We start from the raw sequence: 144179 nt of genomic DNA, 5'->3' as shown, positions 1-144179 counted from the left end.
ACGGTAGGGCCAAACCTCCGTGCTCCAGGGGACACTCAAAAACGCGGCGGAGGCCAATTTCGATGGAGTGTCCCCGGCCATGAGGCGAAGAGGGTGTCAGACAACTGGAAGGAGGAAAATCCTGTCTGGTCCAGGCCAAGAGCCGGTTCCAAGAAGGCAGAAAGAGTAGGCCTGTTTCCCTTATAGCGCCGACAACGGTAAAATAGAGTCTCACAAAATGTGATGACGAACACCTTGTCAGGGCTAATGGGAAAGAGCTGTGGTCTTTGACGCGTTTCCTCAAAGTGCTGAGAAGGAGCGGGGACGCACTCAGTTACTGCACCCGAGCCTCCCCTCTGATGGCTGCCTTGGAAATTATGATCATAATTCCAATCCCATGCCACCTCCATCACAAAATTTCATTAGCCACAAATGTGCGCATGAAGGAGACTCAGATGCCAGTAATTCTACACATGTCCAGAATTCAACAACCCATTCTAAAACAAAAGATTTTTTACCCAGAGTGCTGGTGAACCCTTGAAAGATTTTTTTGAGCGACAGCTCGTACTTACTTAACGGGATTTAGGTGGCGGTCCACCGACAGACAAGCTCCCTGTCCCAGTCCCTGCTTCTCCCCAAGAGGCTTATTAACCAGTGCCCCAGGGAAAGACAGCATAAACTGTAAAGAAATTAGTGGCCAATGATGGAGACCACACTGGGATACATTTCTGTATGCCGTGCGGCCCTTTTAAAATTGTGTTTCATAGCTGACAAATCGCAGACAAATTAATGTAGGATTGTAAGTGCCATCCCATGCCACCACCATCGCAGCATTTCATTAGCCACGAATGCCAGCATAGGGGAGACTCAGAGGCCAGTACTACATTTTTAATGAAGAAAACAATCTGAAAGATTTTTTGAGCGAGAGTGCAGGGTATTTGTTGACCAAGAGTATAGGCAAAGCCCTGAAACATTTGTTTACAAAGAGTATAGGCAAACCCCTGAAAAATTTGTGTACCAAGAGTATAGACGAACCCCTGAAAGATTTGTGTACCAAGAGTATAGATGTAGCCCTGGCAGATTTGTTTACCCCGAGTGCAGGTCAACCCCTGAAATATCTTTTTTTTTTTTTTTATTTATTCTTTATTTATTGAATGAAGCAAAGTAATATCAACAATTAAGAAGTTACAGGTGTTGCAATCTGCATACAATCTTAGTTGAACAGCATCAAAAAACAGTTTTTTCTTTTTTATTTTAACAAGAAAAATCATAAAATAAGGGGTGGGGTGGGGTGTGGGGGGAGGGGGGTACGGGGAGGGGGGGGGTCAATGGGTGATGGGGAAGGGGGAGGGAAAGGAGATAGTACTTCTCGCGTCTCCGGCGGTATTAATTTTATGGGGTGAGATATGAGACATGTCAGTGGTTAGCTTACAGCCCAATTAGCTGTGTCTAAATTATGTATTAGGCGGGTCTAAGTGCGTCAGTAGTGTCAAAGAGTTAGTTTTTATTGCGTTGTGGCCATTTGATGAGTAGCGGTAATATTTCCAGGCCAAAGACCCCAGATTTCCTCGAATTTTTTATGTGTTCTATTTGCCCAGCTCGACAACTCCTCAAATCTGCGGATTTCATTGACCTTTGTCTGCCACTGAGCGAAGGTAGGAGCTTGTGGTTGGAGCCAGAGTAAGGGAATAAGAGTTTTTGCTGCTGCTAGTAGATGCGTGATCAGGTTGGTTTTGGAGGGTCTGAAATTTGCTGATGGTTTAGCAAGGAAAATATGTTCTGGGAGAAGGCTGAAAGCGCTGTTTGTTATGTCTCGTATTTTAGATTCAACCTGATCCCAGAAGGGTCTTATTCGTGGGCAGGACCACCAGATGTGCACCAGAGAGCCGATATGTTCGCTACATCGCCAGCATGTATTAGAATTAGAAAGCTTGTAGGCAAAGAGCCATTCTGGAGTTTTGTACCAGCGTGTTAGAAGCTTGTAATGGTTTTCTTGCAATCTGATGCACCTGGAGTGTCCGTGGGCATTTTCTAAGATGGATTTTACCTCCTTATCTGATAAGTTTATCTTGAGCTCCGTTTCCCAGGATCTAATGAATGTGGGTCTGAAATTGTCTTGCTGGTCGATGAACTTCTTTTTGAGAGTTGAGAGTTTCCTGTTGTGAGTATGTCTGGCCGCGGCGACTCGCTCAAATTCCGTTAGCGGGCGAGAGGATGTAAATGTTCTATTGAACTTATCGAGGGTTTTAGATAAATGTAAGGTCTGTAGGTGATTGAGAGGGGGATGCAAAGTAATTTTTAGCAGCTTTTCAATGAGCTGTGTGTCTTTGGATCTAAGGAGTGACCATAGATCTGTTATTGTAAGTTTGTCCAGGATGGACCATAATTGTTCTGTATGTTTATCAAGCTTTATATTTAGGAGCTCCGGAATAAGGGTCAGGGGTGCTATGGGGGAGGGGGAAGGAGCCAGTTCCCCTTGTAGGGAGTCCCAAGCTTCACAGGCGCCGCTTATAAGAGGGTCGTTTGAGGCTTTTTTGTAGGTTCTACTTGAGGGGCACCATAGATCCTTTAGAAGGTTTGTCCCGTATGATGCATGCTCCAGAGAGCTTACGATTGAGTTTTTAGAGGGATTAACTAGTTCGAGCCATCTGTTGAGTTGTATGGTTTTATAGTATAGTTCTATGTCCGGAAGGTTTATGCCTCCTCTCTCCCTTCTTTGCGTTAGCAGTTTGTGTGATAAGCGAGGGCGTCTATTGTTCCAGAGGAATTTAGAGAAGTTTGATTTGATGCATTTGAAGAATGAGTTTGGTAAGCGAATTGGTATCATTTGAAGTTTATATAGAATTTTTGGTACAATATAAGTTTGAATCAGGTTTTTCCTGCCGAACCAAGTTAGAAATGGCAAGTTGTATGTTTTTAGGAGTGTTATTACCTCTTCCAGGAGGGGGGCGAAGTTTTTGTTGTATAAATTCTCCAAGTTTTTTGTAATTTGTATCCCTAGATAGTCAATGTGAGTTTTAGCCCAGCTAAAGGGTGAGGATGCCTGGAGAATTTTTACAGTTGGCGAAGAGAGTGTGATATTTAATACGGTGGATTTTGCGGTGTTTATTTTAAAATTAGAAGCTGTACCGTACATTTGTAATATTTCGTTGATTTTGATAAGGCTCTTTTCAGGGTTGGTTAGGATAAAAAGTATGTCGTCTGCGAAAGCTAAAGTTTTTATTTGATGTTGGTTTAGCTTTAGTCCTTGCACTTCATTGCTTTGTCTCACCATCTGTAGTAAGATTTCTATTGAGAGAATGAAAAGGGTAGGGGATAGGGGGCAGCCTTGCCTTGTTCCATTCGAGATTGAAAAAGGCAGGGAGAATGTGTCGTTGACTTTTATTTTCGCGTGCGGGTTCGAATATAATGAGAAAATGGCTTGAGTGAGGATGGGTGGGAATTTAAATTTATCTAGTACAGCTCGCATAAAGGTCCAATTTACTCTGTCAAATGCTTTTTCAGCATCAATACTCAGCAGAGCTAGGGGTATTTTTTTGTTCTTAGCGTATCTTATTATGTGTAGAAGGCGTGCTGAGTTGTCTTTCCCCTCTCAAACCCAGATTGTTCTTCATTGATTAGTCTCGGCATTACATTATTAATTCTTCTGGAGATTAATTTGGCCCATATTTTGACGTCTAAATTTAGTAGCGAGATGGGACGGTAGCTACTGCATAAAAGGGGATCTTTACCTTCTTTATGTATAAGAGTTACGTAGGCCTCTTGGGCTTGTTTTGGTAGTTGTGCTCCCTCTAGCAGGGCGTTGAAAGAGGATACTAATTGGGGTAGTATAATTCCTTGATATTTTTTGTAATAAGCCAGCGGGAGGCCGTCAGGCCCAGGACTTTTATGTTGTGAAAAGCTATTTAGGACAGTTGTAAGTTCTTTTAGGGTTACTGGTTTTGTTAAGTCAGAGGTCTCTTCCTCTTTCAGGTTTGGGAGAACTAACGGGGCAAGAAGATCTTCGATTTTTTTCTTTTTGTCCTCTATTTCCAGGTTGTCCGGTTTGTTTAAATTATATAATTCTGTGTAGAACTCCCGGAAAGCCTGGGCTATTTTTGTAGAGCTATGATGCAGGTTCCCTGCTCCGTCTGCGATGGTGGGGATATATGTTTTACTCCTAGCTTTCTTAATAAATGAGGTCATAAGTCTACCTCCTTTGTTACCGTGTGCGTACAGTTGGTGTTTGAAATAGAGTAGGGATTTTGCGAATTTATTATTTAAAATGTCTTTGAGTTTTTCTCTGAGTTCTGTTAGTTTAGGTTGGGCTTCTTGGGCTTTTTTCTGTTTTGCAATCTGTTCTAAAGTAGAAATTTGTCGGAGTATGTCTTCGATCTCTTTCTGATTGCGCTTTTTCTGAGTTGCTCCTAGGGCTATGAATACTCCTCTGATCACTGCTTTGTGAGTTTCCCACACCAACGGTTGCTTATCTAGGGTTTGAATGTTCTCCTTAAAGAAGAGGTCCAAGTTTTTGGCTATTTTTTCAGCTATTTCCTGATTCTCCAGTAGAGATTCATTCAGTCTCCAGGACCAATTTTGCATACTGAACTTGGTTTGGCAAGGGAAACTGTTACAGGGGCGTGGTCAGAGATTGTTATGTTTCCTATATTCGGGTTCTTTATTTGGTGTATTGAGGAGGAAGAGATAAAAATGTAATCGATTCTTTGATGTGATTTGTGTACTTGAGAGTAAAATGAATAGTCTTTGGCTGTTGGGTTGAAGGTTCTCCAAACGTCAATGACTTGAAGGTTTTGGAGTGTGCTAATTAGTTTTTTCCTTGCTTTCTGAGGTATCTGGGATTTTCCTGAAGATGAATCAAGAAGGGGATTGATAGTTAGGTTGAGATCAGCTCCTATAATTATCTTGCCTTCTGCAAATAATTTGAGTTTGTTTAAAGCTTCTAGCAGCCAAGGGATCTGGTTTTGATTGGGAGTATAGAGGTTTGCTAGAGTATATGTTTCTGAGTGTATTTTGCCCTTTAGGAAGAGCATTCTCCCTTCTGTGTCCGTGAGTTTTTCCTCGAGAGTGAACGGTACTGAGGAGTGTAGCACTATAGCAACTCCTTTGGATGCACTTGAGGGATGGTTATTAAAGTGCCATTTATCAAAAGGCTTTTTGGGGAGTTTTGGGGTGTTTTCGCCTTTGATGTGAGTCTCCTGTAAGAAGACTATTGATGATTTTAGTTTTTTAAGAAGCCACGTTACTCTGCTTCTCTTTTGTGGTGAATTCATGCCCTTTACATTTAGGGTAGTGATTGTGAATTGTTCCGCCATTGGGGGTCGAGAAGTAGGTCTGTGCATTGATGTTAAGTTCGCCAGAGGTAACCAGGCGTACTATTTGGGGGGTTAGGGGTAGTTTTCGGGCTTGGTAGTAGGGGGGAGGTAGGGGGGGATATGAAAATAAGAAAACAAGATCTGAGAAAGTGATCCCGGAAAGGTCCGGGAGTGGGTATTAACTCTTCTCGAACTGAAAAAGGAAGGGTCGTGGGTTTGAGTGTGTAATTTGTTGTAGGTGGAAAGTGCCCTACCTAACGCAGAGAGGTAATATTAACAACTTATAATTTTTCTTAACACATTAAATCTTATGTAACTATGTCTGTGCACAAAAATTCTGTGTCCGATACTGTTGGACAGCCAACTAGCGTTATAAATATGCGTGTGGCCACCCCCCGGCCCGCGGAGGGAGTCGGGGGGGGGGGCCAGGCGCACTTCAGCAACATGTACAATACACCAACTAGTCAATTCGCTGAGCGGCCACCGTTGGGACCGTAGCGGGGTCAGGACCGCCACGGGAGGCGTAAGGACCCCCAGGGCAGGCCCGAGCCGCGGTCCGTCTCGGCAGACCAAACAGAGAGTGTCACATTTCTGAGATTGGACGTAAACCGCCACTAACATACTACCGCATTGTCTTGTGTTGTTTAGTCTCTACATGGGTGTTACAAAAGACAGAGTGGTTAAACAGGAAATGGTGCATGGTAGTACTTATCGGCTGTAGATCCAGTCCCTTATTTCAGCTGTGTCTTCACTCCAGGGTGAATTTGGTCTCATTGTAGGTGTGTTTCGGCCGGGTCTTCTGCTGTGACGAGGCGGAGTTGGAAGTGAAGAAAAAAAGAGAGAATTGGAGGGGTAGAAAGAGATCAAAGTTACTTTGAGCCGTCTGAACGTTTGCAGGTGGTATTTCCGTTGGCCGTCGAGTTGAGACCAATCAGGTTGACTCGTTGTTTAATTAAGCTCTTTCACCACATGGTCTCCTACTCATCTTGCGGTGTGGGAGTCTCTGAGAGCTGTGACTGTTGGAAGTCAAGTCTGGCCCTGGATCTCCTGTTTTTAGGTGATTTGGAGCGTGAGACTTCTTTCCATGGGGTCTGTTTCACTAATTTCCCGGCACCCTCCCTCTCCCCGAGAGGCATCCATGAAGAAATCTGTATTGGTGCAATATCTAACACACTCCAAGCTTTCTCCAAGTCCGCCGGTGTGTGTATAATGATACGTTTGCCATCTTTTTGAATCACCAGACCAAAAGGGAAAAGCCACGAGTATTGAAAGTTCTTGGCTCTAAGTGCTTCGAGAAGAGGTTTTAGTTGCCTTCTCTTTGCAAGGGTGGAGGGCGCCAGGTCCTGGTATAGTTGGATGTTATCGTCTTGGTATTTTATTTGATTTCTGTCTCTAGAAGCCGTTAGTATTGCTTGTGTGTCGTTGAAAGAAAGTAGACCGCAAATTATGTCTCTCGGTGGATCTCCGGTTCTTGGTTTGGGTCTGAGGGCTCTATGGATTCTTTCGATAATAACCTGACTGGCTCGTTCTTCGCCTAATAGATCAGTGAATATAGTTGCAGCCATATTTCTCAAGGTTTCAGGCGAGATAGACTCTGGAAGGCCTTTAAATCTGATGTTTCGTCTGCGACTTCTATTTTCTTGGTCCTCAATTAGGACTAGGGCTCTGTCGATCTGGTCTCTATGCGTATCTACATGGTCGGTCAGATCGTTTGTTTGTGTGACAAGATCGGTGCATGTATTCTCCAGATCCTCTACTCTGTTACCTATTTGGTGAATTTCTGTTTTTATTTCTGTCAGTTCTTTCAAGATAGGTTGTAGCGCTTGTGCTAGTGCCTTTTTGAGAAAGTTCTTGGTTATACTCGATCTATGTGCACTGCTTGTTTCTGTATCATTTTCACTATCTATGTCAGATGCTGATATGTTATCGTCTTCTGCAGCTGGCGGGGGTTTTTTCTTGGAGGATCCCGCAGGGGAGTGGACGCTACGTTTTAAGCTGCTTTCCACCGGTGGAGAAGAGAAGTCTCAGGAAATCCAGGCTTTGTTCATTTTAATAAGTGTAAGCCTGTCGGCGCTGTCAGTTGACAGGTGGGTATGCTTATCCGTGATAATCCACCCAGCAGCACTAAACACCCTCTATGATAAGACGCTAGTGGCAGGACAGGCCAGCCCCTCCAAGGCGTACAGCGCAAGTTCGTGCCACGTGTCCAGTTTTAACACCCAATAGTTGTATGGAGCAGAGGGATCACGGAGGACATTGGTACAGTCGGCTGTGTACTCTTTCACCGTCTGGCTGGGGTGCCATAAAATTGGCAAAGGCCTTGGAGAGTGTTCCCCTTGCCTGTGCGGGAATGCTGCCTGTTCCCCTCGTCTCCCCTGCTAGTAGGCCCACTCAACTACATCCTCTACCGCTAGCATTGTTAGAAGAGAAGATTAGTATCCGCTTTTCCGCCAGGGCCTTGTGGTAAACCGTGTTAGACAGAATGCGTCTAACACGAGGGTCATGGGAAAGGCAGCTTAACATTAAGTCAGCCATGTGTGCCAGAGTCCCAGTACGCAACACATCGCTATCCTCACTAGGAGGATGACTCTCAGTCTCCTCCTTTTCCTCTTCAGCCCATACACGTTTAACAGATGTGAAGGATGTAGCATGGGTACCCTTTGCAGTATGGGCAGCAGTCTCTTCCCCCTCTTCCTCCTCCTCCTTCAATACGCGCTGAGAAACAGACCTGAGAGTGGTCTGGCTATCAAGTGATGTATTGTCATCCCCCATCTCCTGTTCTATCCACAAAGCGTTGGCCTTAATACTTAGCAGTGACCTTCTCAGCAGGATGGTTACGCTGATAATGGTGGCATCGCGGCTCACCATTTGTGTTGACTCTTCAAAATTTCCTAACACCTGACAGATGTCAGACATCCATCCCCACTCCTCTGTGATGGGCATGTTGCAGCTGGTATTCAACAATGGCTCCACGCTGCTCATAAACCCTGGCCAACATGTACAGCATTGAATTCCAGCGCATGCAAAATAGACAGTGTAAAATTTGAACAGTCTTGTTAAATAATGTGTGGATCTACAGGATGCACACTAAGGATATTTTATGTACGCTTTAGGCCAAAAATAGACTGTAAAATTTGTACAGTCTTGTTACATAGTGTGGATCGAGAGGACACACACTAAGGGTATTTTACGCACATTTTAAGCCAAAAATAGACAGTGTAAAATCTGAACAGTCTTATTATATAGTCTGGATCGAGAGGACACAGACTAAGGGTATTTTGCCTACACTTTAAGCCAAAAATAGTCAGTGTAAAATTTGTACGGTCTTGTTATATAGTGTGGATTGAGAGGACACATACTAAGGTTTTTTTTTGTACACTTTAAGCCAAAAATAGACAGTGTAAAATTTGTACAGTCCTGTTATATAGTTAAAATATAGATTTTAAATTCCCGCATGCTGATAGCCGAGATCTACAGAGTCGGGGACAGCAGCAGAAGTCACCGCTGAGCCCCGGCAGCCGTCAATGGCTTTTTAGGGAAGGGCTTCACAAGCCTGAAAAGCCTGTTAATATAGTGTAAAAAAAATACTTATCTGCCGGGGCTCAGTGGTGGCCTCTGCTGCAGTCCCCGTCTCTGTAGTTCTCAGCTATCAGCTGTCAGCTGGATTTAAAATCCCTGCCTGCTGGTAGCTCTGATTGTGATTGGCTGAGCGCTAATAGTTCAGAACTACAGAGCTGGAAATTCTTTTAACTAGCGGGGGTGAAGGAAACATCTGCCACATGCAGCAGATGTGTTCTTCATGCCCGCGGGGGTCATGGCAGCGGCGGAGAGGTAAGTCTTTTTTTATTGTTTTTTTTTTTTTTTACACTAATATGTAAAGCCCTTCCCTGAAAAAGAATGCAGGGGTGCCAGCAGAGCATTGTTTTCAATAGAGCCACCGGCAGCAGGTGCGGCTCCATTGACAACAAGTACGCTGCTGTGTTCACGCGTGTTTTTGCTCATACCTAGGTCTGCACATATGTACGCGCCCAAGTACACACAAAAACACGCTCATGTGAACCCACCCTAAGGGTATATTGTGTACGCTTTAAGACAAAAATAGAGAGTGTACATTTTGTACAGTCTTTTTATATAATATATATCGAGAGGACACAATCTAAGGGTAATTTGCGTACGCTTTATATATAAAAAAAAGAGTGTCAAATGCGTACAGTCTTGTTATATAGTGTGGATAGACAGGACACACACTTGGGCCTATTATGCAAATGCTTTTTCTGCCAAAAACAAATAAATAAATGAAAAATGAGAGGAGTTTTGTTAGTTCCTATATAGTCTGTATACACCAGTAGTAGTATACTGTATAGAACCGGTAACAGTATGCAGTATACAGCCGGGCTGCTTGTGAATGCTTTGTGCGCACTACTGGTCCCAGGCAGCCAAACTGATAATGCACAAAAGTGGAGTTGTAGTCCTAAAAAGGACTGTTGGGTTCTTTGAAGATGGATCCCTGCCTAAACGCTCCTTCTAACCTACACTAACGCTCTCCCTCATTCACAGCAGCTCTGTCCCTCAGCTAATCCAGCCTCTGTGTGAGGCAGGCATCAGGTGACCTGAGTTTTTATGACCCTAGGTCACCTGATCCAGCCAGCCAATCACTGCTATACAAGTGCACAGGGTTGGCACGTCAAAGCCTTCGCTGCATGTTCATTGGCTAAAAAAGCCGCTAAACATGTAGGGAGGAGAGGGTAAAATTTTCTCGAACACTGCGTGGTGCTCGCTCAAGTAATGAGTACTTTCGAGTATGCTAGTGCTTGAATAAGCATAAAGCTCGGATGAGCATGCTCGCTTTTCTCTATTAAATATATAAGCTTTTGTCCCATTTCTCACAAATGCAGCTAAAATCTTCATTCCCAGATACTGGAGAAACACCACAATTCCCTCCACACTAGAGTGGTATAAGGAAGTGAACATCATAGGTTCCTTTGGAAAGGTCAATGTCCGATGAGAAGGGGACCTAGAGAAATTCACAAATCTCTGGAACCCCTGGTTTACTTTCCTACATGGAGTTCCTGCCTCCCTACCATAAACAAGTTTATCCCCCCCCCCCCCCTTATCATTGGATTGTTTGCCCTCTATTATCTGATCGCAATACATAAGTATTGTATGCATTGTATTTTTTTCCTTTCTGTTGTTCCCAGGGTATTTTCAACAGAGCTGTCAGTGTTTTCTTTGTTGTTTTATAGAATCAATTGATCTGTAATGTATTATCCACTGATTTATTTTTATTTTTGTTGTAACCCCTCACCCTATTTTTTCAAAATTGAAAAATATAGAATATATATATATAAAAAAAAAAAACAGACACAAAATAGGAATTTAGAAGTTTGACCTTCTCAACATCATTTTTTACTAATTCACCATTTTCATCCTATAGCATCTTTGAGTTTGCTTTTGACATACCACGCAAATCGTTTTTTAATGCTTTTACAAGCCTCAATTCATTATTAGCTTTTGCTTTTCTGACAATTGCCCTGCAGATTCTGAAGACTACATTATATTCTTCTTTCCGTTCAAAAGTATTTTATTCGCATAGTTTCAACAATATAAACATTTGTCAGTAATTTGCTAGCAGTTTGAAATGGCACTCAGTTGTCTTGACAAAAGTAAATAAATTCTTTACACTTCTAAAACGTCGACTATGCGTCTCTTTTCCTAAAAAAAAACAAAAAAACGGGGGTTCAGGAAAAAAAAAAAAGAGAAAAGAAGGGGGGGGGGAGAGGGAGTAGGGTTAGATGAGTGTGCTATGGGCGGTAGGACTTTGGCACCAGTTTGGGCATGGTTTGAGGCGGTAGGGCCCAGCTCCGGGTAGCACCGTGCTCTGGTCCCGAGCGCCTCCTGAGGGGGCCCCCTCATATTTTGGTTCAAATAAGTTTTTTTTGTATATAAGTATGGCATGTAGTTGTATAACTTAAGCATTGCGCGGAATGGAGATAAGCTTTAGAGGGATCTGTGAGGACGAGAGGGGAGAAAAAAGAGGGGTGTTCTGGGAGTAGAGCGAGTCCACCCTGAGAAATTCCGTCGGCTGACGGGAGTAAAGCGGTAACTACTTCAACAAACATCATCCTCTCCTCTCCTCTAGCTTTATGTGGAATTCAAGTCTGGGTGTTGATCTCGAACTCGTTTGGGATTGTAGAGGGGGATCCTCTTTTCCAATCAGGTAGGCTTAACTCAACTAAACACGGACACTCACGTAGACGTTTGGGGGGGAGGGAAGACACTATCCATTAGGGGGCAGAAGTTAAGGATGTGTGGGAAGGGTAGAGGGGGTGGGATCAGGGTCAGGAGGCGTTCCCGGGCAGTTACCTCTAGTCGCTAGCCCGAGTAGGGGGTTGGCCGACTGATCCGTGATCTATCCAACCTTTAAGGTCGTCTGAGTCTCTAAACGCGACCCATGGTTGCCACGTCCTATAGTATGTTTCCCAGGATTTCGGGTCATCAGCCCCCAATTCGTCATATCTAATGAGGGTATGGAGTTCCTCGACCCACATGCCCCTGGTTGGGATAGTTGAGGATCGCCAGAACCTTGGGATAAGTCTTCTCACTGCTATTATGAAATATTTTAGGATGCTTGATTTAGAAGTTCTTATATTGCCTGGGAACAGTGAGAGCAGGGCCATTCTTGGAGACATGGTTACCTCTGAGTGGTTGATATGGTTATAAAGTTTAGTTACCTTTTCCCAGAGGTCGGCCACTGGATGGCATTCCCACCATATGTGGGTCATTGTGCCTCTGCTCCCACAGCATCTCCAGCACAAGGGAGATACCTGGGGGAGGATTCCTTGAAGGTGGTCGGGGGTCCTGTACCACCTAGAGACTATTTTGTAGTTGAGATCTTGGACCTTACCTGCTGAGGAAAGCTTATGGGTTAGGGCCCAGATTTTATTCCAATCCTCATCGGTAAAGTCCTCCCCTAGTTCCCATTCCCAGGCCCCTCTGTAGTTCGGAGTCTCCTCCTCTGCCTCCGGATCCAGTAGCAACTTGTAGAGTGTGGAAATCATGTGCCTCTGGCTTAGGTCCGACATACAGAGTTGTTCAAACACCTTTAGGGGCGCCGTCAGGTTTTCTTTCGGTGTCAGCGAGCTCACAAATCCTCTCAATTGCAAATACTGAAGCCAGAATCCTGGCTGAGGTGGGTGCTGGTTTAGGATCTCGGTCATGGGTTTCAGACCCGTCTGGGACACTACGTCCCTCACTCTGGGGAGCGGGTCTACTGGGATGGCCAGCAGGCCCTTCTGTCTTAAAGTTGCGTCAAATGAGGGGTTTGCCAGAAGCGGGGTTAGAGGGCCTGGGACAGAGACCAGTCCATGTCTCGGGGCGAAACTCGCCCATGTTTTGAATAGGAGTAGTCCGAAGGGAGAGATATTGGGGATGTGTTTTATCCCTTTGGTGGGGATCCAAGGAGCTCCGTATAGACCGTCTATTTCTCCCTCGTGTTCGATGTCGACCCAGAGTCTAGCTCTTCTGTTTTTGAGGATATCGTGCACACAGTTTGCAATACTAGCCTTGTGGTAGAGGGAGAAGTCCGGTAGGCCTAGGCCTCCCCTTTCCTTACTCCTCGTCAGCAGCGAGTATCGCATGCGCGGTTTACGTCCCCTCCAAACAAAGTCGGTGATCAAGGATTTGATTTTTTTCAGGAAGGTTCTTGGGAGCCCTATCGGGATAGTTTGGCATAGATAAAGTAATTTGGGCAGAACATCCATTTTGATTGCGTTTACCCGGCCGTTCCAAGAGAGGTATAGGGGACTCCATTTGCCCAGATCCCTCTCCAGGTTTTCGGCAAAAGGGATGGAATTTAGTTTGAAGGAGAGTGATTGGTCGGTTGGAATGTTGGCCCCCAAGTATTTTAGGTGAGAGCTGACCCAGCGGAATGGAAGCACCGATTTCAAGTGGGAGACCTCGGCCTGCGGAAGTGTGACGTTAAGGGCCTCTGAATTCTGCGCATTGATCTTATAATTATTAACCCTTCCAAACTTTTCAAATTCCTTTAACAGTATGGGCATACTGACTCGGGGGTTGGACAGGTACAGCAACAAATCGTCAGCAAATAGTGCCATTTTGTGTTCGGCGGAGCCGACCCTGATGCCTCTTGTCGAATCGTTACTTCGGATGGTGTTAGCTAGGGTCTCCATGGTCAAAATATATAGGAAGGGGGAAAGGGGGCACCCCTGCCTTGTCCCATTGCTAACTTTGAGTGGGTCTGACAGGGTCCCATTTACCCTAATCCTGGCTGTGGGGTCTTTGTAGAGCGCCATGATCCACTGGCGCATCCGTGTTCCTAGTCCGATTGCCCCCAGGGTGGCGGAGAGAAAGTTCCAGCTCACCCTGTCGAACGCCTTTTCGGCGTCGATTGACAAGAGGCATAAGGGGGTTTTTGATTCTTTGACTCTGGCTATCAGGGACAATGTCTTAATGGTGTTGTCTCGTGACTCTCTGCCCGGGACAAAACCGACTTGCTCCAAATGAATCAGCTTTGGGATATGATTTTGCAGTCTATTTGCTATCAGCTTGGTGAACATCTTTATATCAACATTTATTAAGGATATTGGTCTGTAGCTTCCGCAGGCCGAGGAGTCCTTGCCCTGTTTAAGAATGATAGCGATGTGAGCTTGTAGTGCCTGTTGGGGGAACGGGTGTCCTCTATTTACTGCATTGAAAGCTTCTACGGCTATTGGAGAGAGCTCTTCAGCAAATAATTTGTAAAATCTAGCCGTGTACCCGTCTGGCCCTGGGCTCTTGTTTACTTTTAGATTTTGGATTATGCCAAGTAGCTCTTGGGAAGAAAAATCTAGTTCTAGTTTGTCTGCCTCCGCTGGCGTCAGTCTCTTGGGGGCGTGGTTGGATAAGTAGGAATCTATTTCTCTCATAGGAGGTGATGTCGAGGATTGTGTGTCCGCATTTATATTGTATAGTTTATCATAGTAGGATTTAAATTCCTCTAGGATACCTTTGGTGTTGTGTATTATGTGGCCATTGGAGGATTGAATTTTGGGTATATATGAGAGTGGCGCTCTGGGGTGGAGGGTTCTGGCCAAATGGTTCCTGCATTTATCCCCATATTCAAAGGACCCTCTTCTGAGCTTGTCTCTGAGGGCCAGGGATCTTTGGTCTAGGATCTCAAGAATTTGCTGCCTGATAGAGGAGATCTCTGTTCTCAAGACTTCACTTTGTTAACGTTTGTTATCAGCTTCTTTGGCCCTCAGGGATGCCAGTAGGCCTGAGAGGGTGGTGGATCTTTCTTTTTTGAGTCTGGCGCCTTGGGAGATTAGCACTCCTCTTAATATACACTTAAGTGCCTCCCATTTAATTGGCGCAGGGGTTTGATCTAGCTGGTGCATCTCTTTAAGGGCGCCCACCCACTGGCGATTTGCGTTTCTCTGCGTTTTGCGTTTTTTCTCAAGTGCAATTAGAATTGAATGTACTCCCACCCACTGGCGTTTTGCGTTGCGTTGCGTGGCGTTTTTTAACATAGGAACTGTCAGTTGCATATGTGTCCTTATTTTTCTCCTAATGCACCCATGAAAGTCAATGGAAATTAATGGAAACGCCGCGAAAAACGCCGTTTTTCACGCACGGAAATCGCAAACGCCAGTGGGTGGGCGCCCTAAAGGCTTCTATCTCCTTTCTTAATGCCGTGGCGCAGATGGGGTCTCTCAGAAGATTGTCATTTAATCTCCAAGATTGGCATCTTGGAGTGGGCCCCCACCTCGCTAGGCCTCCATATACAGGTGCATGATCTGACCACAGAATATCTCCGTGGGAGCAGGACGGAATGCTGTCTAGGAGACTGTGTGATATCAGGAGATAGTCTATCCTGCTGTAGGAGTTGTGAGCTGCTGAATGGAAAGTGAATTCCTGCTTCTCTGGATGTAAGATTCGCCAAAGATCTACTAATTGCAGTGTGTCTAAATGTTTCTTGAGGACCCTGGTTGCCGATCGGGAGATGGAGGAATTACCCGAGGAGGAGTCTGAGATGGGGTCCATTACCATATTGGACAAATAGGGTCGAACAGAGGGGCGACACATGAGGAAAGAGCGAGATGGGGGAAAACATTTGGGACAACGTAGAACACATTTAAACATTAACAAAAGGGGGTCGCTATGTACCCCTTAGAACTAAGAGTCTGCCTAACCTAGGCAGTTAATTAAAGCTTCAATAGGCTGTAAACCTTAAGTGGGAGAGTGGGGGCCAGAGAGGGGTGGGCTCCTCCCACTGACCAGCCTCTCGTGTTGTGTTGTCTAGGTGTTTACCCGGACCTATCAATGGTATATGTGGACAGATCCAGACCCGGCCAGGTCAGGTTTTCTCTGCATTGTTTTACCGGTCCGGCGCCTCAGGTTTCGCCGGGCGGGAAGCCTCAAGATCAAGGGGGGGGGGGGGGGGGGGGGATGAGTATGGCAGAAGCGGATGGGTGAAATGGAGAGCCAGGGTAAAAGCAAAGCATATAGCGCTATAGTTATCAGTCCGGCTGATTCAGTCTCCCGTGTCGCCTCTGGTGTTGTCCCTCCCTTCCTTGTGGGGGTCTTTTCTGCCTCGTCTAGAGCTTTTTGTCGCAGTCTGCCAGGTGTTCCTGGGGGGCAACGTTGGGAGGGCACTTGGTGACGGCCAGTCCGGAAGTTGGACCGCTGGGAGTTCTAAGGTGCCTAGGAAGTTTGGTAGATCCCCTAGGCCTCTGAAGGTTGTTGTCTTGCCGTTCCTTGTTGCGTGGAGCTGGAAGGAGAAACCCCAACGGTACGGGATCTCTTTTTCTTGTAGAAGAGTCAGCAGGGGCCGTAGCACCCTGCGCAGCTGTAGGGTTCGACGCGAGAGGTCTGGGAGAATCTGAATCGGGGAGCCCTTGTAGTTCAAGTCTTTGATGTGGCGCATTTTTTGTAGTATCAAGTCTTTGTCCTTGTAAAAATGGATTCGGCAGATCACGTCTCTGGGTCTGCCGGGGTCAGAGGATTTAGGGCCGAGCGATCTATGGATTCTGTCCATTTGTTGCTCGTGGGGAGTGTTTTTTTGTCCCTCTGTGGCACAGGGGACCCCTCTGGCGAGCTTGTCTGGTGGGGGCTTTCTGCCTCAGACATCCAGCGTCCTGTCGCTTTGTCCCCTGGAGTTCTATGCAGTACCACTGGGGGAGGGGGGGGGGCTGTCTGAGCTCCGGGGAACTCGGGCTCCAAGCTGCTGCTGTCTCCTCTCTCCCCTGGGGTTAGCCTGCTAATATCACTCACCCCTCCTGTTGCCTTGGATGCAGGGACTCCATCCCTGCTCGCCGCTTCACTGCTCCTCCCCGCTGTGCCGGCTTCAGTGAGCTCCGCCCTGTCACCTCGCGCTGGTGTCTCCCCGCTGTCTGCCTCCTGTCAGCTTTCAGAGGCTCCGGCTGTCATGTACAGGCTGCTGCTGCCTCGGGCGCTGGTTTTCCCATGGGCTCTCCCCTCGCTCAGCTGGTCCTGGTCAGAGTCAGAACTGGGGTGCCGCTCTGGAGAAGTTGCGGGCGCCATCTTGGGCGCGGCGGCTCGGACCTCCGCTCCCGCTGTTTTCTTCAAAAAAGTCATTATGCTTCTCTTGGGGTTGTCTGAGGAGGCTTGAGGTGTCCCTTGTCTCTTCCCCCTCGCCATGCTTGCTGGTAGCCGGGTCTGGGACATCCACATAAGGGGTTAATTGGTGCTGGAAGCGGGAGCCGAGCTGATGTGCCTCTCACTCCTCCATTAGCCGGCCACGCCCCCTTATATTCTTCTTTTAATATGCACCTTTCTTTCCATTTCATAAACATATTTGTCTTCCTTTTTTTTTTGGCTGCATTTAAGTTCTGCGTTCATCCATCCTGGTCTCAAATGCTTCCCATTCTTCCTTCTTTTAGGGATTTTTAATAAAGATGAGCGAGCACACTTGTCCAAGCTTGATGCTCGTTTGAGTATTAGGGTGCTCGAGATGCTCGTTACTTGAGACGAACACCACGCGGTACTCGAGTCAATTGCATCTCCTTCCCCGCATGTTTAGTGCTATTTTATAGCCAATAGACATGCGGGGAAGGCATTACCACTTCCTGATGTGATGTGCCAGCTCCTGGCTGTATAGCTTTCTGCACCTATGCAGATCATCGCACAATACCCTTTCCATGGGTGAGGTGAAGTTACTGCAGTTTTTTTTTTTTTTAAATATATATCTCTCTGCAGAGCATTACAGCTCTCAGTCTGCAGTGCATTAGACAGAGTTGATGGAAAGAGCTGCTTATATAGGGAAAGTGTTTAATTAGGATGCTTTCTTCAAGAACCCCAACCGTCATTCTTAGGGCTACTCCTAATCATGTGCATTACAGTTGTGGCTGGTTGGGAGCAGTAGTGCACCATTTAAAAAAAACAAAAACAAACATCTATCCCTCTGCAGAGCATTACAGCTATAGCAGCTCACTCTCATCGCTAAATAGTACGCAAATATTTCCTGGGCCACTCCAGAACAGCATGTCTCAGATACCATTCTATGTGTTGGGTGAAGTTGCCGCAGTTATTAGCACTGTTCACTGGCTATATAGCTTTCTGCCCCTGTGCAGACCATTGCACAATACCCTTTCCTTGGGTGCGGTGAAGTAGCCGCAGTTATTGCACTGTCCACTGGCTGTATAGTTTTCTGTCCCTGTGCAGACCGTCGCACAATACTCTCTCCTTGGGTGCGGTGAAGTTGCCCATGTTATTAGCACTGTTCGCTGGCTGTATAGCTTTCTGGCCCTGGGCAGACTGTCGCACAATAACCTTTGCTTGGATGCTGTGAAGTTGCCGCAGTTTTTTATATATCTGCAGAGCATTATAGCTCTCAGTCTGCAGTGCATTAGGCAAAGTTGAGGGAAAGAGCTGCTTATATAGGGAAAGTGAGCCTCCAACCGCGCATGGTCGTGTGTCACCACTGCCGTAACCTAATGGTGGCTCTACAGCTTGGCAGCGTCACACATGTGCCATGCCTGGCGCATGACTTCAATTTGGTGGTTTAGTGGTTTCTGAAAAACTACCCCCACTTGTCTGACCTGCTCGGAAAGGTGAGCCACGTGTGCGCACATTTCCGCAAGTCCATCACGGATACTACCACCCTCAGGACACTGCAACATTGGTTTCATCTGCCAGAGCACCGACTGCTGCGCGACATGCCCACACGCTGGAATTCTAAGTTGGCCAGGCTGTACGAGCAGCGTAGAGCAATTGTGGAATACCAGCTGCAACATTGGCGGCACAGTGGTAGTCAGCCTCCGCAGTTCTTTACAGAGGAGGGGGCATAGATGACAGACATCTGCCAGGTGCTCGGAAACTTTGAGGAGTCTATCCGAATGGTGAGCGGTGATGCGGCCATCGTTAGCATTACCATCCAGCTGCTTAGCCTGATGAGAACTTCGCTGCTAAGCATAAAGACCGACGCTTTGTGGTTAGAAGAGGAGATGGGGGATGACAGTATGTTGCTTGATAGCCAGACCACCTTCATGTCTATATCTTAGTGGGTTTGGAGCTGGAGGAGGGGGAGGGCAAGGAGGAGGAGGAGAAGGGGGAAGAGACTGCTAGCCACACTGCAGAGGGTACCCATGCTGCTTGCCTCTCATCTGTTCAGCATGTATGGGCTGAAGAGGAGGAGGAGGAGCATTCTCCTAGTGAGGACAGCGATGTGTTGCGTACTGGGACTCTGGCATACATGACTGACTTCATGTTAGGCTGCCTTTCCCGTGATGCACGCATTAGATGCATTCTTGCCAACACGGATTACCTGGTGTACACCCTTCTCAACCCACGGTATAAGGAGAAGATTTCCACTCTCATTCCCGAAGAGGAAAGGGGTACGAGAGTGATGCAATATCACAGGGCCCTTGTTACGATCGTGTTGGCAAACTAAGCATGGGGCCCACAGAGGGACTGAAAGGGATGCACATGGGTTTATGGCAAACTGACCCTGTGCTACCGGGAGTTTGGCATGGCCCTACCTAAGCGGGGGCATTGCCCCAAAAAGGGCAGCCCAGTGGTCTTCAGATCTCAGTCCTAGCTGATCCTAGGAGCCACGCACCAGAACAGGACGCATTCACATGTGACATGACAGGGACTGTACCACAGGACACACAGAGCCAGAATACACAACATACAGCAGCCAAAATACAACCACTAGTAACAGTTGATAAGCTGAATATACATACCTGGTATTAGTTGACATTTTGTACAAAACATGAAAGCTAGCAGGCCACTTCACGGCTCCTGGTTATACTGCTAGTCCCTACACTAACCAGGAGTCCAGCAGAGCCGGACACAGTTCACACAGCACATTGCAACAGGACAGGACACAGATAGCTGGTCACACAGCAAGCTAACACAAAACTGACAGAATATAAATGTACAAACGGACATGAACCAGCAAGACACAGATCACATCCAAACAGTACAAGATCAGCTTCAGACTGACCAGGAGCTGGGTTTATATGTGAGCCCAGACCCAGGGGATTGGCTAGCAGGAAGTACCACACCCAGTCACCTCAACTAACCCTCAACCACCTGTAGTTATGCTGCTAGGAAGCCTAGAACTACAGATCCCAGCAGCACACCTAACAGCCCTGGTGGAAAAAGTGATGCTAAAGTTCCCATCTGACAGCGCTAGCGGTAGAAGACGCAGTTCCGTGGGCCAAGTAGCAGGGGAGGCTCCTATACTCTTGCTACAGAAATGTTACAGGAGTTCGCCTATACGTTTGCTACAGAAATGTTACAGGAGTTCGCCTATACGTTTGCTACAGAAATTTTACTGGGGTCTGCCTATAGAATTGCTATTGAAAGGTTTGGGGGGGTTCGCCTATACTCTTGATACAGAAATGTTACCGGGGTCCGCCTATACTCTTGCTACAGAAATGTTACAGGGGTTCGCCTATCCTTTTGCTACAGAAATGTTACAGGGGTACGTCTATAGTGGATATACGCAAAATCTATATTTCTGTGACAGTGGACATACATTTCATATGTAGTGCACAGTGGACCTGTAATAGACAGTTTTACGCATACTATATATTTCTTACCTTCAATATATCAATAACAGTATTTTCTCCATCTATGTTTGCTTACTCAGATATATATATATATATATATATATATATATATTTTTTTTTTTAATATATATACCCAATATATGCACTTTCTCATATATACAATGAAACTCTCTGTTTCCCTAAACTCTAAAAACTTTTACAGAAACTAACAGAACACTCTACTTCCCGATTCCTAGCAAACAAGGAGAAGCAAGTCAGTCACACGTAACTGCAGTCTTAACATTACCACTTTTAGCAAACGCACTAGTCAACATAAGCAGTTTACGGGAAATTTATGCAAATAATGGTTCAAGTCAACACAAGCAGTTTACGGGAAATTTATGCAAATAATAGTTCAAGTTATAGCCTCCAATCATACCGGACCATCCACTCGTGGTGCCCAAGACAACCCACTCATCTCGTCCTGCCCCCTCCGGACTGATACCACGTGACAGGCAGTAACAGATGACCGGATGAAGGAAGAATCTCAAGACACTTATCCAATAATCAATCAATACGTTGTATCTATGTAATCTTTGGCATGTCCAAAAAAGGGCAGATATGTTAAACTTTATAAAAGAGGCTACGTGCCCACAAATAAAGCAGAATTGAGGAAGTTTTCACATGCTGAACCTGTGTCAGTGTGATATCTTCTTGTGCGCACAAATAATTTATAATTAATTTGGAAGGGTGCAAACATTCCTAGTGATTACGCCGTGGACCCCCAAAGGTCATCCACGACACGTCTACACTATTGCTACAGAAATGTTACTGGGGTCCACCTATACAGTTGCTACTGAAAGATTGATTGGTTTGCCTATACTATTGCTACTGAAATGTTACAGGGGTTCGCCGATACTCTTGCTACAGAAATGTTACTGGGTTCCGCCTATGCTCTTGCTACAGAAATGTTACTGGGGTCTGCCTGTACTCTTGCTACGGAAATCTTACTTGGGTCCGCCTATACTCTTGCTACAGAAATGTTAATTGGGTCCGCCTATACAGTTGCTACTGAAAGGTTTGTGGGGTTCGCCTATACTCTTGCTACTGAAATGTTACAGGGGTTCGCCTGTACTCTTGCTACTGAAATGTTACTGGGGTACGCCTATACTTTTGCTACAAAATGTTACAGGGGTTCACCTATACTCTTGCAACAGAAATGTTATTGGGGTCCGCCTATACCTTTGCTAAAGAAATGTTACAGGGGTCCACCTATACAGTTGCTACAGAAATGTTACAGGGGTCTGCCTATACCTTTGCTACAGAAATGTTACAGGGGTCCGCCTATACTTTTGCTAAAGAAATGTTACAGGGGTCCGCCTATACAGTTGCTACTGAAATGTTACAGGGGTTCACCTATATTTTTGCTACAGAAATGTTACTGCGGTCTGCCTATACTTTTGCTACAGAAATGTTAATGGGTTTCGCCTATATTTTTGCTACAGAAATGTTACTGGGGTCCGCCTATACTCTTACTACATAAATGTTACTGGGGTCCACCTATGCTGTGGGTGCACAAAGACTTCCCCGCGCAGAGTTATATCTGCTGGCACAAATTCACTGACCGACTAGGGCAGAAATGTAGGCCGAGGTCCTTGGCGGGGTGAAACTCTGCCATGTTTGGGTACTCTGATTTCTTCTTGTGTAATACCATCTTTGTGCACCCACAGCATAGGCGAGCCCAAGGAACTCAAAGACTTCCCATTGCGGTGTTGAGCTATCTGACACCTACACAGAATGAATTGGGTAGGGACACATGAATTTTCCATTGCTATGTAACTCACAGCACCTTGGGTCACACAAGGTGGAGGCTGGGACCGAGCCTAAACCTGGGCCAGCTCACGTACTTCCCACACAGAGTATTGCTGCATTGTGGAGATGTGTAAAAGTGCTGGTTACCTTAGTCGCCTTTATGCCCACGTTTGTGGCTCCTGACAATTTTGTGGTAGAGGGGGCATGGGATTGGAATGATGATCATACATCAATTTATCATCAATTCTCAACAACATTGTGGGCTATCGCCCACACTTTCAAAGAGAGTCGCTGCCTGGCTGTGCCAACCCTCTGCAGTGTGTGTCTCTGGCTCCTCCTCATCGCAGATGCACTTCAAAATCCACATGAGGGTGGTGTGGCTATGAAGCGAGCGTGGGGCATGAGGCCAGCTGAACGCTGTGCAGGGAAAATTTTGTGTGCGCTGTTGACGCAGGGTCGTGCGGGGGGGTTGGACAGCAATGCCAGCATGTAACCCAGGAGAAGAGGCAGCGGAGACCTGGGAGCCGCAGATGCAGTCATGCATGCTTCCCCTGCCATTTCCTATCCGTTTCTGTGGTGTTTCCATGACTTTCTGATGTTTTCTGGTGTTTCACAAGTCATCACCTATGCGAAGCATCAGTCCCATACAAAAATGCTCGAGTCCCCCATTGACTTCAATGGGGTTCGTTACGCGAAATGAGCTCTCGAGCATTACGAAAAGTTTGACTCGAGCAACAAGCACCCAAGCATTTCGGTGCTCGCTCATCTCTATTGTTAAAAATTGTGCTTTGAGAATTTATTTTGCAATATTTCCCAGCCTTCTTGGACATTTTTGTCCTTAAGTACATCAAGCCATTGGATCTCCCCTACTCTTTTTCCCGTCTGTCAAAGGTAGCAGAGAGCAAGGATCTGTCACTGGGGGAGATCATGTAAAGTTAAAAAATAGTGAAAATAGTTTCATCTCGGAGATAAAATTACTAAACAGAGGCCCCCAGATTTGTCCTTCGAAAGGAGCAGCCGAAAGCTTTCAGAACTAAAATTTAGCTTGAAGGCATTTTAGGCCCCATTGCCCACTTGTAGAGCCCTAAAGTGGCCAAAGGATGGAGAGTCCCCATTTTGAAAACTAGACCCCTTAATAAATTAATATAGGGGTCTACTGTATATTTTGACCCCCCCAGTTTTTGAATAAATCCTATCAAAACAGAAGGAAAAAAATCACGATTTTAATTTTTTTGCAAACTTTAAAAACTATTTTTTTCTGTACAGCACACATATGAATGAAGGCTTTGAGCCAAAAATAAATACCTCTGTATGTCCCGTGTTCAGAAACTTACCTTTAGTGGCCCTAATCTTATGTCTGTATGCACAAGGGGGCCCCAACCAAAAGGAGCAGCCTGTGGCTTTCAGAACAGAAATTTGGCATAAAGGTGATTTAGGCCCCATAGCACACTTGTAGAGCCCTTGAGCGGCCAAAACAATGGAGAACCCCCACAAATGGTCAATTTTGAAAACTGAACCCCTTAATAAATTCATCTAGGGGTGTACTGCATATTTTTACAACACAGTTTTTGAATTAATCTAAGCAAAGCAGTGTGAAAAAAAATATGATTTTTTGGCAATTGTGTCAATTAAAATTATTTTTTTTTGTATAGCACGCATGTGAATGAAGACTTTCACCCTAAAATGGATACCCCTGTTTGTCCTGTGTTCAGAAACATACCCATTGTGGCTCTAATCTACTTACAGGACACATGGCTAGGCCTGTAATGGACGGAACACCCGTTGGATTTCAGGGCACAACTGAATAAATTCCAGACCCCATTGCTGACTTGTGCGGATAAAAAATTGACTCCCTAATAATCCTTTTTGGCATACCCTAAATCTTAGATAAAAGTAATAATGTAAACTGTGTGGTATGTCCAAAGAACGGCGTAATTACCAGGGCCTAGTTGGGATGGGCACATGGGGCAATTAAACCAGGTATCCCTCCTCACATGCTTTTATAGGGGGTATTTCTTGATCTCAGTGGAAGAGATAGGGTGTAAAAAGTGGCATTCTGTGAGGCTCCGTAAGCTTGCGGCGGTCTCAAACAGAAGTTTAACAAGCTGCTCCTGGAACTGCAGTAAGGCGAGCGTTCCTGGGGCTTCTTGTAAATTACATATTTCAGGTAGCAAACTGAATAACGCCGGGTTTACATGGCCGTATGTGGAATCCACTTGCGGAAGCCTGCAGTGAGTCCCAGCTGTGAGCCCAGCCTTGGCCTTGTGCACAGCCACGTAACGTACTGCGCATACCTGCCTACTCGCACAGGTCGTCATGCGCAGTAGACCGTTTTTTTGTTTGTATTTCCCACACTTTTGCTTAGCGATAACACAGGTGCCCTTAGCCCGCATACAATGTAGTTTCATATGGGTTGCCGGTATATCCGTGACCATAGAGCACAATGGGCACTATGTTGCGGTTATGCGCAGTAAAATAGAACCTACTATGTTCTGTTTTCTGCGAGTAGATTACATGATTCCAACCCGCTAATGTGAGCGGAATTGTGTAATCCAATGTATTTGATTGATCCACGTATTACCGCGGATCAGATGCATGTGGAATCTGTAATTCCTATCTGGTCGTGTGAGACTGGCCTCAAATAGATCGCTGCCTTTTTACACGTGATCGGGGAACACTCAATGAGGCCACCGGTCACTGCTCCAGACTCTCAGCTACCGTTGGTAGCTGGGAGGAAGGAGATTTAAAAGGAGATTTAAAACTTCCCCAGCTCCCTGGCTCCTGCGAATGTGACTGCCATTTTGAGGGCAGGCACATGCGCAGAATCCGGGTAAGGTTCATGGAGGAGGATCGCTTCGGGGTTAAAATACGGAGACCTCCAGTAAAAAGTTTAAACTTCTCTCACCGATCTCATCAGTGAGGGGAGATGAAATTTCAACTTTTTAAAAACTTTTATGTGACTGCCATTATCCATTGCATAATGGCAATCACGTGAACAGAAGCTGCTCACCAAGCTCACATCTCTCACATTTTGCTGACGGGCGCATGCGCAGAAGCTATGTTAAGGTCCACAGATAAAGGTCCCATTGTGGAAGAAATCCGGGACCTTTATTATGTAAATTCATCTCCCCTTATAGGTACGATCCATAAGGGGAGATGAAACTTAAACTTTTTAAACTTTTTTTGTAACATTTTTTAACTTTACATGATCATGTGACCAGGAATGGAATGCAACGGTCTCCGGTCACATCTCCCTGCTCTCAGCTATCTTTCACAGCTGGGTCCAGGGTCCAGGTAGATTTAAAATTTGCCAGGCCCTCCGGCCTTCTGCGCATGCGCGCCACATCGGTGCATGCACAGAAGCCGCCAGAGGTCCCGATCGCTGGGAAATATCACGGAGGACCAGGGTGAGTATTTTCAGCTGCCCGCATGGATCTGATCCATAAGGGCAGCTGAAACTTTAACTTTTAAAAACTTTTTTTACTTTTCCGTGATTGCCTGTATCCATTGGAAATTTGCCGGGGCAACCGGCCTTGTGCCCATGACGTCATACGTCTGGCGTGCATGCGCAGAAGAGTGGCATCAGGTCCCGTAGGACCAGTTCACCATGGGACATCAGGGAAGATGCGGGTGAGTAAGCTCAGCTGCCCTGATGGATCCAATCCATCAGGGAAGCTGAATCTAACTTTTTAAAAACTTTTTATTGACTTTATTGAAATGGATAGCGCTGATTGCATGAACGGGATGACACCTTTGGTAACCGACACATGTAGCTGTTGTGTCCACAGCCCACGTGGCTTTACTCCTCGGAGGATGCATGTTTTTATGTCCTCTAGGATTAAAGCCCACTTAGGCAAGATGTAAAAAGACAATGGGGCCGTCATTAAGGGGTTAAAATAAAAAATATTTGCAGAAATATGACATTTTATTTTTTCTTCTCTAAATTGCATGAACTGCTGAAAAAAATGTGGGGTCAAAATACTCATGAAACCCCTCAGTGAATATATTAAAGGATCTATTTTTGAAAATTAGGTCATTTGTGGGGTTATCTATTATCCTGACACCAATGAGCCTTTGTAATCTTGGCTTGCTGTAGGAAAACAAATTTTAATAACCAATGTTAAATTTGTACATTTCCTAAACCCTAAAGTTTTTTTTCAAATGTGCTTCCAGAATAAAGTAAATAGATGGAAATAAATATCTTAGCAAAAAATTGTGCAGTAAAGACATATTGTAGTTGATAATGTGAAAAATGACACTTTTTTTTAAATATTTTCCCAATTTTGGCACTTTTAATAAATATACACCAATTCCATTAGTCTATTTTTACCACCTAATTGAAGTACTATATGTGTTGAAAAAACAATGTTATAATTACTTGGGAATGTAACCTTTAGTTATTTTATGTTAAAGTAACACATGTCAGATTTCCAAACCTGGCCTGGTCATTAAGGCACAAACAGGCTTGGTCACTAAGGCTGCATTCCCACGAACGTATATCGGCTCGGTTTTCATGCCGAGCCGATATACGTCGTCCTCATCTGCAGGGGGGGGAGATGGAAGATCCAGGAGCAGGAACTGAGCTCCCTCCCCTTCCCCGCCCCTCTGCACTATTTGCAATGAAAGTAGGTGGGGCACGGGTGGGGCTAATTCTCAGAACTTGGCCCCACCCTCATCCCGCCTCCTTTCATTGCAAATAATGCAGAGGGGCGGAGAGGAGGCAGAGAGGGGGCGGGAGCTCAGTTCCTGCTCCTGGCTCTTCCATCCTCCCCCCACCCCCTGCACATGAGGAGGACGTATATCGGCTCGGCGTGAAAACCAAGCCGATATACATTCGTGTGAATGCAGCCTAAGGAGTTAAATATGTAAACTATACCATTAGTATAAAAACAGATAAAAGCGCAATATGGAAGCAGCTAATAATACTGTTAGGAACAAGTGTATTCAAGCACAAAAATACCAGTAATATCACCATACAATAATGATCACATAGCGGTCGGATGATAGGTCTACAGCGGCAATCTACAAAGTAATACCATGCTGCAGACTATACAAGGCAATACCACACTGATCAGTCACAGACATGGGCAGAGTACGATTTAAAGACCTATATACATTCTGTGCTTAGTACTTAGAAGGCTTACTTTGGATAGGGAAAAATATATTTTGTTATGTATCAGTAATACTACAGTATATTGAAAAGTAACTAATGTAATTAGGATCAATACCCTTCTACAGAAAACACTATGCTGCCCCTGCATAAATAGTGATTATTATAACAGAATACCTGACACCTTTCCTTACTTGTCTATCCCATAAAACAACAATTTTGGAGCATCTTTTCTAAGAGATCTTCACTCAACTCTTTATTATTACTCCTGGAAATTTGTAAATAAATTTACAACTGGGTGTTACCATTCATCTTGTCAAAGGGGTGTGTCCCTACATTCTGATAGCATCCAATCATCACTGAGTGAGGGCTGTATAGTTAGACCTGGGCAGTAAGTAAACAGAACACGTTTAAGGGGCTCTTGCATATTCCATAACATGGGTTTGAGCCTAGGAAGCCAGCACTGTGGGGCAGCATTGCTGACCACTGTGCCACCTACGTGTGTAATACCGAGGACTCCAGTTGCTATCACTTCAGCACCATCTGTAATAGCCGACTACCTATATGTCCACTCTGTATATCTGAAGCTGTTGTTAAGTAAATCCTCTAATAAAGTAGACAATATAAATAGAAATAATTTACTGGTTGATAAAAATCGGAGTAAAAACAAATGTAATAATAGTCTGATGTTTTCTACAACCTACAGCAGGGACTTTTATCTGATCAGAAAGCTTTTTTATAAATTTCTCCCAATATTACTGAGATGACATAACAAACGACATCTTGGATAAGGGCACTATGGTAAAAAGAATAAAAACTTAGGAGCTATATTATCTCCAAGTCAATAAACCACATTACATTAAAGTAGTAAATCTACTGCTTTGACTTCTACATTAGACGCCCCAAGGCAAGTTTACAGGATGTCACTGGTGATGTCCCTGTTTGGCCTCCTATTGGCTGCAGCGGTCACATGGGTAAACAACCCATGCAACTACTAAAGCACTTGTAAATAGAACCCTGGAGCGCTGCGAGCGGCAGCGGGGAAGCAGAGGCGAGTATTGAGTATTATTTTCTTATTTACAGTTTCCACCGCCCCCACACTGCCAACAATGTTAGGGGAGTGGGAAAACCCCTCTAAACATTTTGTACCACTAAGTGTAACTTGCAGTCATCAAGCGCATTGTGTCAGTGTGAATCGTATCCTTTAAGCATTTATGCTGCTGTTCTGGAAGAGTTAAGTAATGTCTCAACTAACACATTCTGTGACCACTCTTAAAGGGGTTGTCCCGCGAAACAAAGTGGGGGTATACACTTCTGTATGGCCATATTAATGCACTTTGTAATGTACATTGTGCATTAATTATGAGCCATACAGAAGTTATCAGAAGTTATTCACTTACCTGTTCCGTAGCTGGCGTTCTCGTCTCCATGGTGCCGTCTAATTTTCAGCGTCTAATCGCCGGATTAGACGCGCTTGCGCAGTCCGGTCTTCTTCTTTTCTGAATGGGGCCGCTCGTGCCGGAGAGCGGCTCCTTGTAGCTCTGCCCCGTCACATGCCGATTCCAGCCAATCAGGAGGCTGGAATCGGCAATGGACCGCACAGAAGCCCTGCGGTCCACCGAGGGTGAAGATCCCGGCGGCCATCTTCACCAGGTAAGTAAGAAGTCACCGGAGCGCGAGGATTCAGGTAAGCACTGCCCGGTTTTCTTTTTTAACCCCTGCATCGGGTTTGTCTCGCGCCGAACGGGGGGGCTATTGAAAAAAAAAAAACCCGTTTCGGCGCGGGACAACCCCTTTAAAGGGAAACACCCATTACATTTTCTTCTATAGCTCCTCTCACAGCAGCACAAGGGAGGAGAAGAGCAAATTGCATTAGAGAGAGAGGATTGAACCCACATTTATATAGTTCCAATAAAAAGTAAGTGAACCCTTTACTATTACCCAGATTTATTGATTGAATACCAATAACATGTGATCGATTGTTATATGTCACATTCATAGACAAACTTAGGGTGGCTTCACACGGGCGTGTTTATGTGTGTACATAGATGCGCACTCCTATAGTGCAAAAACATGCGTGTATGAAGGCCCGTACATTGCCTTCAATGGAGCTGCGGCTGCTACTGGCGGCTCCATTGAAGGCAATGGTCTGCCGACACTCCTGACTTGTTTTTCAGGGAAGGGCTTTACAAATAAGTCCTTCACTAAAAAACAAGAATTTTAGTGTAAAAAAAAAAGAAAAATACTTACCTGTCCGCCAATGCCGTGTCCCACAAAAACAAGCCCTCACAAACTCCCCATATGGACAAATAAAGAGTTATTGATTTCTGAATATGGTGATACAAAAAAATCTTTCTATGAAGAATACATTTAGGCCTCATGGACACGGGCACGCACGGATTCTGTGTTGGAAAAACCGTACGGAATGCTCCCATGCCCGCTGCTGGTGATGATATTACAGGATATAGACATTAGGTGAACCAATAGGTTCCTATAGAAGCGTTCACATTGACGATTCTTAGACCTGCTGAATTAGTGCATCTAACAAAGATAAAACATGTGTGGCTACAATGTCAGCTTCGCAGGTCCGTGCTGCGCGATGTGCAGGAGTTTCCATTGACTCCTATGGGAGCAGGAGTTTATGGAAACTCCTGCGTAGGTAATAGATTCCCCGCTGCTTACAGCAGGACATTTAAAGCGTGCCGCTCAGGAGCACATTTTAAATGTCTTGCTGTAAACTCCTGCTAGTCCCCGAGGAGATGAGGTGACTCACCGAGGGTTCCCTTAATCCCTGCAGAGTCTAACAGGAATTTACAATGGTACATTTAAAATGTGCTTTTGGGCAGCACCTTTTAAATGCCCTGCTATAAGCAGTAGGGTATTCCCCTTGCCAACCTGCTGGGCAATTCCTCAGCAGCGGGGGGCAGTAGGCATCTCCCTCTACCTCTCTCCACAAGGGATTTCTCTATAGCAGGTAGAGAGAGGGCAGCAAGGGTTACAGGGCTACCACTGAAGGCTTTCTCCGAGAGCATGGGATGAGCAGCAGGGCTATAGGGATCCACTCTCTATCCTCAACCCTCTATCTTTGCTATAAGGATCTCTGGATAAGCCCTCTAGCCCCACCCCCTCTTACTGTGCTATGAGGATATCCCTCAGGGATCCCCAGAGCAGGGACAGAGAGAGAGGAGCTATAGGTTAATCCAACGTAGCGGGGAGAGAGAGTGTGTGGAGCTATAGGGGATTTAACGCATAGCAGGGAGAGACAGAGCAGGGCTATGGGTTAATCCCCTGTAGCACCGTTCTCTTTTTGCTATGGGGAAGTCCTGGAGCCCTGTGGGGCTTCCTCTCCCTCTCCTCCTGGACCAGCTACCCTTTTTCAAGTGCAGTTGCTCCAGTGAGCAGGGAACAGTCTGATTGCCATTAGGGAGTCGGGAAAGAATTTTTTCCCCAAAAGGGCTAATTGGCTTCTGCTCTTGGGGTTTTTTGCCTTCCTCAGGATCAACACAGGAGGATAGACAGGCTAGGCTGGACTAGATGGACATTGTCTTCATTCGGCCTAACAAACTATGTTACTATGTATGTTACTATGTTACTTGCTGCTATCAGTGTTAAATGAACACTTGCATGAATGAGGCCTTAGGTCCCTTTCACACTACTGTATGTGTTTACATTCACCCATACATGCCTTGAAATAGCATGAATGAAGAACAGCTGTGATTAAGTCCCAATCTTAATTAGTGTATTCTCAGCCATTCACATGAGCGGCTGCTGCATAATGGGAAAAAAATACATTGCTCGATAGAAAGCCTTGAAATAACTACCAATATTTAACCAGAGCAAGCTGTCTTCTTTTCCCAATGTTGGACGCAAATACCCCCCCCCCCCCCTCCCTTTTTTCTTCTCCGCTTACATAGAAGTCTATAGGAGCTTTCAGGGTATCTCAACAAAAAATAGGGCAATCTGCTATTTTTCCCGATGCAATTTTTTTACGCGCCCAAAAATCGTTCGTCTGAATAAATAAATCGGAATCCAATGCTTCAGATGGTCGTGATTTTTGCCCACATTTTTTCTGCAGCTACATAGCAGCGTATATACTGTCTTGTGAGTAAGGCCTTACACTGTACTGAAAAAAATGCTGTTAGAACATAGCCCAAAAACCAAAATCCCCAAATTGTGAAATTGCTGTTTTTTGTTTTTTTTTATTGCCTCCAGAAGATGTTTTCTAAAGTTTATCAACGCATTATTTATATCCCACAACAGTCCAATCATAAAGAACAGCCTATCCCAGGAAATAACAAGCCTTCATACAACTAAGACTAGTTCCACACGGCGATTGCTATTTTGTAGTGAGAAAATCGCGGCAAAAATCACATCTTTATTCAGTATGATTTGTAAAAGATAGAGCAAGACACAATTTTGTTTCTCTCTTAACATCGTCTGAGTGAAAACATCGCAGATGGGAAGGAAACTATTGTAAATCATTGGTTTCACATTCTGCTTTTTTACTGACGATCGCAGCAGGCGAAAATTGCACAATTTTCTCGCCCGTGTGAAACCACCCTTAGTTAATGTACATGTATAGCGCTGTTGGAAAGCAGTTCCTGAAACCCACTGTAAGTACAGAAGAAGCAAGCGTTAACCTGACATTTAACGCCTTATGGTAACTTAATAGAATTTTCTGAGAACTCCCAAGGCATTGGCTGCAGTGGGGGAACAGAGAATGTAATAATTAGAGATGAGCGAGCACCAAAATGCTCGGGTGCTCGTTACTCGGGACGAACTTTTCGCGATGCTCGAGGGTTCGTTTCGAGTAACGAACCCCATTGAAGTCAATGGGCGACCCGAGCATTTTTGTATTTCGCCGATGCTCGCTAAGGTTTCCTTGTGTGAAAATCTGGGCAATTCAAGAAAGTGACGGGAACGACACAGCAACGGATAGGGCAGGCGAGGGGCTACATGTTGGGCTGCATCTCAAGTTCACAGGTCCCACTATTAAGCCACAATAGCGGCAAGAGTGGGGCCCCCCCTCCCAAAAACTTTTACTTCTGAAAAGCCCTCATTAGCATGGCATACCTTTGCTAAGCACCACACTACCTCCAACAAAGCACAATCACTGCCTGCATGACACTCCACTGCCACTTCTCCTGGGTTACATGCTGCCCAACCGCCCCCCCTCCCCCCCACAGCGCACACAAAAGTGTCCCTGCGCAGCCTTCAGCTGCCCTCATGCCACACCACCCTCATGTCTATTGAGAAGTGCGTCTGCCATGAGTAGGAACCGCAGGCACACACTGCAGAGGGTTGGCACGGCTAGGCAGCGACCCTCTTTAAAATGGGCAGGGCGATAGCCCACAATGCTGTACAGAAGCAATGAGAAATAGAATCCTGTGCCACCGCCATCAGGAGCTGCACACGTCGGCATAGCAATGGGGAACCTATGTGTCACACACTATTCATTCTGTCAAGGTGTCTCTGCATGCCCCAGTCAGACCGGGCTTTTTAATTCATAGACACAGGCAGGTACAACTCCCTATTGTGAAGTCCCTGTCGACCGACAGCATGGGTGGCTCCCTGGAACCCACCGGCGATACACAGAAATATCCCATTGCACTGCCCAACACAGCTGAGGTAGTAATGTCGTGCTTAATGCAGATGGGATTCGGCCCACACTGCATGCCCCAGTCAGACTGGGGTTCTTTACAAGTGGACACATGTAGGTTAAACTCCGTGTGCACCTACAGCATGGGTGGCTCCCTGGAACCCACCGGCGATACACAAAAATATCCCATTGCATTGCCCAACACAGCTGAGGTAGTAATGTCGTGCTTAATGCAGGTGGGCTTCGGCCCACACTGCATGCCCCAGTCTGACTGGGGTTCTTTACAAGTGGAAACAGATGCGTTTATAATTCCCTGTGGACCCACAGCATGGGTGGGTGCCAGGAAGCCACCGGCGGTACATAGAAATATCCCATTGCATTGCCCAACACAGCTGAGGTAGTAATGTTGTGCTTAATGCAGGTGGGCTTCGGCCCACACTGCATGCCCCAGTCAGACTGGTAATATGTACCTTAACAGTAACCGCGTTGATGGTAATGTGTTGGTGACTGCGGACCTAGTAGCGCGGTTTTATTTTGTTGGTTTTCGGAATGTGGCCAGGATTAAGTGGGCTGTGGCGGGGGATGTTTTTGAGGCACTACGTGTCCTCTCCACGTGTCCGTGGTTATATGCACCTTAACAGTAACAGCGTTGGTGGGAAATGGCCTCGCCGCCATCATGTCTTTGGGAAGCCTCTGTTTCCACACCCCAGAGACATACCATTAGCAGCGGTATAGGCAGAGCCCATAATTAGTAACATTTCAGCCGTAGCATTAGGACAGGCCCCACTAACATATCACTAGCAGCATTATAGGGGGAGCACAGTATGCGTTCCATTTCAGTAATAGTAGCACTCAAGACAGGCCCCAGTAACAATTCCGAAGCAGCAGTATAGTGGGAGCGCAGTCTTCGTTCCATTTCAGTAGCTGCAGTATAGACAAGGCACAAGTTACATTTATGTAGCTAAAGTGTAGGCCAACCCCACACACCTTTCTGTACCATGAGTGCAGGCGAAGAACATAGAAATTGCTATGATTACACTGTAGGCGAGGGGCCACAAAAATTGCTGTATCAACAGTACTAATGTACATCCAAAAAATTGGCCATGGCCAACCGAGAGGCAGGTGAAACCTATTAATCGCTTTGGTTAATGTGGCTTAAGTGGTAACTAGGCCTGGAGGCAGCCCAGTTTAACGAAAAATTGGTTCAAGTTAAAGTTTCAACGCTTTTAATAGCATTGAAACGTATAAAAATTGTTTAGAAAAATTATATGAGTGAGCCTTGTGGCCCTAAGAAAAATTGCCCGTTCGGCGTGATTACGTGAGGTTTCAGGAGGAGGAGCAGGAGGAGGAGGAGGAGGAATATTATACAAAGATTGATGAAGCAGAAATGTCCCCGTTTTGGATGGTGAGAGAGAACGATGCTTCCATCCGCGGGTGCATAATACGTATTGCTTAGGTATCGCTGCTGTCCGCTGGTGCAGAAGAGAAGTCTGAAGAAATCCAGGCTTTGTTCATCTTGATGAGTGTAAGCCTGTCGGCACTGTCGGTTGACAGGTGGGTACGCTTATCCGTGATGATTCCCCCAGCCACACTAAACACACTCTCTGACAAGACGCTAGCCGCAGGACAAGCAAGCACCTCCAGGGCATACAGCGCGAGTTCAGGCCACGTGTTCAGCTTCGACACCCAGTAGTTGTAGGTGGCAGAGGCGTCACGGAGGACGGTTGTGCGATCGGCTACGTATTCCCTCACCATCCTTTTACAGTGCTCCCGCAGACTCAGCCTTGACTGGGGAGCGGTGACACAGTCTTGCTGGGGAGCCATAAAGCTGGCAAAGGCCTTGGAGAATGTTCCCCTGCCTGCGCTGTACATGCTGCATGATCTCTGCGCCTCCCCGTGTAACGCGAGGGTCACGAGAAAGGCATCCTAACATGAAGTCAGCCATGTGTGCCAGGGTACCTGTACGCAACACATGGCTGTCTTCACTAGGAAGATCACTTTCAGGATCCTCCTCCTCCTCCTCTTCCTCCTCCTCAGGCCACACACGCTGAAAGGATGACAGGCAAGCAGCATGGGTACCGTCAGCAGTGGGCCAAGCTGTCTCTTCCCCCTCCTCCTCATCCTCCTCATGCTCCTCCTCCTCCTCCTGAACGCGCTGAGATATAGACAGGAGGGTGCTCTGACTATCCAGCGACATACTGTCTTCCCCCGGCTATGTTTCCGAGCGCAAAGCGTCTGCCTTTATGCTTTGCAGGGAACTTCTCAAGATGCATAGCAGAGGAATGGTGACGCTAATGATTGCAGCATCGCTGCTCACCACCTGGGTAGACTCCTCAAATTTTCCAAGGACCTGGCAGATGGCTGCCAACCAGGGCCACTCTTCTGTAAATAATTGAGGAGGCTGACTCCCACTGCGCCGCGCAAGTTGGGGTTGGTATTCCACTATAGCTCTATGCTGCTCATAGAGTCTGGCCAACATGTGGAGCGTAGAGTTCCACTGTGTGGGCACGCCGCACAGCAGTCGGTGCACTGCAGATTAAACCGATGTTGCAGTGTCCGCAGGGTGGCAGCGTGCGTGTGGGATTTGCGGAAATGTGCGCAGAGCTGGCGCACCTTGCCGAGCAGGTATGACAAGTGGGGGTAGCTTTTCAGAAAGCGCTGAACCACCAAATTAAAGACATGGGCCAGGCATGGCACGTGCGTGAGGCTGCCGAGCTGCAGAGCCGCCACCAGCTTACGGCCGTTGTCACACACGACCATGCCCGGTTGGAGGCTCAGCGGCGCAAGCCAGTGGTCGGTCTGCTCTGTCAGACCCTGCAGCAGTTCGTGGGCCATGTGCCTCTTCTCTCCTAAGCTGAGTAGTTTCAGCACGGCCTGCTGACGCTTGCCCACCGCTGTGCTGCCACGCCGCGTGACACCGACTGCTGGCGACGTGCTGCTGACACATCTTGATTGCGAGACAGAGGTTGCGTTGGAGGAGGAGGAGGAGGAAGGTGCTTTAGTGGAGGAAGCATACACCGCCGCAGATACCACCACCGAGCTGTGGCCCGCAATTCTGGAGGTGGGTAGGACGTGAGCGGTCCCAGGCTCTGACTCTGTCCCAGCCTCCACTAAATTCACCCAATGTGCCGTCAGGGAGATATAGTGGCCCTGCCCGCCTGTGCTTGTCCACGTGTCTGTTGTTAAGTGGACCTTGGCAGTAACCGCGTTGGCGAGGGCGCGTACAATGTTGCGGGAGACGTGGTCGTGCAGGCCTGGGACGGCAAATCGGGAAAAGTAGTGGCGACTGGGAACTGAGTAGCGCGGGGCAGCCGCCGCCATCATGCTTTTGAAAGCCTCCGTTTCCACAAGCCTATACGGCAGCATCTCTAGGCTGATCTATTTTGCAATGTGCACGTTTAACGCTTGAGCGTGCGGGCGCATGGCGTCGTACTTGCGCTTGCGCTCAAAATGTGGCGCTAGCGACGTCTGGACGGTGCGCTGAGAGACATTGCTGGATGGGGCCGAGGACAGCGGAGGTGAGGGTGTGGGTGCAGGCCAGGAGACGGTAGTGCCTGTGTCCTCAGAGGGGGGTTGGATCTCAGTGGCAGGTTGGGGCACAGGGGGAGAGGCAGTGGTGCAAACCGGAGGCGGTGAACGGGCATCGTCCCACCTTGTGGGGTGCTTGGCCATCATATGCCTGCGCATGCTGTTGGTGGTGCCTCCCCAGCTGATCTTGGCTCGACAAAGGTTGCACACCACAGTTCGTCGGTCGTCAGGCGTCTCTGTGAAAAACTGCCACACCGTAGAGCACCTTGACCTGTGCAGGGTGGCATGGCGCGAGGGGGCGCTTTTGGAAACAGTTGGTGGATTATTCGGTCTGGCCCTGCCTCTACCCCTGGCCACCGCACTGGCTCGGCCTGTGCCCACACCCTGACTTGGGCCTCCGCGTCCTCGCCCGCGTCCACGTCCTATAGGCCTACCCCTACCCCTCAGCATGGTGTATTACCAGTAATTTGATTTCCCAGGCAGGAAAGAAAGTGGCGCAAGCCTGCAGCCAAAATAGAATTTTTTCCCTTGTTTTTTAAAGGACAAGCCACACTGCGTGTATTCAATGAATACTACTAAGTGTAATAACTGTGTTGTGGCCCTGCAAATGTTTCAGACAACTGCAGTGATGCAAAGTTATTCGCTCCAGCAGATCAGGAATTTCCCATGCAGGAAAGAAATTGGCGCAAGCCTGCAGCCAAAATAGAATTTTTTCCCTTGTTTTTCAAAGGACAAGCCACACTGCGTGTATTCAATGAATACTACTAAGTTTAATAACTGTGTTGTGGCCCTGCAAATGTGTCAGAGAACTGCAGTGATGCAAAGTTATTCGCTACAGCAGATCAGGGATTTCCCATGCAGGAAAAAAATTGGCGCAAGCCTGCAGTAAAACGTAGCTGGCTGCGTCTGATTTTTTTTAACGTTCTGCACGCAGCACACACGTACCCAGAGCCCTGAGGACTGTCAGAGGCAGGCGAAATAGAATTTTTTCCCTTGTTTTTTAAAGGACAAGCCACACTGCGTGTATTCAATGAATACTACTAAGTTTAATAACTGTGTTGTGGCCCTGCAAATGTGTCAGAGAACTGCAGTGATGCAAAGTTATTCGCTCCAGCAGATCAGGGATTTCCCATGCAGGAAAAAAATTGGTGCAAGCCTGCAGTAAAACGTAGCTGGCTGCGTCTGATTTTTTTTAACGTTCTGCACGCAGCACACACGTACCCAGAGCCCTGAGGACTGTCAGAGGCAGGCGAAATAGAATTTTTTTCCCTTGTTTTTCAAAGGAAAAGCCACACTGCGTCTATTCAATGAATAATGTATGTCTTCTGGCCCTGCCTACACAATTCTATCCCTGTAGTATTAATGCCGGGTGCAATGGTCTGCATAGCCGGTTTTGAGAAAGAAAAAAAAAAATGCAACACTGCTAACAGCAGCCTGGACAGTACTGCACACTATTAGATGTGGCCCTGAGAAGGGCCCTACAGCAGCTCCAGCACGATACCACTGTCCCTCAGCTAACTCACAAGGCATCTGAGCCGAGCCGCGGGAGGGGCCGACTTTTATACTCGGGTGACATCAGATCTCCCCAGCCACTCACAGCAGGGGGGTGGTATAGGGCTTGAAGGTCACAGGGGGAAGTTGTAATGCCTTCCCTGTCTTTCAATTGGCCAGAAAAGCGCGCTAACGTCTCAGAGAGGAAACTGAAAGTAACCGGAACACCGCAAGGTACTCGTTACGAGTAACGAGCATCCCGAACACCCTAATATTCGCACGAATATCAAGCTCGGACGAGTACGTTCGCTCATCTCTAGTAATAATATAAAAAAAACTTACATAGCACCCGCTGCGCGCTGCTCCCCTGTCGTTCTGGTCTTTGTTTATATCAGGGGCAGCCATCACCTAGGTAGTTTACTGCAGCCAATGAGACGCTGGTAGGGACATCATCAGGGACACCCCGTATACCTGTCTTGGGGTTTCTACAATAGAAGCTTACATTACAGTTTTAAGGGACATCATCAGGCCGGATGACATCATCTGTCAGATGCCATGCTGGCAGACCGCTGCCATGATGAATATATTACTTTCATGTAGTCTTGGATTTAGGGACCAAACACTATATAAAACTATTAACTTGGAAGATCCCTTTAACTATAATGTACTACAATGCTGTAAATCAAGTCTTTAATTTGTCATTAAAGCAGTTTTGAATGCTTTGAGGAATGACATTTTTACAATACGGTGATATAAAGGGTTTCTGATAAATAGGCCTCTCAAAGCCACTGCAGAATGAAATAGGTGCCCAAAAGATGTTTTGGAAATTTTCTTGAAAATTTTCTTCTAAACTTCTGAACCCTTCAATGTCCTAAAAAAGGTAAAATAAAATAATTATTAAAAATGATGCTGAAATAAAGCAGACATATAGTAATGTTAGTGAATAGCAGATTTGTTTACTATGACTGTCATTGACAAAATTAAATTTACATTTTGGAAACTGTTAATATTTAAAAAAATTAGGTTTAGATTTTTTTCTATATAAACCTGAGATGTATTGTCCAAAAGTTACCAATAAAATAAACCACAAAATGTCACAAAAAAGTAAAAGCATTAAAGGTTTATCACTACACATGCTAAATTTGACAATGAGGCTGTGTCCTCAAGTCCAAAATATGCTGCACTCCTGAGGGGTTAAACTAGAGATGAGGGAGAACTGAAGAATGGAGGAACAGGGGTATTTAGAGGGGGGGCAGGCAGCAATGGTGTTTGGAGACTTGGACTGTAGCGAAGCTTAGGTCAATGGATAAGGAGTTCCATGTGTTAGAAATCAAATCTTCTTAAAGGAAAAGTACAAAGTAATTGACACGGAAGATGGCTACTTGCTCACAGAATGGCCACGCATAGGATAGAACACGGAGTCACATTCACTTCCCTAACAAATGCATAAAACAGTTGGAATGAAGTTATCGTATAGCGTACCTGAGAAATGTGCTCTGGGGTCACTACTCTTGTCTCCTATCACTGGGGTGGGGAACTTACATTTGACCAAGTACAACATCTACAAGGAGATTACTTGGGTTCCTCCAGATTTTCTGGTTTATTCCTCCCTAGAATTCACAAACCTCCTGATAGGTTAAAACTCTTTATCTGGTTACTGGACAACCCCCTTCAATAGGGCTGCTTGTATTAAAATAATGAACGTATTTATACTTATGTCTACACCAGGATGCAGCGCTGCAGCCCCGCTGCGGTCCTGATGTTTGTCATGATAGCTGCCATCATCAGGAGTCAGGTGACTGCTGCAGCCAATCAGAGGCTGCATTGTGACAGCTCATTCTTATGGCATCGGTGCTCACATTCAGGGCATCATGATGCCAGGAGTTCGGGAACGTGATGCTCTGGCCTTTGGTTTGCTGCAGCGGTCAGCTGATTTCCTGGGACATCATCTGTCACAACAAATGTTGGGACCAAAGCGGGGCTGCAGCGCTGGATACCGGCGGCGGTGGAGGAGTAAGTGTAGCTTAGCTTATTATTTAATACAGGCAGCCCTATTGAGGGGTTGTCCAGAAACCAGATAATGTCTTTAATTGTCTTAATCTAAAATTGCCCGGTGTCATGTGAGTCCTTTAGGCCTCAGTCAGACGGGCGATTTTTCACGCGATTTGCGCATGCGATCTGCGATTTTATAGAACCATTGCTTTGCAATGGTATCGGACACATGGGCGCTTGTTATGCGCTTGTCCGATAAATTATAGGACAAGAAATCGCAGATCGCGGCTATCTGTGATCTGCGATTCCTTGTGTTCTCTATATGCGCTCAATGGGGCCGGCGGCAGCAGCGCCTACCCCATTGAGAACATATACTACACAAATCATTCTCCTCTGCCACAGTTGTAACAGCTGTGGCAGAGAAGAATGATGTTTGCCCATTGAATTCAATGGAGCCGGCAATACAGCCGGCTCCATTGAAAGCAATAGGCTGCCGTCGAGCGTAGGATGAATTTTCAATAGCTGAGAGCTGACCCTGCTTGGTCCTTGCGCTAAGCCAATCAGAGGCAGCACTCACTCACCCATTCATGAATGGGTGAGTGAGAGCTGCCTCTGATTGGTGAGGGATGTGACCAATCAGAGGCAGCCCATTCAGCAGGCGGGGATTTTAAATCCCCGGCTGCTGAATACTACCCAGAGCAGTTCAGGAGAACTGCCGGCCGGCCGCGTCTGAACTCCGGCTGCACGGACAAGTTGAGTATATATATATTTTTTTATTTTTACACATTTCAGGATGATTTTCAGGGAAGGGCTTATATTTTTAAGCCCTTCCCGAAAATTCATCCCGCGCTCACCGCCAGCCCATTGCTTACAGCCGGCTCCATTGAATTCAATGGGCGAACATCGTTCTTCTCTGCCACAGCTGTTACAGCTAGCAGCAGATTTTTCGGGCGATTTTTCGGCCCTGGTCACGCGATTTGCGGATGCGCATCCGACATGCGATCCGCAAATCGCGGCAAAAAACGGTCGTCTGACCGAGACCTTAGAGTGAACATTAGGTTGTCAGCTTCTCCGGTGATAGGGGTTAATGTGAGTGATGACAATCCTGGTACAGCGCTGTGGAATATGCTTAGAAAGTAATGATTTGTATAACACAAGGACGGCTGACGATAGTTATTTCTGTGTCTTCATCTTGTTCTGCATTTATCTGTTGTTAAGCCGGTTCAGGCCACAATCTTCGGGGAGCGGATCCAGAATGATGTGTGATGAGAGCGGACAATGTAAAATATATCCCATCATATTGTATAAAAAGAGGGGAGATGATAGCAGTCGGCATAATGTCACTGATCCTGTCAGCTCTCTGTGTCGCTGATGTTCTTGCTGCTTCGATTCATCCTATATGACTTATAATACTATATACTTCTTCATCATCATCCCATTCCTACAAGGAGATGTTTAGTCTCATTATTATATTGGTTCTTCCATGGCTTCCTGTAACACAATTATTCTGTGATCTCAAGATAAGATAATTTAATGACCCAGAGATGAAAAAATACAAGGATGGAGACCTCATCATTGGTGGCTTGTTGACACTATGCACAACTGCAAAGCCTGAACAATATCCAGAGGACGATTACAGGAGTGTATACTATACAGCGTAAGTCACAGTTTCATCTACATATTATACATGAGAAGAGGGGTGAGAATAGTGTGTAGGGCTGCAGATGTCTCTTCACCGATCTGCTAATACAATACAAGCTTCTATGTATGCTATTCCCAGTAATGAGTGATAAGGGTTATGGGGGTCCGGAATTGCCAAATATTCGTAAATTCATAGAAAATACATAAAAATAGTGGAGTTTTCCAGTGTCAATAAAGACTGATGTATCTATGATATATTTGAAGTTGGAGGAACTTGGTTCTTGTGATTATTATCATATTAGAGGTCATAGTAAAGGCTACTGATGTATTCAAGTCACTATTCTGAGCCATAGACACATATTACGTATACTCTTTACTTCTCATTATGGTTTATCAGTCTGCCCATAACAATGTTGGGGGTTTCTGATTTTTGTTCATTTTGAGCAGAATAAACTAAAAAAACTCCGGCTGACACGCTGATGGGTCTGATCTCAGAGAAGGTTTAATGTAGACAGAAGAGATTAGCTTTGGCACTGGGAATATACTATGGATGAAACAGTAATAATCGAGATCCAAGAGGCTTTATTGGCTGTCGCTCGGGTATCTCCATAGCCCCCTTGAATGCAAATGAAGCACTAGTAACATGACATTCTGTCTCCTCCTTACTTAGGGGACACATGACCCCCATAACAACGCCTTTAACAGAAACAGCTGAAGAGGAGGCTTCAAACTGGGTGAGGAGCAGCCAAACTGTGCTACAAAGTTGAGGTGGTAGAAGACAGTTTCATATCACAGGTCATACACCATGGCAAGCAGTGTTTTAGGGACAGCAGCTATGGAGGAGACAGACAGGCTAGTTAGGTCTGCATTTGTGAAGGCACCCCCTGAAGTAATGGGGATGACAGCAAGTGATGAATATGTCTGTATGTGGTCTTATATAGGTGCTTTCACACAGTGCAGAATTGTTCCGCAAGCCACAGCTATAGATAGAGCTTAATTTGCTGCTGCAGATTTCTGCTCAAAAGTCAATATTTATACATGGTGGTTTTCATGCTGAATCTTCTGCATCTCTAGCTTCCCTTTTGCAGAATAATTCTGCACTGTGTGAAAGCATCCTATTAACACCTTAGTGATTACCCATACATGTTTTCACATCCTTGGTGTCTGGGCTTTATTCTACAGGGCCATAGACATGCGTTGGCCTTGTAGGATTACAAACATCGCTACATTTTGCTCATGGCGATCAGCTTCTTTGTTACTACTAGCAGTCAAGTACTTAGTGCAGCATAGGATGTCTACCGAAGTAATGAATGACCCTGTAAATTCTGGGTCTAACCCTCTTACACCAGATCTAAACACCATTTAGTACTCCTTATATATTTTGATGTGCAGGGTGATTCCCTGTTCCCTCGATTGTATCTTATTCTACATTGTGCTTGCTGCTATTAAGGTTACATCCACATTACTGTCAATCAAACAAAAAAAAAATGGGATCATATATGTACGTCATCCGGGAAACACATCCACGCAAGGTGGAGCGCACGCTGCATACCACCTCAGAGAAAAGCAAGTCTCCAGTCATCCAGCGGCCGACAGCAGTGACATCACTGAGCGATCAGGAGACACAGCCCCAGTGCTGGATGGATATCTAGAGTGGAACGCACGCTGCGCTCCACCACAGAGAGACGTGTATCTCTCGACATGCAGCGGCCGGCACCGCTGACGTCACCAAGCGACCAGGAGGCACGGTCGACATGCTAGAGGAGATATGAGCAAACACTACATAAATACAGGTGCATGGTTTAATAAAAACATGCTTGAAAAAGGCCTCACAGCAGGCCAAAACGCGTCACAACAGCTTGTCAGTTTTACCCGCATTGACATTGGTATATGTCTAGTTTCTGTTTCTTTTGAAATTCTTTTGTCCTGTCTGTAACAATAAACATCGTGCAAGATCAAGCAAGTCTGGAGAAACTTTTCCTGAGGATCCCATTGGATAGAAGATACCAAATATTATTATATCTACGTGTTCCTTTACATCTATGAGGGGTCTCCTGGAAGGGTAATCCCTCTTTAAGTAAGCAATTTCTCTTTCTGCATCTAGAATTTCACCCAGTGTTTTAGTGTAGCGGAGGTCCCAAATTTGTTTTTTTTTTAGTTATCCTCACCTTTGTTTTTTTGTGGGGCTAACCAACAGTGGTACATTACTGTCAATGAACTACCACTTACTAGTACTTTCCAATGTAGGACCCCTGATGAATACCATTAATTTCGCTGAAACGTGTGTAGGTGTGATAGACATGATGATTAGTTAGTATAAAATGTCTATTGATTTGTATAAACCAAATGTATTATGCTGTTGTAATGACTTCAACCTAATGTGGAACTCTGCTGCCCCCACACAGAAAGTTACTAAATAACACAGAGACCTCTCAAAACAATGGGTTGCCACATACACAGAAACTGCTTAAGGTTGCCTGCATAGAGGACAGAGTCCATGCCACATCAGCACTTGGAGAGGGTGGGCAGAGAGGTGGGAGATTCTATACAACCCAGCGAATAAGAATATATATATGTTACTGATGTAATCTGTTAAACGCCCATAAAGGGCAGGTGTTATCCTTTTCAATAAAAGGCCCTGTCTGGCTGTTTCTGGGCAGAGAGCCATTTTGGATATGAGATTGATCAGCTTGTGTCTTATCTGCTCGACGATGTGTGCACACGGTACAATTCGGAAGCTACAAAATACCCCGAAGCCTGCTGGAGAAACCATAATCCAGAACAGTGTCGTCCCTGGGTGCGCGAGTGGATCTGTGAGGTCACAGCCTGGAACGTATAGAGACCGGCAGATAGCACGTGGAACTCAGGGGCCCAAAATCTACAGAACACGGTAAGATTGCTTTATCTACCTGTGTCAAACTGCTAAATCTGCCTGTATCTGATCCAGACTGGACCTTCACTGAAAGACAGGTAATAACTCTAGTTCTGTCCACTCGAAAAAACACCATGTTACCTGTCTAGGGGTATTTTGTATGCTGTGGCTGTTGTCTGAGACGGTTAAACACTGTGTATACAAGACCAAGAGATAAATTCTGTGAGGGTTAATGTGTCGGAAGGGCGGACTTGGCTGTTTAAGTCTGAGGGAGCGCACCAGAGACACTTGCTCCTAGGTAAACTAGTGTGAGGTTAGGAAGATTTATGATACGCATATTTACATTTTATGATTGAGCGTGTTATGTTTTCATATGTGAAAAGGTATATACGTGTGAAGTATAGCCGTGGTGTGACGGCTGACTCCAGAAACTCTTGGTCATTGAAAATAATCGTCAGTCTATGTGTATAGCTAAATGTCCTGTCTAGAACAAGAAGTGCTCTTCGGGATTACTAGTAGACGGTGGGCTGTTATAAAGGTAGATGAGATATATACCTTGAGCCGTCGTGGGTATTCTCCAGTAATCCCGTCTGTTTGGTATTATAGAAAGAATGTGCAGTGTTTATTATTGGGGGAGGGGTGCTGATAAGAGAGTGAACTGAAAGCATTCTCCAATTAACCCTTTCTGTTCCCGTTGTCTTGTGCTTTATAGAATTAATGTGAATTGTAATCTGAGTGGGAAAGAGAGGTTATATTGGAAGGATATGAAGAAAGCGGATTTTACAAGAGAAACACTACTGTGTCCAGAAACTTCGAATAGCATAGAGTTGAGCAGATTGAGAAGGTTAGGCATAGACGCAGGTTGTTTAGAGAATGGGGGGCAAAGTGAGCAAGGACAAAGGTCATAGAGCTTGTGATTTGGTTGCTGAAGGGAAGGGAGCAGAGTTTACTGAACAATGGGGAAGGATCAGGAAAAGTTGCAGAAAAGAAATGTCAGGTCATGGACAGATAATCAGAAATGAATATGGACAGATAAGATAGACTGTAGAAAGTTTTCAGAAGATGAGCAGGAAGCCCAGCAGAAAGAAAGGCGTTTTTAGCTAGTTTTTTGGTATAACGTAGATAAGAGATTCAAGAGAGGAAAGCATGTAGTGGGGTATGTGTATTGCTAATGAACAATGTAATGCTTTTGTGTTGACTACAGCCCCTCCCTGTAATGGCGGCCGCGCTTGCAATGTTTACAACTCCACATAGTGTGACTCTGCAGCACTTCCCCCCATGTGCTCACTTTCAGGGTGTGTGATGTTACTTCCGGTCCCTCCCTATCCGGGACAGGACCTGGCCCCGCCCCTTCCTCCTCCAGCGGCCATTTTGCCTCACCTGGAAGTGCTGCTGCCCCTGGCCCCGCCCCTTCTTCCGGCAGCCATTTTGCCTCACCTGGGAGATCTGTAGCCCCGCCCCTTTCTGCCTCTGGTGGCCATTTTGCTGCACTTGGGAGGCCTATATTCCCCAATGCCACTGTATCCAGTGCTAACATCATGATTGTCTGAAGTAAGGTTTTGTTTGACCGGACTTTGTTACACTCCAAGATGTGGCCACTTTGGATGTGTGATAAGTTCAGGGAAACAAACCTTTGTGGAGATGCAGCTTGGGACATAGTAGATGACTAAGCTGGTTTATAGTGCATGGAAGATTGGAGTTGATACATGGGGGGCAGAGACCAGGAATACATGACAGGGGACGCTCTCTCATGATCCCAGGGGCTCTGTTTTCCACTGCCCGCTTCTCCAATGGATACTCAGACAGATGATGTTATGGAAGGCTCCTACAGATGAAATAATTTCACTATAGTCACCCAGCAAACTTTTTCATGCAATTTGGTGAAGTAATTTTACTTTATATGTGAAGAAAGAGGGACTGAATTGCCCAGAGTAGGATATTAATTCATCCGTATTCTTTAGTTTTTCTTTAAGTCTTTTGTATATTCTAGTGTCAGTCTACACTGAAGCTACAATTATATTCCGACAGGAGAGTAAAAGCTAAACGTGGCCATTCCCTGAAATACTATTACACTGGGTGACGTAAAATTTGAATTGTGTGGCGCCCCCTTGTGTTAAAAAATGCTAACTGCAACCTGGAAAAAAAAATCTAAAGGATATTTTCGCTCAGACTTCGCTGTATACAATGTCACCTTGACCTACAAAGTGCTTGTTTTTGTGCCTCTTGGTTTACTACTTTGAACGCAATTACTCTTTTTTCCATTGAGTATTCCGGTTCAAAAGGGGGGAGGCATAGGTGATCTGGGTCATAGATGATCTAGGTGTTGTAGATCAGCTATTGGGCTTTAAAAAAAAAAAAAGAAAAAAGTAAATAAATAAATGGAATAAGATAACAAGATTCCGAGCCATGTGAAATAGAACATCAACATGATTATTTAGTACTAATACAGTAAGAAACTGCAGGTATGCAAACAGTTACCAGAACCTCTGTTGATAATGCATATGTTGAGCTTTTTGCAGATGGTACCAGGGTGAGGATTGATGACTCCACATCGGATATGCAGTGGTCACACAACAAGATGTCCTAGAAGCAGAAGCTCTGCCTCCGCATGTCACAGTACAAGAAGCGGAATTGAAGGCCATCACTGAGGCGTGTAGAGTGGCGAGAGGTAAGACCGGCAATCCTTTACACTGACTCCTGGTATGCATTTGGCATAGCTCATGATTACGGCCCAATATGGAAGACCAGACAGTTTTTACCTTAGCAGGACAACCAATTGAGAATGGTGCAGCGGTACAGAGTCTCATGGAGGGCCCTACTTCTACCTGACAAAGTTGAGAGTTCGCACCGATTCCTACACTGGAGAGGCGAGAGACGACACCCTCACTGACAGCATAGCAAAGGCAGCGGCCCTTAAGCCGTGGAAGAAAGAAGAAAGATACTGACAGCATGAGTCAGTGGTAAAAAACTTTGGACATTGACAAAAATTTGGACTTTGATATGCTAAAGACTTTTACAGTTACAAGCCAGCAAGGAAGAAAAGAATAAATGGACTAATATGGGAGCAGCAGAAACAGGACAGCGTGTGGTGAACAGTCAACAGCACTTGCCCACCACAGTTCCTGTATCCCATGATGGCCCAGCTGATGGATGGAAAGACCCACCTAGTAAACCAGCAATGACGACGATGCTTGAAAGACGATGGGCGACTTCTGGGTTCTCTGTAGCTGCTGCATCATTTGTCCGGTTTAGCATGATCTATGCCATGGGTGAGACAGGGCAGAAGTAAATTTGCCACATCACACTTGCCGGGACCACTCTACCCATTTCAGGGATTGCAAATTGACTACGTTCAGCTCCCACTTGTTGGGAAGTATGAATACGCGCTTGTTGTTGTTGATGTCTTTGCAGGTTGGAGGCCGACCCTGTTACCAAGGCAAACAAGTAGGTAACCGCAAAGAAGCTCATGAACGAGGTAAACTGTGAATATGGGGTACCAGAAGTGATTCAGAGTCAGACAGAGGTATAAACTTTGCAGGTGAATGTAACATGTCATGTCTGCTCTGGGTGTATCCCAGGCCTTTTACATACTGTACCACCTTTAAAGTAGTGGAAAGGTGGAGAGACGTAGTGGCACGCTAAAAGTAAGATACTTAAAAATGACGCCACTTTGGAAAGACTGTCATCCAATAGCCTTATACAGTGTTAGATATGAACCCAGGGGGGATTATGCATTATCTCCCTACGAGATTGTTTGGGCTAGCCCCAAGGCTAGGTCGTTACTATCCTCAGTAGTTACAATTACAATCTGATGTGTTGACTGAGTATGTGATTTCCGTTGTTAAAGAACTAACCAAAGCCTATGCACAGGTGTTCTCTTCCAGACTCAGAGGCAGACACTGGGACACATATCTTGCAGCCTGGGGATTGGGTGTGCGTCAAGAAGTTCCTCAGGAAGCACCCTCTTGAGCCCCGATTTGATGGCCCCTACCAGGTGCTTCTGACTACTGCCACAGCTGTGAAACTAGCCGAAAGACTTACATGGATCCATGCTTCATACTGCAAGAAAGCTTCAGATCCGGGAGACCAGTCTTAGTTGTGCCAAAGACATTACTCTGGTTAGGGCTAGTGAGAGAGGAGGGTGGCAACTGGAATCCTTAGTCGGAAGAATATGAGGGTATGGTTACCTTCTAGTATAACTCGTTCAATGCTCAAGTAGCCGCATATTCCTTCAACTATTGTACTGTGGTCCCCTGTCTAGGCGCAAGATCCCACCGCAGGCCAGATTTAGCTCAGTCCAGCTGGTTATATGACTTATATACCCGGGGAATACAATATGTTTGCACTACTGATAACGTCTGGGGAGAAGACTGCCGTTATTGGGGATTAGTGGGATGTAACACAGGAATAGACTGGTCCTATAAACCGCGAAGTGCCTTAAATAAGAAAGACAAGAGCGGGAAATCCCTAATTAGTCGTATAACCCTCCTTGAGAAAAATAAGGACAGCAGGTATTGGAAGGCTGAACTTAGTATGTTGCTTGGTTTTAATGCGGTTTTTACATTAACCATGGGAGATCCAAGCCCGGGGGACGGGGGACTTATAGTCTGGGAACATACCGGTACGGGAGGACAGATCCCTTAGGGAAGTTTAAAATAAGGGATATGGTAGATGCACCCGAATGGAAGCCTTCACTTAGTCCCGTGCCCATAATTAACCCCCTCCGCCGTAAGATAAAGACCTTGACGAACATGATGATCATAGCCGACCCTACCTTTGAGGATACCTTGACAGTAGCGACTGGCTACTCTGACCAGAATCTCTGGTTAGAGTTGATGAGGTACAATGCTAACAGGAGCAACAAGTCTAACTGTTGCATGTGCGGTAGTGCCCGACTACACTCGGGGATGGTCCCCCTAAATCTCCCTGTAGATGCAGAAGAGTGGTTTATTAGTCTCTTCACGAACATTTCCACTAATTACACTGTCCGTGAGAAGTGGAAGAAGCAATACTCTATAACTACTTAAGTGTTTTGCACCGGGGAGAGTATTACAGACTACCCTGGAAACTACACCTGCCGGGCAAATAGGCAGGGTGGAGGGAGATTTTTGGGGAACTCACCAATGGGTATTGCACCTCCTACGGTACGATAGGAGGGGAATGGACACAGAATCAGGTCCAGTCCTTAGGAGACGTTTACTGGCTTTGTGGAGACATGAGGTAGAGGACCCGCCTGGAGAGTAATTGGACAGGGGAGTGTGCCTTAGTAAAGCCCTTATGCTCCTCCACATCCTGTCAGTCAGCATCGAGGATAATGAGGTTACCCCCAATAGTTACTTTATCTCGATCCAACTCAGTCTGTGTTTTGTGGTTATCCTGTCATGTTGGTCTATCCTTGTTTTCCGCATAGGTACGGCGGTTCCTTCCAGTCTTGTCACTAGGTAGTGTAGGGTCAGGGTGAGGCGACCTGGACATGTTCACCATTAGGACTATCTCCAGGAGGGACATTGGTGTGGGTGAAGATTAGGGAGTCCCAGGCCGTGCGTACCTGTGCACGCTACTAGTATTGTAACATTATACTAGAGCGAGAAGAGAGACCCCTGGTGGTAGTTTTGATCTACACGTGTACATTGACGTCATAGGATAGCCAAGGGGGGTACCTGACGAGTTTTAAAAAATAGAGACCAAGTTAAAACTAGATTCGAGTCCATTTTCCTGGTCATTAGGGTAAATAAAATGTTGACTGGATTAATTATGTTTATTATAATTAGCAGCGGTTTATAAATTATACTAGAGACGCCTTATAGGGACTAGTCGACCAATAGGACCTACCTCGACTATGACTTTTTTAAAAATAGAATGGCCTTAGATATGACTTTAGCTAAAAAGGGGAGTGTCTGTAAAATGATAGGGGAGACTTGTTGTACTTACATCCTAGACGAAAAGTGACCCGCGGGTAAAGACGCAGTTGCCATTAAGAAGCTGACCGCACTAACTAAAAAGAGCTAACTTTTGGGACCAGTACTCGCCATGGATGAGCGGGTGGTAAAGGATCCTAGCACAGACGGGCGTCGCTGTTGTATGTGAACTGATGATTACATTTTCTGTTCTAGTCTGCTGTGTTATCCCCTGTGTCAGAGAGACCTGCGAAACTGATGCTGGAAAAGCCGCTCCCACCATGAGTTTGCTGGATGCATCCCCAGAAGGAGTGGACAAGTCCTACACCCCCTTGAAGACTCTAAAACGAACCTTCAACGCGCTCCAGTTATAGGCTCATGCACAGAGAACTGTGAAAATTAGATAGAGAATTACAGGATAGACATTTTAAGGGGGAATTGTGATAGACATGATGATTAGTTAGTATAAAATGTCTATTGATTTGTATAAACCAAATGTATTATGCTGTTGTAATGACTTCAACCTAATGTAGAACTCTGCTGCATAAGGAAAGAGTTAAATCACAGTGTTATATATATATATATATATATTGCTTGTGCCCATCTTGGATGAATCCCCAGCCCTGCCCCCACACAGAAAGTTACTAAATAACACAGAGACCTCTCAAAACAATGGGTTGCCACATACACAGAAACTGCTTAAGGTTGCCTGCATAGAGGACAGAGTCCATGCCACATCAGCACTTGGAGAGGGTGGGCAGAGAGGTGGGAGATTCTATATAACCCAGCGAATAAGAATATATATATGTTACTGATGTAATCTGTTAAACGCCCATAAAGGGCAGGTGTTATCCTTTTCAATAAAAGGCCCTGTCTGGCTGTTTCTGGGCAGAGAGGCATTTTGGATATGAGATTGATCAGCTTGTGTCTAATCTGCTCGACGATGTGTGCACACGGTACAATTCGGAAGCTACAAAATACCCCGAAGCCTGCTGGAGAAACCATAATCCAGAACATAGGGTCAAATGCATTTTGCCATATACCCAGCTACAGAGGGAGGTCCAGCCATTTCTTAGTGTGTTCCCTCCTCCTCCCTTCTTTTCTTGTGTGCTCTTGGTTTCTTTTACATTTATACTTTGCTTGATATTATTGCCATCACTATTAGCTATGATCAGGTCCTGGTTTTTAATTAGAATTATTAAAAGTCATATTTTATCATTATCCTTTCAGTGATACTTCATTCATATGTGTGCTGTACAAAAGAAAAACTGTTTTTAAATTGACACAATTGCCAAAAAAATAAAAACAGTAATTTTTTCCTTCTGCTTTGCTTAGATTCATTCAAAAACTGTGGCATCAAAATACACAGTAAACCCTTTAAAATTGGCCCAGATGTTCCCAGGTTCCCCAGAAAATTGTTGGAGAGGATGTGAGGAAAAAGGAACCCTACAACCCCTTCCCACTTATAGAGCCCTTGAGCAGCCAAAACGACAGCGAACCCCCACATGTGACTCTGTTTTGAAAACTAGGCGCCTTAACAAATTTGACTAGATGTTTACTGTGTATTTTAATTCCAATAATTTTTTATTGTGGAGCTTGGCATTTACAATATAACATGCATATCTACATACATTGTTTGTACATAGGTATATTGGTTTACACTTTAGACACTTTTACCAAACTTAACCACATACATTTTTATTTAACTTCAGGAGGGGAAATGAAGTGGGGAGGAAGTGGGAAGGGGGGGGGGGGCTGGGTGGGTGAGGGAGGGAAACATTGTTAATGGGTTTCGCCTATATTTTTGCTACAGAAATGTTACTGGGGTCCGCCTATACTCTTACTACATAAATGTTACTGGGGTCTGCCTATGCTGTGGGTGCACAAAGACTTCCCCGCGCAGTGTTATATCTGCTGGCACAAATTCACTGACCGACTAGGGCAGAAATGTAGGCCGAGGTCCTTGGCGGGGTGAAACTCTGCCATGTTTGGGCACCCTGATTTCTTCCTGTGTAATACCATCTTTGTGCACCCACAGCATAGGCGAGCCCAAGGAACTCAAAGACTTCCCATTGCGGTGTTGAACTGACACCTACACAGAATGAATTGTGTGGGGACACATGAATTTTTCATTGCTATGTAACTCACAGCACCTTTGGTCACACAAGGTGGAGGCTGGGACCGAGCCTAAATCTGGGCCAGCTCATGTACTTCCCACACAGAGTATTGCTGCATTGTGGAGATGTGCAAAAGTGCGGGTACCTGAGTCGCCTTTATGCCCACGTTTGTGGCTCCTGACAATTTTGTGACGGAGGGGGCACGGGATTGGAATGATGATCATACGTCAATTTATCATCAATTTTCAACAGCATTGTGGGCTATCGCACACACTTTCAAAGAGGGTCGCTGCCTGGCTGTGCCAACCCTCTGCAGTGTGTGTCTCTGGTTCCTCCTCATCGCAGATGCACTTCAAAATCCACATGAGGGTGGTGTGGCTATGAAGCGAGCGTGGGGCATGAGGCCAGCTGAACACTGCGCAGGGAAAATTTTGTGTGCGCTGTTGACGCAGGGTCGTGCGGGGGGTTGGACAGCAATGCCAGCATGTAACCCAGGAGAAGAAGCAGCGGTGTCACCCACAGGGAGTGATTGTCCTTGGTTGCAGGTAGTGTGGTGCTTAGCTAAGATGTGCCAGCGCATCTGCCTTCCTAATGAGGGTTTGTCCCAAGTAAATTGTTAGGGGGGTGACCGCCAGGCTCTTGCCCCCATTTAGGCTTAATAGTGAGACCTGGGAGCCTCAGATGCAGCCATGCATGCTTCCCCTGCCATTTCCTATCTGTTTCTGTTGTGTTTCCATGACTTTCTGATGTTTTCTGGTGTTTCACAAGTCATCACCTATGCGAAGCATCAGTCCCATACAAAAATGCTCGAGTCCCCCATTGACTTCAATGGGGTTCGTTACGCGAAATGAGCTCTCGAGCATTACGAAAAGTTTGACTCGAGCAATGAGCACCCAAGCATTTCGGTGCTCGCTCATCTCTATTGTTAAAAATTGTGCTTTGAGAATTTATTTTGCAATATTCCCCAGCCTTCTTGGACATTTCTGTCCTTAAAGGGGTTGTCTCGCGAAATCAAGTGGGGTTATACACTTCTGTATGGCCATATTAATGCACTTTGTAATATACATCGTGCATTAAATATGAGCCATACAGAAGTTATTCACTTACCTGCTCCGTTGCTAGCATCCTCGTCACCATGGTTCCGTCTAATTTCGGGGTCTTCTTGCTTTTTTAGACGCGCTTGCGCAGATGGGTTTTCTCCCTTCGGCTCTGCTCGGCAGCATCGGCGTTTTGGCTCCGCCCCTTGTACGCATCATCGTGTAGCTCCGCCCCCGTCACGTGCCGATTCCAGCCAATCAGGAGGCTGGAACCGGCACACGTCATGCTTGCAGCGGTCTCAAACAGAAGTTTAACAAGCTGCTCCTGGAACTGCAGTAAGGCGAGCGTTCCTGGGGCTTCTTGTAAATTACGTATTACAGGTAGCAATCTGAATAACGCCGGGTTTACATGGCCATATGTGGAATCCACTTGCGGAAGCCTGCAGTGAGTCCCAGCTGTGAGCCCAGCCTTGGCCTTGTGCACAGCCACGTAACGTACTGCGCATACCTGCCTACTCGCACAGGTCGTCATGCGCAGTAGACCGTTTTTTTGTTTGTATTTCCCACACTTTTGCTTAGCGATAACACAGGTACCCTTAGCCCGCATACAATGTAGTTGCATATGGGTTGCCGGTATATCCGTGACCATAGAGCACAATGGGCACTATGTTGCGGTAATGCGCAGTAAAATAGAACCTACTATGTTCTGTTTTCTGCGAGTGGATTACATGATTCCAACCCGCTAATGTGAGCGGAATTGTGTAATCCAATGTATTTGATTGATCCACGTATTACCGCGGATCAGATGCATGTGGAATCTGTAATTCCTATCTGGTCGTGTGAGACTGGCCTCAAATAGATCGCTGCCTTTTTACACGTGATCGGGGAACACTCAATGAGGCCACCGGTCACTGCTCCAGACTCTCAGCTACCGTTGGTAGCTGGGAGGAAGGAGATTTAAAAGGAGATTTAAAACTTCCCCAGCTCCCTGGCTCCTGGGAATGTGACTGCCATTTTGACGGCAGGCACATGCGCAGAATCCGGGTAAGGTTCATGGAGGAGGATCGCTTCGGGGTTAAAATATGGAGACCTCCAGTAAAAAGTTTAAACTTCTCTCACCAATCTCATCAGAGAGGGGAGATGAAATTTCAACTTTTTAAAAACTTTTATGTGACTGGCTGCCATTATCCATTGCATAATGGCAATCACGTGACCAGAAGCTGCTCACCAAGCTCACATCTCTCACATTTTTCTGACGGGCGCATGCGCAGAAGCTATGTTAAGGTCCACAGATAAAGGTCCCATTGTGGAAGAAATCCGGGACCTTTATTATGTAAATTCATCTCCCCTTATAAGTACGATCCATAGGGGGAGATGAAACTTTAACTTTTTAAACTTTTTTTTGTAACATTTTTAACTTTACATGATCATGTGACCAGGAATGGAATGCAACGGTCTCCGGTCACATCTCCCTGCTCTCAGCTATCTTTCACAGCTGGATCCAGGGTCCAGGTAGATTTTAAGTTTGCCAACCCCTCCGGCCTTCTGCAATGCGCGCCACATCGGTGCAAAGTCTGAGGGAGGAGCGCACCGAGGATTCTGAGGAAGAGCAGCAGGACGATGAGGTGACTGACCCCACCTGGTTTGCTACGCCTACTGAGGACAGGTCTTCAGAGGGGGAGGCAAGGGCAGCAGCAGGGCAGGTTGCAAGAGGCAGTGCGGTGGCCAGGGGTAGAGGCAGGGCCAGACCGAATAATCCACCAACTGTTTCCCAAAGCGCCCCCTCGCGCCATGCCACCCTGCAAAGGCCGAGGTGCTCAAAGGTCTGGCAGTTTTTCACTGAGAGTGCAGACGACCGACGAACAGTGGTGTGCAACCTTTGTCGCGGCAAGATCAGCCGGGGAGCCACCACCAGCAGCCTCACCACCACCAGCATGCGCAGACATATGATGGCCAAGCACCCCACAAGGTGGGACGAAGGCCGTTCACCGCCTCAGGTTTGCACCGCTGCCTCTCCCCCTGTGCCCCAACCTGCCACTGAGATCCAACCCCGCTCTGAGGACACAGGCACTACCGTCTCCTGGCTGCACCCACACCCTCACCTCCGCTGTTCTCGGCCCCATCCACCAATGTCTCTCAGCGCACCATCCAGCCGTTGCTAGCGCAAGTGTTTGAGCGCAAGCGCAAATACGCCGCCACGCACCCGCACGCTCAAGCGTTAAACGTGCACATAGCCAAATTTATCAGCCTGGAGATGCTGCCGTATAGGGTTGTGGAAACGGAGTCCTTCAAAAGTATGATGGCGGCGGCGGCCCCGCGCTACTCAGTTCCCAGTCGCCACTACTTTTCCCGATGTGCCGTCCCAGCCCTGCATGACCACGTCTCCCACAACATTGTACGCGCCCTCACCAACGCGGTTACTGCCAAGGTCCACTTAACAACGGACACGTGGACAAGCACAGGCGGGCAGGGCCACTATATCTCCCTGACGGCACATTGGGTGAATTTAGTGGAGGCTGGGACAGAGTCAGAGCCTGGGACCGCTCACGTCCTACCCACCCCCAGAATTGCGGGCCCCAGCTCGGTGGTGGTATCTGCGGCGGTGTATGCTTCCTCCACTAAACCACCCTCCTCCAGCTCCTCCTCCTCCGCAACCTCTGTCTCGCAATCAAGATGTGTCAGCAGCAGCACGTCGCCAGCAGTCGGTGTCGCGCGGCGTGGCAGCACAGCGGTGGGCAAGCGTCAGCAGGCCGTGCTGAAACTACTCAGCTTAGGAGAGAAGAGGCACACGGCACACGAACTGCTGCAGGGTCTGACAAAGCAGACCGACCGCTGGCTTGCGCCGCTGAGCCTCCAACCGGGCATGGTCGTGTGTGACAACGGCCGTAACCTGGTGGCGGCTCTGCAGCTCGGCAGCCTCACGCACGTGCCATGCCTGGCCCACGTCTTTAATTTGGTGGTTCAGCGCTTTCTGAAAAGCTACCCTCGCTTGTCAGACCTGCTCGGAAAGGTGCTCCGGCTCTGCGCACATTTCCGCAAGTCCCACACGGACGCTGCCACCCTGCAACATCGGTTTAATCTGCCAGTGCACCGACTGCTGTGCGACGTGCCCACACGGTGGAACTCTACGCTCCACATGTTGGCCAGGCTCTATGAGCAGCGTAGAGCTATAGTGGAATACCAACTCCAACATGGGCGGCGCAGTGGGAGTCAGCCTCCTCAATTATTTTCAAAAGAGTGGGCCTGGTTGGCAGACATCTGCCAGGTCCTTGGAAACTTTGAGGAGTCTACCCAGGTGGTGAGTGGCGATGCTGCAATCATTAGTGTCACCATTCCTCTGCTATGCCTCTTGAGAAGTTCCCTGCAAAGCATAAAGGCAGACGCTTTGCACTCGGATACAGAGCCGGGGGAAGACAGTATGTCGCTGGATAGTCAGAGCACCCTCCTGTTTATATCTCAGCGCGGTGAGGAGGAGGAGGAGGAGGAGGAAGATGAGGAGGAGGGGGAAGACACAGCTTGGCCCACTGGTGAGGGTAGACATGCTGCTGGGCTGTCATCCTTTCAGCGTGTATGGCCTGAGGAGGAGGAGGAGGAGGAGGATCCTGAAAGTGATCTTCCTAGTGAGGACAGCCATGTGTTGCGTACAGGTACCCTGGCACACATGGCTGACTTCATGTTAGGATGCCTTTCTCGTGACCCTCGCGTTACACGCATTCTGGCCACTACGGATTACTGGGTGTACACACTGCTCGACCCACGGTATAAGGAGAACCTTTCCACTCTCATACCCGAAGAGGAAAGGGGTTCGAGAGTGTTGCTATACCACTGGACCCTGGCGGACAAACTGATGGTAAAATTCCCATACGACAGCGGTAGTGGCCGAAGGCGCAGTTCCGAAGGCCAGGTAGCAGGGGAGGCGCGGAGATCAGGCAGGATGTACAGCACAGGCAGGCCAACACTCTTTAAGGCCCTTGACAGCTTTATGGCTCCCCAGCAAGACTGTGTCACCGCTCCCCAGTCACGGCTGAGTCGGCGGGAGCACTGTAAAAGGATGGTGAGGGAGTACGTAGACGATCGCACGACCGTCCTCCGTGACGCCTCTGCCCCTACAACTACTGGGTGTCGAAGCTGGACACGTGGCCTGAACTCGCGCTGTATGCCCTGGAGGTGTTTGCTTGTCCTGCGGCTAGCGTCTTGTCAGAGAGGGTGTTTAGTGCGGCTGGGGGAATCATCACAGATAAGCGTACTCGCCTGTCAACCGACAGTGCCGACAGGCTAACACTCATCAAGATGAACAAAGCCTGGATTTCCCCAGACTTCTCTTCCCCACCAGCGGACAGCAGCGATACCTAAGCAATACGTAGGCTGCACCCGCGGATGGAAGCATCGTTCTGTATCCCCATCAAAAACGGGGACCTTTTCGCTTCATCAATCTGTGTATAATATTCCTCCTCCTCCTCCTGCTCCTCCTCCTGAAACCTCACATAATCACGCCGAACGGGCAATTTTTCTTAGGCCCACAAGGCTCAGTCATATAATTTTTCTAAACAATTTTTATACGTTTCAATGCTCATTAAAGCGTTGAAACTTTCACCTCCAACAATTTTTAGTTTAACTGGGCTGCCTCCTGGCCTAGTTACCAATTAGGCCACATTAACCAAAGCGATTAATGGGTTTCACCTGCCCTCTTGGTTGGCCATGGCCAATTTTTCTGATGTATATTAGTACTGTTGATACAGCAATTTTTGAGGGCCCTCGCCTACAGTGTAATCAAATGAATTTTTAGCCTACCTGCATTACAGCTGACGTTACATCCGCTGTGTGGGGCAATACAATCTGATATTTTTATGTACCGCCGGTGGCTTCCTGGCACCCACTCATGCTGTCGGTCCACACGGAGTTGTAAATGCATCTGTCTCCACTTCTAAAGAACCCCAGTCTGACTGGGGCTTGCAGTGTGGGCCGAAGCCCACCTGCATTAAGCACGACATTACTACCTCAGCTGTGTTGGGCAATGCAATGGGATATTTTTATGTACCGCCGGTGGGTTCCAGGGAGCCACAAATGCTGTCGGTCCACAGGGAGTTGTAAATGCATCTGTTTCCACTTCTAAAGAACCCCAGTCTGACTGGGGCATGCAGTGTGGGCCGAAGCCCACCTGCATTAAGCACGACATTACTACCTCAGCTGTGTTGGGCAATGCAATGGGATATTTTTATGTACCGCCGGTGGGTTCCAGGGAGCCACCCATGCTGTCGGTCCACAGGGAGTTGTAAATGCATCTGTTTCCACTTCTAAAGAACTCCAGTCTGACTGGGGCATGCAGTGTGGCCCGAATCCACCTGCATTAAATACGACATTACTACCTCAGCTGTGATGGGCACTGCAATGGGATACTTTTATGTACCGCCGGTGGCTTCCTGGCACCCACCCATGCTGTCGGTCCACAGGGAGTTGTAAATGCATCTGTTTCCACTTCTAAAGAACCCCAGTCTGACTGGGGCATGCAGTGTGGGCCGAAGCCCACCTGCATTAAGCACGACATTACTACCTCAGCTGTGATGGGCACTGCAATTGGATACATTTATGTACAGCGGGTGGGTTCCAGGGAGCCACCCATGCCGTGGGTGCACACGGAATTCCCATTGCGGAGTTGTACCTGCCTGTGACTATTTATAAAAAACCGCGGTCTGACTGGGGCGTGCAGACACCTTGACAGAATGAATAGTGTGTGGCACATAGGTTCCTCATTGCTATCCCCACGTGTACAGCTCCAGATAGAGGTGGCACAGGATTGGATTTCTCATTGCTTCTGTACAGCATTGTGGGCTATCGTCCCGCCCCTTTTAAAGAGGGTCGCTGCCTAGCCGTGCCAACCCTCTGCAGTGTGTGCCTGCTTTTCCTGTGGCAGACGCCCTTATAAATGGACATGAGGGTGGCGTGGCATGAGGGCAGCTGAAGGCTGGGCAGGGACAGATTGGTGTGCGCTGTGGACACTGGGTCGTGGAGGGGGGGGGGAATTGGCAGCATGTAACCCAGGAGAAGTGGCAGCGGAGTGTCATGCAGGCAGTGATTGTGCTTTGTTGGAGGTAGTGTGGTGCTTAGCTAAGGTATGCTTTGCTAATGAGGGCTTTTCAGAAGTAAAAATTGTTGGGAGGGGGGGGGGCCACTCTTGCCGCTATTGTGGCTTAATAGTGGGACCTGGGAACTTGAGATGCAGCCCAACATGTAGCCCCTCGCCTGCCCTATCCGTTTCTGTGTCGTTCCCATCACTTTCTTGAATTCCCCCGATTTTCACAAATGAAAACCTTAGCGAGCATCGGCGATATACAAAAATGCTCGAGTCGCCCATTGACTTCAATGGGGTTTGTTACTCGAAACGAACCCTCGAGCATCGCGAAAAATTTGTCTCGAGTAACGAGCACCCGAGCATTTTGGTGCTCGCTCATCTCTACTTACTTTGGACTGAGAAAAATATGTTTTGTTATGTATCAGTAATACTACAGTATATTGAAAAATAACTAATGTAATTAGGATCAATACTAGAGATGAGCGAGCGTACTCATCCGAGCTTGATGCTCGTTCGAGTATTAGGGTGTTCGAGATGCTCGTTACTCGAGACGAGCACCACGGGGTGTTCGAGTCACTTCCATTTTCTTCCCTGAGAAATTTGCGCCCTTTTCTGGCCAATAGAAACACAGAGAAGGCATTACAACTTCCTCCTGTGAAGTTCCAGCCCTATCCCACCCCCCTGCAGTGAGTGGCTGGGGAGATCAGGTGACACCCGAGTATAGAAACTGGGGCTGCCCGCGGCTCGCCACAGATGCACGCTGAGAGACATTAGGAAAAGTGCTGTCTTGCTGTAGCTGCTATAGGGAGAGTGTTAGGCTGTTATCTTCATCTTCAAGAACCCAACGGTCCTTCTTAGGGCCACATCTGACCGTGTGCAGTACTGTTGAGGCTGCTTTTAGCAGTTTTGCAAACTTTTTTTTTTTTTGTATATCGGGCATGCAGACCATAGCCTTCTCAGTCTGCAGTCATTTTACTGAGTATAGGGGCAGTACTGGTGAGGCAGGGACGGTGGTACAGGGAAAGAGATATACTGGCTATATAGGCAGTGGGCTTTTTCAAAAAAATTGGAAAAAAAAATCTTTGGGCTGCCTGTGACCGTGTTCAGTTTACTGCGTGTCTGCTGGGGGTAGTAGTCGCTCATTAATACCCAGCCTTGCGCATAATTTTTTCTGGCTGCACTGTGCTTTCAATAACCACAGTCATCCTCTAACAGGGAAATCCATATACAGGCTATATAGGCAGTGGGCTTTTTCCCAAAAATTGGAAAAAAATACTATATTTGGGCTGTCTGTGACCGTCTTCAGTTTACTGCATATCTGCTGGGGTTACTAGTAGTCGCTCATTATTACCCAGCTAAGCGTTACAGCAGGCTTGCGCATAATTGCTTCCTGGCTCTGCTGTGTCCGTTACATGATCGCCGTTATCCCGCCAGAGGGAAAGAGTATACATATATACGCTGCATACGGTGTCTGTCTGGTTTTTCACCTCACCATTTTAAAAAATTGAAGCAACATACTTAAGGCCTACCACTGGCCTTTGGCCACATGACTGGTTCTGCCCTGTGAATTCCAGTAGCTCAGTCATACGCACCTAGGTCTCACTACAGGCTTGCGCATAATTGTTTCCTGGCTCTGCTGTGTCCGTTACATGATCGCCGTCATCCCGCCAAAGGGAAAGAGTATACATATATACACTGCATACGGTGTCTGTCTGGTTTTTCACCTCACCATTTAAAAAAATTGAAGCAAAATACTTAAGGTCTACCACTGGCCTTTGGCCACTTGACTGGTTATGCCCTATGAATTCCAGTAGCTCAGTCATACGCACCTAGGTCCCACTACAGGCTTGCGCATAATTGTTTCCTGTCTCTGCTGTGTCCGTTACATGATCGCCGTCATCCCGCCAGAGGGAAAGAGTATACATATATACGCTGCATACGGTGTCTGTCTGGTTTTTCACCTCATCATTTTAAAAAATTGAAGCAAAATACTTAAGGCCTACCACTGGCCTTTGGCCACTTGACTGGTTCTGCCCTGTGAAATTCATTAGCTCAGTCATACGCACCTACGTCTCACTACAGGCTTGCGCACAATTGTTTCCTGGCTCTGCTGTGCGTTTCATAAGCAAAGTCAGCCTCCAACCAAAGGCCAATAAGCGGCACATTTAATTACAGCGTTCTGTTTCTGCTCTACTCGTAATACACCATGCTGAGGGGTAGGGGTAGGCCTAGAGGACGTGGACGCGGGCGAGGACGCGGAGGCCCAAGTCAGGGTGTGGGCACAGGCCGAGCTCCTGGTCCAGGTGTATCGCAGCTGACTGCTGCGAGATTAGGAGAGAGGCAAGTTTCTGGGGTCCCCAGATTCATCTCACAATTAATGGGTCCATGCAGTAGACCTTTATTAGAAACTGAGCAGTGTGAGCAGGTCCTGTCGTGGATGGCAGAAAGTGCATCCAGCAATCTATCGACCATCCAGTCTTCTACGCCGTCCACAGCTGCAACTCTGAAGCCTCTGGCTGCTGCTCCTCTTTCCTCCCAGCCTCCTCACTCCATGAAAAGGACACATTCTGAGGAGCAGGCAGACTCCCAGGAACTGTTCTAGGGCCCCTGCCCAGATTGGGCAGCAATGGTTCCTCTCCCACCGGAGGAGTTTGTCGTGACCGATGCCCAACCTTTGGAAAGTTCCCGGGGTCCGGGGGATAAGGCTGGGAACTTCCGGCAACTGTCTCAAGAGCTTTCAGTGGGTGAGGAGGACGATGACGATGAGATACAGTTGTCTATCAGTGAGGTAGTAGTAAGGGCAGTAAGTCCGAGGGAGGAGCGCACAGAGGATTCGGAGGAAGAGCAGCTGGACGATGAGGTGACTGACCCCACCTGGTTTGCTAAGCCTACTGAGGACAGGTCTTCAGAGGGGGAGGCAAGTGCAGCAGCAGGGCAGGTTGGAAGAGGCAGTGCGGTGGCTAGGGGTAGAGGCAGGGCCAGACCGAATAATCCGCCAACAGTTTCCCAAAGCGCCCCCTCGCGCCATGCCACCCTGCAGAGGCCGAGGTGCTCAAAGGTGTGGCAGTTTTTCACTGAGAGGGCAGACGACCGACGAACTGTGGTATGCAAGGTTTGTCGTGCTAAGATCAGCCAGGGAGCCACCACCACCAGCCTCACCACCACCAGCATGCGCAGGTGGGACGAAGGCCGTCCTAGCCCTGCACGACCACGTCTCCCGCAACATTGTACGCGCCATCACCAGCGCGGTTACTGCCAAGGTCCACTTAACAACGGACACGTGGACAAGGACAGGCGGGCAGGGCCACTATATCTCCCTGACGGCACATTGGGTGAATTTAGTGGAGGCTGGGACCGAGTCAGAGCCTGGGACCGCTCACGACCTACCCACCCCCAGAATTGCGGGCCCCAGCTCAGTGCTGGTATCTGCGGCGGTGTATGCTTCCTCCACTAAACCACCCCCCTCCAGCTCCTCCTCCTCCGCAACCTCTGTCTCGCAATCAAGAGGTGTCAGCAGCAGCACGTCGCCAGCAGTCGGCGTCGCGTGGTGTGGCAGCACAGTGGTGGGCAAGCGTCAGCAGGCCGTGCTGAAACTACTCAGCTTAGGAGAGAAGAGGCACACGACCCACGAACTGCTGCGAGGTCGGACAGAGCAGACCGACCGCTGGCTTTCGCCGCTGAGCCTCCAACCGGGCATGGTCGTGTGTGGCAACGGCCGTAACCTGGTGGCGGCTCTGCAGCTCGGCAGCCTCACGCACGTGCCATGCCTGGCCCACGTCTTAAATTGGGGGTTCAGCGGTTTCTGAAAAGCTACCCACGCTTGTCAGACCTGCTCGGAAAGGTGCGCCGGGTCAGCGCACATTTCCGCAAGTCCAACACGGACGCTGCCACCCTGCAGACCCTGCAACATCAGTTTAATCTGCCACATGTTGGCCAGGCTCTATGAGCAGCGTAGAGCTATAGTGGAATACCAACTCCAACATGGGCTGCGTAGTGGGAGTCAGCCTCCTCACTTCTTTACAGAAGAGTGGGCCTGGTTGGCAGACATCTGCCAGGTCCTTGGAAACTTTGAGGAGTCTACCCAGATGGTGAGCGGAGATGCTGCAATCATTAGCGTCACCATTCCTCTTCTATGCCTCTTGAGAAGTTCCCTGCAAAGCATAAAGGCAGACGCTTTGCGCTCGGAAACGGAGGTGGGGGAAGACAGTATGTCGCTGGATAGTCAGAGCACCCTCATGTCTATATCTCAGCGCGTTTTGGAGGAGGAGGAGGGGGAGGAGCATTAGGAGGAGGGGGAAGAGACAGCTTGGCCCACTGCTGAGGGTACCCATGCTGCTTGCCTGTCATCCTTTCAGAGTGTATGGCCTGAGGAGGAGGAGGATCCTGAAAGTGATCTTCCGAGTGAGGACAGCCATGTGTTGCGTACAGGTACCCTGGCACACATGGCTGACTTCATGTTAGGATGCCTTTCTCGTGACCCTCGCGTAAGACGCATTCTGGCCCCTACGGATTACTGGGTGTACACACTGCTCGACCCACGGTATAAGGAGAACCTTTCCACTCTCATACCCGAAGAGGAAAGGGGTTCAAGAGTGATGCTATACCACAGGTCCCTGGTGGACAAACTGATGGTAAAACTCCCCTCCGACAGCGCTAGTGGCAGAAGGCGCAGTTCCGAGGGCCAGGTAGCAGGGGAGGCGCGGAGATCAGGCAGCATGTTCAGCGCAGGCAGGGGAACACTCTCCAAGGCCTTTGCCAGCTTTATGGCTCCCCAGCAAGACTGTGTCACCGCTCCCCAGTCAAGGCTGAGTCGGCGGGAGCACGTAGCCGATCGCACGACCGTCCTTCGTGATGCCTCTGCTCCATACAACTACTGGGTGTCAAAGCTGGACACGTGGCCTGAACTCGCGCTGTATGCCCTGGAGGTGCTTGCTTGCCCTGCGGCTAGCGTCTTGTCAGAGAGGCTGTTTAATGCGGCTGGGGGAATCATCACGGATAAGCGTACCCGCCTGTCAACCGACAGTGCCGACAGGCTTACACTCATCAAGATGAACAAAGCCTGGATTTCCCAAGACTTCTCTTCTCCACCAGCGGACAGCAGCGGTATCTAAACAATATGTAGGCTGCACCCACGGATGGAAGCATCGTTCTCTATCACCATAAAAAACAGGGACCTTTTAGCTTCAATAAACTATGTATTATATTCATCCTCCTCATCCTGCTCCTCCTCCTGAAACCTCACATAATCACGCCGAACGGGCAATTTTTCTTAGGCCCACAAGGCTCAGTCATATTACTTTTGTAAACAAAGTTTTCAATTCTCATTAAAGCATTGAAACTTGCACCTGAACCAATTTTTATTTAAACTGGGCTGCCTACAGGCCTAGTTACAAATTAAGCCACAGTAACCAAAGCGATTAATGGGTTTCACCTGCCCTCTTGGTTGGGCATGGGCAATTTTTCCGAGGTACGTTAGTACTGTTGGTACACCAATTTTTTTGGGCCCTCGCCTACAGTGTAATCCTAGTAATTTTTATGGGCTTCGCCTGCACTCATGGTACAGCAAGGTGTGTGGGGTTATTCTACACTTTTGCTACATAAATGTAACTGGGGCCTTGTCTATACTGCAACTACTGAAATGTGAAAGAGACTGTTATCTCCCTAAACTGCTGCAACGGGAATGTTACTGTGGCCTGTCTTGACTGCTACTACTACTGAAATGGAACTAATACTGTGCTCCCCCTATACTGCTGTTTCGGTATTTGTTACTGGGGCCTATCTTGACTGCTACTATTATTGAAATGGAACTAAGACTGTGCTCCCCCTTTACTGCTAGTGATATGTTACTGGGGCCTGTCTAGACTGCTACTACTACTGAAATGGAACTAATACTGTGCTCCCCCTATACTGCTGCTAGTGATATGTTACTGGGGCCTGTCTAGACTGCTACTACTACTGAAATGGAACTAATACTGTGCTCCCCCTATACTGCTGCTAATGATATGTTACTGGGGCCTGTTTAGACTGCAACTACTACTGAAATGGAACTAATACTGTGCTCCCCCTATATTGCTGCTTCGGAATTGTTACTGGGGCCTGTCTAGATTGCTACTACTACTGAAATGGAACTCATACTGTGCTCCCCCTATACTGCTGCTAATGATATGTTACTGGGGCCTGTTTAGACTGCAACTACTACTGAAATGGAACTAATACTGTGCTCCCCCTATACTGCTGCTTCGGAATTGTTACTGGGGCCTGTCTAGATTGCTACTACTACTGAAATGGAACTAATACTGTGCTCCCCCTATACTGCTGCTAGTGATATGTTACTGGGGCCTGTCTAGACTGCTACTACTACTAAAATGGAACTAATACTGTGCTCCCCCTATACTGCTGCTAGTGATATGTTACTGGGGCCTGTCTAGACTGCTACTACTACTGAAATGGAACTAATACTGTGCTCCCCCTATACTGCTGCTAGTGATATGTTACTGGGGCCTGTCTAGACTGCTACTACTACTGAAATGGAACTAATACTGTGCTCCCCCTATACTGCTGCTTTGGAATTGTTACTGGGGCCTGTCTTGACTGCTACTATTACTGAAATAGGCGGTTGGGCAGCATGTTACCCAGGAGAAGTGGCAGCGGAGTGTCATGCAGGCAGTGATTGTGCTTTGTTGGAGGTAGTGTGGTGCTTAGCTAAGGTATGCTTTGCTAATGAGGGCTTTTCAGAAGTAAAAATTGTTGGGGGGGGGGCACTCTTGCCGCTATTGTGGCTTAATAGTGGAACCTGGGAACTTGAGATGCAGCCCTACATGTAGCCCCTCGCCTGCCCTATCCGTTTCTGCGTCGTTCCCATCACTTTCTTGAATTTCCCAGATTTTCACAAAGGAAAACCTTAGCGAGCATCGGCGATATGCAAAAATGCTCGAGTCGCCCATTGACTTCAATGGGGTTCATTACTCGAAACGAACCCTCGAGCATCGCGGGAAGTTCGACTCGAGTAACGAGCACCCGAGCATTTTGGTGCTCGCTCAACTCTAATCAATACACTTCTACAGAGAACACTATGCTGGCCCTGCATAAATAATGATTATTATAACAGAAGACCTGACTTGTCTATCCCATAAAACAACAATTTTGGAGCATCTTTTCTAAGAGATCTTCACTCAACTCTTTATTATTACTCCTGGAAATTTGTAAATAAATTTACAACTGGGTGTTACCATTCATCTTGTCAAAGGGGTGTGTCCCTACATTCTGACAGCATCCAATCATGACTGAGTGAGGGCTGTATAGTTAGACCTGGGCAGTAAGTAAACAGAACAAGTTTAAGGGGCTCTTGCATATTCCATAACATGGGTTTGAGCCTAGGAAGCCAGCACTGTGGGGCAGCATTGCTGACCACTGTGCCACCTACATGTGTAATACCGAGGACTCCAGTTCCTATCACTTCAGCACCATCTGTAATAGCCGACTACCTATATGTCCACTCTGTATATCTGAAGCTGTTGTTAAGTAAATCCTCTAATAAAGTAGACAATATAAATAGAAATAATTTACTGGTTGATAAAAATCGGAGTAAAAACAAATGTAATAATAGTCTGATGTTTTCTACAACCTACAGCAGGGACTTTTATCTGATCAGAAAGCTTTTTTATAAATTTCTCCCAATATTACTGTGAGATGACATAACAAACGACATCTTGGATAAGGGCACTATGGTAAAAAGAATAAAAACTTAGGAGCTATATTATCTCCAAGTCAATAAACCACATTACATTAAAGTAGTAAATCTACTGCTTTGACTTCTACATTAGACGCCCCAAGGCAAGTTTACAGGATGTCACTGGTGATGTCCCTGTTTGGCCTCCTATTGGCTGCAGAGGTCACATGGGAAAACAACCCATGCGACTACTAGAGCACTTGTAAATAGAACCCTGGAGCGCTGTGAGCGGCAGCGGGGAAGCAGAGGCGAGTATTGAGTATTATTTTCTTATTTACAGTTTCCACCGCCCCCACACTGCCAACAATGTTAGGGGAGTGGGAAAACCCCTCTAAACATGTTGTACCACTAAGTGTAACTTGCAGTCATCAAGCACATTGTGTCAGTGTGAATCGTATCCTTTAAGCATTTATGCTGCTGTTATGGAAGATGTAAGTAATGTCTCAACTATCACATTCTGTGACCACTCTTAAAGGGAAACACCCATTACATTTTCTTCTATAGCTCCTCTCACAGCAGCACAAGGGAGGAGAAGAGCAAATTGCAAAAATTGTTCATCTGAATGAATAAATCGGAATCCAACGCTTCAGATGGTCGTGATTTTTGCCCACATTTTTTCTGCAGCTACATAGCAGCGTATATACTGTCTTGTGAGTAAGGCCTTACACTGTACTGAAAAAAATGCTGTTAGAACATAGCCCAAAAACCAAAATCCCCAAATTGTGAAATTGCTGTTTTTTGTTTTTTTTATTGCCTCCAGAAGATGTTTTCTAAAGTTTATCAACACATTATTTATATCCCAAAACAGTCCAATCATAAAGAACAGCTTATCCCAGGAAATAACAAGCCTTCATACAACTAAGACTAGTTCCACACGGCGATTGCTATTTTGTGGTGAGAAAATCGCGGCAAAAATCACATCTTTATTCAGTATGATTTGTGAAAGATAGAGCAAGACACAATTTTCTCTCTCAACATCGTCTGAGTGAAAACATCACAGATGGGAAGGAAACTAGGAAACTATTGTAAATCATTGGTTTCACATTCTGCTTTTTTACTGACGATCGCAGCAGGCGAAAATTGCACAATTTTCTCGCCCGTGTGAAACCACCCTTAGTTGATGTACATGTATAGCACTGTTGGAAAGCAGTTCCTGAAACCCACTAAGTACAGAAGAAGCAAGCGTTAACCTGACATTTAACGCATTGTGGTAACTTAATAGAATTTTCTGAGAACTCCCAAGGCATTGGCTGCAGTGGGGGAACAGAGAATGCAATAATATAAAAAAAACTTACATAGCACCCGCTGCGCGCTGCTCCCCTGTCGTTCTGGTCTCTGTTTATATCAGGGGCAGCCATCACCTAGGTAGTTTACTGCAGCCCATGAGACGCTGGTAGGGACATCATCAGGGACACCCCGTAAAGCTGCCTTGGGGTTTCTACAATAGAAGCTTAGATTACAATTTTAAGGGACATCATCAGGCCGGATGACATCATCTGTCAGATGCCATGCTAGTAGACCGCTGCCATGATGAATATATTACTTTCATGTAGTCTTGGATTTAGGGACCAAACACTATATAATACTATTAACTTGGAAGATCCCTTTAACTATAATGCACTACAATGCTGTAAATCAAGTCTTTAATTTGTCATTAAAGCAGTTTTGAATGCTTTGAGGAATGACATTTTTACAATACGGTGATATAAAGGGTTTCTGATAAATAGGCCTCTCAAAGCCACTGCAGAATGAAATAGGTGCCCAAAAGATGTTTTGGAAATTTTCTTGAAAATTTTCTTCTAAACTTCTGAACCCTTCAATGTCCTAAAAAAGGTAAAATAAAATAATTATTAAAAATGATGCCAAAATAAAGCAGACATACGGTAATGTTAGTGATTAGCAGATTTGTTTACTATGACTGTCATTGACAAAATTAAATTTACTTTTTGGAAACTGTTAATATTTAAAAAATTTAGGTTTAGATTTTTTTCTATATAAACCCGAGATGTATTGTCCAAAAGTTACCAATAAAATAAAACACAAAATGTCACAAAAAAGTAAAAGCATTAAAGGTTTATCACTACATATGCTAAATTTGACAATGAGGCTGTCCTCAAGTCCAAAATATGCTGCACTCCTGAGGGGTTAAACTAGAGATGAGGGAGGAGTGAAGAATGGAGGAACAGGGGTATTTAGAGAGGGGGCAGGCTGCAATTTTGTTTGGAGACTTGGACTGTAGCGAAGCTTAGGTCAATGGATATGGAGTTCCATGTGTTAGAAATCAAATCTTGTTAAAGGAAAAGTACAAAATTATTGACACAGAAGATGGCTACTTGCTCACAGAATGGCCACGCATAGGATAGAACACGGAGTCACATTCACTTCCCTAACAAATGCATAAAACAGTTGGAATGAAGTTATCGTATAGCGTACCTGAGAAATGTGCTCTGGGGTCACTACTCTTGTCTCCCATCACTGGGGTGGGGAACTTACATTTGACCAAGTACAACATCTACAAGGAGATTACTTGGGTTCCTCCAGATTTTCTGGTTTATTCCTCCCTAGAATTCACAAACCTCCTGATAGGTTAAAACTCTTTATCTGGTTACTGGACAACCCCCTTCAATAGGGCTGCTTGTATTAAAATAATAAACTGATCTATACTTATATCTACACCAGGATGCAGCGCTGCAGCCCCGCTGGGGTCCTGATGTTTGTCATGATGGCGGCCATCATCAGGAGTCAGGTGACTGCTGCAGCCAATTAGAAGCTGCATCGTGACCGCTCATTCTTTTGGCATCGGTGCTCACATCCTGGGCATCATGATGCCAGGAGTTCGGGAACGTGATGCTATGGCCTTTGATTTGCTACAGCGGTCACCTGATTTCCTGGGACATCATCTGTCACAACAAATGTTGGGACCAAAGCAGGGCTGCAGGGCTGGATACCGGCGGCGGTGGAGGAGTGTAGCTTAGCTTATTATTTTAATACAGGCAGCCCTATTGAGGGGTTGTCCAGAAACCAGATAATGTCTTTAATTGTCTTAATCTAAAATTGCCCGGTGTCATGTGAGTCCTTTAGGCCTCAGTCAGACGGGCGATTTTTCGCGCGATTTGCGCATGCGATCTGCGATTTTATAGAACCATTGCTTTGCAATGGTATCGGACACATGGGCGCTTGTTATGCGCTTGTCCGATAAATTATAGGACAAGAAATCGCAGATCGCGGCTATCTGTGATCTGCGATTCCTTGTGCTCTCTATATGCGCTCAATGGGGCCGGCGGCAGCAGCGCCCACCCCATTGAGAACATATACTACACAAATCATTCTCCTCTGCCACAGCTGTAACAGCTGTGGCAGAGAAGAATGATGTTTGCCCATTGAATTCAATGGAGCCGGCAATACAGCCGGCTCCATTGAAAGCAATGGGCTGCCGTCGAGCGTAGGATGAATTTTCAATAGCTGAGAGCTGCCCCTGCTTGGTCCTTGCGCTGAGCCAATCAGAGGCAGCACTCACTCACCCATTCATTAATTCATGAATGGGTGAGTGAGAGCTGCCTCTGATTGGTGAGGGCTGTGACCAATCAGAGGCAGCACATTCAGCAGGCGGGGATTTTAAATCCCCGGCTGCTGAATACTACCCAGAGCAGTTCAGGAGAACTGCCGGCCGGCCGCGTCTGAACTCCGGCTGCACGGACAAGTTGAGTATATATATTTTTTTTATTTTTACACATTTCAGGATGATTTTCAGGGAAGGGCTTATATTTTTAAGCCCTTCCCGAAAATTCATCCCGCGCTCACCGCCAGCCCATTGGCATTCAATGGGCGAACATCGTTCTTCTCTGCCACAGCTGTTACAGCTAGCAGCAGATTTTTTGGGCGATTTTTCGGCCCGGTCACGCGATTTGCGGATGCGCATCCGACATGCGATCCGCAAATCGCGGCAAAAAACGGTCGTCTGACCGAGACCTTAGAGTGAACATTAGGTTGTCAGCTTCTCCGGTGATAGGGGTTAATGTGAGTGATGACAATCCTGGTACAGCGCTGTGGAATATGCTTAGAAAGTAATGCTTTGTATAACACAAGGACAGCTGACGATAGTTATTTCTGTGTCTTTATCTTGTTCTGCATTTATCTGTTGTTTAGCCGGTTCAGGCCACAATCTTCGGGGAGCGGATCCGGAATTATGTGTGATGAGAGCGGACAATGTAAAATATATCCCATCATATTGTATAAAAAGAGGGGAGATGATAGCAGTCAGCATAATGTCACTGATCCTGTCAGCTCTCTGTGTCGCTGCTGTTCTTGCTGCTTCCATTCATCCTATATGACTTATAATACTATATACTTCTTCTTCATCATCATCCCATTCCTACAAGGAGATGTTTAGTCTCATTATTATATTGGTTCTTCCATGGCTTCCTGTAGCACAATTATTCTGTGATCTCAAGATAAGAGAATTTAATGACTCAGAGGTCAAACATTACAAGGATGGAGACCTCATCATTGGTGGCTTGTTGACACTATACACAACTGCAAAGCCTGAACAATATCCAGGGGACAAGTACATAAGTGTATACGGTACAGTGTAAGTCACAGTTTCATCTACATATTATACATGAGAAGAGGGGTGAGAATAGTGTGACGGCTGCAGATGTCACTTCACCGATCTGCTAATACAATACAAGCTTCTATGTATGCTATTCCCAGTAATGAATGATAAGGGTTATGGGGGTCCAGAATTGCCAAATATTCGTAAATTCATAGAAAATACATAAAAATAGTGGAGTTTTCCAGTGTCAATAAAGACTGATGTATCTATGATATATTTGAAGTTGGAGGAACTTGGTTCTTGTGATTATTATCATATTAGAGGTCATAGTAAAGGCTGCTGATGTATTCAAGTCACTATTCTGAGCCATAGACACATATTACTTATACTCTTTACTTCTCATTATGGTTTATCAGTCTGCCCATAACAATACTGGGGGTTTCTGATTTTTGTTCATTTTGAGCAGAATAAACTAAAAAACTCCGGCTGACACGCTGATGGGTCTGATCTCAGAGAAGGTTTAATGTAGACAGAAGAGATTAGCTTGGGCACTGGGAATATACTAAGAATGAAACAGTAATAATCGAGATCCAAGAGGCTTTATTGGCTGTTGCTCGGGTATCTCCATAGCCGCCTTGAATGCAAATGAAGCACTAGTAACACAACATTCTGTCTCCTCCTTACTTAGGGGACACATGACCCCCATAACAACCCCTTTAACAGAAACAGCTGAAGAGGAGGCTTCAAACTGGGTGAGGAGCAGCCACACTGTGCTACAAAGTTGAGGTGGTAGAAGACAGTTTCATATCATAGGTCATACACCATGGCAAGCAGTGTTTTAGGGACAGCAGCTATGGAGGAGACAGACAGGCTAGTTAGGTCTACATTTGTCAAGGCACCCCCTGAAGTAATGGAGATGACAGCAGGTGATGAATGAGTCTGTATATGGTCTTATATAGGTGCTTTCACACAGTGCAGAATTGTTCCGCAAGCCACAGCTATAGATAGAGCTTAATTTGCTGCTGCAGATTTCTGCTCAAAAGTCAATATTTATACATGGTGGTTTTCATGCTGAATCTTCTGCATCTCTAGCTTCCCTTTTGCAGAATAATTCTGCACTGTGTGAAAGCATCCTATTAACACCTTAGTGATTACCCATACATGTTTTCACATCCTTGGTGTCTGGGCTTTATTCTACAGGGCCATAGACATGCGTTGGCCTTGTAGGATTACAAACATCGCTACATTTTGCTCATGGCGATCAGCTTCTTTGTTACTACTAGCAGTCAAGTACTTAGTGCAGCACAGGATGTCTACCGAAGTAATGAATGACCCTGTGAATTCTGGGTCTAACCCTCTTACACCAGATCTAAACACCATTTAGTACTCCTTATATATTTTGATGTGCTGGGTGATTCCCTGTTCCCTCGATTGTATCTTATTCTACATTGTGCTTGCTGCTATTAAGGTTACATCCACATTACTGTCAATCAAACAAAAAAAAATGGGATCATATATGTACGTCATCCGGGAAACACATCCACGCAAGGTGGAGCGCACGCTGCATACCACCTCAGAGAAAAGCAAGTCTCCAGTCATCCAGCGGCCGACAGCAGTGACATCACTGAGCGACCAGGAGACGCAGCCCCAGTGCTGGATGGATATCTACGGTGGAACGCACGCTGCGCTCCACCACAGAGAGACGTGTAACTCTCGACATGCAGCGGCCGACACCAGTGATGTCACCAAGCGACCAGGAGGCACGGTCGACATGCTAGAGGAGATATGAGCAAACACTACATAAATACAGGTGCATGCTTTAATAAAAACATGCTTGAAAAAGGCCTCACAGCAGGCCAAAACGCGTCGCAACAGCTTGTCAGTTTTACCCGCATTGACATTGGTATATGTCTAGTTTCTGTTTCTTTTGAAATTCTTTTGTCCTGTCTGTAACAATAAACATCGTGCAAGATCAAGCAAGTCTGGAGAAACTTTTCCTGAGGATCCCATTGGATAGAAGATACCAAATATTATTATATCTACGTGTTCCTTTACATCTATGAGGGGTCTCCTGGAAGGGTATTCCCTCTTTAAGTAAGCAATTTCTCTTTCTGCATCTAGAATTTCACCCAGGGTTTTTGTGTAGCGGAGGTCCCAAATTTGTTTTTTTTTAGTTACCCTCACCTTTGTTTTTTTTGTGGGGCTAACCAACAGTGGTACATTACTGTCAATGAACTACCACTTACTAGTACTTTCCAATGTAGGACCCCTGATGAATATCATTAATTTCGCTGAAACGTGTGTAGGGTCAAATGCATTTTGCCATATGCCAAGCTCCAGAGGGAGATCCAGCCATTTCTTAGTGTGTTCCCCCCTCCTCCCTTCTTTTCTTGTGTGCTCTTGGTTTCTTTTACGTTTATACTTTGCTTGATATTATTGTCATCACTATTAGCTATGATCAGGTCCTGGTTTTTAATTAGAATTATTAAAAGTCATATTTTATCATTATCCTTTCAGTGATACTTCATTCATATGTGTGCTGTACAAAAGAAAAACTGTTTTTAAATTGACACAATTGCCAAAAAAATAAAAACAGTAATTTTTTCCTTCTGCTTTGCTTAGATTCATTCAATAACAGTGGCGTCAAAATACATAGTAAACCCTTTAAAATTGGCCCAGATGTTCCCAGGTTCCCCAGAAAATTGTTGGAGAGGATGTAAGGAAAAAGGATTCCTATGACACATAATGTGGGACTGCCCCTGTCTAAGACCAATATGGAACGCGATCCCCATAATCACCTATAAAATATGGGGAATCAGAATTAAAATAAAACCCCAAACATCGATCTTATTAGAGGTCGAAAAATTCCCACCTCAATGTAGAAAATTCATAACACATATGCTGTTATGTGTGAAATTTCTGATAGTGAAAAACTGGAAATCCACAACAATACCGTCAATACAAAACCTTACAAAATTGCTAGAAGAACATAACACACTAGAAAAACTATTTGCAATAAAACAAAATAAAATAACCAAATATAAAGCAATTTGGCAGCCTTGGACAGAGAGTAGGGAAAGAGGCTTAATCCCAGAGTAGATGCAACAAAGGGATTTAACAGGATGGAGAAATGAACCACAAGACAAGAAAAGAACAGAATGTCAAACAGGTGGTAGATAGAAGCTGATACAAGCACCTCCATATTCCCAATGTTTCCCTCCCTCACACCCCCCCCCCAGACCCCGCCTTCCCACTTCCTCCCCACTTCATTTCCCCTCCCGAAGTTAAATAAAAATGTATGTGGTTAAGCTTGGTAAAAGTGTCTAAAGTGTAAACCAATATACCTATGTACAAACAATGTATGTAGATATGCATGTTATATTGTAAATGCCAAGCTCCACAATAAAAAATTATTGGAATTAAAATACACAGTAAACATCTAGTCAAATTTGTTAAGGGGCCTAGTTTTCAAAACAGAGTCACATGTGGGGGTTCGCTGTCGTTTTGGCTGCTCAAGGGCTCTATAAGTGGGCAGCGGGGACTGAAACGCCTTCAAGCAAAATTCTGGTTCCTAAAGCCACCAGCTGCTCCTTTCATTTTGGGCCCCGTTGTAGATAGATATATAATATAGGGCCACAAAAGGTATGTTTCTGAACACAGCACAAACGGGGGTATCCTTTATGGTGTGCAAATCCTTATTTTCATGTGCAGTATAGAGAAAAAACAAATACATTAAATTTTATTTTTTCTCCCCTAAATTGCACTTACTCCTGAAAAAAACCTGTGGGGTCATTAAACTAATAACACCCCTCATTGCATACATTAAGGGGTGTACGTTTTATAGTGGGTCATTTGTGGGGGTATCTATCATTCAGACACCCATGAGCCTTTGCAATATTGGCTTGGTGTAGCAAGGAACAACATGTTCCTTACAATTGTATTAATAATATTAAATTTGTACATCCCCTAAATACTTAAAAAATTAACATTTTCTAATGTGCTTCTAGAACAAAGTAAACAGATGAAAATATATATCCTAACCCCTTAGTGACCAGCCCATAGTGTTTTTATGTCCTGCCCAAGGACGTAAAACATGCATCCTGCAGAGAATAAAGCCACGTGGGCTATGGATGTGACCGCTCCATGTTGTCGGTGCCCGCAGGTAGCCGACAACATGGAGCTGTAATCCTGGGCAGCCCTCATACAGAAATGTCGATGGATAAATAAAGGAGTTACGATTTTTTGAGAGGGGGAGGGGAACGAAAATGGAAAAAGAAAAAGGGGCTGCGTCATTAAGGGGTTAAATTGACACAATAGCCCGAAAAATGAAAATCATCTATTTTTCCCACTGCTTTGCTTTGATCTATTCAAAAATTATAAGGTTAAAATACACAGTACACCCCTAGATGAACGCGTTAACGGGTCTAGTTTTCAAAATGGGGTCATTTGTGGGGTTTCTCTATGGTTTTGGCCACTCAAGAACTCTACAAGTGTGCTATGGGGCCTAAAAGGACTTCAACCAAATTTATATTCTAAAAGCCACCGAATACTCCTTTCATTTTAGGCCCCGTTGTGCATCCAGACATAAGATTAGGGCCACAATTGGTATATTTCTGAAAACAGCACAAACAGGGGTATCCATTTTGGGGTGCAAGTCTTCCTTATTTGTGTGGTGTACAAAAAAAGCTGTTTTTAAAATGACAGAATTGCCAGAAAAAATGAAGATCACAATTTTTTCCTTTTGCTTTTCTTGAATTCATTCAAAAACTGTGGGGTCAAAATACACAGTACACCCCTAGATACATTTGTTAAGGGGTCTAGTTTTCAAAATGGGGTCATGTGGGGGTTTTCTATGGTTTTGGGCGCTCAAGAGCTCTACAAGTGTGCTATGGGGCATAAAAATTTCTGTTCTGAAAGCCACCGGCTGCTCCTTTCATTTTGGGCCCCGTTGTGCATCCAGATATAAGATTAGGGCCACAATGAGTATGTTTCTGAGAACAGGACAAACAGGGGGATCCATTTTGGGGTGTAAATCCTCATTTTCATGTAAACTATAAGAAAAAAATATGTTTTTAAAATGACATATTTGCAAAAATATGAAATGTTACTTTTTCTCCTCTAAATTGAAATAATTCCTGAAAAAAAAAACTGTGGGGTCAAAATACTCATGACACCCCTCAGTGAATACAATAAGGGGTGTAGTTTTTAAAATAGGGTCATTTGTGGGGGTATCTATCATTCTAACACCTATGAGCCTCTGCAATCTTGGCTTGGTGTAGGAAAACAAAGTGTTTCTCAAGCTGCTGAAAAGTAATGTTAAATTTGTACGTCTCCTAAATGGTTAAAAAAACATAAAAGTTTTTCAAATGTGCGCCCAAAATAAAGTAAATAAATTGAAAAATATATCTTAGCAAAAGATTGCACGGTATATTTGATATATTACAATTGAAAATGTGAAAAAAACGATCATTCTTTCAAGATTTTCCCAATATTGGCACTTGTAATAAATATACACAAATTATAAATCGGACTATTTTCACCACCTAAATGAAGTACATGTGGCGAAAAAACAATGTCAGAATCACTTGGATATGTAAAGCCTTTACGGAGCTATTCTATGTTAAAGTGACATGTGTCAGATTTCCCAAATTTGGCCTGGTCATTAAGAGGTTAACACAATGTGTACAGTATGCTTGCATATATTGGACACATTGCAGTTGAAAATGTGAAAAAAGGATGTTTTCAACATTTTCTCAATTTTGGTGCTATTAAAAGCACCAAAATTGAGAAAGATTTAATCGCTCTATGTTTATAACCTAAATGAAGTACAATATGTGGCCAAAAAATTATGTCAGAAACACTTGGATATGCCAAAACTTTACAGAGTTTTCCTATGTTAAATTGAAAGATGTCAGATTTCCAAAATTTGGCCTGGTCTTTAAAGGGGTTTTCCGTGGAAAATACTACTGATGATCTATCCTCAGGATAGGTTATTAATAGAGATGAGCGAACGTACTCGTCCGGGCTTGATACTCGTTCGAGTATTAGCGTGTTCGAGATGCTCGTTACTCGTAACGAGTACCACGCGATGTTCGGGTTACTTTCACTTTCCTCTCTGAGACGTTAGCGCGCTTTTCTGGCCAATTGAAAGACAGGGAAGGCATTACAACTTCCCCCTGCGACGTTCAAGCCCTATACCACCCCCCTGCAGTGAGTGGCTGGCGAGATCAGGTGTCACCCGAGTATATAAATCGGCCCCTCCCGCGGCTCGCCTCAGATGCGTTGTGAGATAGCTGAGGGACAGTGGTATCGTGTTGGAGCTGCTGTAGGGAGAGTGTTAGGAGTTAGTGTAGGCTTCAAGAACCCCAACGGTCCTTCTTAGGGCCACATCTAACAGTGTGCAGTAGTGTGGAGGCTGCTTTTAGCAGTGTTGCACTTTTTTTTTTTTTTGGTATATCGGCCGTGCAGAGCATTGCGCCCTGCAGTAATAGTCCAGGGACAGAAGTGTGGAGGCAGGGAGAGCGTTAGGAGTCAGTGTAGGCTTCAAGAACCCCAACGGTCCTTCTTAGGGCCACATCTAACCGTGTGCAGTAATGTGGAGGCTGCTTTTAGCAGTGTTGCACATTTTTTTTTTTTTGGTATATTGGCCGTGCAGAGCATTGCGCCCTGCAGTAATACTCCAGGGATAGAATTGTGTAGGCAGGGCCAGAAGACATATATTATAGATTGAATATACGCAGTGGTCCTTTTGAAAAAAATATTTGAAAAAAATCTATTTGGCCTGCCTGTCACTCTGCTCAGTGTTCTGGGTCTGTGTCTGCTGGGGGTAGTAGTTCTCCAAATAAATACGCAGCCAGCTAAGTGTTACAGCAGGCATGCGCCAAATTATTTCCTGGCTCTGAAATCACCGCTCTGTTGCAGTTAATAACAGTGCAACACTGCAGTTCCGTGACACACTGCAGGGACAGAATTGTGTAGGCAGGGCCAGAAGACATATTATAGATTGAATATACGCAGTGGTCCTTTAGAAAAAAATATTTGGAAAAAATCTATTTGGCCTGCCTGTCACTCTGCTCAGTGTTCTGGGTCTGTGTCTGCTGGGGGTAGTAGTTCTCCTAATAAATACGCAGCCAGCTAAGTGTTACAGCAGGCTTGCGCCAAATTATTTCCTGGGGTTCCGTAAACGAAGTCAGCCTCCAACCACAGGTCAATAAGCGGCACATTTAATTACAGCGTTCTGTTTCTGCACTACTGCTAATACACCATGCTGAGGGGTAGGGGTAGGCCTATAGGACGTGGACGCGGGCGAGGACGCGGAGGCCCAAGTCAGGGTGTGGGCACAGGCCGAGCCACTGCGGTGGCCAGGGGTAGAGGCAGGGCCAGACCGAATAATCCACCAACTGGTTCCCAAAGCGCCCCCTCGCGCCATGCCACCCTGCAGAGGTCAAGGTGCTCTACGGTGTGGCAGTCTTTCACAGAGACGCCTGACGACCGACGAACAGTGGTGTGCAACCTTTGTCGCGCCAAGATCAGCTGGGGAGGCACCACCACCACCAGCATGCGCAGGCATATGATGGCCAAGCACCCCACAAGGTGGGACTTTGCCCGTTCACCGCCTCCGGTTTGCACCACTGCCTCTCCCCCTGTGCCCCAACCTGCCACTGAGATCCAACCCCCCTCTGAGGACACAGGCAGTACCGTCTCCTGGCCTGCACCCACACCCTCACCTCCGCTGTCCTCGGCCCCATCCAGCAATGTCTCTCAGCGTAGCGTCCAGACGTCGCTAGCGCCACAGTTTGAGCGCAAGCGCAAGTATGATGCCACGCACCCGCACGCTCAAGCGTTAAACGTGCACATTGCAAAATTGATCAGCCTAGAGATGCTGCCGTATAGGCTTGTGGAAACGGAGGCTTTCAAAAGCATGATGACGGCGGCGGCCCCGCGCTACTCGGTTCCCAGTCGCCACTACTTTTCCCGATGTGCCGTCCCAGGCCTGCACGACCACATCTCCCGCAACATTGTACGCGCCCTCACCAACGCGGTTACTGCCAAGGTCCACTTAACAACAGACACGTGGACAAGCACAGGCGGGCAGGGCCACTATATCTCCCTGACGGCACATTGGGTGAATTTAGTGGAGGCTGGGACAGAGTCAGAGCCTGGGACCGCTCACGTCCTACCCACCCCCCGAATTGCGTGCCCCAGCTCGGTGCTGGTATCTGCGGGGGTGTATGCTTCCTCCACTAAACCACCCTCCTCCTCCTACGCAACCTCTGTCTCGCAATTAAGATGTGTCAGCAGCAGCAGCACGTCCCCAGCAGTCGGTGTCACGCGGCGTGGCAGCACAGCGGTGGGCAAGCGTTAGCAGGCCGTGCTGAAACTACTCAGCTTAGGAAAAAAGAGCCACACGGCCCACGAACTGCTGCAGGGTCTGACAGAGCAGACCGACCGCTGGCTTGCGCCGCTGAGCCTCCAACCGGGCATGGTCGTGTGTGACAACGGCCGTAACCTGGTGGCGGCTCTGCAGCTCGGCAGCCTCACGCACGTGCCATGCCTGGCCCATGTCTTTAATTTGGTGGTTCAGCGCTTTCTGAAAAGCTACCCACACTTGTCATACCTGCTCGGAAAGGTGCGCCAGCTCTGCGAACATTTCCGCAAATCCCACAGGCACGCTGCCACCCTGCGGACCCTGCAACATCGGTTTAATCTGCCAGTGCACCGACTGCTGTGCGACGTGCCCACACAGTGGAACTCTGCGCTCCACATGTTGGCCAGACTCTATGAGCAGCGTAGAGCTATAGTGGAATACCAACTCCAACTTGCGCAGCGCAGTGGGAGTCAGCCTCCTCAATTATTTACAGAAGAGTGGGCCTGGTTGGCAGCCATCTGCCAGGTCCTTGGAAAATTTGAGGAGTCTACCCAGATGGTGAGCGGGGATGCTGCAATCATTAGCGTCACCATTCCTCTGCTATGCCTCTTGGGAAGTTCCCTGCAAAGCATAAAGGCAGACGCTTTGGAATCAGAAACGGAGGCGGGGGAAGACAGTATGTCGCTGGATAGTCAGAGCAACCTCATGTCTATATCTCAGCGCGTTGAGGAGGAGGGGGAGGAGCATGAGGAGGAGGGGGAAGAGACAGCTTGGCCCACTGCTGAGGGTACAGATGCAGCTTGCCTGTCATCCTTTCAGCGTGTATGGCCAGAGGAGGAGGAGGAGGAGGATCCTGAAAGTGATCTTCCGAGTGAGGACAGCCATGTGTTGCGTACAGGTACCCTGGCACACATGGCTGACTTCATGTTAGGATGCCTTTCTCGTGACCCTCGCGTTACACGCATTCTGGCCACTACGGATTACTGGGTGTACACACTGCTCGATCCACGGTATAAGGAGAGCCTTTGCACTCTCATTCCCGAAGAGGAAAGGGGTTCGAGAATGATGCTATACCACAGGGCGCTGGTGGACAAACTGATGGTAAACTTCCCATCCGACAGCGCTAGTGGCCGAAGGCGCATTTCCGCGGCCCAGGTAGCAGGGGAGGCGCAGAGATCAGGCAGCATGTACAGCGCAGGTAGGGGAACACTCTCTAAGGCCTTTGACAGCTTTATGGCTCCCCAGCAAGACTGTGTCACCGGTCCCCAGTCAAGGCTGAGTTGGCGGGAGCACTGTAAAAGGATGGTGAGGGAGTACGTAGCCGATTGCAGCACCGTCCTCGGTGACGCCTCTGCCCCCTACAACTACTGGGTGTTGAAGCTGGACACGTGGCCTGAACTCGCGCTGTATGCCCTGGAGGTGCTTGCTTGTCCTGCGGCTAGCGTCTTGTCAGAGAGTGTGTTTAGTGTGGCTGGGGGAATCATCACGGATAAGCGTACCCACCTGTCAACCGACAGTGCTGACAGGCTTACACTCATCAAGATGAACAAAGCCTGGATTTCCCCAGACTTCTCTTCTACACCAGCGGACAGCAGCGATACCTAAGCAATATGTAGGCTGCACCTGCGGATGGAAGCATCGTTCTCTATCACCATCCAAAACGGGGACCTTTTTGCTTCATCAATCTGTGTATAATATTCATCCTCCTCCTCCTGCTCCTCCTCCTGAAACCTGACGTAATCACGCCGAACGTGCAATTTTTCTTAGGCCCACAAGGCTCAGTCATATAATTTTTCTAAACAATTTTTATACGTTTCAATGCTCATTAAAGCGTTGAAACTTTCACCTGAACCAATTTTTATTTTAACTGGGCTGCCTCCAGGCCTAGTTACAAAGTAAGCCACATTAACCAAAGCGATTAATGGGTTTCACCTGCCCTCTTGGTTGGGCATGGGCAATTTTTCAGAGGTACATTAGTACTGTTGATACAGCAATTTTTGTGGGCCCTCGCCTACAGTGTAATCAAATAAATTTTTAACCCACCTGCATTACAGCTGACGTTACATCAGCTGTGTTGGGCACTGCAATGGGATATATTTATGTACCGCCGCTGGCTTCCTGGCACCCACCCATGCTGTGGGTCCACAGGGAGTTGTAAATGCATCTGTTTCCACTTCTAAAGAACCCCAGTCTGACTGGGGCATGCAGTGTGGGCCGAAGCCCACCTGCATTAAGCACGACATTACTACCTCAGCTGTGTTGGGCAATGCAATGGGATATTTTTATGTACCGCCGGTGGCTTCCTGGCACCCACCCATGCTGTGGGTCCACAGGGAGCTGTAAATGCATCTGTTTCCACTTCTAAAGAACCCCAGTCTGACTGGGGCATGCAGTGTGGGCCGAAGCCCACCTGCATTAAGCACGACATTACTACCTCAGCTGTGTTGGGCACTGCAATGGGATATATTTATGTACCGCCGGTGGGTTCCAGGGAGCCACCCATGCTGTGGGTCCACAGGGAGTTGTAAATGCATCTGTTTCCACTTCTAAAGAACCCCAGTCTGACTGGGGCATGCAGTGTGGGCCGAAGCCCACCTGCATTAAGCATGACATTACTACCTCAGCTGTGTTGGGCACTGCAATGGGATATATTTATGTACCGCCGGTGGGTTCCAGGGAGCCACCCATGCTGTGGGTCCACAGGGAGTTGTAAATGCATCTGTTTCCACTTCTAAAGAACCCCAGTCTGACTGGGGCATGCAGTGTGGGCCGAAGCCCACCTGCATTGAGCACGACATTACTACCTCAGCTGTGTTGGGCACTGCAATGGGATATATTTATGTACCGCCGGTGGGTTCCAGGGAGCCACCCATGCTGTGGGTCCACAGGGAGTTGTAAATGCATCTGTTTCCACTTCTAAAGAACCCCAGTCTGACTGGGGCATGCAGTGTGGGCCGAAGCCCACCTGCATTAAGCACGACATTACTACCTCAGCTGTGTTGGGCAATGCAATGGGATATTTTTATGTACCGCCGGTGGCTTCCTGGCACCCACCCATGCTGTGGGTCCACAGGGAGTTGTAAATGCATCTGTTTCCACTTCTAAAGAACCCCAGTCTGACTGGGGCATGCAGTGTGGGCCGAAGCCCACCTGCATTAAGCACGACATTACTACCTCAGCTGTGTTGGGCACTGCAATGGGATATATTTATGTACCGCCGGTGGGTTCCAGGGAGCCACCCATGCTGTGGGTCCACAGGGAGTTGTAAATGCATCTGTTTCCACTTCTAAAGAACCCCAGTCTGACTGGGGCATGCAGTGTGGGCCGAAGCCCACCTGCATTAAGCATGACATTACTACCTCAGCTGTGTTGGGCACTGCAATGGGATATATTTATGTACCGCCGGTGGGTTCCAGGGAGCCACCCATGCTGTGGGTCCACAGGGAGTTGTAAATGCATCTGTTTCCACTTCTAAAGAACCCCAGTCTGACTGGGGCATGCAGTGTGGGCCGAAGCCCACCTGCATTGAGCACGACATTACTACCTCAGCTGTGTTGGGCACTGCAATGGGATATATTTATGTACCGCCGGTGGGTTCCAGGGAGCCACCCATGCTGTGGGTCCACAGGGAGTTGTAAATGCATCTGTTTCCACTTCTAAAGAACCCCAGTCTGACTGGGGCATGCAGTGTGGGCCGAAGCCCACCTGCATTAAACATGACATTATTACCTCAGCTGTGATGGGCAATGCAATGGGATATTTTTATGTACCGCTGGTGGGTTCCAGGGAGCCACCCATGCTGTGGGTGCACACGGAATTCCCATTGCGGAGTTGTACCTGCCTGTGACTATTTATAAAAAACCGTGCAGACACCTTGACAGAATGAATAGTGTGTGGCACATAGGTTCCCCATTGCTATGCCCACGTGTGCAGCTCCAGATGGAGGTGGCACAGGATTGGATTTCTCATTGCTTCTGTACAGCATTGTCTGCTATCGCCCCGCCACTTTTAAAGAGGGTCGCTGCCTAGCCGTGCCAACCCTCTGCAGTGTGTGCCTGCTTTTCCTGTGGCAGACGCACTTATAAATAGACATGAGGGTGGCGTGGCATGAGGGCAGCTGAAGGCTGGGCAGGGACAGTTTGGTGTGCGCTGTGGACACTGGGTCGTGGGGGGGGGGGGATTTGGCAGCATGTAACCCAGGAGAAGTGGCAGCGGAGTGTCATGCAGGCAGTGATTGTGCTTTGTTGGAGGTAGTGTGGTGCTTAGCTAAGGTATGCATTGCTAATGAGGGCTTTTCAGATGTAAAAGTTGTTGGGGGGGGCCACTCTTGCTGCTATTGTGGCTTAATAGTGGGACCTGTGAACTTGAGATGCAGCCCAACATGTAGCCCCTCGCCTGCCCTATCCGTTGCTGTGTCGTTCCCATCACTTTCTTGAATTTCCCAGATTTTCACAAATGAAAACCTTAGCGAGCATCGGCGATATACAAAAATGCTCGGGTCGCCCATTGACTTCAATGGGGTTCGTTACTCGAAACGAACCCTCGAGCATCGCGAAAATTTCGTCCCGAGTAACGAGCACCCGAGCATTTTGGTGCTCGCTCATCTCTAGTTATTAATAGTTGATAAGCTGGGGTCTGTTGCTCGGGACCCCAACTGATGAGCTGAGCGGGCGCATGCTGTCGGCGCCGCAAATACACAGACAGATTTTCTTTTAGGCAGCTTTTATAAGGGCTCAGTCAGACGGGCGTTCTTTTGTGCGAAACAAAACGCGTGACATAAATTCACGTGACATAAGTGTGTGTCACGCAGAAAAAAAACTGCACCTGATTGCATTTCACCACCAGCAGAATTCCAAATGCACAGTTAAACGTGCATTAGATTTTGAACGTCCGGAACTTTATCCTGGTCCATCTAATCCTAGTCCAGCCCACTGCAAGGTGCTATAAATTGGGGGCAAGTAGGCCTCGGCTTCATTCTGCTTCCGGTTCGACCTGCATGTAAAAGACTTTACTGGACTTGGAGACATGTCAACACAAGATGATATTTTCTTTGGCTGCTTTATGTTGCGTGTATAGAGGCTTCCGTGGTGCACACCAGAGGATGTGCTTGGGTACCTTGCTAGGGACCAACCTAGTGCTAGCAATAGTCTTAGGTTGGTTAGGAGGAGGACTAGAAGGTACTGGGTGCATCTGTTCGTGTCGCAGCTTGAACATATTAGGCAATTTTACTCCCTTTACCCAGACCTGAGGCGTTACACGAACAATTTCATCACCATTTGTCATTTGTCGGTTGTCATGTTCGATAAACTTTTGGAGATGGTGCTTTCTGGGATTACCCACAGATATACCAACATGCGTGAGTGTGTTTATGCTGAGGAAAGCCTCCTGGATGAGCTCTACTGTCCATAGTGATATAGCCCGGAACATTTCCAGGCTATGTTTCACTATGGGACCTGCAGAGCACAATGCTATAGGTTGTGGCAGTGTGCTCTGCCTGCACAGACCCACAGAGAACACTGCAGGACTTTAAAAAAAGAAGCAGGAACATATTACTGATCTGCTGACAACTTCTCGCTTCCTTTTTTAAACTCCTGCACTGCCTTGTTTACAGGTTGCCACAGAGACCACCGGCTTGTCAGGAGCTGGCCGATGGTCCCCATGGCAGGGAGAGCTGGTGCCCAGTCGGAGAAAACCTCCAAGCTCTGCTGTTTAACCCTTTATATGCTGGAGTCTATGCGACTGCAGTATGTCCAGGGCTGTCACCATCAGACCCCCGCAATGTGATCAGGGGGTTCTGATGTGGAACTCCCCTAAAAGGACAAAAAATTTTAAAAAGTTTTAAAAAAATAGTAAAAAAATTCTAAAAAAAATAAAATACAAATATCAAGTCACCACCTTCCTTCCTATACTTTGTAAAAAAGGAAAAATTAAAAACAAAATTACACATGTGGTACTCCTGCGTTCGTAATGTCCCAGAGAAATTAGGACATTATTTTACCACCTAATGGTGCAGCCCTCCCCCCCCCTTTTCGTTCCCCCCTTTTAAAAAATCATTTATTGATCAACGTCGCTGCATGAGGGCTTGTTATTTGTGCAACGAGTTGTATTTTTCAATGGTTCTATTTAAAGTACCATATAATATACTGAAAAACTTTTACAAAATTCAAAATAGATTAAATTGAAAATTACACACGAAATTCCACTATCTTTCAGTGCGTTTTGTTTCTACGGAGCACAAACTGACAAAAATGACATGGTAACTTTATTCTACGAGTCAGTACGATTACTACAATGGCAAACTTGTATATATATATTTTTTGCGGTAATACTTGTATTTTTTTCAAAGACATTTAATTTTTTAAAATTATTTTCTGCTGCAACTTCTGCACAGAATAACTTTCATTTTTCCATTAAAGTAGTTGTGCAAGGGCTCATTTTTTGCGGTATGTCCTGTAGTTTACAATAGTACCAATTCGGAGTACATACGACTAGAGATGAGCAGGCACACTCGTCCGAGCTTGATGCTCGTTCGAGTATTAGGGTACTCGAGATGCTCGTTACTCGAGACGAGCACCACGCGGTACCCGAGTCTATTCCATTTCCGTCCCTGCATGTTTATCGCCATTTTCTAGCCAATAGACCTGCAGGGAAGGCATTATAACTTCCTGCTGGGACATGCCAGCCCTCTCTCTTCCCCACAGTAGTGAGTGGCTGGCGAGATCAGGTGACCGCCGAGTACTTAAACTGGTTCCGCCCGCGGCTCACCTCAGACACATGCTGCCAGGGTTAGGGAAAGTGCTGCTGCTTATACAAGGATAGTGTTAGCGTAGGATCCTGTCTTCAAGAACCCCAACGGTCATTCTTAGGGCTACTCTTCATAGTGTGCATTACTGTTGTGACTGGCTGGGAGCAGTAGTGCACAAATTTTTTTTTTAAGTATCTAGGGCTGTGCAGGCCATTTCAGCTATACTGTTCTGTGTGTGCAGTTCATAAGGCCTATTTCCTTGGGGGGTAAAACTCTGCCATGTTTGGGCGCTCTGATTTCTTCTTGTGTAATACCATCTTTGTGCACCCACAGCATAGGCGAGCCCAAAGAACTCAAAGACTTCCCATTGCAGTGTTGAGCTATCTGACACCTACACAGAATGAATTGTGTGGGGACACATGGATTTCCCATTGCTATGTAACTTGTGGCACCTTGGGTCACACAAGGTGGAGGCTGGGATCGAGCTTGACTCTGGGCCCACTCACGTGCTTCCCACACAGAGTATTGCTGCATTGTGAAGATGTGTAGAAGTGCTGGCACCAGAGTCCCCTTTATGCCCACGTCTGCAGCTCCTGACAATTTTGTGACGGAGGTGGCATGGGATTGAAATTATGATCGCACATTAAATTTATCATCTATTCTCATTAGCATTGTGGGCTATTGGCCACGCTTTCAAAGAGGGTCGTTGCCTGGCCCTGCTAACCCTCTACAGTGTGTGTCTCCGGTTCCTCCTCATCGCTGAACGCTGCGCAGAAAAACTTTCGGGTGTGCTGTGGACACAGGGTCGTGCGAGGGGCTGGACAGCAATGCCAGAATATAATCCAGGAGAAATGGCAGCGGTGTCCCCTGCAGGTGGGGATTCTCTTTGTTTGCAGCTAGTGTGGTGCTTAGCTAAGATGTGCCAGCGCATGTGCCTTGCTGTTTATGGTCTGTCCCAAGTAAATTGTTAGGGGGTGACCGCCAGGCTCTTGCCCCCATTTTGGCTTAATAGTGGGACTTGGGAGCCTCATATGCAGCCATGCATGCTGCCTCTGCTGTTACCTATCTGTTTCTGTGGTGTTTCCATGACTTTCTAATGTTTTCCGGCGTTTTATAAATTATCTTCTATGTGGAGCATCAGCCCCATACAAAAATGCTCGAGTCCCTCATTGACTTCAATGGGGCTCGTTACTCGAAACGAGCTCTCGAGCATTACAAAAGTTCTACTCGAGTACTGAGCACCTGAGCATTTTGGTGCTCGCTCATGTTTACAAACCATGCATTTAAATGGGTCCACAAACAATGGGAGTTGCTTTTAAGTGTCTTAGTGAGCAGCAAAATGAATAGTGAGGATGCTGAGAACTGGGGGGCGGTGGGAAGGAGACAAGCAGAAGAGTTAGAGAAAGCAACCAAGTAAGGGGGTGGGGTCAAGTACTGAGGAGAAGAGAGAGAGGAAGGGGAGGACCAGTCTGCAGCGGGAAGAAGAGAGAAGACGCACACCCTCTGAGCTGAGGGGGGAGGTGAAAATGATTGTTGATTGGAGGTTTAGTTAGTCAAGGAAGTTGTCACAGCTGGTGTTGGCAGAATTAAGGACTTTACATGCCAGCAATGTAATGGAAGGGCTTTTCAGGCCATTATGGGCTTTCTTACACCTTTTACAGTTAGTTATACGTTTTCAAGTTCAGCAAGACAGTCTGTCAATGGCATGGAACTGTTATTTGTTGTATACACGGACACCTCACGTCCCAAATAAATGTAACACAAATTAATGCACAAAAAAGACAACTTTATTAAAGAAATATTTTATAGACAACAAATACGAAAATTTCATTAATTTATATTCAACACTGGATTACATTAAATCAGCCAAAAACGAAATTTAGACAAAAAAAGGGACGAATCCTGACTGATAACACCTCCATGTCCCACCTGTAAAGACAAAACATAAGAATAATTAAAAACAAATGACAAAATCATAAGCAAAACTAACCTACTACAAAACCAGACCCATACAATTAGTGCAAAAATACAACTATAAATACGGCGTAGCATGGTATTGAAGATTAAGGCCATTCGGTTGGAGCGCATCTAATTCAAATATCCAGCGTAACTCCAATCGTTTAAGTAGATCTTCCCTGTTCCCACCTCTGATGTTATGCGGTACGTGATTAATGATGCGATATTTTAGCTGACTAATGGAGTGACTCGTCGCAAAAATGCTTTGCGACTGGGACATCCATTTTACGTGTACGAATAGTACTCTTGTGCTTACTCATTCTGTCCTTCGCCATATTCGTAGTTTCACCTACATACAATAGCCCACAGGGGCAGGTGATAAGATAAATGACGAACGTTGAAAGACAAGAGTACTGATGTTTGATGTTGTACCGTTTCCCCGTGCGTGGATGTGTGAAAAAGGAACCCTTCACTAGGTTGTTACAGCTAGCGCATGAAAGGCATGGGAAATTGCCAACCTTACCCATGGTTGTCGCTGTATTGACTATAGGAGAGCCAGCCTTAGTATGGACCAATTTGTCCCTAAAGTTGGTGCCTCTCCTATAGGCCATCAGAGGAAGCACTCCAAATTCATCAATGTTGGGGTGGCAACTCTTGAGCAGCGGCCAATGTCTGCGAATTACCTGTGAAATTTCTCCACTTCTAGGGCCATACGTATTCACAAACGGTAATCTCGCTAGCTTCTTTTTGGTTGAGGCACTAGTGAAAAGGAGGTCACGGTCTTGTGATTTGGCTTTCACTCTCAGTTCGGTAACCAGATCCTTCGGATAGCCCCTGTCGATAAACTTTTGGCTCATCACAGCCAGACGATCGTCCACATACTCATCATCGACAATACGGCGTATCCTCAGGAACTGGCTCCACGGGAGTGATTTCAATATACCTGGAGGGTGAAAGCTATCAAACCTAAGCAACGTATTGTGATCTGTTGCTTTCACATATTAATCCGTGGTAAGTGCCTCTCCCTGTTTCCGGATAAGAACATCCAGAAACTGGATCTGTTTAAAAGAGAAAGTCAGCGTAAAATTAAGCATAGGATGAATGCTGTTCAAATCATCATGGAAACGCCTAAGACCGTCTTCTGCATCGGTCCAAATGAAGAAAATATCGTCTATATACCTCCACGAAGCCTGGACCGAAGCCCAGGCTGGGGAGGTATATATAGACGATTCCTCCACATCCGCCATATATAAGTTGGCATAAGATGGGACCACATTTGACCCCATGGCGGTACCCCTAATTTGACTGAAGAATCTCCCATCAAAAATGAAGACATTTTTAGACAGCACATCCTCCAACAGGGTCATCACAAAGTTAATGCATCCCGTGGATAGATCCGAGGTTACCAACCTGTTTCTCACCGCTTCAAGTCCTAAATGTTGTTCGATATTGGTGTAAAGCGACACCACATCGAAGGACCCCAAGATGGCATGAGGGGCCACTTTGAGTCCCTTGATCTTCATCAGGAAGTCAGAAGTGTCTTGCACATAAGACCTAGATTCTACAGCAAATCGCCTAAGTACATGATCTAAAAAACGGGAGGAGTTACTGAACAGCGACCCCCTCCCAGACTCAATAGGGCATCCCGGTGGGTCCTCTAAGCGCTTGTGGACTTTTGGTAAGGTGTATAACACCGGTGTTATTGGGAACTTCACGGACAGAAAATCAAATAACCCCTTATCTATAATCCCTCTTAGACGAGCATCATCCAAGAGGAGAAATAGATCTCTTTGATACAGTATATAGCAGTGGGATCCTGAGATAGCAACTCATATGTATCCGTATCAGAAAGTTGTCTCTCTATCTCCAATATATATTTGGCTGTATCTTGTACCCTTTGTATATATGGGGACTTGTTTCTAGTCGAGCCGTGTAGCTTAATTGTAGGTATCTTTAATATACCACTGGTTATCCCGTTCTGCAGGGCCCCTTGGGGCTATATGTCCTGAAAGTACACGTGTGATTGGTGAACTTTGCGCCATTTAGCCTGGGATCAATAGATCGATAGTTGCGGGCTCATGGTACTGAGTAACTAGCGGTGGCATGATTTACTATAGATACACATGACAATGACTATATGCCTGTTGCGGCTTGCGCATGCGCAATATGCGTAATATGTACAGGACACGAGCGGTTCGTGGTTTGCAGTAGGGGGCGTGATTAGTTACGGACATGTGCACTGTTGTCCGCCGGCCCGCTGCTGCACAGGCACACTAGTGTAGTGAATCCTTTTGCCCTTAGTTAAGAAGTGGGCTATGACTAGTTCCGGTCATGCGCATTACAACGTGTGTACAAAGTACTGTTTTTCTACAACATCACCTACTGGTGGCCCCTATTGCAATATTCATTTATATTTACGGGGGAAGCTCCATAATGGGCCGCAGAAAATACAATTGTTCCAAAAATTTGAAGCATGACTTCATGAAGACCCATGCTCTCAAGCTTGATGGATAGATTTGTGAAATGCATCATGGATGGGGCGCCATGATGTCATGACTTTCGTGACTAAAAACAGATAATACAACACAAAAAGTAATCTAAAATGTCAATGCAACACAAACATAAGAAAGGGAAAAAACATACATCAAAGAACGTTTACAATATCAGGACACTAAATAAAGCATTCCAGTATTTAAGGCCAGTATCTACATAAAGATAACTTAAAGGCACATACACAGATAACACATACATATATAAGATAACTTAAAGGCACATACACAGATAACACATACACATACATATATAAGATAACTTAAAGGCACATACATGGCAACCATAGTTCACAGACACAGGGTGACAAACACAGACTCATACAGATATTTATGAACTATTTGGTGGTGGAAAAGCAATCATTTGGAGATAACGTGGTTTTGCAAAAGCAATAACAGTGTGAGCAGGGTAAAAAAATAAACATTAAATTATACTCACTCTTGTGTTGCTGGGCATTGACGTTGAAAGAGCACCAGTGCCGTCTAAACGTTGCTTGGGCTACCTCCTCCCACAACAGGCTCTTTTGGCCTTGATTCTTATATGCGCTGGTGTGCGTATCCCACAACACGGGGCGACTCTCGACAGGGTGGAGCATCTCTCTCTTATCCATGTTTCTTTTTGTATAAATGTCTGCTGTACTTAGGGCTCCTGCCCACGGACGGATTTCCGCCGCATAATAAGCGGCGAAAATCCGCCGCGTTGCCCGCAGTTATTAGGTTCTATTGCGCATGCGCGCCAAAGCATCATGCGAGACAGAAGACGCCGGATCCGCAGGTAAGTATTGGGGTCTCTGGGGGGGCGCCATGATGGGCTCCGCCGCGGAAGTCTGCGGCGGAGCCCATCACGGCTGTGTGCAGCCGGCCTTAAACTACGCTACAAGGAAACTTTTTATAGTGGACGCACTTAGAGGCAGGAAACATACACCCATAATTAATCGAAAACAGTTGTGAACAATTTGAACATCAGAGCTTTTGGTGAATGGAAGTGGCCAGATTTACATATGCTTTAACCCTTTAAGGACCAAGATGTTTTGTACCATAAAGACCTGAGACTTTTTAAGGATTTTACCCATGTGGGGGTTTTACTGCCCTATTTTGTTTCCTTTAGCTACCAAAATTATTTTTACTGTGCTTTTTTTTTCCATGACATATAGGGCAATTTTTTAAATATCTTTTTCAGTGACTTTTTTTTTTCATTTTTAAGTTTATTGAGGGTAAAATGCTCAAAAAATGACATTTTTAACATTTATAATTATTTTTTATTTAGTATATTTATGCTAAAATAAAGTATGGGAATGGATATCTCTATTTGTTTCCGATGTTTTAATATATAATATGTATGGTTTTGGTTTACAGGGCACATACGGCGACGTTTTTTGTTGACGTCGGCTTTGTGGTAATTTCCTTCTTATGTATATTGTTTGTTATGTATATATGTATTGTTGTTTTATTCTGTAATACTGTTCTACTTATGTATGGAATGATGAACCCTGGTCATATAAAACCTCTGGGGGACATTCATTTTTTTAAATTTCTCTTTATTTTTTTATTTGACACTTTCCCACTGCAGCTGGGGCATACATAGGAGCCCCATTTACAGGGGAAAACAACCCCTGCAGTGACATTAGTCACTGGCAGAGCTGGCCGGGGTATAGTATGACCCTCCAACTCTGCTATAGCAGGGAATTCAGGTGGTCACATGACCCCCCGAGCTCCCGGAGCGAAAGTCACACTGTACTTTTACTTTCAATACACAGTGCTCATTGACAAACGCTGTTTTCGTGTGCTAAAGCCACGAGAAAAGATTGCAGGTGTAGTGCTATAAAGATCGTGTGAATGGCTACTTTAAACTACTTTACACGATCGGAGATGCATACTGCGTGCTTTCAAGGCTCCCATAGGAGTGTATGGAAAGCACATAGCAAAGACAGGACATGTCTTACCTTTGTGTGCACCACGGAGCCGACATGCGAGTTTACACCCACGTGTCCTATCTTTTGTTAGGTGTGCTGGTTCAGTCCACCTAACATTCTCTCATGTGAACATTTCTATAGGAACCTACCGGTTCCTATTAGAAGAGCGTTCTGTGTGCTGCCAACAGCCCAGAAACAGTGCTCGTCTGAACAAGCCCTGACTGACAGGCCACATATCACTTTTAGGATTCTTTAGTTACCTCCCCCACACCTCTTGAACTTCAGCCATACAGAGCCATTCTTCTCCTCAAATAGTTGGCTCATCTTTTATCAGCAGAGGCATATTCATCATTGAACTCCATGCCAGGAACATCTCTGGAGCACACGCTCTAACTGTTCATCATTACTGGAGCACACTCCTTGGATCATCCCAGTTGGGCTCCACTGAAAAGCAGTTTTGAAAGCAAAGCGTCAAAATGATAACACCCCGTGCAACAGCTCTGAGCCAGGTTATCCTGGACAGACAGTTGTGCAACATTAAAATGAATGGAGAAGCAGCACAGATGTAGCCGTCAGAATCCACTTCACCATCCAATGATTATTTAGAAGGATGTAAAGACTGATGATAGAATCCTGTAGAAAGTAAGGTATTTTTTAAATTAATAAGTATACATTAATGTTCAGCTTGTTACTATTAATGGATGAATAATTCACACAAACTAGCTTACATCAGCTTCAAACTTTTGGTTCACATGATGCTGGTGCTTGATATGTTCATCACTGCATCTGCTGGAGCATGAGTGCTCTACACTCCAGCAGGTAAATGATTCATTCTATGATGTCACTTATTACTCCTGGAATGATTATACCTATTATACCTCATCCCCTCTCGACTCGATTATTGCAACTCGTTGCTGATCGGCCTCCCCTGCTCCAGACTACCACCTCCAAATCCATCCTGAATGTGACAGCCAGGCTTGTCTTCCTGTCCAGCAGTAACTCGGATGCTACTGCCCTGTGCCAGTCACTGCACTGGCTGCCCGTCAAATACAGAATATAATATAAGCTCCCTACTCTCATCCCGCATTTCAATCCACCACCCAGCCTGCACCCTCTGCTCTGCTAACGAAATAAGACTAAGTGCCCCTCTAATTTGAACCTCTCATTGCCACCTCCAAGACTTCTCCAGAGCAGTACCTGTCCTCTGGAATGCGCTACCAAAAAATATCCAGGCACTCACTGACGCACTAAACTTCAGGCGTGCTCTAAAAATGCACCTCTTCAGGGGGCATACCATATCCCCTAAAGCAAACCCCTCTGTACTCTGCCTGATAACATGCTCCCTGTCCCACAGACTGCAATCCCTGCTAGCTGTAATCAACTGGCACCTGCAGTCATATCGATTCCACCACTCTGCGGCCTGACAATTGTCTGTGTGTATAGCATCCCTCACTCTACACCTCCCCATATCATGCACATCTCCACCCCACCATACAGTGCACATCTCTATCCCCTTTACCTTCTGTATCACCCCATTATTTGTAGCATGTAAGCTCGTTGGATCAGGACCCTTACCCCTACTGTTTCCATCAATTGATTACTTCATGTAACCGAGGTCTTGTTTTATTTCCCCTGTACTGAAAGCGCTGCGGAATATGCTGGCGCAATATAAATAAAGATTATTATTATTGCCTAAGATTGTGTATAATACCAGCCTTACCCATCTTTACATATATTTATTTGCAGTAACAATGTGGAAGGATACTTACAACACGTAATTTTTCTCTTTGCCATTTATAATATTAACCAAAATCCTGACATCTTACCCAATTTTACACTGGGATACCATTTTTATGACACATTCATGTATGAAAAAAGGGCAATACACTATGTTTTACATCTTCTGTCTGGCCCTGATAAGATGATACCTAATTACTCGTGTACAGGCCATGGCCAGCTGGCCGGGATCATCGGAGATCGATACTCATCTACCACTATTCCAGCAGCACAAGTCCTTGGCCTCTATGGATGTCCTCAGGTATTATATCCTCTAGGCATTTATCATCTGGATTGTGTAGAATTGTGGTGTCAATAAGTTGCACTTTAGTGCCAGCAATTCATATTTCTTTTTAAAGGTACATTTTTCCTAAAGTGGACAGGGCTTAGCGCTAGAGGTCGTCATAATTATTACACTAAGCAAGAAGATGGTGTGAATTCTAGCTGGACTATATGCCAGTTCATCGATGCCGTAGGTCTCAGATTCCTTCACTTCTGGCATTTGACACACATGTGAACACAGCCTGTGGGGCGGTGGGGGAAGAACCATATAGAAATATATTTGTGCACAGACTATGTTATGTTATATAGGTTTCTGAAAACGGATACTTGGTGTGGCTTCACAAGAGCATATTTTTGTGCGTACATAGCTGCGCACATAAGTGCGTGAATGCAGGTCCGTGCATTGCCTTCAATGGAGTCGCGGCTGCTGCCAACGGTTCCATTGAAGGCAATGGTCTGCCAGCAGCCCTGAATTGTTTTTCAGGACAGAGCTTTACATATAAGTCCTTCCCCGAAAAAACAGAATTTTAGTGTAAAAAAAATAAATAAAATAATGCACGCATTGTCTTCAGAGGAGCCACAGCTGCTGCCGGCAGCTCAGTTGAAGACAATGGTCTGCCGGCACCCCCGAATTGTTTTTCAGGGAAGGGCCTTAAATATAAGCCCTTCCCTAAAAAACAACTATTTTAGTGTAAAAAAAAAAGAAAAACTTACCTGTCCACCACTGCTGTGTCCCCGCGGGGATGAAGAACAAATCTGCCGAGCTAAGCCCCGCCCCTCCCTGCCACTTGTCCATAGCCAGCAATTGGAGTGGGCGGGACAGAGCAGAACTTAGGCCTGCCCCAGTTCAACCCCCTCCCATTGCAAACACCAGACTGGAGGAGAGAGGCAAAGAGCCAGTGAGGATGAAGAAAGGAGGGGACTGCTTAGATGGAAGCGTATATCAGCTGGGCATGAAAACCCGACTGATATACGCTCATGTAAATAAGCCCTACAGGATTCTATATGAAGAACTCAATGTGAGTATTCACATCTTTGTTTGCAACTCTGCTGCTGCTCTACAATTTTGCATTTTGGGACTCGTAATACAAGGATCCTCAGATCCGGATCCATCTGTAGAGCGTGCAGCATGCATATATTTTTCCTGCTCTCCCAAGAGGAATTTTTTGCGGTGCTGCTGTGACACGTTTGGGGATGATATATAAGTCGTATTAGGCTTTGCTGAAGGCGGGGTCTGATAGGCTGAGTGACATAGCAAACATGGAAGACTTTGTCAGCTACTCCCAACTTTATCATGTGGTGTCGATGGGTGACAGGGGTTTCCCATTCTCTGTCATCCGCTTACATGCTGATCCCATTATGGAAGGTTTTAAATAGAGATGAGCGAGCATACTCATTAAGTACAAATACCCGAGTGAGTAAAGATTCGGGTGGCAGTGGGTGAGAGCGGGGAGTAATGGGAGGGGGGGGGGGATATCTCTCTCCCCCCCCCCCTCCCTCCTGCTCACTCCTGCAACACACTGCTCACCCCTGCCGGAACACAAATCTTTTCTGACGAGCAGGCAGGTACTCGCTAAGGACAATACTCGCTCAAGTATTTGTCCTTAGTGAGTATGCTCACTCAGCTCTAGTTTTAAACTGTTGGGAATGACTACTGCTACTGGCCATTAGAGAAGGAGTCTAAGTGTCAATAGATAGCCCATTACCTGATTGCAGGAGCAGGTACTTTAAACCTGAGCCATATATTTACAGGTCGCAAGCCCAGGACTAAGTTATTTTGATCGCACGTCATCACTAACGGGTTAATAAGTAATTTTTATATAGTTTTGACATTTCTATGGATTACTAGAACATTGGAGTATTACTGACATCTAAGGAATACCATATCAACCTTTGTACACTTCAAGCTACCCTGGTAGGGGGATAAGTAGATGGAGCAATGAAATTTGATCACAATATATAGCAAGAACCTTGCATTATTTAATGTGGTAAGAGTATTGATTATAGGTATGTATACCTCTAATAGTAAATTTATTTTGTGTGCTGTTGCCATTTTTGGATTCTGCTTCTATTGTAATTTTACTCTTGTCCTCCAACTAGCTTTTTCTGCATGTAGTTCCCCCTGACATTAGCAAGAGGAAGTTTACAGGGTCGGGTTGGGACCAGGGGTCAATTGGCATTAGAGTATTCTGGAAAAATGCAATCAGGATAGGGTATGGAGCCAAAGTAGATAGCTCCACGTCCTGTGTAGTGGCTCTAGCTTGTAACTGCAGAGCAGCTCTAATTAAAGTTATTGTCCACTGCACCTGTAATTATGAGCACAGATCACTATACAGGTGTCAAAGCAGCAGCTTCTGCTCCGCCCCTTTTGTATTGCAGTGCCTATTCAGGTGATCAACAGGAATTCTAAGCAGTGAACCCCAGACAATCAACTGTTTATCACCTGTCCTGAGAATAGGTCATCATTAGTATTTCCCTGGAAAACCCCATTAGGGCTCCCTCACACGACCGCTGGCGTTTTTACGTCCACTCGAGCACGCCGTTAAATCACATGAATGAATGTTGATTTTTTTCAACAATGTATGCCAGAGATAATTGCAAAGCATCAAATAGAAGTAAGGGTGAAGTCACACGAACGTATATCAGCTCGGTTTTCACGCCGAGCCGATATACGTTGTCCTCGTGTGCAGAGGGGGGAGGATGGAAGAGCCAAGTGCAGGAACTGAGCTCCCGCCCCCCTCTCTGCCTCCTCTCCGCCCCTCTGCACTATTTGCAATGGGGAGAGGTCGGGTGGGGGCGGGGCTAATTCTCTGAACTTAGCCCCGCCCCGCCTCTTCCCATTACAAATAGTGCAGAGGGGCGGAGAGGAGGCGGAGAGGGGGCCGTGAGCTCAGTTCCTGCTCCTGGCTTGCACACTCGTTTGAGCTTGATGCTCGTTCGAGTATTGGGGTACTCGAGATGCTTGATACTCGAGATGAACACCACACGGTACTCCCAGTCAATTGCATTTCCTTTCCCGCATGTTTAGCGCCAGTTTCTAGCCAATAAACATGCAGGGAAGGCATTACCACTTCCTGCTGGGACGTGCCAGAACTCTGCCCGCCAACAGCAGTGAGTGGCTTGGCCGATCAGGTGACTGCCTAGTACTTAAAATGCTCCCGCCCGCGGCTCACCTCAGATGCATGCTGACAGAGGTTAGGGAAAGTGCTGCTGCTGATATATGGACAGTGTTAGAGTAGGATCCTGTTGTCAAAAACCCCAATGGTCCTTCTTAGGGCTACTCCTCATAGTGTGCATTACTGTTGTGGCTGGCTGGGAGCAGTAGTGCACCATTTTTTTTAAGCATCTAGGCCTGTGCAGGCCATTTCAGCTATACTGTTCTGTGTGTGCAGTGCATAAGGTAGAGTGTAGGGACACAGCTACTTATATGGGGAAAGTTTTACAGCTCCTTCTTAGGACTACATCTCATTGTGCATTATAGTTGTGGCTGGCTGGGAGCAGTAGTGCACCCACTTTTGTTTTACGCATCTAGGGCTGTTCCCAGGCCTTCCAGTTATAGCGTTCTCAGGCTGCAGTGCATTACACTGAGGTAATTTACACCAAACTATTTCAGCCCTGCCACTGTGCAGAGCGTCTCACAATACCCTTTCCTTGGAGGGTTGAGATAGCCGCAGTTACCAGCACTATCCACTGGCTTTAGAGTCGTCTCCCACTCCATACAGCCTCTCTTAGCTACAAGTTTCTGCGAACGGTAAATTACCCCTAGATATCAGTGCAAGACAGCGGGTTAATTTTTTCAAGTCACAGCATTGAGCCTCCACTATCTACAAGTCTCTGTGTGCGGTGAATTAGACACAGTTGTCAGCGCTGTACAGTGGGGTAAATTATTTGGGCCCTGCTCTATTCTTAATCCGCCATGATAAGAAGTGGGGGTAAGGGTCAAGGATATGGACACGGACGCGGGCGTCCAAGTGAGGGTGTGGACACAGGCAGAGTTCCTGGGTGTGGTGAATCACAGCCGGCTGCTGCGGGATTAGGAGAGAGGCAAGTTTCTGGCCTCCCCAGCTTCATATCACCACTTGCGGGTCCGCGTAGTAGACCTTTATGACAAACAGAGCAGTGTGAGCAGGTCCTGTCGTGGATGGCAGAAAACACGTCCAGCAATGAATCGACCACCCAATCTTCTACGCAGTCAACTACTCCCAGCCTAGGGACTGCAACTCTGAATCCTCTGGATGCTCCTCCTTCCTCCTAGCCTCCTCACTCCATTAAAAATTACATATTCTGAGCAGGCAGACTCCCAGGAACTGTTCTCGGGTCCCTGCCCTGAGTGGGAAAAATGGTTCCTCTCTCACCTGAGGAGTTTGTTGTGACCGATGCCCAACCTTTGGAAAGTTCCTGGAATCCGGGTGATGAGGTTGGGGATTTCCGGCAACTGTCTCAAGAGCTTTTTGTGAATGAGGATGATGAGACACTGTTGTCTTTCAGTGAGGTAGTAGTAAGGGCAGTAAGTCTGAGGGAGGAGTGCACAGAGGACAAGGCTTCAGAGGGGGAGGCAAGTACAGCAGCAGGACAGGTTGGAAGAGGCAGTGGAGTGTCCAGGGGTAGAGGCAGGGCAAGAGCAAAGAATCCCCTAACTGTTTCCCAAAGCACCTCCTTGTGGCAAGCCTCCGTGCAGAGGGCTAGGTGTTCAAAGATGTGGATTTTTTTAGTGAGAGCACGGACGACCAACGAACAGTGGTGTGCAACCTGTGCTGCACCAAGATCAGCCGGGGAGCCACCACTTCCACCTTTACCACCACCAGCATGCGCAGGCATATGATGGCCAAGCACCCCACAAGGTGGGAAGAAGGCCATTCACTGCCTCCAGGTCACACCTCTCCCTCTTCCCCTGTGCCACAACCTGCCACACAGATCCAATCCCCCCTCCCAGGATACAGGCACGAGCGCCTCCTAGCCTGCACCAACACCCTTATCTCCACGGCCCCCCACAGCCTTGAGCAATGTATCCTAATGCAGTGCTCAGTTGTCGCTAACACACGAGTTGCAGTGAAAGTGCAAATACGCCGCCACCCACCCGCATGCACAAGCTTTAAATGTGCACATTGCCAAATTAATCAGCCTAGATATGCTACCATACAGGCTATTGGAAATGGGGGCTTTCAAAAACATGAATGCAGTGGCTGTCCCGTGCTACTCGGTCCCCAGTCGCCAATATTTTTCCCAGTGTGCTGTCCCCACCCTACACCAGCACATCTCCCGCAACATATACCGTGCCCTTACCAACTCGGTAACTGGGAAGCTCCACTTCATGACAGACACATGGACAAGTACTGGCAGGCAGGGACACTATCTCTCTGACGGCACATTGGGTGAACTTCGTGGAGGCTGGGACCGAGTCAGAGCCTGGGACCGCTCACATGCTACCCACGCCGAGGATAGCGGGTCCTACCTCGGTGCTGGTTTCTGCGTCGTATTATGCCACCTTCTCGACCCCCCCCTCCTCCTCCGCCGCCTCTCAATTAAGAAGTGTGAGCATGTCCCCAGCAGTCAGTAGCGTGCGGCGTGGCCGCACAGCTGTGGGCAAGCCTCAGCAAGCTTTGCTGAAACTAATGAGCTTAGGTGTTGGAGCACACCGACCTCTGGCTTTCGTTGCTGAGCCTCCAACTGGGCATGGTCTTGTGTGACAACGGCTGTAACCTGGTGGTGGCTCTGCAGCTTGGCAGCCTCACATACGTGCCATGCCTGGCCCACGTCTTCAATCTGCCCATTCCGCGGTTTCTGAAAAACAACCCCCACTTGTCTGACCTGCTCGGCAAGGTGCCCCGCGTGTGCGCACATGTCCGCAAGTCCAACACAGATGCTCTCACCCTCAGGACACAGCAACATCGGTTTCAGCTGCCAGAGCATCGACTGCTGTGTGACGTGCCAACTCACTGGAATTTTATGCTGCACATGTTGGCCAGGCTTTACAAGCAGTGTAGAGCAATTGTAAAATACCAGTTGTAACATGGCCGGCGAGGTGGTAGTCAGCCTCCACAGTTGTTTACAGAGGAGTGGGCATGGATGGCAGACATCTGCAGGTCCTCAGAAACTTTGAATAGTCTACCCAAATGGTGAGCGGCGATGCGGCCATCATTAGCATTACCATCCTGCTGCTTTGCCTGCTGAGAAGTTTGCTACTAAGCATAAAGGCCAACGTTTTGTGGTTAGAACAGGAGATGGGGGATGACAGCATGTCGCCTGATAGCCAAACCACCATCATGTCTATATCTCAGCGTGTTTTGGAGGAGTAGGAGGAGGGGAAGAGAGAGGAGGAGGAGAAGGGGGAAGAAACTGCTGGCCACACTGCAGAGGGCACCCATGCTTCTTGCCTCTCATCTGTTCAGCGAGTATGGGCTGAGGAGGAGGAGGAGGAGGATCATGAAAGTCATCCTCCTAGTGAGAACAGCGATGTGTTGCATACTCGAACTCTAACACATGGCTGACTTCATGTTAGGCTGCCTTTCCCGTGACCTATGCGTTAGACGCATTCTTGCCAACACTGATTACTGGATGTATACCCTTCTCAACCCACGGTATAAGGAGAATCTTTCCACTCTCATTCCCGAAGAGGAAAGGGGTTAGAGACTGATGCAATACAACAGGGCCCTGGTGGAAAAAGTGATGCTAAAGTTCCCATCTGACAGCGCTAGCGGTAGAAGACGCAGTGCCAACTAGCAGGGGAGGCACGGGGATCAGACAGCATGTCCAGCTCAGGCAGGGGAACACTCTCCCAGGCCTTTGCCAGTTTTATGGCAGCCCAGCAAGACTGTGTCACCACTCCCCAGTCAAAGCTGAGTCGAAGGGGGCACTGTAAAAAGTTGGTGAGGGAGTACGTAACCGATCGTACCACCGTCCTCCGTGATGCCTCTGCTCCATACAACTGTTGGGTGTCAAAGCTGAACATATGGCATGAACTTGCGCTGTACACCCTGGAGGTACTGGCCTGCCCTGCCCCTAGTGTCTTGTTAACCCCTTAATGACACGGCCTATTTTGGCGTTGAGGACCAAGCGATTTTTGGGTATTTTTCCATCTCCATTTTTCAAAAGCCATAACTTTTTTTTTTTTCCGTGGACGCGGCCGTATAAGGGCTTGTTTTTTGCGTGGCGATCTGTAGTTTTTAGCGGTGCCACTTTTGGGTATATAGACAGTATCGTAAAATTTTTTTTTTTTTTTTTTAATGATAACAGGGAGAGAAAACGCATCAATTCTGCCATAGATTTTTTTTTTTTTTTTTACAGCGTTAATCATGCAGCATAAATGACACACTAAATTTTTTCTGCGGGTCGGTATGGTAACAACGATACCAAAATTGTTATATTTTTTTTAGGTTTTTACACTTTTTTGCAATAAAACCCCCTTTTTTTGGAAATCTTTTTTTTTTCTCTATAGCTGCATTCAAAGTCATGTAACTTTTTTATTTTTCTATGTACGGAGCTCTTTAAGGGCTTATTTTTTGCGAGACGAGCTGTAGTTTTTATTGGTACCATTTTGGGAAATGTACGGCTTTTTTGATCATTTTTATTGCATTTTTTGTGGGGCAAAATGCTAAAAATTAGCATTTTGCCTCTGTTTTTTAGCGTTTTTTTTTACGCTTTTTGTCGTACAAAATAAAAGGCGTGTTCAACTTTTCGTACATGTCGTTACGGACGCGTCAATATCCAATATGTGGGGTTTTAGTTTTTTTTCCCTTTTTTAATGCTAATATTAGAAAAAGCATAAAAAAGGGGTTTTTTACATTTTTTTTTTTACATTTTTCTTTTTTTTACACTTTTCTTTTCTTTTTTTTATACTATTTGAGTCCCTCTGAGGGACTTACATCACTGTGCCTATGATCGCTGTCATAAGGCATGGCATAGCTACTGCTCTGCCATGCCTTATCGCTCGTACAGCGATTATAGGCACAGGCAATACAGGACGCCTGTGTCTGGCGTCCTGTTGCCATGGTGACAGGCCGGGCTCTCGCGATAACATCGCGAGTTCCGGCCGGAGACACACGGGGATCGCGATCCCTTTGTGAACTCTTTCCCTGCCGCGATCTACTTAGATCGCGGCAGGGAAGGGGTTAACAGCGGCGGGCGCATCTCCGATGTCCCCCCGCTGTTGGAGCTGGACGCCGGCTGTGACTGACAGCCGGCTCCCGCTGCGGGATAGCGCGGGATCTTATGTGATCCCGTGCTATCTCCAGGACGTACCAGGTACGTCATGTTGCGGGAAGTATCCCGCTACCATGACGTACCAGGTACGTCCAGGAGCGGGAAGGGGTTAAAGATGGTGTTTAGTGCAGCTGGGGGAGATCATCACGGATAAGCGTACCCACCTGTCTACTGCTAGCGCTGACATGCTTACACTCATAATGATGAACAAAGGCTGGATTTTCCCAGACTTCTCTCCTCCCTTGGTGAAAAGCAGTGGATCCTAAAGATTCTTTTAGCTGCAACAGGAGAAATATGCATCCTCTATCACCCCAAAAAAGGGAAGAAGTAGCTTGGTCTATCCCTTTCGGATATTCCTCCTCCTCATAAAACAGCATGTAATCACGCTGAACCGCCAATGTTTCTGCGGTCCAAAAGATTCTGTTAAAACTAATGTTTTTGGAGGGCTGCCTCCAGGCTCTGTTACAAATTAACCAATGACGAGCTGTATCTTTAAAAAATGCTTATGGTTTTCACCTGCCCTCGGGGTAAAGTAATTTTTCAGGGGAACACTTGTACTCTTGGTACACCAATGCTTCAGGGGTTCACCCATACAATTGCTACAGAAATGTTTATCCGGGGTTCGCCTATACAATTGCTACAGAAATGTTACTTGGGTCCGCCTATACACTTGCTACTGAAAGGTTTGAGGGTTTGACCTTTACACTTGCTACTGAAAGGTTTGAGGGGCTCGCCTATACACTTGCTACAGAAATGCTTCAGGGGTTCGCCTATACTCTTGCTACAGAAATGTTTCAGAGGCCTGCCTATACTATTGATACAGAAATGTTTATCCAGGGTTTGTTTCTACTATTGCTACAGAAATGTTTCAGGGGTCTGCCCATACACTTGCTACTGAAAGGTTTCAGGGGTTCGCCTATTTACTTGCTACAGAAAGGTTTGAGGGGTTCACCTTTACTCTTGCTACATAAATGCTTCAGGGTTCGCCTATACTGTGGGTGCACAAAGGTTTCTCATAGCAGTGTTAAGCTGTCTGGTAGAAATACACTGAATGACTTGGGCAGAAGTGTGGGACGAGGTCCTGGGCAAGGTGAAACTCTGCCATGTTTGGGCATTCTGATTTATTCATATTTAATACTGTACCTGTGTTTCACTGGCTCACCTTTGCTGACGGTGCATAAAGGTTTCCCAGCGCGGTGTTCAGCTATCTGGCACAATTGCACTGTATGACTTGGGTAGGGTGCAGATGGCTTTCCCATTGCGTTGTTCATCTATCTGACACATACACAGAATGAATTGTGTTGGGACATATGGGTTTCCCATAGCTATGTAACTTATGGCACCTTGGGTCACACAAGGTGGAGGCTGGGACTGAGCCTGACCCTGGGCCCGCTCACGTGCTTCCCACACAGAGGATTGCAGGTCCTGCCTCGGTCAGGGTTTTTCGGGCTTATTATGCCACTTCCTCCTCCTGCTTGGGGTCTGGGGATCAGTGCTGGTCGACATGTATTTGCCCTTGTGTTACCACAGTTATCTGAGACACTGGTTTGGACCAATCAAAAGAAGTGTAACTCATTTAATGAGACGTTCACAGCAGTACTAGCATCCGAGTCTGCTTTATGCCCATGATTGCTGAGCGTGTGGGCAGAGGCAAAGGTCCGGGGGGAAAGGGTGCAACTGCGCAAGGTTTGGCTTGTGAAACTTCTTTGTGGTTCATTCAGTCTTTGGAGCAATAAAAGCAACCCTAACTGATTTATTGAGACGTTCACGGTAGTACTAGCATCCGAGTCCGCTTTATGCCCACGATTGCTGAGGATGTGGCCAGCAGCAGAGGTTTTTGGGGGGGCAACTGCGCTAGGTTTCGCCTGTGGATCTTATTTGTGGTTCATTCAGACTTTGGAGCGACGAAAGGAACTGTAACTGACAGCACATTGGGTCAACCAGGTGGAAGCTGGGACCGAGTCTGGCCCTGGGCCTGCTCACGTGCTTCCCACACAGAGTATTGTGGGTCCTACCTCAGTCATGGTTTCTCGGACTTATTATGCTACCTTCTCCTTAGGGTCTGGGGATCAGCATTGGTCGGCATGTATTATATCTCGTGTTACAAATTACCACAGTTATCTAAGATACTGGATTGGAGCGTTCACAGGAAGCATAACTGATTAAATGAGACGTTCACAGGGTCGTGCAGAGGGAAGGGGGGGGGGGGTAGGACAGCAATGCCAGCATGTAACGCAGGAGAAGAAGCAGGGGTGTGACACGCAGGCGGTGATTGTCCTTGGTTGCAGCTAATGTGGTGCTTAGCCAAGATGTACCAGCGCGTGTGCCTTGCTAATGAGGGGTTGTCTGAAGTAAATTGTTAGGGGGGGTGACGCCAGACTCTTGCCCCCATTTTGGCTTAATAGTGGGACCTGGGAGCCTCAGATGCAGCCTTGCATGCTGCCCCTGCCATTTCCTATCCCTTTATTTGTTCTTTTCATGATTTTCTGATGTTTTCAGGTGTTTCACACAACCTCCCCCATGCGGAGCATCGGTCAGCTTGAAAAATGCTCGAGTTCCCCATTACTAGAAACGCGCTCTCAAACATTACGATAAGTTCAACTCGAGTAACGAGCACCCGAGCATTTTGGTAGTCGCCCATCTCTAATTCCAGGTTTAAATCTTTAGGAAAAAGCGTATCTAAGACAAAAATCCATTTGTTTTCTCTTGTACCCTGGTCATCTCCTCTAATGCATGGGAAGACGTAATCAATCACCTCAGATTTACATGTTCCGACATGCCTCTCTCAGTTTTAGATCCAGGAAAAGAAATGATGAAACATGCACAGACATTAATAGTGATTGTCCTATAAATAGTATGCTGCCACCTAATGGGTTTAAATGTGACAAAAGACGTGAAAGTTTTATGGTCTCTAAATTGATGTTAGGGGGTCAGCAGGCCAGTGTGTTACCTCTGCTCAGGGTTTCTCATATCTCATATTTTCCACTGATGCAGAAAACTTTGAAGATTCATTCAGTTTTCGATAGTATCAAAAATGGTTATAAATAGAGATGAGGGAGCACCGAAATGCTCGGGTGCTAGTTGCTCAAGTCGAACTTTTCGTAATACTCGAGAGCTCGTTTCGGGTAATGAACCCCATTGAAGTTAATGGTCGACACGAGCATTTTTGTATGGGACTGATGCTCCGCATAGGTCATGACTTGTCAAACACCAGAAAACATCAGAAAGTCATGGAAACGCCACAGAAACAGATAGGGAAGGGCAGGGGTAGCATGCATGGCTGCATCAGAGGCTCCCAGGTCCCACTATTAAGCCAAAATGGGGGCAAGAGTCTGGCGTCACCCCCCTAACAATTTACTTCAGACAACCCCTCATTAGCAAGGCACACGCGCCAGCACATCTTGGCTAAGCACCACACTACCTGCAACCAAGGACAATAAGGACAATCACTGCCTGCGGGGGACACCGCTGCCTCTTCTCCTAAGTTACATGCTGGCATTGCTGTCCAAAGCCCCCCCCCGCATGACCCTGCATCCACAGCCCACACAAAAGTTTCCCTGCGCAGCGTTCAGCTGCCCTCATGCCACACGCTCGCTTCATAGCCACACTACCCACATGTCGATATATAAGTGCGTCTGCGATGAGGAGGAGCCGGAGACACACACTGCAGAGGGTTGGCAGGGCCAGGCAGTGACCCTCTTTGAAAGTGTGGGCGATAAATTGACGTATGATCGTCATTCCAATCCCGTGCCACCTCCATCACAAAATTGTCAGGAGCCGCAAACGTGGGTATAAAGGGTACTCAGATGCCAGCACTTCTATACATCTCCACAATGCAGCAATACTCTGTGTGGGAAGCACATGAGTGGGCCCAGGGTCAGGCTCAGTCCCAGCCTCCACCTTGTGTGATCCAAGGTGCTGTGAGTTAAATAGCAATAGGAAATCCATGTGTCCCCACACAATTCACTCTGTGTAGGTGTCAGCTCAACACCGCTATGGTAAGTTTTGAGTTCCTTGGGCTTGCCTATGCCAGTGCACAAAAATGGTATTACAAAAGAAGAAATCAGAGCACCCAAACAGGACATAGTTTCACTCCGCCAAGGACCTCGGCCCACCATTCTGCCCTAGTCAGTCAGTGTGTTTGTGCCAGACAGGTAAAACAACGCAATGAAAAGTCATTGTGCACCCACAGCATAGACGAGCCCCTGGAACCCAAGAAAAGTATTACACATAAAGAAATCAGAGCACCCAAACAAGGCAGTTTCACCCTGCCAAGTATCTCAACCTCGGCTCACACCCTCAAAAATCGTGGGCATAAAGCGGACTCGGATGCTAGTGCAGCTGTGAACGTCTCATTAATGCAGTAATGCTCCTTTTGTTTGGCCCAGTGTCTCAGAGAAAATACATGTTGCCCAGCACTGATCCTCAGACCCCACGCAGGAGGTGGCGTAACAAGGCCAAGAAACCATGACCGAGGCAGGATCCGCAATAGTCTGTGTGGGAAGCATGTGAGCGGGCCCAGGGTCAGGCTCGGTCCCAGCCTCCATCTTGTGTGACCCAAGGTGCCGCGAGTTACATAGCAATTAGAAATCCATGTGTCCACACACTATTCATTCTGTGTAGGTGTCAGATAGCTCAACACCGCAAGGGGAAGTCTTTGAGCTCCGTGGGCTTGCCTATGCTGTCAGTGCACAAAGATGGTATTACACAGGAAGAAATCAAAGCGCCCAAACATAGCAGAGTTTCACCCCGCCAAGGACTTCAGCCTCAGACCACATTTCTGCCCTAGTCAGTCAGTGTATTTGTGCCAGATAGGTAGAATATCGCGATGGGAAGTCTTTGTGCACCCACAGTATAGGCAGACCTCTGTAACATTTCTGTAGCAAGAGTACAGGCGGACCCCAGTAACATTTCTGTAGCAAAAGTATAAGCAGACTCCAGTAATATTTCTGTAGCAAAAGTATAGGCAGACCCCAGTAACATTTCTGTAGCAAGAGTATAGGCGAACCCCTGAAACTTTGGTGTACCAAGAGTATAGGCGGACTCCAGTAACATTTCTGTAGCAGAAGTATAGGCAGACCCCAGTAACATTTCTGTAGAAAAGGTAGAGGCGGACCCCAGTAACATTTCTGTAGCAGAAGTATAGGCAGACCCAAGTAATATTTCTGTAGCAAGAGTATAGGCAGACCCCTGAAACATTGGTGTACCATGAGTGTAGGCGAAGGCTGGAAAAATTAGTTAGATAACAGTATAGGTGAGGGCCAGAAAAATAAGTGTACCAAGAGTATAAGTGTACCCCTGAAAAATTGCTCAACCGAGAGGGCAGGTGAAACCCATAAATATTTTTTTAAAGATACAGCTCGCTGTTGCTTAATTTGTAAGAGAGCCTGAAGGCAGCCCTGTGGAAAAAACAGGTTTCTGTTAAAGTATCACTACTTTTGAAACTTTGAAAACTTGTAAAAAAAATTGTAAGCAGAGCCTTTTGGGCCGCTGAAAAATTGGCAGTTCAGCATGATGACATGCTGTTTTAGGAGGAGGAGGAGTAATAATATTCGAGAATGATTGACAAAACTAATTCCCCCTTTTATTCCAGTGATAGCGAATGCTTTTTTTGTCCGGTTTCAGCGAAAAGAATCTTTAGGTTCCGCTGTTCTCCAGCGGTGGAGTAGAGAAGTCTGGGTAAATCCAGTCTTTGTTTATTTTTATGAGTGTAAGCATGTCGGCACTGGCAGTTGACAGGCGGATACGCTTATCTGTGATTCCCCCAGCTGCACTAAACACCCTCTCTGACAAGATGCTAGAGCAGGCCAGGCCAGCACCTCCAGGGCGTACAGCACAAGTTCGTGCCATGTGTCCAGCTTTGACACCCAATAGTTGTATGGAGCAGAGGCATCATGGAGGACAGTGGTACGATCGGCTACGTACTCCCTCACCATCTTTTTACAGTGCTCCCTCCAACTCCCCTTGACTGGGGAGTGGTGACAGTCTTCCTGGGGAGCCATAAAGCTGGCAAAGGCCTTGGAGAGTGTTCCCCTGTCTGCGCTGGATATGCTGCCTGATCCTCTCGCCTCCCCTGGTACTTGGCCCTCAGAACTGTGTCTTCTGCCACTAGTGGTGTCAGATGGGAAGTTTAGCATCACTTTTTCTACCATGGCCCTGTGGTATTGCATCACTCTTGTACCCCTTTCCTCTTCGGGAATGAGAGTGGAAAGGTTCTCCTTATACCATGGGTCGAGAAGGGTGTACACTCAGTAATCCATGCTGGCCAGAATGCGTCTAACGCGAGGGTCACGAGAAAGGCAGCCTAACATGAAGTTAGCCATGTGTGCCAGGGTACCAGTATGCAACACATCGCTGTCCTCATTAGGAAGATATTTTTCAGGATCCTCCTCCACAGCCCATACACAGTGAACAGATGAGAGGTAAGCAGCATGGGTACCCTCTGCAGTGTGCCCAGCTGTCTCTTTCCCCTCCCCCTCCTCCTCCTTCTCCTTCAAAACGCGCTGAGATATAGACATGAGGGTGGCCTGGTTATCCCCATCTACTGTTCCAACCGCAAAGCGTCGGCCTTTATGCTCTGCAGCGAACTTCTCAGCAGGCAAAGCAGTGGGATGGTAACGCTAATGATTGCAGCATCGCCGCTCACCATCTGGGTAGACTCCTCAAAGTTTCCGAGGACCTGGCAGAAATCTGCCATCCAGGCCCACTCCTCAGTAAAGAATTGAGGAGACTGACTACCACTACGCCTCCCATGTTGGAGTTGGTATTCCACTATTGCTCTACGCTGCTCATACAGCCTGGCCAACATGTGAAGGGTAGAATTCCACCGTGTGGGCAAGTCGCACAGCAGTCAGTGTGGGAGCTCAGCAGCAAAAACCAGAGGTCGGTCTGATCTGTCAGACCCTGCAACAGTTCGGGGGCCGTGTGCCTCTTGTCACCTAAGCTGATTAGTTTTAGCACGGCCTGCTGATGCTTGCCCACCGCTGTGCTGCCGCGCCATGCGATACCGACTGCTGGCGACGTGCTTACACTTCTTAATTGAGAGGTAGAGGTGGCGGAGGAAGAGGGGGAGGGTTTGGAGGAGGTGCAGATACCAGCACCGAGGTAGGACCCACTATTCTGGGTGTGGGTAGGGCATCAGCTGTCCCAGGCTCTGACTCGGTCCCAGCCTCCACCAAATTCACCCAATGTGCTGTCAGGGAGCTATAGTGGCCCTGCCCGCCAGTACTTGTCCACGGGTCCATGGTTAAGTGGACCTTCCCGGTAACCGCGTTGGTAAGGGCACAATTAATGTTGCGGGAGATGTGCTGGTGTAGGGCTGGGACGGCACAACAAGAAAAATAGGGGCGACTGGGCACCGAGTAGCGCTGGACCACCGCCGCCATCCTGTTTTTGAAAGCCTCCGTTTCCACAAGCCTGTACGGCAGCATCTCCAGGCTTATTAACTTGGCAATGTGCACGTTTAAAGCTTGTGCATGTGGGTGCATGGCGGCGTATTTGCGCTTTCGCTCCAACGCTTGTATTAGCGACAGCTGAACGCTGCACTGAGAGACATTGCTGGATGGGGTGAAGGACAGTGGAGGTGAGGGTGTGGGTGCAGGCCGGGAGGCACTCGTGCCTGTGTCCTGAGAGGGGGTCTGGATCTGTGTGGCTGGTTGGGGCACAGGGGAAGAGGCAGTGGTATGACCTGAAGGCGGTGAAAGGCCTTTGTCCCACCTTGTGGAGTGCTTGGCGATCATATCCTGCGCATGCTGGTGGTGGTGATGCTGGTAGTGGTGGCTCCCTGGCTGATCTTGGTGCGACACAGGTTGCACACCACAGTTCGTCAGTCCTCCGCACTCTCACTGAAAAACATCCACACCTTTAAACACCTAGCCCTCTGCACGGTGGCTTGGCGTGAGGGGGTGCTTTGGGAAACAGTTGGGGGATTCTTCACCCAGGCCCTGCCTCTATCCCTGGCCACTCCAATGCCTCTTCCAACCTGTCCTGATGCTGCACTTGCCTCCCCCTCTGAAGCCCTGTCCTCAGTAGGCTTAACAAACCAGGTAGGGTCAGTCACCTCATCGTCCAGCTGCTCTTCCTCCGAATCCTCCGTGCACCCCTCTCTCGGACTTACTGCCCTTACTACTACCTCACAGATAGACAACTGTATCTCATCATCATCATCCTCCTCACCCACTAAAAGCTCTTGAGACAGTTGCCGGAAGTCCCCAGCCTCATCACCCGGACTCCGGGAACTTTCCAAAGGTTGGGCATCGGTCACGACAAACTCTTTAGGTGAGAGAGGAACCAGTGTTTCCCACTCATGGCAGTGACCCGAGAACAGTTCCTGGGAGTTTGCCTGCTTAGAATATGTCATTTTCATGGAGTGAGGTGGCTGGGAGGAAGAGGGAGCAGCAGCCAGAGGATTCAGAGTTGCAGTCCCTAGGCCGGGAATAGTGGACTACGTAGAAGACTGGGTGGTCGATACATTGCTGGATGCATTTTCTGCCATCCACGACAGGACCTGCTCACACTACTCTGTAATAAAGGTCTACCACATAGACCCATAAATTGTGATATGAAGCTGGGGACCCGAGAAACTTGCCTCTCTCCTAATCCGCAGCAGCCGGCTGTGATTCACCTGGACCAGGAACTCGGCCTGTGCCCACACCCTCACTTGGACGTCCGCGTCCACGTCCTCAACCCTTACCCCTACTCCTCATCATGGCGGATTAAGAATAGAGCAGAGCCCAAATAAATTACCCCACTGTACAGCACTGACAACTGTGGCTTAATTCACCGCACACAGAGACTTGTAGATAGCGGAGGCTCTATGCTATGAATTGAAAAAAATTAACCCGCTGTCTTGCACTGATACCTAGGGGTAATTTACTGCTCGCAGAGACTTGTAGATAATAGAGGCTGTGTGGAGTGGGAGAAGACTCTAAAGCCAGTGGATAGTGCTTTTAACTGCGGCTATCTCAACCCCACCAAGGAAAGGGTATTGTGAGACGCTCTGCACAGCGACAGAGCTGAAATACTTTGCAGTGGCCCCAGTAATACTACAGTACTGTTTAGCAGTGAGACCTCTGTCTAATTCACTGCAAACACAAAACGGTATAAATGAAATCGTTCGCAGTAGGCTAGGAAATATTTGAGTGCAGTTTCACGGTGAGAGCTGGTTGTACGACACAGCAGCCTGAGAACGCTATTACTGAGAGGCTGCTAACAGGCCTAGATGCGTGATACAAAAATTGAAGCACTGCAACACCCAGCAGGCCCCAACTAAAATGCACACGGTCAGATGTAGCTAAAACGAAGGAGCTTTAGGGTTTTTGCACGGAGGATACGGACTGTATAGTGTATATAACTTTCCCTATACAAGTGGCTGTGCCCCAACACTCTGTCTAATTCACTGCAGACAGAGAACCATATTAATTAAGTCGTTCGCAGCAGGCTAGGAAATATTGGAGTGCTGTTTCACGGTGAGAGCGGGATTGTACAGCACTGCAACCTGAAAAAGCTATTACTGAATGGCTGCGAACAGGCCTAGATGCGTAATACAAAAATGGATGCACTATAACTCCCAGCAGGCCACAACTAAAATGCACATGGTCAGATGTAGCTAAAAGGACCATTGGGGTTCTTGAAAACAGGATCCTACACTAACACTTTCCTTATCTCAGCAGCACTTTCCCTATACTCTGTATAATAGACTGCAGACTAAGAACGCTATAGATGTAATGGCCTGCACAGCCCGAAATGGAAAAAAAAAAGAAATGGTGGACTACTGCTCCCAGCCAGCCAAAACAGTAATGCACACGGTCAGATGTAGCCTTAAAAAGGACCGTTGGGGCTCTTGAAGACAGGATCCTACACTAACACTTTCCCTGAATGAGCAGCAGCATTTTCCCTATCCTCTGCCAGCGTGTCTGAGGCGAGCCGCGGGCGGGACCGCTTTAAGTACTCGGCGGTCACTTGATCTCGCCAGCCACTCACTGCTGGGAGGTGGGATAGGGCTGGCACATCACAGTAGGAAGTGGTAATGCCTTCCCCGCATGTCCATTGGCTAGAAAATGGCGCTAAACATGTGGGGAAGGAAATGGAATTGACTCGAGTACCGCGTGGTGTTCGTCTCGAGTAAGGAGCATCTCGAGTACCCTAATGCTCGAACGAGCGTGCTCACTCATCTCTACAATTAACTAATCGTGCTATATAAGATGCTGTACGTCTACTAATAAACAGAGTCAAGGAAGACTTTTTACACTGACAGTCCGTCTCGGTGTCAAGTTCTTTTGTGCATGCACAATCTCTGAGGGTTAATCGGGAAGGGTGCAAACATTCCTACTGATTATGCCGTGGACTCCAAAAATAAATCCACGACAAACTTCCCGATGTTGTACAAACATGAAATTTGGGATGATCATTCTTTAGGTCCTAAATAGGAAAAGTAAAGGGGTCACAACTTGACTATTCAATGCTATGTGCAAAAGAACTGCCACTCCTATAACTTCCTGGTGTCCTGTAAACATTCAATTTGGCAAAACCATTCTTTAGGTTCTATATAGGAAAAGTAAAGAGGTCACAACTAGAGATGAGCGAGCATACTCGTCCGAGCTTGATGCTCGTTCGAGTATTAGGGTGTTCGAGATGCTCGTTACTCGAGACGAGCACCACGCGGTGTTCGAGTCAATTACATTTCCTTCCCTGAAAAATTTGCGCCATTTTCTGGCCAATAGAAATGCAGGGAAGGCATTACAACTTCCTCCTGTGACGTTCCAGCCCTATCCCACCCCCCTGCAGTGAGTGGCTGGCGAGATCAAGTGACCGCTGAGTATATAAAGTGACGCCGCCTGCGGCTCGCCACAGACGCACCCTGGCAGAGATTAGGGACAGTGCTGCTGCTGCTGATATTATAGGGAGAGTGTTAGCAAGAACCCCAACGGTCCTTCTTAGGGCCACAGCTCACCTAGTGCACTACTGTTGTGGGTGCTGGGAGCAGTTGTGCATTTATTTATTTTTTTTGGTATATCGGGCGTGCAGCTCCATTACAGCTATAGCGTTCTCAGGCTGCAGTCTGTACTACGTAGTATAGGGGAAGTATTGGTGAGGCAGGGACAGTGGTAGTGTGGAATCCTGTCTACAACAATCCCAACGCTCCTTCTTAGGGCTACCTGTGCATTTAACTCCATGGTTGCTGGGAGTTGTAGTATTCTCAGCATTGCACTGCAAGGCCTAAGTCCAGCCTTCAGTGTCAATTTTTGCTAGGGGCAGGTAGTGTAACGTTAGCGCTCTCTGCCTCCAAGTGCACGTTTAGAAAGCACTAATATTTTTCACCGCAATACCACAGGGCCATGGTGGACAAACTGATGGTAAACTTCCCATCCGACAGCACTAGTGGCCGAAGGCGCAGTTCCGAGGGCCAAGTTGAAAGGGAGGCGCATAGATCAGGCAGCTTGTTCAGCGCAGGCAGGTGAACACTCTCCAAGGCCTTTGCCAGCTTTATGGCTCCCCAGCAAGACTATGTCACACCTCCCCAGTCAAGGCTGAGTCGGAGGGAGCACTGTAAAAAGAAGGTGAGGGAGTACGTAGCCGATCGTACCACTGTCCTCCGTGACGCCTCTGCTCCATACAACTACTGGGTGTCAAAGCTGGACACGTGGCACAAACTTGCGCTGTATGCCCTGGAGGTGCTGGCTTGCCCTGCGGCTAGCGTCTTGTCAGAGAGGGTGTTTAGTGCAGCTGGGGGAATCACGGACAAGCGTACCCACCTGTCAACTGACAGTGCTGACAGGCTTACACTCATAAAGATAAACAAAGCCTGGATTTCCCCAGACTTCTCTTCTTCACCAGCGGACAGCAGCGGTACCTAAAGATCTTTGTCAATCTGTATGATACTTGTCCTCCTCCTGCTCCTCCTCCTGAAACCTCACATAATCACCCCAATTTTTCTGTGGCCCAAAAGGCTCATATAACTTTTCTAAACAATATTTATACATTTGAATTCTCATTAAAGCATTGAAACTTCCACCTGAACCAATTTTTATTTTGGCTGGGCTGCCTCCAGGCCTAGGTAGAAATTAAGCCACAGTAAGCTAAGCGATTAATGGGTTTCACCTGCCCTCTGGGTTGGGCACGGGCAAGTTGTCTGGGGTACATTTGTACTGTCGGTACACCAATTTTTCGGGCCCTCGCCTACATTGTAATCCAAGTAATTTTTATGGGCTTCGCCTGCACTCATGGTGCACCACTGTGTCTGGGGTTGGCCTACATTTTTGCTACAGAAATGTAACTCTGTTCTGCCTACCTATACTTCTGCCACAATAATGCTACAGGGGTCTGACTACACTTCTGCAACAGAAATGTAACTTCGGTCTGCCGATACTTCTGCTCCAGAAATGTTACATTGGTTTGTGTATACTGTTACTATTGTAATGTTACTGATACTTGGCTCTGCCCATACTGCTTCCTGGTTCCGGAGCGCGGGGGTTCTTTTTTCTTGTTTGCAATTTTGGATATTTGAAGCCCATGCGAGGGCTTTCTACCCCGGAACGTCTCTCTTAGGATTGAGGACCAGGTTCCTTTTTGATAAGCTATCGTGGAAACGGGGTCCCGGTGGCACCTTTGTGCAGAGGGGTCCGCTGTGCACCAGGTGAGTGGAAACTCACCATTTATTATATTTGATTTTTTTTTTTTTATTATTATATGTGAGGCACTGAGATTCTGTTTTTCCTTAAACGGAAATGTTACTGGGGCATGTCTATACTACTATAACTGAAATGTAACTAATACTGGGCTGTGCCCATACTGCTTCAATGTAAATGTTACTGGGGCCTATCTATACTGCTACTACTGAAATGTTACAAATGCTGTACTCTCCCTACACTGCTGCAAGGGAAATGTGAATTTGCTGCTTTGCCCATACTGCTTCTACGTAAATGTTACTGGGGCCTGTCTATTCTGCTACTACTGAAATGTTACAAATGCTGTACTCTCCCTACACTGCTGCAAGGGAAATGTGAATCTGCTGCTTTGCCCATACTCCTTCTACATAAATGTTACTGGGGCCTGTCTATACTGCTACTACTGAAATGTTACAAATGCTGTACTCTCCCTACACTTCTGCAAGGGAAATGTGAATCTGCTGCTTTGCCCATAATGTTTCTACGTAAATGTTACTGGGGCCTGTCTATACTGCTACTACTGAAATGTTACAAATACTGTGCTCTCCCTATACTGCTGCAAGGGAAATGTTTATCTGCTGCTTTGCCCATACTGGTTCTACGTAAAAGTTACTGGGGTCTGTCTATCCTGTTACTACAACAGAAAAGTTACTGCACTCTGTCTGCACTGCTGCAAATGAAATGTTACTGGGGTCAGCCTACACTGCTGCAACGGAAATGTTAAAGGGGTGTGTCTATAATGTTACTACTACTGAAATCTTACTGGGGTCTGTATGCACTGCTGGAACTGAAATGTTACCCCAGTCTGACTAGGGCATGCAGTGTGGGCCAAAGCCCACCTGTATTTTATCTGACGTAACCTCAGCTGTGCAGGGCAATGCAATGGGATTTATTTATGTACCGCCGGGGCTTCCTGGGACCCACCCATGCTGTCGGTCCACACGGACTTCACATTAGGGAGTTGTACCTGCCTGTGTATACATATAAAAAACCCCAGTCTGACTGGGGCATGCAGTGTGGGCCGAAGCCCACCAGTATTTAATCTGATGTTAGGTCTGCTGTCCAGGGCACTGCAATGGGATATATTAATGTACCGCCGGTGGGTTCCAGGGAGCCACCCATGCTGTCGGTCCACAGGGACTTCACATAGGGGAGTTGTACCTGCCTGTGTCTATGTATTAAAAACCCCAGTCTGACTGGGGCATGCAGTGTGGGCCGAAGCCCACCTGTATTTCATCTGACGTTACCTCTACTATCCGGGGCACTGCATTGGGACAAACTACAGGAGAAATACAGCGCTAATAAGATGTGCACAGCTACGCTAGCATTGTAGTCCGCTGTAGGCCCGCAATTGCTGAGGGTTTGTGCAGAGGCCTATATCCTGGGTGCAGTGAAAGTTCGCTTCCTGCCTACGATTGCTGAAGCTGTGGGCCGAGGCCTATGTCGTGGGCGTGGTGCAAGTCTGCCATGTTTGGCCACTCAGATTTATTTTTTGTTCATGTCTTGGGTTGCCTAGGATCCACCTATGCTGTTGGTGCAAACTTAGTTCCCATCGCGGTGTTTGACCTGTCTGGCACAAAGACACTGACTGACTTGGGTAGGGGGCAGAGTGCAGATGGCTTTCCCCTTGTGGTGTTGATTGAGCTATGCGACACCTTGACAGAATGAATACTGTGTGGCACATGGATTCCCCATTGCTATGCCCACGTTTGCAGCTCCTGACGGAGGTGGCACAGGATTGGATTTCTCATTGCTTCTGTACAGCATTGTGGGCTATCGCCCTGCCCCTTTTAAAGAGGGTAGCTGCCTGGCCCTGCCAACCCTCTGCAGTGTGTGCCTCCAGTTCCTCCTCATCACAGATGTACTGAGAAATAGACATGAGGGTGGTGTGGCTATGCAGCCAGCGTGTGGCATGAGGGCAGCTGAAGGCTGCGCAGGGACACTTTTGTGTGCGCTGTGGATGCAGGGTCGTGCGGGGGGGTTGGGCAGCATGTAACCCAGGAGAAGAGGCAGGGGTGTGTCCCGCAGGCCATGATTGTGCTTAGTTGGAGATAGTGTGGTGCTTAGCTAAGGTGTGGCTTACTAATGAGGGTTTGTCCGAAGTAAAAATTGGTAGGGGGGCCCACTCTTGCCGCTATTGTGGCTGAATAGTGGGACCTGGGAACCTGAAATGCAGCCCAGCATGTTGTCCCTCGCCTGCCCTATCCGTTTCTGTGTCGTTTCCATCACTTTCTTGGGTTTTACAGATTTTCACAAATGAAAACCTTAGCGGAGCATGGGTCATATACAAAAATGCTCGAGTCGCCCATTGACTTCAATGGGGTTCGTTACTCGAAACGAACCCTCAAGCATCGCGGAAAGTTTGACTCGAGCAACGAGCACCCAAGCATTTTGGTGCTCGCTCATCTCTAGTCACAACTTTATTAATGCAAAGTGCAAAAGTAAGTACACCCCTGTGTAATGTAACTTCTCGGTGTCGTACAAGCGTGAAATTTGCCGCGAGCATTCTTTAGGTCCTAAATGAGAAGGGTGGGAGGGGTGGCAAATTCTGCATAGGGACATCCATAGATGCAGCATGAGGAGAATCTTATGCTCCTGTATGTGTATACATATTTATTTCTCGGATACTCTAAAGTAACCTTGACTTCATAAAATTTTCCGTGCAAACATGTAAACACCTGTATAAAATTAAGTCGGGCGAGGTCAGGTATATTGGCTAGTATTTTAGAACTGCGGTGTGGTAGTGAGTCTCAACAGCTAAATTTGAAGTTAACTCTCTTGAGCTTTGTAAAATAACAACATTTGAGTAAATCCAAGGGGATAGTCTGAAAAATATATAGAATTTTAGTCAGAATATCAATTTTGAGTGCATTCTTTTATTTCAACCCAGGATAGCGGACATTTTTGCTATACTTTAAGTTCTGACTCAGTATAAGAATTTAGATTAAAAATTTGATCTGGGGATGCTGAAATCTGAGTTCCTAAATATCTTTAGGAGAACCCCTTCCACTGAAAGAGGAATAGTTCTTGGAAGTGTTTGGCTTCATCTGGGGGAATAGGTATTCTTAGTCTTTCTGATTTTTGTGTTTAATTTAAAATTGCTAAGTCTGCTGTATGTAGCAAATTCCTGTAAAATCACAGGAATGCATATTTTGGGAGTTGGGACATATATTAAAAGATCATCTGCAAAAAGGAAAGTTTCTGCTCCTGTATCTCTATGGTTAGTCTTTAGACCAAAGTATTATGCCGGACATTGGCTAAAGATTCTATCACTAATATACTGTACATAGATAAGGTGATACATAGTAGGGGCACTACTGTCTCTGTTAGGAAGACGGTGGCCAACTCCGTAGGAACAATGTAGTTAGTGGGAAGCCAGAGTCATACACAGAGCAGCAGGTACAGCAAGGCACAGGCAGATATGTAGTCAATGGTAAAGTCACCCCAGGAACAGAGCCTGGAGCAAGGAACCAAGACAAAGTTCAGAAGGAAAGCTGCCCACAGGAGGAAAGGCTCACAAGAAAAAGTCCTTGCCTGGGACACAGGACCTCAAGGGTTCGAGTTCTGACAGTCTTGTTCCATTCCTGACCAGGTGGGGCATAACAGATGCTCATTGACTCATACTTGAGCTGATGCGTTATGACAGAGATACATGGTTCATAAAAGTCTTGTTGAGCCTAGCCCTATTTTAGTTAGGGTCATTTCCATGAAATCCTATTTGACCCTGTCAAAAGCCTTTTCTGCATCTATGTATTTATGGTTTTAATGCTGTTGTCTCGAGCTTCTCTACCCGAGACAAAACCAACCTGTTCCCAGTGTATAAGGTGTGGAATATATAGGCTCAGTCATTGAGCTAGAGCTGTCATTTTGAAAAACCACTTAATATCATTATTTATGAGGGAGATCAGTTTATAGATACTGGAAAGTGAGGAGTCTTTCCCCAGTTTAAGAATAACAATTATGTGAGCTCGCAATGCTTGTGGGCAAAAGGCAACCCCAGGAGACTGCATTAAATGCTTTTATTAAGGGGTCTAAAGACCGGTTTAAGTTCATCTGTGTAAAAGTCGCAATCAACTGCTGGTGTCTCATTCATGGGAATAGATCCAGGGAAATTAAGTTCATGAAATTTGACAGTGTAATTTTGTTGTTGACTCTCGGGGGCATTAGTCGGCGAGGGTATACTGTATAATTTTTAATCATAGGGGCGGAACTCTTCTTAGTTTCTCTGGGAGAGGATACTCTACCACCTACAGAGGAGTTAATGGAGAAGATATGGGATGAGATGAGAGAGAGTGAAGGGCCTTTGCCAGTAATTTTCCACATCTATTCCGATATTCGTAATGTTTCGCCCACATCTTATCCCTAAAGCATAATGGTTTCTGCTTGAGAATTGATAAGATTTCATGTCTGAGGCCCAATATTTCTGCCATAATGACGTCTGAGGGAAGTGATTTATTGGCTTCTTCTTTAGTGTTCCGAGTTTGTATAAGTTTAGAGAGTCTAAGGGATCTAGCGTTTTTTTCAATTTTGTGCCATGTGAAATAAATATCCACCTAAGGACACCCATTGGAAAAGAGATGAGGTAGGTCCTGACTGGTGATCATTTAAAAAAATGTAATTAGTGTTTTTAATATCTGACATACATAGAGCATCATTTAGTAAATTATCATTGAGATGCCAATTGGGGCTCTTGATATTTTGTGTCCCAAACCCTGGGAATCCATTTAGAGGTGCATGGTCAAACAATAAAAAATGTCCATAGAACATCTAGGGTCACAGTCTAATAAGCTATATGAGATAAAAAGGTGGTCTAGGTTGATATATGAATTGTATGCAAGGGAATGGAAGCAATAGTCTTTAATGTTGGGATGAAGAATGCACCATAGATCAATTAGCTTTTAACCTACCAAAGCTTTCTTCAGTCTACAGGTCGCACATCTAGAGACAGGCGATCTGTCTGTGGAAGGATCTAAACCTGGATCAAGCGTCACATTAAAATCACCCCAAGGGTAATATCAGATCCTTCTGCAAAATCATCCAACCTCTGGAGAGCCCTGGTCCAAAAGAATCCTGTTCCTAAGTGGAAAAAAATAGAAATTAGCGATTGTATAGGAAAAAACAGCAATCGTAATTTTAAGAAAGATGTATCATTCCTTTGCATCAGATTGTGGAGTTAAAGGATTGTGCTTCGGGTGCAGATTGTGATACCATGTTTAATATTTATTATGACAGTGAGGCATTCTAGTGACTATAATGAGTCTCATGAACATATCTGAATTTGGGAGTGTTTCTCTGGTTTGTTAAGGCCTCTGGTGTTGTAAGAGCAAATTGTCAAAAATGCCATTATATTTTAATTAATTAGTGGAGTATATGATAGGCAGGCCACATCGCAGAGCAAAGGACTGAGGTAGTTAGAAGCAAAATAGAAAGAGAGATTAGGTGAGAAAGGACAAAGAAGTAGGGAGACCAAGTGGTGGTGGGGATGACAAGGAGGAGAGAGACAATAAAAAAAGAAGGAATTTCCAATCATAGTTTTACTGGAGTTTCAACTCTGTATAAAACTAAGATTTGGCTAAAGTCACAGTAGCATTGTGTGTTACTGTCCCTATGTGGGATTAATAGAGCAGATGCCGGATCCTGACTCCATACCAACCCCAGCAATAGTAAAATAATTTTTATGTATAGGCTAGTTAAACACAAAGTATGTGGTTATGAGAGACCATATTAAGAGTGAAAAATGTGAGGGAACAAGTGGGGCACGACATCCTAAGGCCTAAGATTACCCAGACATATTGTGTAGGTTGAAGAGATCTAATATAGATCATAGTTTGGGAGTGTCGCCACCCAAACCCCACACAACCAACATGAATCTCATGAATCCAGATCTCCAACATAGAAGTAGAGAAAAGATGAAAATATAACCACAATATTATAAAATAGCAGCCTTTCCAACTTGGCCATAGGAAAAATATCCTCAGTTAGGGCGCATTAGAGGAAAAGTGAGAGGGCCTAACCTTTAGCCTTATATTTCTGGTGAACAATGTGGTATTTTGTTTGGTGTTTCTTCTAGCCTCTGACCTATTGGGTTGCCAACTCTTACTAGTCATCAGGGGGGGAAGTGTCTGAAAGTCTCAGCCAATCTGGTAGATAAATCATTAGCAGTTTTTAAAGGTGGTCAAAAATTTGGATAGATCTCCGCTGCCTCTGAAGATAGGTGCTGTCCCATCATACCTGACTGTAAATTTAAAAGGAAAGCCCCAGTCATATGGGATCTCCCACTCCTTTAAGGTTGAGTTAAGTGGACCTAGAGCTCTGCAGAGTAATAGGGTCCTTCTACAAAGGTCAGGGAAAATCGCAAGGGTAGTTCCTTTAAATTTAATAGAGCCCCTTTCTTTTAGTTTTCTCAGTATGTCTTTTTTTTCTCCCTAAAGAAGTGGATCCTACAAATTACATTGATGGTTTAAGGCACAAGGATCTAAGGATTCTACCAATCTCTACAGATTTTCTGGTGACTGTTGCAAGAGATCTCCAAAACCTTTATGTGCCAAGTACTCCAAGTATGCAGGCTCCACCTCCTCAGGTAAACCTCTGATACGCCTGTTGCAATTTTCAATGTCATCCAAGTGTGTTAGGATACCAGAGATTTGGTTAGTGTGTTTGATCAATATAGTATGGTGATTGTTGAGATAATAAATTATATATATATATATATATATATATATATATATATATATATATATATATATATATATATATCTTATCTTGCATCTTCTCCGCCTCTGCTGGACGATGGCCTATATGTTGTATCTCTCTCTGCATGGACGCCATAGCTTGTTTCTGTGAAGATGCCAGGTGTGTAAAGACACCCTTCAGTTCCACCTTAGTAGGAATGGCTTTAAGGTGTGTTTTCCAATCCCACTTATCTTCTATTCCACAGAATACTGGGTTAAAGTGTGCCCCTCTGCTGAGCTGTGTAGTGCAGAGAAGTTAGTGGAGGAGGGAGACCATTGCTGGATCTATACACAGTTAAAAAAAACAAAAACTCTGCGCTGCCAGAGATGGTGAGAATAAAAATTTTTTCTTTGTCTCTATTCGTTTGAAAACAAGATGGTAAACAGACACTTACTTTCTAGGAGGGGGGTATGTGATGCAGAATCCCCCTCCTTGTAGTGAAGACTCCAAACAATTAAACCAATCCTCATACGACCAATATATCAGAAAGGTTCTTCACAGATTTATTAATCCTTCTTAAAATACACCTGCCGTATGTGTACAACACACACGTGTAAAGCAGACCAACACAAATGCCGTATGTGTGCCACACACACGTGTAGAAAGGACAACGCGTTTCTGTACCTCCACGGTACCTTTCTCAAGTCCAGTGAACAATACATGTAAAAATGCCGATATAAATACCTTAAAAAGAAGGAGATGTCTTCACTCCGGTCGGTCCCTGGGCAGCGCCATATTGGTAGGCGGGGTTAGTGACCTCATATGTGGGTGGAGTAACTGACGTGGTGGAGGGAATCCTCTTTTGCTTTCACTCACTGCTCCGTTCAAGGGAATGCACGGGGCGGAGTTTTAAGCATGAGACCTACGTCAGGATTGTACCGGGCTTGTATCAGTCAGAAGTGAACCTTCTGACACCCGGAACCTATCAGTCGGAGGGCAGGGTTCATCCCTCCGTTGTAAACCTAAGAGCTCCTCTTTTGCTTTCACTCCCTTATTCTGTTACTGGGAAAGCATAAGACGGAGTCTTGCACGTGGAACAAACGTCAGTGGGGGGCGGAGCTTCTGATACACAGATGGATGGGACGGGAATATAGCAGTAGAAGGTACAGCTTCTACTGCCCGGAGTATATCAAATAGAAGGGCAAGGTTCTGCCCTCTACTTGAAACTTCCTACAGTCACTTTAAACACTCAAGTACTATTTTATGGGTTGTGTTAATTTTCGGGAGATTCTCCAATCTGGAGGATGTGATCTCAGTCCCCAGCGGGAATAATGTCCCCTAACAGTCATTGAAAGGGCATTGCTCCCCTGTTGGGGGTAATATCTGGACTCTAGTAGATAAACTAGGGTAGACTAAATCAAATTACTGTCCGGAGGAGTTATTGAGTGATAGGTAGAGAGGGGTCCAGACATCTCCTTTTTTACCATTAAATAAAAACAATAATAAAAACATTATATATGATACATGCAACCCAATGCATTAGTCAATCAATATATATATATATATATATATATATATGTATAAATAAGGAAGAGGAGAAAAGCAAAAATAGCTGAAAAAGGAAACAAATCAAAAAGAAAAAATGAAAAAAAGGAAAAGGAAGAAAGGGGCCTTTTTTTTTTTTTTTTTTTTATATAAATATATATTTATGGCCCGTCCACATAGGAATAGTTCAAATGATAAAATTTCTCAAAGAAAAAGAAAATATATATATGTAAATATAAACAATATATATATATAGAGATGTCTCTCTCCAAGTGCGTATGCACAAAACAACAAGGAGTGTGTAGACGCACACCCTCATACGCTTCCCTGATCTCAGAAACCTAATAATACAATATATTAAAACCATATATTAAAAATAATTAATGGGGGACCCGCAAAATACCATGTGGTTGGAATACCCATCTCGAATCCCTCCCATACGTAGGGGGGTGTGGATCAAGGGATGCATCCTTTAAACAATAGTGTGAATGATTAAAAGTTCTTTTCAAGAACCTCGTTCAAGCCGTTTGGTATGAGGGTCTTCATCTTGAAGATCCAGAACATCTCCCTCTTTTTTAAGAGGGAGAAAGAATCATTCTCTATTTTCTCAATTGGTGTGATCTTTAAGCCTGAGGCGTCTCTATTGTGACATAGAGAGAAATGGCGCGAAACACTGTGTTTCAAGAATCCTGACACAGTGTTTCGCGCCATTTCTCTCTATGTCACAATAGAGACGCCTCAGGCTTAAAGATCACACCAATTGAGAAAATAGAGAATGATTCTTTCTCCCTCTTAAAAAAGAGGGAGATGTTCTGGATCTTCAAGATGAAGACCCTCATACCAAACGGCTTGAACGAGGTTCTTGAAAAGAACTTTTAATCATTCACACTATTGTTTAAAGGATGCATCCCTTGATCCACACCCCCCTACGTATGGGAGGGATTCGAGATGGGTATTCCAACCACATGGTATTTTGCGGGTCCCCCATTAATTATTTTTAATGTATGGTTTTAATATATTGTATTATTAGGTTTCTGAGATCAGGGAAGCGTATGAGGGTGTGCGTCTACACACTCCTTGTTGTTTTGTGCATACGCACTTGGAGAGAGACATCTCTATATATATATATATTGTTTATATTTACATATATATATTTTCTTTTTCTTTGAGAAATTTTATCATTTGAACTATTCCTATGTGGACGGGCCATAAATATATATTTATATAAAAAAAAAAAAAAAAAAAGGCCCCTTTCTTCCTTTTCCTTTTTTTCATTTTTTCTTTTTGATTTGTTTCCTTTTTCAGCTATTTTTGCTTTTCTCCTCTTCCTTATTTATACATATATATATATATATATATTGATTGACTAATGCATTGGGTTGCATGTATCATATATAATGTTTTTATTATTGTTTTTATTTAATGGTAAAAAAGGAGATGTCTGGACCCCTCTCTACCTATCACTCAATAACTCCTCCGGACAGTAATTTGATTTAGTCTACCCTAGTTTATCTACTAGAGTCCAGATATTACCCCCAACAGGGGAGCAATGCCCTTTCAATGACTGTTAGGGGACATTATTCCCGCTGGGGACTGAGATCACATCCTCCAGATTGGAGAATCTCCCGAAAATTAACACAACCCATAAAATAGTACTTGAGTGTTTAAAGTGACTGTAGGAAGTTTCAAGTAGAGGGCAGAACCTTGCCCTTCTATTTGATATACTCCGGGCAGTAGAAGCTGTACCTTCTACTGCTATATTCCCGTCCCATCCATCTGTGTATCAGAAGCTCCGCCCCCCACTGACGTTTGTTCCACGTGCAAGACTCCGTCTTATGCTTTCCCAGTAACAGAATAAGGGAGTGAAAGCAAAAGAGGAGCTCTTAGGTTTACAACGGAGGGATGAACCCTGCCCTCCGACTGATAGGTTCCGGGTGTCAGAAGGTTCACTTCTGACTGATACAAGCCCGGTACAATCCTGACGTAGGTCTCATGCTTAAAACTCCGCCCCGTGCATTCCCTTGAACGGAGCAGTGAGTGAAAGCAAAAGAGGATTCCCTCCACCACGTCAGTTACTCCACCCACATATGAGGTCACTAACCCCGCCTACCAATATGGCGCTGCCCAGGGACCGACCGGAGTGAAGACATCTCCTTCTTTTTAAGGTATTTATATCGGCATTTTTACATGCATTGTTCACTGGACTTGAGAAAGGTACCGTGGAGGTACAGAAACGCGTTGTCCTTTCTACACGTGTGTGTGGCACACGTACGGCATTTGTGTTGGTCTGCTTTACACGTGTGTGTTGTACACATACGGCAGGTGTATTTTAAGAAGGATTAATAAATCTGTGAAGAACCTTTCTGATATATTGGTCGTATGAGGATTGGTTTAATTGTTTGGAGTCTTCACTACAAGGAGGGGGATTCTGCATCACATACCCCCCTCCTAGAAAGTAAGTGTCTGTTTACCATCTTGTTTTCAAACGAATAGAGACAAAGAAAAATTTTTTATTCTCACCATCTCTGGCAGCGCAGAGTTTTTGTTTTTTTTAACTGTGTATTGTTTTCTTGTCTTTGGGGGCTCTCTACTGGGAACCCCTTTTCCACCCTGCAGCTCTCCCTATGCAGGGGATTTGAGATCGGTGACTTCATTAAGGAACAACAGGACCTTGTGGCGCACATTCCATCTGTTTTTTTACATTGCTGGATCTATGGGGTGGAAGTGCTCTGGAGTGAAGGGAATCACCGAAGGGACAAAAGGCAAAAGGTTTCAATAAAGACTTGTGGAACACCCTGTGTCCCTCCATGTAGTTGGCAAATCCAGTTCATAGGCGAGCGGGTTTACCACCTGTGTGATGACAAACGGACCTACGTAACGTGGCGCTAGCTTCAAGGATGGGACCCTCGGGGATGGAAAAGGCCCATGTCTGGGCAGAGCCCCGCAGCAGGGACATTATCAGCCCGACCCTCTGAGCCTCTGACCCGGAAGAACGGGGACGCATCCGAAAAAACAGGCGACACGCTTGTTGGAAAACAAAAAACTTGTTCCTCTCCCCAGAAAATACCTCGGGAAGAGGGCACTTGGGTTCTGGGCTGGTTGAGGCGTCCGGCCCCTGCGACACTTCCCGCTGCTCCTGGGCCGCCATGCGGGCGGATAAATCCTGGATCACAGGCCCCAGGGCCTGCAGCTGGTTCGTGAGGGAACTGATCGCCTCCATGACAAAACAGTTTTAAGGGCCAGTTATTATGTTACGTCACTCTGCCCCCCGAGCGCCAGGTGGGGTGCCCTAAACTTCCTGCACCCCACTGTCCCTGCCTACTTGCCTCGGCCCTGGCTAACCCCAGGCGGGCAACTGGGCGGCGGTCCCTGTACTGGCTAGGGACCTGGCGACTACCACGATGGAACTAACTAACTAACTAACGGGGGACAGAGTGCCGACAGAAGAGGCAGGTGTAACAGACCAACAAAACTACTAGGTAAATCAAGGCTGGAGGTGGAGCTCACAGGCAAACGAAAGGATACTGACAAGCAACTAGGGCAGACTGAAACAGACCTGACTAGAGGCTAGCAGAACCAATAACTGGCAGTGAGCTCAGGTCACTGCCAGCCTTTTAACTTCAATCCTCCGCCCGGGGGCGGAGAGTAGGAGGAGCCGACTCTCCCACTGTGCATAAGGAAGGTGGGGGAGAGCAGGCGGCACCCTACGGGCGGACACGCCCACGCCGCCGCATGCTGGCTGCCCCATGCCGCCGGGAAAGCCCCGACTGCAGAGCTCCGGGGCGCCGGAGCCGACATCGGAGTGGTGCGCGCCGGCCGCAGGACCCAGTGCCGCCCTGCATGGTAACAGTGAGGGGCTAAGCTGACTGCTGGTGCTTTGAGCTACAGGGGGAAGGGTTCTGCAATGCTGGCTGATTTAGCTAAATTAGTATCTCTGCTTCCCCCTGCTGTGCTGTGTGTGATCCTGCCAGCATCTGCTGCTGGGCTGACTGTGATAAGCCCCTCACATGGAGATCCTGGCTGCCTCCACCTGCTGGTGGTGGTTATTATTGTGTCTTGATGCCACCGGAAACTAGAGGTGTGACAGTGCTTAGATAGGGGTGTGACAAGGCTGTCCCTCTAACTCCTAAATGGCTCGTTGTTAGTGTGCAGTCCCCCCCCCCCCCAGTTGGCTTACTCACCTCCCCACTGCAGCTATAAATACTGTGGGCTGTGATGAACTGGGTCCCTCCACTGAAGCGACTCTAGAAGCCGTCGGTACTCCGCTCATGCCAATCTGGCTGCTGCTGCTGTTCCACTGGGCTGTTCCCATCATCCAACTGTGGCTGCTGCTCGGCTCACTACTCAGCGCCCTGCCGCTGCTGCAAAGAATGTGAGCCACGATGCAGCGGGTCCCTCCGCTGAAGCAACTCTGGCCCCCACCGTTGCTTTGCTCATGCCATTCTGTCAGCTGCCGCTGCTCCGTTCATCAGGCTTTAACTGCTGCCACGATCCACTGGTAATGCTGCCGTCGCTGCTGTTGTGTTCATCCTGTGGCCGCCAGCGCTGTTTCGCTCATCTGAGTGTGGGCACTGATGCTGCTGTGCTCAGCCAATGGTGTAACTCCTTTCACTCCTCTGGGCAGCTTTGCTGCAAAAGCCAGTCGCTACTGTGACTGTTTTCTCCCTGGCGGTTCACATACCACGGTAGTGCTGGTCAGTGCTGGGTGGATGGGGATACAGACTCCTGGACCGAGGGTGACAGTGCAGAAAGCACAGCAGCAGAGACCCCCACATTGTTAGAGTCTCTGCAGCTTGCAATTGACTGCCAATGGGAAGTAAGGGGCTTGTCTGTTGGCATTAACTCCTGCTAACCCAGCTTAGCTCCTAGCTTCCGGTGGCGTCAAGATACTATAATACCCTGGTGGTGAGTCTTCACTCACTCCTGTCTGATCTGGAGACCCTGTGGCAGTGATCTACTGCTGGGCTAAGTGTGATAAGCTCCTCACTTGTGGAGATCCTGATGACTCCTGTGGGGATCCTGGTGACTCCTCCCATGGAGGATGTTCAGAGGTGCCTGCTGGTGGTGAGTCTTCACTCACTCCTCTCTGATCTGGAGACTCTGTGGCAGTGATCTCCTGCTAGGCTGAGTGTGATAAGCCTCCCACTTGTGGAGATCCTTGTGGCTTCTGCCTCTGTCCTCTAGCGGGGATTGGTCAGAGATGCCTGCTGGTGGTGAGTCTTCTCTCCTTCCTCTCTGTTCTGGAGACTATGTTGAATTGATCTCCTGCTGTTCTGCATGTGGAGTGCTGTCATCCTAGGTGCAGGAGTCTGACTGCTCTGTCTGGAAACTAATTCCAAAGAAGTGAGGGATGGATCCAGAGTCCTCCTCCTCTGTTGCCCTCTGTGTTACTTGTTGCTTCCAATATCCCATCTTGCCAGGTTTTTTCCGCAATGTTGCTTATTAAGGCTTTAGATTGCCGGGGTTAGCAGGAGCGCTGTGGACATGTGCCTACTCTGCTATCAGCCAAGCCACGCCCCCCAGGTTTGCATCCCCCATGTATAAACACCTTACATGCCCCGTGCACAAAGTATGCTGAAGAGCGCGATATCGGCTGGATTTCTCAGCCCAATATTACGCTTGCCCGCCTGTTGGAAGCCTTACAGCAGGTATTTTGCATGTGGTATTTTGGATTATTGAGGACGAGCTGTTAACTAACTGACTGAGAACAGTCTGCACAAAATGATTTTAGTTTTCTTCTGTGTTTTTCAGATCAGCTATGGAGCCTCCGACCCCTCATTATCTGATAGACTCCTCTATCCTCATGTTTTCCGAATGGTCCAGAATAACCACATCCACAATATGGCGATCAGTGAACTGTTAGAGCACTTTGGCTGGACCTGGGTTGGGATTATAGTATCGGATGATGACAGCGGTGAGAATGAGCTACAAATACTAACAAAGTACATGAGAGAGCGCGGGATCTGTGCCGCCTTCACCATAACTCTTACACGAGAAAATTCTAACAGGATTTTACATGCTCTAAACAATCCACAAATCACCATCATTATAATGTGCGGGACCTACTCTAATTATATAAGGGATTTAATAATACATTATACATTCATGTTTTCAGATAAAACCCTCATTCTTTCACCATCCTGGATCCCTGAGACTTATGAAGAGAACGATCGCTTGGTGTATAATGGTAATCTAGCAGTGCAAATTTCATCTGCTTTTCCAGGTCTGGAGGATATTATAAAAATATACAGGAAACTTGATGAAAAGTGCTACAAAGAGAAATACTGGATCTTGTTAGAGGGTATAGGCAATATTAGTGATATGGATGCCTTCATATTTGACGATGACCTCAATGAAGGGCACATGTGCACTCAAAACTATACTGAACGGAATCGGAAACATTTGCTCTCATTTGGGGTCGCCCCAAGACTGTATTCTGCAATAGAAGTTCTGGCAAAAGCCCTACATGAAATGTTCTTATTTATAAAGGGTGAATATGAAGAAAACTCAGTAACTGGATTTATACACTACAGACGGAAGTTACAGCGCTACATACAAATGATGAAGTCCTCACCGGATCTAACAAGAACTTCATATTACTTTAATGAGCATTATATAAGATAATAAACTGGTTATATATAAAGAAGGCGTTACATGGGGTTGATGTAGGGAATTTTACTCCCTGGGCCGTCAGTGGTGAAAAGCTTTACATAAATCCACAGTCAATAACATGGAAACACACAAAGAAGGTGAGAAAAGTTATATTATGTAGGTGATTAAGTAAATCTTGTCTGCCCTTTAACATCATTCTATAGTTTACATTCTCTCATCATACATGTATGTTTTGTCTTTGACATCCCAGTAGAGGTTCCTGTCTTTCACTTCAGATCCCAGTATCCCGCTGCCCCGACCAATGTTTACCTGGAAGCAGGAAGAAGACAAGAGAAACAATCCATGCCTGCTGCTATGACTGCGGCCCGTGTTCAGAAGGGGAGATATCCAATATAACCGGTATATGGTAGTATGAGCAGTAGGACTGCGTTATCAGTGGTGATGAGGACAATGGTGTACTAAATGCTTTACATATGAAAGAATCATAGAATGGTAGAGCTGGAAGGAACCTCCAGGGTCATCTGCTCAGTGCAGGAAGAAAAATCATCCTTTGTTTTTCATCTAAGGATAAGATGTATGTGTAAATAATTCTTCTTCTGTCAATGGAGTTGCAAAGTAAAGGCCCATATAGATACAATGATTATCGCTCAAAAGATGTCGCTCAAGCGACTTTTGAAGCAATAATCATTGTGTCATTTACAGTGCAAGATGATCGCTCAAGATGAGCGATCACCTTGCACTGCGAGCGGAGGATGCAGAAGGCAAGCGGGGTGTCCCCGCTTGTCTTCTGCATCCAGCTGTTGCCCGCTCTGAGCGCCTGGCTGTTATACAGCTGAGCGCTCCGTACGGGGTATGGAGGATATAGCTGGACCGCAATAGTATCTGCTGTATCCCGCTGTGAATCTCTTCTCTGATAAGGCTCACCGTCGTCTTTCAGCACGCTGAAAGATGACGATGAGCGACGGGATAACGAAAACTGCACGGTAAAATGCTCTAAAAAAAAAACTCTTTAAATACAGATACAAATACATATAAAATGGGCACTTGGTGGCATCAAATTATGGAACTCCACTCGCTTAAAAGCCATTTTCTAGATAAAATTGGAAAGTTTTTCTTGTCTATTAAAAAATAATCATATAATTCACTAAGACAAATCGCTAAAACATCCTGCACTGATAAAACCTCATGTTTAAACAGTAAAATATTTCGGGCCTTCCACAGAGCTGCCTTCACGCAGTTAATGATCTTCCATGCCATTATCTTCTCGGTCCTCGTGGGGCATTCCAGGCATCCATATAGCACGGTCTCCATCTTTATTCTTCTTATCCGGGTGATTTTGGTTATCAGAGGGCTTATTTTAGTCCATATTAGTTTAGTAAAATAGCAGGTCCACATGATGTGTTGCACTGTTTCGTCCTCACGACATCCAGGTCTTGGGCAGGCGGCAGAGTTGGTCAGCCCTCTTCGATGCTGGAATGCCCGGCATGGAAGACACTCGTGAACACAGCTCCAGGCAAGGTCCTTCTGTGGGTTAAAAAGAGAGTTGTCGTTAACTATTTTCCATATTTCTTTTGTTCTCTCTTCATTAAAATTACTTGCAGGAGCTATAAAACCACTTTCCTTTATATCTTTATAAGTTTTCTTACTATTTAAAAGGTATTGCACCGTCTTTCCGCTAAAATCATATAAAATCACTATCTTGGCTAAAATCTTGTATTCACTCGCCAGGTTAAAAGAATAGGGGGAATTTAAAACCGCAGAGAACCACCCGTGTCTTCTCATAAAATAACCTGTATTAAAACGAATAAAATACGACCAGTAGTGATTCTTAAAAACAGCGCTAAGACACATGCTAAAATATTTCGTTAAAAGAAAAGCTCTAAAATCAGGGAAATCCTTCCCCCCCATGGCTTTGGGTTTTAAAACTATTTCTCTTCTGAGCTTTTCCATTTTGGAGTTCCATAAAAATGTGAAGCATGCCTTTGTTATCTTCTTCAGCAGCCGGTCTGGAGGGGGAAACACCATACTTAAATATAATAAAATGGGTAAAATGATCATTTTTGTAATTAAAACCTTCCCCTCCAGCGTCAGCTGCCGCATGCTCCACATACACAACTTTTTGTTTATTTTTTGTGCCACCAAGTCCCAACTGGTAAAACCGTTGTTGGACTCATTAAAGGAGACACCTAAAATCTGCACGGTATCGGAAGCCGGTACAGGAATGTCCGTTAAAAGCATGTCTCCAATGTTTAAAATACTGCTTTTATTAAAATTCACTTTAAAACCGGAGGAGCAGCAAAAATACTGAATTTGTTTTAAAGTCTTCTGAATTGAGAGGGTGTCCCTGCAGAGCACCGCAACGTCATCCATGTACCCCACTACTTTAGCCTCGACACCCCCCCCACCCGGTAGGGGGATGCCACGAACTTGCTTGTCCTTCCGTAATGCGCATAAAAGAGGCTCCAGTGCACAGATAAAAAGTAGTGGGGACAAGGGACACCCCTGCTTCACTCCGGATTTTAAAAGGACATCCTGCGTCTTAAAACCGTTCACTAAAATCTTACTCGTGCAGTTTTCATAAAAGGCTCTTAGAGACAGTAAAAAGCCTTCTGGTATACCCATCTTCTCTAAAACCTTAAAAAGATAAAAGTGCGACACTATGTCAAAGGCTTTTTCGAAGTCTATGGATAAAATGGCCATTTTGCCATGCCTTGACTTCGTGTCGCTGATGCAGTCCTTTAAAAGGTTTAAGTTATCGTGAATCGCCCTCCCAGGGACGCCACAGACTTGGTTTTGGTGTATAATTTTATGTATTATCTGTTTCAGTCTGTTGGCGCAGATTTTGGCCATGATTTTGTAATCGGCGTTTAGAAGGGTGATGGGTCTCCAGTTTCTGATATCTGTCTTGTCACCTTTCTTGTACAACAGAGACACATCACCCTTCCGCCATGACCCTGGGAGGCTTTTGGAATTAAAAACTTCTGTAAAAAGAGAATAAAATTCCTCTTTTAAAATTCCATAAAACATAACATAAAACTCGATGGGTATACCATCCGGACCAGGCACCTTGCCTGGTTTAAAACTACGTATGGTGTCTAAAATCTCCTGCTCCGAGATATCACGTAATAAAAAACTCTGTGAGACAGGATCTAAAACATCAGTAATCTCCTCTAATGAGTCCTTCATAAAACTTACATCCACACTCTTGGTGCTAAAAAGATCCGCATAAAAACCATGTACCTTTCCTAAAAGACCCTGTACGTCTGTGACTCCATCCAGTTCATTTAAAACACATTTTTTATCGGTGATTTTCTTAAAAAAATACCTGGAGCAGGTCTCGTTTTCTTCAAGGTGTTTAACTCTAGAGCGAAATATAATTTCTTTACCTCTCTGCTCCAGGCATTTGGCAATCTCTTTCTTTACATCTAAAATCTCTCGAGTCACATCAATGTCATGCTCTCTCATCTTGTACAGGGTCTGCAGACGGGTGTTTAAATCAGAATAAAAGGCCCGTTTCTCTTTGGCTTTGGAGATCCCAACCCTGATAAAATAATCCTTAATCTTCATCTTCATCTTTTCCCACCACTGGCTGGTGGGAATGTTGGGATCTCTTGCCCGTCTGCACTCTTTAAAAAAGGTAATAAAATCCGATAAAACCTGCGGATCTTGTAGAAGGGACACGTTCATCTTCCAGGCACTACTGGTTCTCCTTCTCTCGGCAAGGTTTGCTTTAAAAAATAAAACCTTGTGGTCAGAGAATGTGTTGGTAAAAACATCAGATCTAAAAGGTTGTACCTGGTGAGAGCAGAAGATAAAATCAATCCTGGAGCTGCAGGTGGTGTTGCTCCAGGTCACGCCGGCCTCTTCTGGTAAAAGCGGGTTGCATTTTTTAAAAACATCCGTAAGCAGGTGATCTGATACGATGTTTTTGAGCATGTTGGCAGTTTTGTCATAGTTCCTGCTTACGGAGTTAGAGAACCGGTGTTCCCCCCTTAAGACACAATTAAAATCTCCAGCTAAAACTAAGGGATAAGAACTGTTAATAAAAAGGGGTAAAATCTCCAACATTTCTGCTCTCACCTTCTTTTCTGGAGAACCATAAAAATGTAAAAACTGCCATCTAATACCATTTAATAAAACTCTGACCAATAAAATTCTGCCTGGTAAAATTTCATAAAAATTTTCAATAAAAACGTTCCCTTTAAAAAGAATGGCGACCCCTGCTGATCTGGACTCATTAGATCCAGACCAGACTGATGGGCCGTGCACCCAATCTTTTTCGTATTTCTTATATTGGGATTTGTGCGGGATGCCGCATTCCTGCAGGAAGAACACGGAAGCAGCGAAAATGGTTAGATAGTTGAACAGGGCAGCCCGTCTCACTTTGCTCTCGAGGCTTCTTACGTTAAAAGTGAGACATGAAAGGTCCGCCATCATAGAGTGGGTTTAAGGATGGTGACATATCCTTCCACGGTGCTCAACTTAAAAACCACACTCTCCGGCTAAACCAGAGACCCCGCTGGAGCTCTCATACCCCCCCGCATCCGAATCCACAGTGAACAAAGATGATGCTGGAGAGGAACTCCCATCACTTAGCTGACCCCCCAGGACACCCGAGGCAGGAATGTCCGACAAATCCCAGATGGATGCCATGGGTAGCGTGTCCACCCCAGGGGTCGGCAAGTCGGCTTCTTGTTGTTCATGTTTCCCCTCTGCAGGGGTGGGTACTCGGCTCGTGGCCACTTCCTCGGAGGTTGCCCTTGGGTCCCCCACCTGGCAGGGAGGGGGAGGGGCACTGGTGGATGGCACCTTAGGGGGACCGTCCGGTTTCGCTGCGCCAGCAGGTACTTTCTTAGGTCCCCCCGTACCACCTCCGAGTACAGGGTGGCCCTTGAGCCTTTCCGCCTTTTCATTGCCGCCGCGTCTCCCCCGGGGTCTTCTGCCTCGGGTACCCCCGCAGCCGGCGTGTCCTGCGGGCTGGGACCGGCTTCATTTGGACTCCCCTCTGGCCCCAGGTTCTGGGGATGGGAGTCCATCGGCCTATCTGCAGCCCTCCTCTTAGTACGCCGCTGCTCTTTGGCTTTACCTTCCTCGTTTTGGGGGGGTCTGCTGGTGGTATCCATATCCTCCGGTTCCTCTCCTTGGGGGGGGGTGCGGTTTGGTCTGCTGGTTTCCTTTGCTGCCCTTGCTGCTCCGTGTTCCGTGCCCTATGGCGACACTCAAAAAAAAGATGACCAACTCTGCCGCATGTATCACATTTCTTTGCCATAGGGCACTGGTTCGTCTCGTGCTCTGAACCACCACAATTCCTGCAGGTCACGCCGCAACTGTCTTTTTCATGGCCGTATTTTTTACAGTTGCGGCAGAAGGCTGGCATTCCCGCAAAATAGAGGTCGCCACTCACGTTTCCCAGTTTAAAACGAGCGGGCGGTAATTTTAGACCCCCTGGGCAACCAGGGTCATTTATACACGTGACCTGGAACCTCCATTTGGATGTCCAAATGCCAAACTCGTTCATAATTTTTCCCATACACTTCACTGATTTAAAGTAGCATGCCAGGAACGCTTCAACCTCTTTCAGATCCGCATAGGGAGAATACATTTTAATCACTACGAGTTTAGTCACATCCAGGACGTGCTCAATCAGTTGGACCCCCTCAAGCCGTGGATCTTTTTTGGAAGGAATTGCTGCAATCAAATCATGGAAAATACCTTTCTCCGTAAAGGTAACATCATATGTCCTTCGCTTGGGGTAATCCTGTATAGCCAGTATTTCTCGCTTTTGTATGTTAAAAACGCCCATGAGCACATCCTCAACCACATACTTCAGGCCACGTGTATCCGCCGCTTCATTGTTAAAAACCACTCGTAAGGTGTTTTTAATCCGTGCATATGCCGGTATGGAACCAGGGTCCGCACCCATGGTTCCCAATAGCGCTTTTACAACCCGGTGTTGTAAAGTTATTCCTCAACTTGGCACAAGGCCAAGCGGGCTAGGGGGATCGCAACTCGTTTACTCGAGGACCTAGTCCCTCTCCCCAATAGCAGCAGGCGGGTTTAGCCCACCGAAGTGGGCGATCCCGCCAGGCCGAGGAGAGGGGTGCCACAGATACCTTCCGGCTAAGACCTCCTGTACTAGGTACACTTGATCTTAGCCAAAAGGCCGAGAAGCGATAACCCGAAATGGGTTTCACCTGTAGCCCGGCCCGCCCAACTCCACTTCCAAGGCTTGAGGCAACACGCTCAGCCAGCACTCTGGGCGCACCCACAATGCACCCAGGCAGCTGGGAGAGTTTGTAAAACTTTCCATAGCCCCGCCCCACGCCTTCTCAACCGCGCCCAGCCTCACACCCTCAGTCCTTCCTCTTGCACCGTGCTCACGCATCCTAGGCTTGCTTGCAGAGCCTGCTGCTGCTGCTGCTACTGCAGGACTCGTCAGCTCCCTACAAAGGATGGTTAAGCCGGCGATGACACTAGAAGCAAGCACTAGTTTGTCTCTGAAGGTGCGTCGGTCGGTCGGTTGGAGGGATCTCTTCGGCCGGCCGCATTTCGAGTGGGGACGGATGGAAACTTTTTACCTAAAATAAGGGAAATTGGCTTCGGCCCCATAGGGCTTTATTGCCTTCCCCTGGGCCAGCATTAGTAGACCCTAGTAAGGAGAATATTAGAGCGGCATGGTCATCCGAAGAACTTAAAAACATACAGCAGGCCTTTTTTGCCCGCCATACATACATAACTACAGATTTTATATTTTTTTTTACATATATACATTATATATATACACATTATATTTATATACACATTATATATATATATATATATACACACACACACACACACACACACAATCTTAAATCTATCTTTAATCTATATCTACAAAATCTGTAATTTAGAAAAAATCCATATCTATATTCTACATAATTAATAAAGATAGATAGATAGATAGATAGATAGGTAGACTCACATACATACATACATACTGTATGCAATTGAGCCAGGTGTTTGGAAGGCTGACAATGTCACTCCTTTGTGATGTCATGAGCCAGGTGTATGGCAGGCTGATGTCACTCCATTGTGATGTCATCAATTTAGAAGCATTAATACCGGGCTTGGCAGCCATTTTAGTCAGTCTCTGCTGCAGCTGGGAGACGGGAGATGGTCTTTATTTCCACCAAGAAGCTGCGGAACTACCGGTAACTGCATCATTTTTATTTTATTCAATATAGGTTTTATTGGTTTCATGGAGGGGGGGAAACTTTTGCCTTATCTCAAAGCAATGTAAAAATAACTTTGACAATGAAACTTAATAAATCAATTTCGAGTTGAACTATATCATGTTTGTCTGTGATATTTTATAAGGTCCACAAACAGGGGAATGAGGGGAGGGTAAGGGGGGGGAATGGTAAGGGAGGGTAGGTATCTATGACACGGGAGAAAGAGAAAATAAAACAAAAAGGGGGGGGGGGCTCCGGAATTGTTGTTTCTCTTTACGATTGTGGTTTAAACGTGTTACTCACATGTCCCTGTCTGTAACCACTTGGTAAATAGGGGTGAGCTCCGGGCATCTATCCATATCGCCCAGGTGTGATACAATTTATCATAGCCTGACCGGTCATCTAGAAGCCTCATTCTCTCCATACGCTCTATTTCGTGGATCATTGTTATTTTTAGTGGAGTGCATTTTTTATGCAGCACACAAGGGGGAGACAGCGGCCTACCAAAATCTAGTTGGCTGCTGCTGTGGCTTTCTTTTTTTAAAAAAAAGGTAGGTTCCGTTCTTCCATGGTGAGGAATAGGCAGGGAGGTTCCGTTTTTGCCAGCTGGGGAATGCTTATAGGCAAGGCCTTATCCCTGGTGGTGCATGTAACGTCAGACCACGTTTTAGACATGCAGCAGCAGCATTCAGTCAGTGGCTGACAAACGAGCTCTATGCAAGTTTACATTAAACAGACACATTTCTTTCTTTACTGTATTGACTGCGGTCTGTAATCGAGCGGTTGAACTGTTTCTGTGTCCATGCATTGAATAAAGCAATACATCCTTGTAAAGTAGACGTCCGTTCGTTGGAGTTCTTTGCTCCCCGAGTGTTGCTCCATCTCTAAACGTTGGCCTGGATGTTCATGGACGAATACTGCCCATCCCACGTGGAGCGTGTATCTCAGCCCGCGTGGAGTGCTGCAGTCCAATGAGGTATTCCGTGCTACATAGCAAGCCTTGGGCCTGTGTGATTGGGGGTCCGCTGCTGTCTGTCCACTCTGAAGCGCGCATCCGGGGCCGGACGCTTTTCGACTACCAGCGACTGCAGGTCACACACACAGGCTGGTTGGAATGGCCTAGCATTATCCTGATCCGGAGGTGTAACTTGAAGCTGTGGGGCCCCAGTACAAAGTCTGGAACTGGGCCCCCAAACTATAAAGCTTCATTGATAGCATTGGTTTACAATGTGGGGAAGAGAGACTTTATGGGCCCCCTGGGGCTCCGGGCCCCCTGCACATACACCCATGACCCGAATACGTGGAGCATACAGACACAGGCTGCCAGGATACGCTGTGCCTGCCCGATGTTTCCAACTTGGCTATTAGCGCAGCGGTAGGTACGAACTATAGAGTGCGGCTGCCATATGAACTGGTGTGTGTGTGTGTGTGTGTTGTTTTGCTTCCAGTTGGACCTGTGCTGTGCACACTCTGGCAGACGCAGCTGCTCAGTGGATACAATGTTGCGAGCAGACGGGCTGAGTGTCAATCAAAGTGCTTGGGTGGTGGTAGCAGCAGCCGCCGCCACAGCTGCGCTGCACCTCTTGCTCGTCGGTGTTGTTTTTCTGCTTTTGGAAACTGTTGTAGGAAAGGGGGTGCACCGGTCCTGGAGGTACTGCAATACCAGGTCAATGCGTGGAGTGGACAGAGCAAGCTCTTTTTCCAGCTCCCTGTTCTAAAAATCCATTTAATATATGGTCCCCAGATAGGGGACGTATCAGATATTAAACTGATAAGAACAGATTTTTTTTTTAAGTTGACAAACCCCGAGGGGTATTTTTATTTTAACAACATATTTCCAGACATATTAAAATGCTCATATAGTACATTAAAAACACATTGTATAACATATTAAAACATACCATATAAAACATTCCAAAACTTGTCTACCTATATTACATGTTGTTAAAATTCACATTAAAAACCACATAAAAGGGCGCTTGGTGGCACTATATGATGGAGCTCCATTCCCCGATCAGCCATTTTCTTGATAAAATAGGAAAGTTTTTCGTGTCCACAATATAATATTCGTACAAATCATTAAGAGCAATGGATAAAATATCTTTAACCGATAAAACCTCGTGCTTAAAAACTAAAATGTTTCTGGACTTCCACAGAGCTGCCTTCACCGAGTTGACCATCTTCCATGCCATAATTCTCTGAGTCCGTGTGGGGCATTCCAGACATCCATATAGTATTCCTTCCAGTGTTAGTTTCTTTAGTCCTGTTATTCTTTTAAGCAAGGGTAAAAACTTAGTCCATATCCTTTTGGTTAAAAAGCAAGTCCATATCAGATGCTGTGTGGTTTCCTCTTCTATACATCCGGGTCTTGGGCATGCGGCGGTGTTGGTCAGTCCTCTACGATGCTGGAATGCCCGGCATGGAAGACAGTCGTGTATGCAGCTCCAGGCCAGATCCTTCTGTGGGTTAAAAATATGATTATTGACCATTCTCCACGTCTCTTTTGTTTTGCTCTCATTAAAATTACTAACTTGAACATAAAAACCACTTTCCTTAAAACTCTTTATCATTAATTTAGAATTTATTAAAACCTGTGCACTTTTTCCAGTAAAATCGTATAAAACCACAATTTTCTCTAAAATCGCATAGTCTTTGGACAGATTAAAAGAATAAGGGGAGTTTAAAACCGTTTTGAACCATCCGTTCCGCCTCATAAAATAACCTGTGTTGTAGCGTAAAAAATAAGACCATGCGTGGTTTTTAAAAAGTGAGCCTAGGCACATGCTAAAATACTTTATGTATAAAAAGGCTTTTATATCGGGGAAGTCTTTACCACCCATTATTTTTGGCTTCATCACTATTTCTCTTTTTAGTTTTTCCATTTTGGAGCTCCAGAAGAAGGTAAAAACAGCTTTTACAATTTTGTTAAAAACTCTACCAGGAGGTGGGAACACTAGGCTTAAATACAATAAAATCGGTAAAATCACCATTTTTATGATTAAAACCCTCCCCTCCATGGTCAACCTTCTCATATTCCACATACATATTTTCTTGTTTATCTTTTGTGCCACCAAGTCCCAGCTGTTAAGACCTCTGTTATCCTCGTTGAAGGAGACACCTAAAATTTGCACAGATTCAGACACAGGAATGGGGACATCTGACAATGGCAGGTCCCCGATGTTTAAAATACTGCTTTTATTAAAATTTACCTTAAAACCCGAGGTGCAGCAATAAAACTCAATTTGTTTGGTTGCTCTCTGGATCGACAGGGTGTCCCTTCCAAGAATTGCCACATCGTCCATGTACCCCACTACTTTGGCCTCGATCCCCCCCCCCGCCGGGCAGGGGGATCCCACGGATCAGCTTGTCCCGACGTATTGTGCATAAAAGAGGCTCTAGTGTGCAGATAAAAAGTAGTGGGGACAAGGGACACCCCTGCTTCACCCCGGAGTTTAAAAGCACTTCCTGTGTCTTAAAACCATTTACTAAAATTTTGCTTGTGCAATTATCGTAAAACGCTTTTAAAGACAATAAAAAACCTTCCGGTATACCCATTCTCTCTAAAACCTTAAAAAGATAAAAATGTGACACGCGGTCAAAGGCTTTCTCGAAGTCGATAGTTAAAATAGCCATTTGACCTCGTCTTGATTTTGTGTCACTAATAACATCTTTAATCAGGTTAAGATTCTCCAATATTGCCCTCCCGGGCACCCCACAGACCTGGTTGGGGTGTACAATTTTACTTGCTACGGTCTTGAGTCTGTTTGCGCATATTTTTGCCATTATTTTGTAGTCGCTGTTCAGAAGGGTGATCGGTCTCCAGTTCTTGATGTCCGTCTTGTCTCCTTTCTTGTATAAAAGAGACACGTCACCCTTCCTCCAGGACCCCGGGAGGGCTTTCGACATAAAAACCTCAGTAAAAAGGGAGAAAAGGTCATCCTTAAAAATACCAAAAAAGGTGACATAAAACTCTATGGGTATACCATCGGGCCCAGGCACCTTACCTGGTTTAAAACTCTTAATAGTGTCTAAAATCTCCTGTTCTGTGATGTCCCTTAGTAAAATCTCACAAGAACCAGGATCTAAAACGTCAGTGATCTCCTTCAACGAGTCGTTCATAAAATCACTGTCAACAGGTTTAGTATTAAAAAGATCCGCATAAAACTCATACACTTTCTTTAAAATACCCTGTATGTCCTTGGTGCCACCGAGATCATCGAGGACTGTCCGCTTGTCTCTTATCTTCTTGAAGAAGTACCTGGAGCAGGTTTCATTTTCTTCCAGATGTTTCACTTTTGATCGAAATATAATTTCTTTTCCTCTCTGCTCCAGGCACCGGGCGATCTCTTTCTTCACCTCGATGATCTCGTGGTCCACCTCTATATCATGTTGCCGGAACTTATACAGGGTCTGCAGACGAGTGTTCAAATTTGCATAAAATGTCCGTTTTTCTTTAGCTTTGGTGATCCCAACCTTGATAAAAAATGATTTAATTTTTAGCTTCATCTTCTCCCACCATTGGCTGGTGGGAGTGTTGGGATCTTTCACTCGTCTGCAGTTTCTATAAAAAGTGATAAAATCAGATAAAACCTGCGGATCTTCTGAAAGGGACACATTAAATTTCCAGGCATTCTTACCGGATTTTCTCTTTAAAACTGAATCAACTTTAAAATATAAAAGCTTGTGATCCGAGAAAACATTGGTAAAAAGGTCACATCTAAAAGGCAGTATTTGATAAGAACAGAACATAAAATCAATCCTGGAGCTGCAGATCTTATTGCTCCAGGTGACGCCGGCTTCCTCTGTGGCATTGGGATTACATTTTTTATAAGCATCAGTAAGTTTCTGGTCTAAAATCACGTTATTTAGCATAGCAGAGGTCTTGTCATAGTTTCTACTTACTGAGCTGGAAAGCCGGCGTTCCCCCTTTAAAATGCAATTAAAATCCCCCGCTAAAATAAGAGGATCAGAATCACTAATAAAAAGGGGTAAAATCTCTAGCATTTCTGCACGTTCGTTCTTATCTGCTGATCCGTAAAAGTTTAAAAACTGCCACTTTACTCCGTTAATAAAAGCCTTGACCAATAAAATTCTGCCTGGTAAAATTTCGTTAATAGTATCAATTAAAACGTTTCCTTTAAAAAGAATGGCGACCCCCGCCGATCTGGTCTCGTTAGAGCCGGACCAGACCGACGGTCCATGTACCCAGTCATCTTGGTATTTTTTATATTGGGCTCTATGCGGGATCCCGCACTCCTGCAGGAAGAAGACGGAGGCAGCGAATATAGTCAGATAGCTGAAGAGGGCGACCCTCCTCACGTGGTTCTCGATGCTCCTGACATTAAAAGTGAGTCCCGATAGAGCAGCCATTGGAGACTAGGAATATGTGTGGGTCTTCTTCTTAGAAGTCTCCGGGCAAGCCAAACACCTCGCTGGCACTCTCACACCCCCCCGCGTCCGAATCTATCGTGAACGGGGACGCTGGAGAGGAACCTACCTCACTTAGTGGACCCCCAACGGTGCCCGAGAGAGGGATCTGTGTGAGGTCCCATATTGATTCGAATGCTTCCGGATTTCCCAAGGGGGCTAGCAGGCCAGCTCCCGTGTCCATCTCGTTCCCCTCTGCAGGGGTGGGTACTTGGCTCGTTCTTGACTCTGTAGTCTCGGAGGTGGCTCCCCGCGCCCCCTCCTGGCTGGGAGGGGGAGGGGCCTTCCGGGATGGCTCAGCAGGGGGTACTTCCTCCGGGCTCGCCATCCCTGTTGGGATTTCCGGCGTTCCCCCCTGCACCACCTCCGAATATAGCCTTCCGCCCGAGCCTTTCCTCCTTTTTGTTGTAGCTGCCGCCGTGCCCCCCGGGTCCTCCGCCTCGGGCACCGCTTGAGCGGGCATCGTGGGAGGGCCTGGACCGGCTTTCTCGGCTCTGCTAC

At 46.4% G+C, this 144179-nt stretch overlaps 1 non-coding gene across 1 annotated transcript; it reads right to left on the bottom strand.

Annotated features, from left to right (window-relative positions):
- Nucleotides 1-139880: 139880 nt before the first annotated feature.
- On the bottom strand, nucleotides 139881-140067 carry LOC136573868 (U2 spliceosomal RNA). Its single transcript, XR_010786084.1, has one exon. It is a non-coding gene; the product is annotated as a U2 spliceosomal RNA (small nuclear RNA).
- Between the last annotated feature and the right edge of the window lie 4112 nt (nucleotides 140068-144179).

This window comes from Eleutherodactylus coqui, chromosome 7, assembly GCF_035609145.1.
Source record: "Eleutherodactylus coqui strain aEleCoq1 chromosome 7, aEleCoq1.hap1, whole genome shotgun sequence".
Lineage (NCBI taxonomy): Eukaryota > Metazoa > Chordata > Amphibia > Anura > Eleutherodactylidae > Eleutherodactylus > Eleutherodactylus coqui.
The sequence above is the reverse complement of the archived record's forward strand: the minus strand, read 5'-3'. Positions and strand labels throughout refer to the sequence as shown.